This window comes from Glycine max, chromosome 13 (assembly GCF_000004515.6).
Source record: "Glycine max cultivar Williams 82 chromosome 13, Glycine_max_v4.0, whole genome shotgun sequence".
In the NCBI taxonomy this organism is placed as follows: Eukaryota; Viridiplantae; Streptophyta; class Magnoliopsida; order Fabales; family Fabaceae; genus Glycine; species Glycine max.
The window spans coordinates 40453487-40573396 of NC_038249.2; the positions used below are offsets into that span (position 1 = coordinate 40453487).

General features: G+C 30.7%; 12 protein-coding genes across 33 annotated transcripts in view; 6 read left to right on the plus strand and 6 right to left on the minus strand.

Annotated features, from left to right (window-relative positions):
- The first annotated feature begins 6188 nt into the window (after nucleotides 1-6188).
- On the plus strand, nucleotides 6189-8550 carry LOC100305637 (uncharacterized). 2 transcript variants are annotated; one of them, XM_014765137.3, is made up of 6 exons: nucleotides 6189-6702; nucleotides 6806-6852; nucleotides 7198-7373; nucleotides 7585-7608; nucleotides 7709-7727; nucleotides 8368-8507. In XM_014765137.3, the coding sequence occupies exons 1-4, from the start codon at nucleotides 6399-6401 to the stop codon at nucleotides 7586-7588; spliced, it is 531 nt and encodes a 176-aa protein (XP_014620623.1). In that variant the 5' UTR covers nucleotides 6189-6398; the 3' UTR covers nucleotides 7589-7608; nucleotides 7709-7727; nucleotides 8368-8507.
- Nucleotides 8551-11463: 2913 nt separating this feature from the next.
- Nucleotides 11464-16385, minus strand: LOC100786020 (glucan endo-1,3-beta-glucosidase 14-like). 5 transcript variants are annotated; one of them, NM_001255353.3, is made up of 4 exons: nucleotides 16222-16355; nucleotides 14661-15688; nucleotides 14425-14545; nucleotides 11464-11823 (listed from the first exon to the last, which is right to left on the minus strand). In NM_001255353.3, exons 1-3 carry the CDS (start codon nucleotides 16298-16300, stop codon nucleotides 14474-14476), a joined length of 1179 nt encoding a protein of 392 aa, NP_001242282.2. In that variant the 5' UTR covers nucleotides 16301-16355; the 3' UTR covers nucleotides 11464-11823; nucleotides 14425-14473. The 5 variants fall into 5 exon arrangements, 3 of the variants coding, with proteins under 3 accessions (NP_001242282.2, XP_040863723.1, XP_040863724.1); XM_041007789.1 differs by lacking the exon at nucleotides 11464-11823 and adding an exon at nucleotides 11855-13006 and having other exon boundaries at nucleotides 16222-16379; XM_041007790.1 differs by lacking the exon at nucleotides 11464-11823 and adding an exon at nucleotides 13469-14217 and having other exon boundaries at nucleotides 16222-16379.
- Nucleotides 16386-28667: 12282 nt separating this feature from the next.
- LOC100527698 (60S ribosomal protein L10a) lies at nucleotides 28668-30883 on the minus strand. The gene is made up of 6 exons (XM_003543381.5): nucleotides 30742-30883; nucleotides 30575-30632; nucleotides 30130-30349; nucleotides 29593-29758; nucleotides 29062-29267; nucleotides 28668-28908 (listed from the first exon to the last, which is right to left on the minus strand). The coding sequence occupies exons 2-6, from the start codon at nucleotides 30577-30579 to the stop codon at nucleotides 28855-28857; spliced, it is 651 nt and encodes a 216-aa protein (XP_003543429.1). The 5' UTR covers nucleotides 30580-30632; nucleotides 30742-30883; the 3' UTR covers nucleotides 28668-28854.
- Nucleotides 30884-32820: 1937 nt separating this feature from the next.
- Nucleotides 32821-33529, minus strand: LOC100500466 (uncharacterized). The gene has a single exon (NM_001251606.2). The coding sequence runs from the start codon at nucleotides 33466-33468 to the stop codon at nucleotides 33043-33045; it is 426 nt and encodes a 141-aa protein (NP_001238535.1). The 5' UTR covers nucleotides 33469-33529; the 3' UTR covers nucleotides 32821-33042.
- Nucleotides 33530-37508: 3979 nt separating this feature from the next.
- PHR23 (MYB-CC domain-containing transcription factor PHR23) lies at nucleotides 37509-41035 on the minus strand. Its single transcript, XM_014766012.3, has 7 exons — nucleotides 40681-41035; nucleotides 40382-40598; nucleotides 40214-40290; nucleotides 39469-39526; nucleotides 39302-39386; nucleotides 39125-39194; nucleotides 37509-38772 (listed from the first exon to the last, which is right to left on the minus strand). Exons 2-7 carry the CDS (start codon nucleotides 40590-40592, stop codon nucleotides 38071-38073), a joined length of 1203 nt encoding a protein of 400 aa, XP_014621498.1. The 5' UTR covers nucleotides 40593-40598; nucleotides 40681-41035; the 3' UTR covers nucleotides 37509-38070.
- Nucleotides 41036-47928: 6893 nt separating this feature from the next.
- LOC100787081 (uncharacterized) lies at nucleotides 47929-51832 on the plus strand. The gene is made up of 6 exons (XM_003543382.5): nucleotides 47929-48588; nucleotides 48687-48737; nucleotides 48831-48882; nucleotides 49533-49591; nucleotides 50815-50860; nucleotides 51445-51832. Exons 1-6 carry the CDS (start codon nucleotides 48496-48498, stop codon nucleotides 51558-51560), a joined length of 417 nt encoding a protein of 138 aa, XP_003543430.1. The 5' UTR covers nucleotides 47929-48495; the 3' UTR covers nucleotides 51561-51832.
- Nucleotides 51833-57594: 5762 nt separating this feature from the next.
- Nucleotides 57595-65490, plus strand: BZIP90 (bZIP transcription factor). Of its 16 annotated transcripts, none has more exons than XM_014766013.3 (13): nucleotides 57595-58105; nucleotides 58231-58384; nucleotides 58529-58617; nucleotides 59044-59123; nucleotides 59359-59595; nucleotides 60651-60695; nucleotides 60807-60866; nucleotides 60995-61072; nucleotides 61158-61203; nucleotides 61982-62256; nucleotides 62898-63146; nucleotides 64601-64743; nucleotides 65072-65490. In XM_014766013.3, the coding sequence occupies exons 2-13, from the start codon at nucleotides 58275-58277 to the stop codon at nucleotides 65157-65159; spliced, it is 1500 nt and encodes a 499-aa protein (XP_014621499.1). In that variant the 5' UTR covers nucleotides 57595-58105; nucleotides 58231-58274; the 3' UTR covers nucleotides 65160-65490. The 16 variants fall into 16 exon arrangements, with proteins under 16 accessions (XP_014621499.1, XP_014621503.1, XP_040864401.1 ...); XM_014766017.3 differs by having other exon boundaries at nucleotides 57764-58105; nucleotides 59044-59120; XM_041008467.1 differs by having other exon boundaries at nucleotides 57764-58105; nucleotides 59044-59120; nucleotides 62925-63146.
- Nucleotides 65491-67103: 1613 nt separating this feature from the next.
- LOC100799576 (BASIC LEUCINE ZIPPER67) lies at nucleotides 67104-69342 on the minus strand. The gene is made up of 5 exons (XM_003541922.5): nucleotides 69186-69342; nucleotides 67845-68700; nucleotides 67559-67630; nucleotides 67428-67457; nucleotides 67104-67346 (listed from the first exon to the last, which is right to left on the minus strand). The coding sequence occupies exons 2-5, from the start codon at nucleotides 68664-68666 to the stop codon at nucleotides 67260-67262; spliced, it is 1011 nt and encodes a 336-aa protein (XP_003541970.2). The 5' UTR covers nucleotides 68667-68700; nucleotides 69186-69342; the 3' UTR covers nucleotides 67104-67259.
- Nucleotides 69343-78668: 9326 nt separating this feature from the next.
- On the plus strand, nucleotides 78669-79685 carry CEN4 (protein CENTRORADIALIS-like). The gene is made up of 4 exons (NM_001289283.1): nucleotides 78669-78869; nucleotides 78972-79033; nucleotides 79389-79429; nucleotides 79561-79685. Exons 1-4 carry the CDS (start codon nucleotides 78669-78671, stop codon nucleotides 79683-79685), a joined length of 429 nt encoding a protein of 142 aa, NP_001276212.1.
- A 12001-nt stretch (nucleotides 79686-91686) lies between these two features.
- LOC100800644 (zinc finger protein WIP3) lies at nucleotides 91687-95561 on the plus strand. The gene is made up of 2 exons (XM_003541924.5): nucleotides 91687-92570; nucleotides 94901-95561. The coding sequence occupies exons 1-2, from the start codon at nucleotides 92058-92060 to the stop codon at nucleotides 95345-95347; spliced, it is 960 nt and encodes a 319-aa protein (XP_003541972.1). The 5' UTR covers nucleotides 91687-92057; the 3' UTR covers nucleotides 95348-95561.
- A 12771-nt stretch (nucleotides 95562-108332) lies between these two features.
- On the minus strand, nucleotides 108333-109451 carry LOC106795660 (zinc finger A20 and AN1 domain-containing stress-associated protein 3). Of its 2 annotated transcripts, none has more exons than XM_041008473.1 (2): nucleotides 109272-109451; nucleotides 108333-109048 (listed from the first exon to the last, which is right to left on the minus strand). In XM_041008473.1, the coding sequence occupies exon 2, from the start codon at nucleotides 109030-109032 to the stop codon at nucleotides 108556-108558; it is 477 nt and encodes a 158-aa protein (XP_040864407.1). In that variant the 5' UTR covers nucleotides 109033-109048; nucleotides 109272-109451; the 3' UTR covers nucleotides 108333-108555. The 2 variants fall into 2 exon arrangements, with proteins under 2 accessions (XP_040864407.1, XP_040864406.1); XM_041008472.1 differs by having other exon boundaries at nucleotides 109155-109448.
- A 9578-nt stretch (nucleotides 109452-119029) lies between these two features.
- LOC100788150 (protein SUPPRESSOR OF K(+) TRANSPORT GROWTH DEFECT 1) overlaps nucleotides 119030-119910 on the plus strand; it is a 4774-nt gene continuing 3893 nt past the window's right edge. Inside the window, exons 1-2 of the mRNA XM_014766023.3 lie at nucleotides 119030-119766; nucleotides 119869-119906. Coding sequence (XP_014621509.1) covers nucleotides 119292-119766; nucleotides 119869-119906 — 513 coding nt within the window. The 5' untranslated portion in view covers nucleotides 119030-119291. The remainder of the gene's footprint in view (nucleotides 119767-119868; nucleotides 119907-119910) is intronic.

The window sequence follows — 119910 nt, forward strand, 5'->3', positions numbered from 1 at the left end:
TATTAAAAATGATTTTTTTTTCCATAAAATGTTGTTTGAATACTTTGAACACCTTGCAATCATGCACAACCTCTCAATCAGTCAATTGTGTTTTTGGCGGAGAAGAAGACTTAAATGGTAATTGTGAATCAAAGAGATCTAATTTACTTAAGATGAATAAAGTATGCGAATGTTATAAATCCTTTCGATTTCTATCATAAAAAAAATGGTGATTGTAAGTCCAACCCTGATAGAAGTGTCACAACAGAGACCACAGCAGAAGGGCAGTTTGGGGAATCAATCAACAAGGGAGGTGTGCAATTAGTGAAAACAAAGAGGAAGATTACCAGGCCTGCATATCTCAGAGACTATGCTTGATATCGCAGTCCAAACAGAGAGGAGCCAAGCTGGCACAATGAAGGATTTGCTAGATTCGAATGTTCCCTGCAAGGATGCATCCATAACCAATTCTGTTATGCATATATTCCTAGAAGATTCCTAGAAGATTTGGATAAATCCATTTAGCAGTAGACATTATATATATACGTATGTAAATAACTAGCGAATTCAATAATACAATTTTACTCTCCTCTCATCATTACCCTGCCCTTCCTTCCTTATACTCTTGCTTAGGAGGTTCCTGGCCCTCGAAGTCCAGGTTATCAGCAGCTACCTTTATCAATTTGGTGCTCTCGTTGAGCTACCACTATGCCTAACCCAGACGAATCTTCCTCCTCCTATGACAGACTTGAGGATGTCCTCAGTCGATTAACTAAGCAACAACTTTATTTGGGGGAATCAGTCAATGCTAAGACTATCAAAATCGATGAACTTCTTCAACGCGTTTCTTCGACAGTTTCATCCCCTCAGCCAACCCCAACCCCATTACCCCATCCTCAACCTGCAACACCAATTCATCGTTTAAAATTAGAGGTACCCAGATTTGATGGGTCAGAACCTCTTGGCTGGATCTACAAAATTAATCAATTTTTTGATTATCATCATACACCAGAGGGGGATAAGCTTACCGTAGCGTCATTCTATATGGAGGGCCGGGCTCTTGCCTGGTTTCAGTGGATGAACACCACTAATCAGTTTCCGTCGTGGCCTGCGTTTTTAGACGCCTTGCGCACTCGATTTGCTCCGTCCCAGTTCGAGGACCCCTCGGGGGCTTTGTGCAAGCTCACGCAAAGTGGCACCGTGGCCCAGTACTTGGCTGATTTTGAAGACTTGGCTAATCGGACCATCGGCCTACCTACTCCGTTCCTCCTGAGTTGTTTTATCTCCGGTCTCACGCCGGAGATTCGGCGGGAGGTTCAGGCGCACCAACCGGCCACCCTCGTACAGGCTGCTGGACTCGCAAGATTACAGGAGGAGAAGTTCGCGGACATGCGAACTCACTCCCGTCTCCGACCCTCACCAGTTCCTCCGACCCTCGTCCCGCGACCCACAACCACCCCTTAACCCTCCCCACCTCTCCGGCCTCTTTCATCCCCCACGCAACCCCCACCTCTCTCGATATCCCCAACCTCTCTTCCCCCTTTATTACCTCCGCCGTTACCACCCCGAACCCCACCTCCGGCATGGAAGCGCCTTTCCCCGGAAGAGATTGCTTCTCGGAGGGAGAAGGGTCTTTGCTTCAATTGTGAGGAAAAATTTCATAGAGGACACAAATGTGCCTCTAGGTTTTTCCTCTTCATCTCTGAGGAAGACGACCCAGCCCCTTCCCTTATACCCGTTTCGGACCCACCCAACAGCATAAACCATGACCCGCTCCAAATACAACCACCCGACCCACCCGATAGCCCAAATTCATACCCGGCCCAAATTTCTCTCAACTCTTTAGCAGGCCATGTCGCCCCGGAGACTCTCCGACTAATGGGAAACATTTCCGGTCACCCATTATTATTGCTCGTAGATGGGGGTTCAACCCATAATTTCGTGCAGCAGCAATTAGTGACCCACCTGGGCTTGCCTTGCCGTGCCACCACACCTTTACGGGTCATGGTCGGCAACGGTCAATATTTAGAGTGTACCTCCATTTGTGACGCCATTGATATACAAATTCAAGATCACACTTTCACCATTGATCTGCATGTACTTCCCGTATCCGGTGCCAATGTTGTATTAGGTGTGCAGTGGTTAAAAACATTAGGGCCTGTCCTCACTGACTATTCCTCTTTGACTATGCAATTCTTTTATAAAGGAACTTTGGTCACATTACGGGGTGATCCCGACGCCACTCTGAGCCCAATTTCTTCTTCCCAGTTTCGTCGCTTATGTCGCACCCAAACCTCTGGCCTCTGCTTCCATATCACCGTTCTTTCGGAGGACAGTCATGCTTCTTCAGACCCTTTACTTCCACCCATTCAGGCCTTGCTTACTAAATATCAGGTTTTATTCCGACCACCACAGACATTACCCCCCGAACGGCCCACCGACCACCACATTCATCTTCTACCTCAGTCTAACCCAGTGAATGTCCGGCCTTACCGGTATCCGCACTTCCAAAAACGAGAGATTGAGTTACAGGTTGAGTCAATGCTTCAACGAGGCCTGATCCAACCTAGTAACAGTCCTTTTTCTTCTCCGGTTCTTCTCGTCAGGAAGCATGATGGAACCTGGCGCTTCTGCGTCGATTACAGGGCATTGAACTCCCTCACAGTTAAGGATCGCTTCCCCATACCCACAATTGATGAACTGCTTGACGAATTGGGGGGAGCACAGTGTTTTTCAAAGCTTGATCTCCTCCAAGGTTACCATCAAATCCGCATGCATTCGACTGACATACCCAAAACGGCATTTCGAACTCATCATGGACATTATGAGTTCAGAGTTATGCCTTTTGGGCTCTGCAATGCGCCTTCGTCATTTCAGGCGACAATGAATTCGATTTTCCGGCCATTCCTTCGCCGCTTTGTCATCGTGTTCTTTGATGACATTCTGATTTATAGCGGGACTTTCGAGGATCATCTGCGCCACTTGGATATGACTTTCAAGGTATTACTTGATAATCAATTTGTTCTAAAGATGTCTAAGTGTTTCTTTGCAAAAGCGCAGGTCGAGTATCTTGGACACCTAGTTTCCGGCAAGGGCGTTGAACCAATGGCAGACAAAGTAGCCGCCATTGTTAATTGGCCAAGACCTCAATCCACCAGAGTTGTCCGCAGCTTTTTGGGATTAGCAGGCTTCTACCGCCGATTCATCCGAGGATACGCTATGATAGCTGAACCACTAGTTCGTATCACCGCCATGGACACCTTTCAATGGCCCTCTCAAGCTCAGCAAGCTTTTGAGAATCTTAAGGGTGCTTTGGCCTCAGCTCCAGTCCTTGCTCTACCTGATTTTCAGATTCCATTCACAGTGGAGACCGACGCGTCCGGCCGTGGTATGGGAGCAGTCTTGTCGCAGAAAGGACATCCGATTGCTTACTTCAGCAAACCATTCTCTCCGAAGTTGTTAACAGCCTCGACGTATGTCCGTGAATTGTTTGCCATAACTTCCGCCGTGAAGAAGTGGCGGCAATATCTTTTGGGCCACCAATTTACAATCCTCACGGACCACAGAAGCCTGAAGGAGCTATTAACCCAAGTGATTCAGACTCCTGAACAGCATCAATATCTAGCACGACTGATGGGATTTGATTATCAAATACAATATAGATCAGGAGCTCATAATCAAGCGGCAGACGCTTTATCAAGATCACCGGGAAATGATCCGCCGGAATATTCTGCTTCTCAGTTAATGATTCTTTCAATCCCTTGTCTGACGTTTCTGGACGAATTGAAGCAACAAGTGGCCACTAATCAGCAATACTCACAACAGCGACAAGCTATTATTGACTTTCCCGACTCACATTCTGATTTCACCATTCATCACGATCTCATTCTTCAGAAAGGGCGACTATGGCTGCCACGGGACCTTCCAATTATACAGTCCCTTTTGCGTGAATATCACTTGACTCCCATGGGAGGACATGCTGGGGTAACCAAGACGATAGCACGATTATCGGAGAACTTCACTTGGCCAGGGCTCAGGGCGGATGTGGTTACATACATAGCTAATTGTGTGGAATGTCAGGTCACGAAATATGAAACAAAGCGTGTCGCGGGGTTGTTATGTCCCCTTCCAGTTCCCTTCAGGCCTTGGGAAGACCTTTCTCTTGATTTTGTGGTAGGTCTTCCTCCTTTTCAGGGCAAAACGGTGCTCTTGGTCATCGTCGATCGATTTTCGAAAGGGATTCACTTGGGCATTCTTCCTCAGGCCCATACAGCTCACATGGTAGCACAGCTGTTTATAGATATTGTTGTCAAACTGCACGGTATTCCCAGAAGCTTGGTGTCCGATCGTGACCCATTATTCATTAGTGGGTTTTGGCAAGAGCTCTTCAAGCTCAGTGGTACTCATCTCAGGATGAGTTCTGCCTACCATCCACAGAGCGATGGTCAGACAGAAGTCATGAATCGAGTAATTGAAGGATATTTACGAGCTTTTGTTCATCGCCGGCCTACATCGTGGGGGAAGTTCTTACCATGGGTAGAACTGTCTCATAATACTTCATGGAACACTAGCACGGGCTCGACTCCTTATGAGATAACATATGGACGCAAGCCATTTTCTTTTCCCGATTATATCGCGGGTTCCTCCAGAATTGATGCAGTGAATGATCTTCTTCTGTCCCGTGATGAAGTTTTTGACAGTATTCGCCGGAAATTACTTAAAGCACAAGCTTCTATGAAGAAATCCGCAGACACAAAGCGACGCGAGGTTAATTATGAGCCTGGCACTTGGGTCTTATTGAAGCTTCGCCCTTATCGTCAGAAATCGCTGAAGGAAGCTCAGACAGTTCATGGCAAATTAGCCAAACGTTTCTATGGTCCGTTTCAAATCATCGATCGTGTTGGTAAAGTTGCATATCGTTTGAAGCTTCCTGATGGAACTCGCATTCATCCGGTGTTTCACTGCGCCCTCTTGAAACCATTTCATGGAGATCCCACTCTCAGTTCCCCTAACCCACTGCCGACACAATTCTTCAATGGTCAACCTCTGATTACACCACTTGCCATTCTTGACTATCGTAGACATAAGGAGAAGAACACGTATGAAGTGTTGGTCCAATGGCACGGACTGTCCCCTGATGAATCATCATGGGAAGACTGGGAACAGCTCAAGCAGGATCATCACCTTGAGGACAAGGTGATTCTCCAAGGGCCCAAGGAAGTTGATAGAAGTGTCACAACAGAGACCACAGCAGAAGGGCAGTTTGGGGAATCAATCAACAAGGGAGGTGTGCAATTAGTGAAAACAAAGAGGAAGATTACCAGGCCTGCATATCTCAGAGACTATGCTTGATATCGCAGTCCAAACAGAGAGGAGCCAAGCTGGCACAATGAAGGATTTGCTAGATTCGAATGTTCCCTGCAAGGATGCATCCATAACCAATTCTGTTATGCATATATTCCTAGAAGATTCCTAGAAGATTTGGATAAATCCATTTAGCAGTAGACATTATATATATACGTATGTAAATAACTAGCGAATTCAATAATACAATTTTACTCTCCTCTCATCATTACCCTGCCCTTCCTTCCTTATACTCTTGCTTAGGAGGTTCCTGGCCCTCGAAGTCCAGGTTATCAGCAGCTACCTTTATCAAACCCACAACCTAGCAGAAGAAAAAATAGGTGCATGTAGCAACAGCCTTCGTTAGGAAAGATGCCCACTAAACCCGTAAAAGAGATGAAGCCCACCATAGCCCAATTCTCGTGAACAAGAGTACTCATTTTCCTCATTGTAATTTTTTTTTGAGTCCTCATTGTAAAGTTATATAATATATATTAGTTTTACTTTATTTTCTAAAAAAAAAAACAATTTGTAAACTTAGTTTCTAATATAAAATTATTTTCAACATGAAATTGAAAAAAAATGAAACGAAAAAGACCGGAATACTTTTTAAGACACTGTATGGTTCACTGATAACATACATTTTTATTCAATTAAAAAATTAAATTTTATAGATTAACAAAATAATTTTGATTCTTATGTATTTATGATGTATTTTTAACATCATAAAATGCTTATCGTTTTTAATAATTGTTATCATTGTATCCCAAACATTAAAATCTCCGTTTGGAAAGTCATAAAACAGAATTGCACAATGGTATGTGACCCTTTCAAATTCAACTTTTGCGGGTTCGAAAGCTCTTTTAGAGTACCAATATGAATTTATCTTACGTAATCAATCAAATGGACACGGCATGGCGACATTGACCACCGTTGTCGTTGCGTGTGTGGATTCCTGTCATTACGTCAAATCAAATCCTATAATATATGTTACCAATCTCGAAACTAGAAAGTACCGTTATCTCTCTGAACGTGTTCGTGCATTCCAAGCCAAGGTTGCAACTTACTAGCTAGCTATGTCTTCTTCATACGGTGGATACCATTCTCAATCCTATGCTCCATCTGCGCCAGAACAACCTCCATATTCCAATTATAATCACACTTCTTCTTCTACATCAAATTCATCGTCATCCAGTTTTCCAGCAGGGACGCCCCAGGACGTGATTCGGAGCTTTCAGATGGTGGATAGGGACCGAAGCGGCTTCATCGATGAGCGTGAGTTGCACCAAGCTCTCTCTTCTGGATTCCACCACTTCAACTTTAGGACCATTCGTCTTCTCTTGTTCCTCTTCAAGAATCCACACCAACCCCTCACAATTGGTACCTAACTTCTGTTCCAATTTTATTTATTTATTTATTTATTTATTGGGTTGGAGTGTTCCTTTGTGTTGATTTCAATTGCCTGTTGCTTGTGCCTTCACAGGACCAAAGGAATTTGCAGCACTCTGGAGTTGCCTTGGTCATTGGCGAGTGAGTTTCTTTTTCATTTCTTCTTTTATTCTTTCTCAACATAACCATGTTTCATGTTCAATGCATTGGAAAATAAAATGAATGGAGCTTTATTTCATAAGCTAAAATCAACTTATACGCATTAGTTTTCAGACAAGTTATTTGAAAGAGGTTCTATAACAGATAAATGCAGGTTGATTTTTGGTTAGAGAAAGAAAAGTTCAATTTGTTTATTATTTTATTTTCTTCTCTTACATGTGATTACGAACAAGTTTATCCAAATTGTTTAGGTTTGAAATTTGTGTTTTACTAGAATAGAACTTCACCCCATGTAATTGTCTCTGAATTTGTTACTTCAATTTGTAGGGAATATTTGAGAGGTACGATAGAGATAGGAGTGGGAAAATTGATCCATTAGAACTCAGAGATGCTCTGTATGGTATTGGCTATGCTGTACCAGGCTCGGTTCTACAACTACTGCTTTCAAAGTATGGTGATGGAAGTGGTAGGAGGGTTGAACTTGGTTTTGACAGTTTTGTCGAGTAAGTTAACTTTATCTGGGTCTTTGAAGAGAGTAACTTTTTTATTTTGGTCATTGAAAGATTTTTAGATCATTTTGATTTGGTCCTCGAAATGTTATTACATCAACTTGTCCTCAAATGATGTTTTTCTTTTTTCTGCATCAAAATAGTCAAAATACTTAATGTTGTCATACTGTGATAAAATAATGATTTGGGGGCCATTTTGATGTAGCTGATGCTTGGGAGCACCAAATTGGTAGTATTCTGAAATCTTTCAAGGACTAAATTGGCTTTTGCTGTATTTGAAAATGTCAATGTCATTATATATCTAATGTTCTGTTTTTGGATGTATGCAGGTGTGGGATGATTATTAAGGTAAAACTCAATGAGCTTTTGAAGCTATGGACGTGCCTCTCATTTCTCTATTTCTTCTTCAGTGATATAGGCCAATTCACCTGTTCCATTGTTTGCTTTGCTTGATATATGTGGTTCCAGACATAGATGTCTATACTCTATCCTGTTGCATATGCATTATCTTCACTATGTGATATGATATGTGTGGTGAGAAATAAACATTTGGGTGGGTGTCATATGTTCATGTTTGAATAAATTACAGCACACGTGCTTTGGAAAAGAGAAAAAAAAAATGAATTTTTTTATAAGTTAAAATAATTTTATATATAATTTAAAATCAGTTTTTGAAGAAACTAATATAAGAGGACTTTCACAAATTTATTTATGTACAAACTAATTGTAACTTTTAGGATAAGTTTATTTTATTTCATTTTTTTTTCTCCTATAAATGTTAATAAAAAAGTTTATCAAAATAGGACTTATCTCTAACAAACTTTGCCAAGAAAAATCTGAAGGCCTAAACATTTTGAAGCATCATTTGTTCATTTCAATATGTAGAAATTAGCCTTGTCATGAAAAATACATGTTCTTGTAACCAAGTGTTGCTTCTTCTTTATATACTTGTGTTTGTTACGGTGTTGATTACTTGTTACACTTTCAGGGTCTGACTGATAAATTCAAGGAGAAGGATACACGGTATACGGGTTCAGCTACACTTTCATACGACGCCTTTATGACTATGGTCCTTCCTTTCCTTGTATCTTATGATTGATAAGCGATGCTCGTCGTCAAGATTTCCAAGTTCTTTGGTGCCACATTCAATTGATTATTTTTTGACTTTGATTGCGAAGAAATTTTTAAGGTGCAACGATTTGTTATATTCATTTATGTTCCAGTAATGCTAGACTCACTTTCATACAGAGTACTTCACATTCATCTCATTCATTTACATTTTTTTTACCAACAAGTTACCTATATATAGCTAAGGGGTTTGTGGCAAGAAAAGTGATTAAACATAAGTAGGTGAGTGTTGAAAGTGTGTATATAGAAGAATGTATGTATTTAAACATTTTTTTCTTTACATATAGTTGTAAACATTTGTAAAAATATTTATTGATATGAATACACTCAATTATTTTTAACATTTCAATATTTATTGATATGAATAATTTTACATATGCACAATTTCACACACATGTATCTCATTACTTCTCCCAAACTAAATATCCAACTAATTTAATCAACTACATATAGTAGTTAATTAAGGGTTTGTTGCAAGAAAAGTGGTTCAACATAGGAAGTTAATGACCGGTTACTTGTTAGTGGAATATCTTTTACAATAATGTATGAAAAACTAGTATGTTTATTTCACTAATGCCAATCAAAACTAGCGACATTTTTTTTTCATGCTAGTTTGAATTGCGGATTCAGATGTAGATTGCAATTCCTGGAAAGCTTGAAATATAGAAAATTAAAATCTTCCAGAAATATTATTAATACGCATGGAATAAAAAAAATCTTGGCTCAGCGATTTTTATTCTTGTTACTTTTTTATATTCGGTAACGTAGCTCTGGTTACAACTTTCAATTGATTCTTTTCTTTGTTGGATTAAGAAAATGGAATGTCCTTGAAGAAAAGAAATAATCACATTTTATTCTGCCTGCGTACTATGAAAGACAACTAAACAAAATAAAGTCAAAACACTAACTTCTACGTAAATATTTACCTTGCGGACATGATGAAATAACTCCATACTTCATGAGTTTGTAACTTGTAAAATATTGCTCGCATAAGTTGAGAAGAATTTCTTTTATTGGTAGGAATGGAAAGTATTTATAATATTTCTACACTTTTTTCAATTAACTTAATTAAATCCCTTGATGGTTGAGAAAATTCTGTGTCTTACCTATCAATAATTGTCCCTAAAAAAAGGATAAATAGACTAATAAAGTCAGACCATAGATTAAACTAAATTTTAGTCGATCCCATCAATAAGATACGTGGGTTCCATTTCCACCCCCATCAATTTTAGTCGATACCATCCTCCCCATGAAATTACAATTTGCACTTTATCCCGGCTATTATAATTTGAACATACGAGTTTAAAAAGATTCAGCAGCCATTATTATCTCTAGACTAATCATTCACCAACTCTTACATCATGCATCAATAGAATATTTTCCAACTTGCGTAGCAATAAGAATTGCTATTAGTTATTAAAAAAGAAAAAAAAAAGTTTAGTATGACACCTCTTGTATGACAACAAAATTTTATTGAAGTCTAATTGTATAAATCAATGGTAGGATTTGACTATATAGAGTACAGCCATCAATGATCTAGTCATCTAGATTTATATCTTAAATTGAAAAATAGCCAAGTGCTTAGACCGACAGAATTGGAAACCAAATATAAATATGCTTCGCAGAAATATAATTTGACTTGATTATTTTAATTCAACTATTCGATCTGCACACATGTACCTAAATAAGCTACCCCATGAATTGGCACTAATGAGATTGGAATAAATTTGGTTTTAGATTTATAAATCTCTATATTCATGACTACATATTTAAGTAGATTGTCTAATATTTATCTAATTATAGGGAAAAAAGTGGCTGCTTTTTAATATCAAAATTAAAAAAATATAGAGATGAAATAACGTTTAATAAAACACCTTAAATTTGAGTTTTATATATAGTAAGGTCATTGTAAATATTATTGTTGTCTTTTTTGTGGCTCACTTAAAAAAATTGAGAACTATTCGTCTCTGAAATTTATTTAATGCACACAAAAATAGTTTAACATATTTAACGCACACCCTGCAATCAACTTGGTGTCTCTTCCTGTCTACATGGCAAAAATAACACCCTGCAAGTAAATTGTTTTTTTTACACTACCTTCGTAAAAAAAATTATTTATATTTGTACAGTCAATTAGCCGTAACATCTTTCTCCAACACAACTATAATCAAAGTTCTAGTAAACATGTTTTTGATCTGTTAAAAAAGTTTACCTACTGCTTCTTGGTCTGCAATAGTGCAATCTCTAAATTCTAAAGTGAGGTTTAATTCTCACTTGTTCATGAATCTATTATGATAGCTAAAACTTAATTTCTACGGCTCCACAAACCCACCTGTTGATGGAGAGGAGCCAAGTTGCCTATTGATGACAAGCACAATAGATTAGAGCAATCATTCAATTAACTACTAACTACTAACCAGTAAACTTTCATTTTCATAAGTGGGCCTTAAATTTCTTATTAATCACTCGTCCTACTTTGTCGTTTTTTCCTACCTTAAAGCCGAAAACTATTGTAAGTGAGGAGGTCCACCATCTTTTATAATCAATGCTTCAAAGCAAAGAACATCAAAACAACAAGCTAATTAAGCGTGCACAACAAATTTAAAGTGATTTCTTTTGAGCTGTTTATAATAATATCATCTCTATGGAGCAATTATGATACTACTAAAATAATAATATCATCATCATTTTGCAATCTACGCGTGCACAATATAAAAAATAGTTCCACTCAATCTGAACATATGCTATTTGATATATATGTCTGTAACTAGAACAAAACAATCGGGAATATATAATTCAAAAGTTTCAGCGTCTTAATTTATACTACTCTTTTGACCTTTTACTCATGGTTGCTTGCACGACTAATCTTGTGTAATTTTCTCAGCTATATATTGTTCGTAAATAGTACATTTAAAACTTTAAAAGAAGTACCATTACTAATATTTGTAAGTACATATAAAAACAAATTAAATCAGCATCATTAGTTTAACTCAATGAAGTTTTTCACAAAAAAATTGCCAACTGAGACTACGCACAAACGAGAGTCATAACTGAACACTTTCTTCTACATGTACAGCATAATATATAATTCTCCTTTCTTTCTGTCTAAAAAAGAAAACGTTTTTTTTTTCTATATCAACTTTCTGTCAAAAAAAAATCACTGTACTCCATATTACGATTATTTCTAAACTGTGAAATAAAAAATTATATGAATGGATTTAGCTAAAAACTAGATTTAAGAATACGAACTAGTCCTTGAACAACTGCTCCCATGGCTGTGTACAAAAAGTGTAGAATTTGCCTTGCCTTTGTCTCCCTGCAAAGATGATTCAACATTAATTAAGTCAATAATATGCATGCACGGTGCAACTTTCTCCAAAAGATTTTTTTTATGTCAGAAGTGGAAGAAATTCTTATGCGATATTTACAGTATATTTCATTTAATTCTTCGGGAGAAAAAAAGAAGAAGTCTAAAACTGTAATTTGTATCACATTTCTATGGTCCATTATATTACTAGCTACTACTGGATATACACCTATTAAATGACGAACACGTTGTCATCATGTTCTAAGTCCCAAGGTGTCTGAATTTGTATTAAATTAAACTGTTTATTCGATCAATTTTCTTTCCTTTTTTTTTCAGAATTTATGAAACTAATGCCAAATCTGCTCAATAATAATAAAAAAAAAGCATGTGCTTGGTGGGTGGTGGGGTAGTATTACTGACCAAAAATTAAAATAGAAAATTACACCACTAAGTCACAAATTAAACTACCAATTTAAATGTATTTTACAGAAATAGTTGTTTATATTTATCAACTTTTTGATTGAATTTAAAAAAGTTATCTTTTTAGAAGAATAAGAAAAAGTAAAGATATTTTTTTTGTTAGAACTAAAAAAAATAATTTTCTAAGTTTATGCTAAACACGTTCTTGTGATATTTTTTTTTAATGATTGACTTTTAAAATAATTATCTTAAAATTTAATAATTATACCATACAATTGTTATATAAAACTTTTAAAATTTTGGATGTATGACTCATTTTTTTCATTTTTTTTTCTCCTATTGTTTAGAACAGCAAGTAAAGATATTTTGGTTTGTGAGTAAGGCAATTGGCATTATCACGAGAAATTTAATGCCACAAAAATCAGGTCTGGAAGCAACTAGCAATAATAATCACTAATTGTGCTTTGAAAATATTAAGGTGGCTGCTCCTATTTGTCATTCTCATCCCAATTGAACCATGCTGATGTAAGAACTCTATAAATTCAATTGAAATGACATGGGCCACCTCTGATAGCCGCCCTAAGCCCAATTTTTATGACCCTTGTGTTAGAATCTTCCACACGAGATTATTCTCGTCCAACAAAGAGGCACCATTAGAATTGAAAATCATGTTTTTCTCCATTCTGATTCTCACAACTGCACTCAACTCATGAATTTTTCGAAGTTGCAAATGATACGCAACGATACCTTGTAATGCAACATCTTGTTTGACCTTGCAACAGTTCACACTATGGAATTTTAATTCTATGAGCACAAGTTATTCACTAATAGAGATAGTATAATAGAATCTCTAAACTCTTCACTCAACAGTTTAATAAAATCCCACAGTAGGCCCCTGTTGGTAGGTGACATTCCAATGCTACAACTGAAATTGATCTCCTTATATATTTTAATTAGGTTTAATGGTTAAAAATAAAGAAGAAATAATTTATGCAACTGAAATTCTTATCCCGATATATAATCACAAAAATGAATGGAAAGTCTATGATTTTTTATAATAATTATCTTAACCATTACACATGTCATATTTCTAATTGATTGAAAGTTTAAATTTTTTTACAACTTGACTTTTAATAATAACTTACTAGGATTGGTCTAGCAGTGAGAAAGTTTAAATAGTATGTATGAAGACTTAACTTCAATTCATATTATTGTGATTGTGTGCCAAAACAAATTAATTAATTAAAACACTTTTGCATAACTTTAAAACAAAGGGTCCCACAAGCTCATATGGGAATAGAAGGAAGGAAAGTAGTGGAAAGGGGAAGCCTCCTATGAGATAAGGTTCAAAAACAAGGACAAAATTCACAAGGATTGGTTATCTGGCAGGAGGGATCCTGAAGGCTTTTCTTTTCCGTTTGACATAACCGAATTTGGCCTTTTGTATTGCTCAAGACAAGGAGAATTTTATTCACGGGAAGATTCACATGCATGATTGCAAGTAGGAGATAAGGAAGATGGAGACCCATCACCATTTCCTTTAATAAAAATAATGAAGAAAGTAAGGTTTTCTGGGGGTGGTTATAGAAGCACAAGAGTCCACTTGGTGCATGCACAAGCACTAATTGGACAGCATTTGACAGGTTTTGCTTAAAGAGATACCATTTAGGCAGAACTTTTACACGCTATGGTTCTAAAGCTTTCCCATCATATCATTTTTCAGATTACATATTTGGCATAGTACTATCAAAAAAGTCAAAGAATAACTTGAAGGAATCAAAAACTCTTTTGAATTTTTTTTCCAGACTTCCCATCTCTTTATGCATGCCCATGATCATTGCTAATTTGCTAGCTAATGTAGCAAACTTGATTCATTAAAATTTCAGGAGCTGCACTAATTTTCATGTGACGAAAGAATGAAAAAAAATTATAGCACAATAATTTTAGTTTCATTATTTACAATACCTGGTTTTCCAACAGTTACTGAAATTGTAATTGGAAACAAAAGAATATCAACACTTGCGAATAAAAAATTCAGGGAGAAATTATAAGGTTGACTGGAAAAGGAAGAGGGAGATGTGGTTTCAAGTCCTACTCACTAACACAAAAAAAAAAAAAATAACAACCTAACAACTAAACATTTGTCCATAAAAAAAATTAATTAAAGGAATATATTAAAATTTCCCTCACCTTCACCAACTCTTGCAAAAGAATGATTTGTAGAAAGTTATTTGTTTTGTCACGGTCTTGAAAGCTCCCAAATGAACAACAAACATGTAAATATGTAGATGAGAAAATTGGTGGACAAAGCCTGCGAATCAATAGCAATGAGAGCATTAGATATATCTACTTTAGAAAAGTTTCAAAAACAACAACAAAAAAGTAATGAAACTTTTCACTGGTAAAGTGATTGAATGTATACTTACGTTAGATTTGGACTCTATAACCATTTCTGGGAGATAACCTTCTAATCCAATGTTATAAACTGGGGTACCATCAGGATAATAAAGGCCATAGTTTCTCTCAGAAACAGGACCAGGCTTCAAATTCTCATTGAAAAGTGCAAAGACAAAAATATCAATTGGAACAGATGGATTAGCAGGAGTGCCTTGCTTCTGCTCTATCCTCTTCAATAAATTACTATTATATATTTCTGCATTCTGGGGTGTGGCTCCAACCTCATCAGGGTCACCCTTAGAAGGCCAACCAGTTTCTGAAATCCTGACTTCAACATCGGTATGTCCCAGCGCTTTGATGGCGGCGTAGACAGCATCAATCTGAGCATACAACATGTTATCATAATGCAAATTGGTGTTTGGATCAGTGGCCCCTTGATTTGGCTGAAATAGCACATAGTTCAAGGAGATTTGGTTTGGATTGTCCTTGTATGCAAAAAAGGGATATGCATTAATGAGGAAGGGTGATTTGATTTGAGCATGAAAGCTAAGGAGGGGTTGAATGTATTGTATCAGATCTTGCCTGAATGCCCCAGATGAAGGAGGAAAAGAATTGGCTAAAATGTTGAAAGAATGAGCAGTCGTAACAGTAACTTGTTGTGCTAGTCCTAGATTAACAAGGGCATTATACACACTTTGCATTGCTGGGAGAAGATTTGCTGTGAGCTGTGTATCATTGTAGTTGAATACCTCATTTCCTACAGTGATGCAAGTGATTCTGGTTTGTGAAATGTAAGGCTGAACATGCTGTTGAACCCAGCTCTGAGCCTTAGAAGGGTCTCTCATGCTCTGCAGATACTCGTTCCCTAGTCCTATGATGAATTCCACATCTGAATTGGAGAATGCAGATAGAACATTTGGATCAGCATCATAGAGTTTGATTCTGGATACATTCAGAGATTTTATTAGAACAGCCACACGAGATGGAGATGGAAGGTTGTTGGCTATTTGCCCGTAGTTGATTCCAAAATTAAGGCCACGGCTTTGCACAAACAAATCTGAAGAACAACAACAACAACAACAACATAGTTTGATATATCAGAATACACAAGAATAAATAACAACAAATCTAAAATCTCTAATTTTCCAATGTTCAAGAGCCATAATTATCAATCAATCTCTAATAGAAGATAAAAGAGAAAGCTCTGAGAGAGTCAAACTCTGAAGAAAATTGTGAAACACTGGCTAACCCATAATTCAGATTAGATATTGGACAAACAAAAAAGCTTATATTTATATGGAGGTTGGAGAATAGATACTCAAACCCAATTGACAAAACAAGAAAGCTAAACTAATGGACGATTTGATTCCTTTGAGCACACATTGAGGTCTCTCTTTCATTCCAAGAAGCTAATTAAAAAGGAATAGTATTCTGATCGCAATTCAGAATGGTCTATTCCATTTGCCAAGAAAACATGAACAGAATAAGATTACTCCACAACAACTCAAATAACTAAAATTCTAAAAATTTATTCACTTTCCATGGAATCATGCAGAAGTTGACATGTTAGTGGAAGATTAGATGACAAACCTGAAACAGTGAGAAGCAGTAATAGCAAGGTGAAGAAGAAAGAAGAGGTTGCCATTGCTGATCTGATGTTCTTGGGCATAACCGCCAACCAAGACCACCACGCTTCCAGCCTGAAGGTCCAAGGTTTGCCACATAGCAAAGTTATTACATTACATATATATATATAAACAAAGTTACACAACTATTCTGTTTTTATGTGAAAACTAGGCAATGCTATTTGGTTTTCTCTCTTTTTTTTTTTTTATTGTTGTTGTCATTATTACATATCCACTACTAAAGTTACACGTACGAGTCTATGAAACTCTTACCCCAGTATTAACCTATGCAAATTCGCCGACATAGTACGATTTTATTGAAAGTTTCATGAGAATTCGCAGGTACCAAATAAAAAAAAAAAAAATCTATATATGTGTGTCTTTTTAATCACTATCTCATTCCACAAACAGTGATTGGGTGCAACGGAAAGAGCTAATGTTTCATAACATGATGAATCAAGGTTTGAACTCTGCTCGTGTCTCACCCAAAATTGTCGTCAAAGTAGAAAATATATATAAAAAAAAAGAAATCATTACCGCATTCTGTTACTTCTTCCATTCTGCTTTTATTATTTACATTCTTTTTTCAATCACTTTTATTCCTCTCTAAATTTGGAAATTACGAGTTATTTGATAACCGGATCTGAAGGGGATAGCAAAAGAATATTAACTTGTAATCATCCTAATCACTTTTTAATCACATTCATGATTGATACTACAGTGAAATAGTTTTAACTTGTATTCTTTTTTATCGATATGATTTATTTATTTTTTTGACAGAATCCTTTTAGATATGATAGCAACTGATTTTTTTATCAATTAAAATTATTTTATTATCTTTTAAGGGGGTGTGAGTGTGAGTATGAGGCTTGTGGTCGTTAGAATTCGGCCGAATCCCTCTCAAAAAAAAAAAAAAAAAGCATTCGGCCTAATTTATAGACTTTGTGGTGTGGATTAAGTTGTATTATAGATATCTGTTCTGTGAATGAAATAACTTGATCTGATTGAAGTATCCACGATATCGTTTTCTAACAAAGATTCTTTGCATCAAATTAATAAGTTATTTACAATATTTTTTACACCGACATCTTTTTTTTTCATGGAAATTTTACACCGATATCTAATAAACTTTAACCATTTAATATTTTAATTTTTTTTAAAATATTTTAGATTTAAAAAACTTAAAAAGAAAAAGTTAACTAAACTCCTCGTTATTGCCTATCACTCTATTCGGCTTCATTCTTCTATCTCAAAATTTCACTCTCAATATTTTTTGCCATCGTATTCAACCCTACTCCATGTTTCATGCCATCTTCCACCCCATTCTCTCGTCTTAAAACCTTAACCCCTCTTTTAATTAAAATTATATGATCTAATTTGACTAAATAGAGAAATTTAATTGGCAGTACAAAAAAACTATTAAACTCTACTTTTGTTATAATCCGGCCTTCATAATAATTTATTTAAAAGTCGATTTTATAATAAGAACTTTAAACAAAACATAGGCCTATCTTTTAATACCACATCAAAAAAACTGCCTATCTTTTAATAAACTTATAAAATATTTCATATATGTCAATATGCTTCATACTTAAAAAAGAAATGCTTAACACAGGTAGGTATCAGAAATTATCTGTTTCGGAATAGGATTTCACCGTTAGTTTAGATGTCTCCTACTCTTGACTCTTAAGCATAAAAATTATATTTTGTCTTGCTATTGGATCAGGTGTTGGTCATATAAAGTTTCTTAATTATAGTAAATAAGATAGTATATCTTATCTCCATAATTTATATAATTTAGGAAAAATATCATTAAATATAGTTAAAATATACTTATGATATGATTATATACGATTGAGATATAATTATGATATGTTTAAATATTATTGAGATATACTCAATACGATGAGATATAATTGATTCTTATACGTTGGGATTAGCTCGATCGGTCGGTTTGTATCCTATAAGGTCGTGTTTGAGGGTGAATCCATTGAACTCAGTCAAATAAAACAGGAGGATACAATACTTAATTTATTTCCTAAAATGTATAAATTATAATAATTTGTCCTGAATTTGATGTATGATAAAAACATAAATCTCTTTCATAAAATTAGGTTATTTTCAATGTTGTGACATCCGGTTCTAATCGGAATCCAATAAGATAATCGGACCGATTTAATTATTTAACAGTTATGTATTTATAATTATAGATGCACTTTTTTTTTTTTACAGCAGATGCATTTTTGTGTGTAACTTGTTTTTTATTTATTATCTTCTAGATTTCATAAAAATTGTTTTTAATATATATAACTTTAAACTTTTATAATATATATCGTATCAATCACTTACCCACCAATTTAAATCATTAATTCAATTATTTTTATTATTGATATGGAATATTTATTAATTTTATTTATGATTAATTTTTATTAAAAAAATTGTCTGATTATTTTTAATAATTCTTTTAATTATATTTTTTTATTCACAAAATTTAAATATCAACATATATTTAAGAAAATCGTATTTAATATCAATGATACCAATAACTTGTTAATGATTCTAACTAGTATTTAGATTGAGGATAAATTTATATAATTATAGAAATGGGAAGCACGCGTTATACTTGTTTAAAAATGGAAATAATAGTGTTGTAAATTTGTTATTGGAGTATTGGGATTATAAATGTTGCAAGTAATGCGCATAGGCGGATCTCAGTATCGCCCACGTGTTAAGCACCGCCTTTTTGAAAGCACGTTGACACCTCAGCATATTGACACCCCGCACGTGTTTGCGCGTTAATATCATTTTGGTCTTTGGGCACTACGCACAACTTTTCTGAAAAATTTAATTCAAGTCAAATTTGATTTAAGTGAGTAATTTTAAATCTTTTTATTTATTTGTATTATTTTGTAAAATTATTAAATAAAAACTAAACATATTTAGTTTATTAAAATTTTCAATATTTTTTTATTTTTGTATAGAAAATTATTAATAAATTTTTTTAAAAAATTAGAATAATTACTGCATAGAATGTTCACTCTCCCAAACGTTTTTTTTTCTTTATGTTTTGAGAAAAGGACATTGAAACTAAGTTTATTTTGAGCATCAATGAAAATACATAATTGAGTGAAATAACAAAGAGAAAAATACACTGACAGGGAGAATAAAATGAGAAGGGGAACGTTTTATAAAAGTAGTATTTTTCGGTGAGAAATGTCGTTATTATAAGCCTCTTTGATCACAAAAAAAAAAAACGTCATTATTGTATTTTTAAATTGTAACAAGATTAACGACTCTCTGAGACATTCCTTTTTTTACTTTAATATTGAGACATTCCTTTTTTTACTTTAATATTGAGACATTATTTTTTTACAGCATCCTGAGACATTATTAAAACATTAAAATTAATTATTTTTTTTGCATTATTATATATTTATTATTGAGTAAAATGTAATAGTGATGTGATTACTTATTAACAGGAGATAAATTCATGTTATTTAGTGACATAAATTTTATAAAATAATGAAAAGAATAAAAAATTTTATCAAGAGTACAAAACTGATAATATTTTTTTAGAAAAAAAAACGATATATCGACCCCTATCAAACGTTTGGTAGATAATAAACAAAATGATTTCTTCTTTTAGTCATTTAATAAAATAAAACAACATATTTATTTTAGCAAATTACAATTACAGCAACACCCTCTTAACTTTTATCAAATTATTTATAATCTTACTTTTTTTTTAATTTTCCTACACTAACTCTCATTTAAATTTGAAAACATTATACTAATTTTCCTTTAATTTATAAGTTTAAAAGTATTACACTAACACTTCCTTGTATATTTGAAAATATTACACTAACATTACCTCAAATTTTATACTAACACCTAAAAGTAATGGTTAAAAGAAACAAAAAAAACTTATATAATTACATGAAATCTCATGAAGTACTTTTATAATTTATTCTATTTTTTTTGTTATATATGTCTTATTTTATTTACTGTTTAAAATGCAACATATATAAATAAAGAGTTTAGTTTTTATACAAGTTGGTGTGAACAATTAGATACTAACAACTAATTAAAAATTATAGTTAATTTGATTTTTAAGATAATTATTATAAAAATTAACTAATTTATCATTCCTAATAATTTGTGATTAAATAATAATATAAATATTTTTTACACTATTAATACATATATCACATTCTCATAACTAAAATCCATATGTTAGGTTTCATTTTATTTTAATATATTGTAAAACATAATCAGTTTCTTGTTTAAAAATAAATATGATCCTCTGAATCGACTTTGAGGGTAGTTTTTGAGAAGTGATGAATTATGACTATGAACAAGAGAACCTCACAAAATATAGATAACTTTTATGTGAGGGGTGAAACTTCATTTAAATCCTTTGACCATGACATTTTAACTTCAAACGAATTTCATTTTTTAAATTTTAACTCATGCAAATATTAAGACTAACAATTTTTTTTTTTTAAATTAAATGCCTATTCATATTTGGACTGTCTAGCCGGGTAGACAGACTGAGTATAGTAAGGGAGACATCAATAATAGAACATTTGGGCCTCTAATATTGGGCATAAAGATATTCTTTAACATGAGATGATTGAGGTCTGAACATTTGGCTAAATAAGAATTTAATCAAGATCTCTTGAGTTTTTGCTTTTGGAATCTTTAAAATCTAGCCGTGAACATTTATTAAAAAAATACATCAAATACATTTATTTATACTCTCTTTATAAAGTAGGAGGAGGATTTGTAAGAAAGTTCATAGGAAAATATATAATATTACTCTATTTATAAGGTATTGATTAAAGAATTTAAAATATATTTTCATATGAAAAAAAAATCACTTAAGCAATTCTGTGATTTTTAATAAAGTCTTTTATTTATTAAATTTTTAATTAATATAGTTAAAGCTTAAAACACTCGTCAGCTAGATTTTAGTTTTAATATGGCAAAATTTTGCATGTGACCTATTAAAAATTGTAAAATAATCTCCCTTTTGGTGCCAATCATAGGATTCGATGACAAAAGTTACTTTTAAATTCTAAAAGAAAGAAGCACTATATTCGTATGTAGCGGTACATGGGAAATCTGGTGAGTGTTGCAGGCATTATTTAGAGAGTGTTTAATTAATTGAGATTATAAAAATTAAAAAAAGAAATATTTAAATTAAAGTAAAATGTAAAAAACTTATATAATTTACTAGGATTGTGTCGGTGCTCATTTTACATAAGAAAAAGGACTTATTATCGGTTGAAATGGTCTTCACTTCTTTCTCTTAACTTGATTTCTTTGTTGTTAAAATAACCATGCATAATACCTATGTTAATATTTAATAATAATATTTAATTTTAAAAATTATGAAAATTGTATAGTTTTAAAGACAAGCATATGAAAGAATAAGAAAGAAGTTAAATTCCTCTTTCTGCCACCCATACGTGCTGGTCAAATTAAAGCGCTTTGACCACACATTCTCTCCATCCTTTCACACGGCTCCACCGCCATTGTTAAAAAGACTCCCATGAATGTGTTACGTATTTTGCTAACATTATTTGAAAAATTATAGCCAGATGTTATATAGTACTATTTGGTAACATAGATGTGAGTTTTTAACCCATTTTCTTTTTATTTATCTCATAGCAAAACAAGTCGTCAAAATAAAGGAATATGATCAGCTACTAGGATTCGCTTCCATTTATTAATTATAGTGTTCCTGAATATTCAACTAAAAACAACAATATACAAATGATTCAAACCACCCTCCACATAAAAGCAACCCTTCCACTTTACATATAACTGGCGTCATTCCAACCCTACTTAATAACGCACCTACATAAAAGCAATCATCCTATTTTATTAATTATGTGCATTATTGACCAAAGTTTTCTAAAAGCAATTATTAGAAGGGAAACTATTTGAACTTTCTCTACAGTTATAACAAACAGTATAGAAAATTTAAATTTTTACAAATTGAACTCATTCACTTATATATTTATTTCATTAATCACTATCCACAAAACTCAAGATATGATTTTGTCAAGTATCCAACACTTGTACATTTGATGTTTCAAATAGGAGTCCTTAATAATTTTAATTTTATGGTCGATAACTTGAGACGACATATAGTAAGAGGCGGACCCAGCATGAGAAGTCTGGGCCAATTTTAAAAATAAAAATTATTTAATAAATAAGTCTTAAATTTAATTTGAATATTTATAAAAAAAAATTCAAAAAAATCAAGAAAATATAATACAAAAATACATCGACATAGAAAATAAACTAAATATCTTATTTTTAAAAGAATTAAAATTACAAATGTTAATCTTAAATTTTAACAAAAATATCCTATTAACTATGTTATAAAAAATTATTGAACTAGAATGAATTTTGTTGCCAACCTTATTATCTTTTAAAATAATAGTAGTTAACAATCATTAAAGAAGATTTGGATATCAAATAGTTAGAAAATAAGAAGAAGAAAAAAACAATGTTGTGTTGTCGAGAGAACAAATTCTAGTAAACCTCTAGCAGTCAAAACTATAAGCACATTAAAGCCTTAAAAACAGTGATAATAATAACAAAGATGAGAAAAAAAAATGAAAAAGGTTATAAGAAGAAGAAGAATAGAAAGAGATAATATTTGTTGGCGTGTATCAAAGTTTAAGTTGTCAATTAATCTCTTATATAATATGTTGACAAGTTTCTATCATTTGCAAATGTTAATAATAGTATTTAATTCCTAAATAATTATAATATTAGAAGAGAAACTAATAAAGTCAGTTATAATTAAAATAACAACAAAAAATTATAAAAGAAATAGACTTTTAAATATGAAATAAATTATAATTACATATTTTGTCTAAATAAAGAAGATTCAATTATCTCCTATAAAAAATGAAATAAAATATTCATTATAATTTTTTTGAATATATTTACAATAAATATTATAAATAAGACTAAAATATTTTATCAAAAATACAAATAAAGATAAATAAAACTTGAATATATTTACGATATAAAATCATCTTAATTTTTTTAATATTTAAAATAAAATATACATTAAAAAATTAATAACAAAAATTCAGGAGGGCAATGCTACAAGTAGTTCGGACCCTGCGTATAGCATTAACATTTCATTTTAATTTTTTATATATATATAACGCTAATTAATAAATATACATATATGACATGTTAAATATTAAATGCATATATGGCATGGAATTCAACTCCTTCTCTCATTGCGCAGAAACCACAATGTTCCTTCTCAATTAACACAAATTAAAGCAAAACCTGAATCATAAACTTCACAAAAAAACAACATTCACCACTAGTGCACGATGCACTACAACAGATCTAAACAACCTTGATTAAAAAAAATGAACACATGAAACAAATGTTGACAGGATTTTTCAAAATTGAAGCAAAAATAGAAACAACGAGCAAAGGTAATTTGACATTCAAGATTCATGGTGACGTGTGATTGAAATTAAACGTATGAAGGAAGAATAGAAATTTGTTAGTGAGAAAAGCGATCGTGTTTTGAGGTTGTCACTTAAGAAAAAAAGAAAAGAATTTTATAAGGATAGAACAAAATTGACATCAAAATATCACAATTAATAGATATAATTTTTTTAATCCCTAAGAATAGAATATCTTACTAAAAGATTTATAATGCTCAATCAATTATAAACACCTTTGGTTAATGGATATAGATCACACAAAGCTAAATGAGAAAATAAAACATATGCATTAATTAGGTAAGTGTGAAACTGGTAGATAAAAAAAACAGGAAACCGATAATAACAAACATAATAGTAGAATTAATTATAGAAAAATAAAGGATGAATTTGAGTTTTTAGAAGAAAACTAAACCTCCAAAATAGGAAGGAGAAAAGATTTATAGAAAAATAAAGGAGAAAAGTGAGAGTTTTACTTTCTAATTTCTATATTATTGTTATTATCATTTATACTATATGAATGGATAATTTACATAAAAATATAAAATATATGATACAATAAAAAATATTACAAGAATAACATGTGTATATGCCTAACAAAAAATTATTTGTGGTCACCCGTATGTCAATCAAACTAATCAGAGGAAAAACAAGATGAAAAATAAACAAATATCAATAAAGTATTTATAGTAATGTGAAGTTATACAAATAAAATTACTAGATGGAGTGACGGACCTAAGGGTGTGCAAATACATCCTCTCATGAATAAACGAAATCCGTAAAAAAGTTTCTCATTTTTTGTAAGATTATAATTAAATGTTTTAGTTTTCTATAATTTGAACTCATTGTCCTTAATTTTTCATTCATTTTTGTATGTATAATAATAATAATAATATACTCACTGGAAGTCCTGGATCTGCCGCTAATTGTATGCCTAATCTAATTGGGCTGTGCCTATAATACACATAATTATTTTTGTGATTTAGACTGTTTTCAACGTCAGCTTGACGTGCGTGCTTATGAAAAGTTCGATAGTAACGCGTTAGAAATCCACTCAAGTACACACTTTTGATTTGGCAAAAGGCAATTATGATAGGCTAAAAGGTTAGTCATTGTTTGGCAGGATGAATTAAAGACGAAGAAGAGCCAAAGAGTTTATGCATCAATTAGAAATCATGAAACTCTGTTCGCCTGTTTGACCAAACAGATAACTAATTTTACTTAGATGGGGTTTGGTGGCAACGAGCATGACAGCTAGCATTATGAGTTCATGACAATGTATAAATGGTACTTGACTTAACTTGCCAAAGTGTCAATTTCTGTTGGGTAACGTACTAAATAAATATAGAAAATCTCCGCTAACCATGATTTAATGCAAGTTATTAGGTATGGAGATTAATAACCATGATGGATTTTTTTTTTTCTGAATAAAAAAGAAAGGATTGAGATATTAGAAACGATATTTTCTGTCCATCATTTAAATGCACAGTCTTTGAAAGAGAAATGGTGAAAGTGCTAAGGTGTATGGGAAAAAAAGGATGACAGAAATAATCTACATATATATGTCTGTGTGATAGATGAATTAAAAATAAAGTTGAAGATAATTTATAAATATGTTAATAATACCTATGTCAATACTATGCATGCGTGAACTAGTCAGAAGGGTTTCATGATTTCATCTACCTAGAAAACAGCTTATTTTGACCAAGCATTTCACTTTCAGAGTTTTTATAAAACTTCTTTTTTTCTGAGTAAAAAAAAAAAACCATATTATCTTTCTAGAGATAACTTACGAAATTTATTTTATATATCTTTCTATTTATTATTATGTGGGTACACCGTCCACATCATTGTGTTAAAATGACAATTGATCATAGTATATATTGCTATAAAAATCATTTCCGAAAGAAAATTTAAGTAAAGTAGTAAATATAATTTCATATATTCAAGAAAAATATTTTAAATTATAATAAAAGTCTGCATAAATTAATTTATATAAAATCTTAAAAATAGATATTAATAAAAACCTTAAAATTAATGTAATATATATATATATATATATATATATATATATATATATATATATATATAGTTGATAAAATTAAACTGAAAAATGAAAAATTAGATTGGCATGCATTATACTTAAGTAAATTATATTAAGTCATTCGTGCATTATATTCATAGAAGAAAGACAATTCCTTAATTTCAACAACAGGCTGACCAAAGGTTAAAAGTTCACGGTTCACTTTATTTTTAAGAAAAATCGATACACCTGATTCAATTTAAAAGAATAAACTTGTAAGAATGAATTCTAACAATTAGATCGGGTAAAGAGTCATTTTTTATTTATAAATGTGCAATTCGCTGACAAATGTATCTTTAAAAGATGAAAATATAAAATATAATTCCCAAAAGTGTAAAAAGTGCAACAAATATATTCCGGTCGTTAATTTCTATCCGTTACCATGAATAAAATAGTTTATGTGACACAGATGGACGAATTTATCACTGAAATAATTGTCAACGTGATTATGCTGACTAAATTGGATACAAATGTCAATAAGATATCATTTTTGGACCTAAATATTAGTAATTTTTTTGTTGAACAAAAATGTTAATATTTTTTTATAGGAGGAAAATGTCAGTAATTTTTTTTTTGGACCTAAATGTCAGTATGTTCCATTGAACAAAAAATATTAATAAATTACTATTATTAGACGAAGATGTCAGTAATTTTTATTGGACTTAAATATGAGTATGTTTCTATTGAACTAATTTGTTAGATCCAAAATTTCGTTGGGGTAAAATATAATTTTAGGATAAATTTTTATCATTTTGTATCGTTACAAACATAGCATTACAATAATCACTTTAAAAAATATATTGACAAACATAATTTAAAACAAACATAATAATAATGATAATATTGATTATCAACCATAATTTATTTGTCACAATAAAAATTATTCAAAATAAACATTGTACTAGTTTACCAAAATAATACATTGTAATAGTATATCAATCATTACAAATTTTTTCAAATTACCATAAAAGACAAATATATTTCATATTTCTTTTATTTGAATCTTGACTATTTTATTAACAGTGACGGACAAAAGTTAACGTATGAATATATTTGTTACACTTTTTACACTTTCAATGATTAAATTTTATATTTACATCTTTCAGAGACACATTTGTGAGCGAATTACACATTCAGAGACAAAAATGATTATTTACTCATTCATATTCCGAGAGAGTTGAAAGATAAAAAGTCAAGAAAATATTATATGACAAATATGTCTCTATGTTGACAATTAGGGATGACCTCGTTGATAATTATTTTAGTGACAAATTCGTCCATCTGTGTCACGTAGACTATTTTATTAACGGTTATGAAAGGAAGTTAACGACCAGATATACTTATTTTACTTTTTATATTTTCAAAGATTAAATTTTATACTTTTATCTTTTAGGAACACATTTATCAACAAATTATACATTTAAATATAAAAGTGACTATTTACCCATTAAAATTTGAACCCTTTAAGTAGCAAGGCGAGGAGCCTCTGTACTAGAGAATTTAAGTAGCAAAGCGAGGAGCCTCTAGCACCAGTGAATGATAGTTTTAGTTTATTTGGCCCTTTAAGGAATTAACAATCTTAACTGTTGATTTTTCAATTAGCAATCATTCCTCCACAGTTTAAATTCTTAAGTGCACCCCTTTCCTTAACAGAAGCCAAATCTTGAATAGGAACAATGTTATTATCTTCAAGATTCCTCGTATTATACTCACTTCCAAAATGTAGCAAGATTTATTTTGTACAAATATGTCGCAGTTTTGAATAGGAATCATACCATCCACATGCACAAAGAATAAATGAACAATTTAGATGCTTTTGTGTGCTTAGTTCCTCTCATCGAAACATGTCTTGCTGCAAATCCCCTATGCACATCATCTGCTTGGTCAGGGCAAGGCTAATTAAGAGGATTCTGGGAACCAAATTCTCCAAAGGCAAATATGTTTTTAGATTAAGAAAAGTACATTATAGCATTTCATTTAAAACATTTCCCACTAAATACAAGAATTATCCCACAAATCCACAGCTAAAGGCATGTAAATTCAATGGTAACGCAAATTGTGAATCGTTAGTGATGATCGTTCACAAATTTATGTCATCAAAGTCCACAATGAAATCGAAAGATATCCATTTCTGTTGTATGAGGCAATCGATTTATGGAGCCCCATGAGAAGAAGCATGCTAGTGGCTCTCTGCTCTTCACTCGAAGCTCCAAAATTATAATCAAAACCAACACTCATCAATGCCAGCGTCAACAACGATATTTGAAATATAATTTTCTGATAGTTAAAAACTTTCATAATCAAACCAATAAAAAATTACTCATCACTGTTAATTTGATTCTAACAGTTTTTAACCATAAAAAAATATGCTTTATGTAAAATAAAAAAACAAAATAAATTCCTGGTAGTAAATAATCAAATGTTTTGTTTATAAAGTCGATAATAAAAATCCAAAACGATTAACATACTTGTTCACCTGTCATGCACATCGCAAAATCGTATCAAAAACATCAGTAATACAACTTCACAACTAATACATGTTACAATTTCGCACGTTATGGTATCAAAACGTTCATCTACTACACATCTGAATTTGTTTTACGATTACAGAGTTTTTTGAAGGAATGATTTACATTAAGTTAAATCCATAATTAAGATTTTTTTAAGCGTTAAGATTTATCTAAATTCATATTCATATCCTAATTACGCTAAGACTTATCTAAATTCATATCCTAATTACTTTAACACGATTGGGTCTAAGGGCTGATTCAATCCCTAATCAACAGTTGTTACTAAGGGGCATAGCGGAAGGGGTTGTGCAAGTTAAAACACGAGTACTTAAACTTAGCACCACTAAAATTATCCGATGTTGCAAAGCACTTGAAACATAAATGTCAATAACAAGAAATACTAGCCAAAAAATACTCATCCAACAAAACTGTAGAACGATGAAAAATTCTGTCCAACCTATCATGACAATATATTAAGTGCAATCAGAAATTCACTGAATTTTAAGAACCACTACTCAAAAGACACGGTACGATTTCCCCATGGTACTCTTCAGATATAGGCAGCGAACCTGAAATTAAGAATAGAGTTTGTTCAGTCTTTGATTGGAAGGTTCAATTAGATCAAATATTGCAAGTATTAAAAGAGAAAATTCACATGCAGCACGATAAAAGACCATAAAAATAGAGCAAAACATTTGAAATCATAAGAGTGGACTACCCACGTTCTGCCAATTCTTTTTCAGCAAAGAGACAAGGAAGTTAACACTCAGTTGTACATTTTGGAAGATTTGCTTTTCCTCCATGCTAACATTCCCCACAGCTACTCCCATGCAGAGAACCTTCTTAAGCTGGAACTTGACCATGGCCTTGGTCTCATTAACCTTTGACTCGAGAGATTCTTGGTGAGTCACAAGTGTAGGGAACTTCCCTGCAAAGTCAACCAAATCAATCATAAATCAGCTAAAGCAACATTGAAATTTAAAACCCAGAAAATAACAAAACTTTAAAACAGAGCATCTTACTAGATGGAAAAGAAAGGAACAATATACCATATTCGATATGATACAGAAAGCCACTTGAAAGATTTTATAATGTTCGTACTTAAAAACAGAGCATGTAATAGCAGAATGTGACCAACGATTAACAAAAAAAAAACACAGCAATGACCGATGTAAGTTATTAAAACAAGCAAATCACCAAGTTCTCTCTAAAATGTCCAAAAGAGATTCAAAATCCAAAACAATAAAACATGCCTGCCTTGTTGAGACCAGGTCCCAAGAGACGAGGAATCTGCTTGATGACTGCTTCAGAGGCTAAAAAGGCATGATATTTTTTGGCTAGTTTTTTCACCAACTTTTTGTTTTTGTTAAGCTTCTTCAAGGCCTCAACATCCATGTAGTCCAATCCTATCTTCTCAGCCTGCAGATCCGAATAATAGACATTAACACAACAAAATAGGCTATTGAGAATTGAGTGATAACTATCAAACAATACACTAAATCACACAATATAAAATAACCCCTAACAAACCTAAAAGAATGGCATCACACATCTTGTATTGTGGTTACAAAATCAACAAATCTGTGTCTTATTTCAAAGTAATTCAATAAAAACAGTCATTACAAGCAAACACAGTCTGTAAAGCAATAAATTATAAATTATAAATCGTGTTATACAATTGAAGTTTCCATAAGCATACATCCCAGGTGTTATCTAATGTAAAATATCTAGGAAAACAATGAAGCACACGATTGAATCTCGTGGTTCTCTACAGCATAAATTATTGTTACCTCCTCAACGTGCTGGGCATCTCCAAGCATACAAATCTTCATCTTGGGGCGAGGAATATGAGGCAACTTAACAGAGCCACTGAAACGCTTGTCCTTCTGGGGATCATAATTTTTCAACCCAATTTGGAGTTCAATGGTCTCCACAAATTTCCTGTTCTTTTCCTTGGAATCAGCCATGATTCCTGAGATAGCTTCTCTTAGAGCATCACTCTGAAGCTTACTGCAACAAACAACACCCAATACAGATCAGAAACCACGAAACCTAGGTTTTCCAAATGCACAATTTTCACCGAACAATTTTCATTAACATCATACACAGTAACCCCGCGCAAAGTACACATCAGTTAACAACGAAAACCGATTAACGGCATTGCATTCACAATAAAACGCGCGAACATGCTAAGAAATTTGAACAAAGACAAGTAGAAGACGAGAAAATGAATACCTCATCCTTGAAGTTGGACTTTTCCAAATCAATGGCTAGGCGGGTACAGATCTAACAGCTGCGAACAAAATTGCAGAGAAGAAGAAAGTGAGAATTGGAATCAGTGAAGAAAGCAGAAGAAAATGTAGGAAAATCAAATAGCAAAATCTTCGGATTAGAGAAAGTACCAGACAGCTGAAACCCTAGCTAGGGCTTGGTGCGGCTGGAGGAAGAAGTATATAGGGTGAACTGATAGAATGGGCTGGGCCCGATTTCAAATAATTGAAACGGGCTTTGCTCTATTTATTAGTTAAGGACTCTGCTATTCCCAACCTGGTACTGCTTTTCCACCCCAAGCTTTGTTTATTTCAAAAGATTCTTTCTCAAAGGAAATACACTTCAGCCGTACAACTTATCCTTATTAACATTAATCAGATTAAATATGACGCAAATCACCTTTTTTAATTGAGATTGAATTGATTGAAATAAAAATTGTAAACAAATTGAATTAATTATTATACAAATTTACTTTTTTTAATTGTAAACAATTACTATTAAAAAAGGGTAACTTGTGTATGAATCTCCAAGTTTCTCTTCCAGGGGTTGAATCATCAAGGTGAAATGTCAGAAAAAACTTAAAACTAGGATGAGTGATGCGAGAATTTGCCTTCCAACTCATTTTCCTCTCTTGTTAGGTCATTTCAAAGTTATTTATAACAGCTAGAATAAGCCCATGTAACATATTTTGTTACAACACTCAAACACAATGGCAACAGTGTCTAACGTAGGCTAGGTGTTTGGGATGTTGGCCAAAAAATATTCAAAAAATTATTTGAAGATATAAGTTATCTAATTGTCTGGGACGCTAGCCTAACTGCATGCATATGTGACTCAACTTCTCAAGTTGCATCTCCTTTGATCTCTAACGTGGGCTAGGTGTTTGGGACGTTGGCCAAAAAATTGTTTATGGTGTCTCGAACCGCATGCTAAATGCGACTCAACTTCTCGAACCTTGGGCTACGTACAAAACATATTTGACATTATTGCATTCGAGCTTGTGTCTGAGCTTTTAGATGTATTTAATGTTGTGCTTCTAAAGGATTGGTTTCTTCATTTTCATGGTGACGTTGGATAGCCTCTAGTGCCATTATTTTTTTCTGCTAATATATATGCATCTTTGTCCGGAGAACAAAAAATGTAATTCCTTCTCGGCCAATTGACATATTCATTCAATAGCACAATTCTGGAATACTCTTTCCCCTCGACATATAAGGAATTACAATTAAAAATAGCTTGAAGGACTAAGGATGAAGTCAAAGATTTTAGAAGACTCCTGTTTGTTGCTTATATGCCAAGGGCGGCAAAGAACAACAAATATGATTTTTCTAAAATATTTGTCATTCATTCAAGAAGTGTGAAATAGTTCAAGAGACGGTGAAGGTAAAAAAAAAGTATATTAAAAAGAACATTTTTAATTGTTGATAAAAAAAAATTCAATTTCATCCTTGACTACGTGACAATCACGTGGAGGATAAGCTTAACATTTGAGTTGACACTTAATGTGTCACATAAGAAACCCTAGCTAGCAGGGTCAACTAATAGACATTCATCGAGGAACTAACCTAAAAGATGGAAAATTAATTTAGAATTTTTTTTAATTTCTGTTTTCAGGGATCAAATTGATGATTTTCTCTTTTAGAATAAATGTAAGCATAGTTTTAGGGCAAAAGTCTATTAATCAACTAAAACGGTGATAGAAATAAGTGTGCAAGAAATATATAAAGAATGGAAGATTTACATATCATTATTCTCAAACACTGGATGTTTGACGGAATATATAAGTGTGCAAAAAGAGAGAATTTGAATACACCACTCTAAATCAGATTCTTAAGTGGGGAATGAATTTGAATATATTCCAGGAGGAATAATTCACAACTCACAGCAATCTCCAAAATCATGAACTAGTTTTTTTTTTTTTCTACATAGATAGTAGGGACCTTTGGAGTTGGACAAGAGAAGGGGGACCTGCTTATAGTTTTGCATAAGATAGCTCATGGGCAGCTCCCAGGCATGGACTAAATAAAGATGTATGTCAAAGAAACTAAGAATAGTAAGAATAATAAGAAACAATAGTTAACTCTTGATTAATTCATATTACATAAATATGTTAGGAAAAGTTGTACCTAATTATATAGTTTGATTAGCTAGATATCTTTTTTTCACCTCAATAAAAGGTTTACATTAATTTGTTGGTAAAGATTATAATCGGTGCATAAAAAAATCATATTATAAAATTATAATTAGCAAGTGTACATATAGATTGTTTTACTAACCAAATCAAGAAAGAAGATCCGAATCAGATCCAAGCATGGGAAATATTAAGAACATTATTCCTGCCACAACCTGGGAATATTAAGACAGCAACACTACTACTAACTATATATATAGAGTCAAAAAGAAATATATATTCGCAACTACACTCTAGATCCTTAATATAACCTTGGTGACTTTGCTTCACGAGCATTAGCAATAAGAGCATCACGAGCAGTCACAATCAAAGTATGAGGAAAGAATGCATCAAACATAGTATAGTCCATCCAGTCCTTCAACTTTGGCTCCTGACCCCAATTTTCTGGAATGTTAACCTTGTCCATGGTCACCTCTTCCCGGAGCCTCTTCAGCCTCTCACGCCCCGTAATTTCCTCTACACCATCAACCTTACCAATATTCTCACTATGCCCTTCTTCTGGGTCCTTGGCCTTATCATTAGTATTTGGCGACTTGCATTCTTGAGTGTTATTCTTGAGCTTCTGCTTCTCATTTGGTTCAAGGGAAAATGAAGCAGGGCTTTGGGAAGTGACGAGTTTTCTTGAACTCCATGTTGGCATGTTGTGGGGCAAATTGTTTCCTTCCATTGACAAGGAGCTTGTTGTTGTTGTAGCTATGGAGAATTGAGCTAAGCAGACTTAATGCAATAACCAAAACAAAGGGAAAGGAGATCATGATATAGTGAGCAATAGCATTGAGTGGGTGATTTAGGGTACACGTCACATACGTGTTTTTGTATGGCATGTGATGCTTCTACGTTAGTCTCTCGCAAGTTCTCAAGAAATAGATTGTGTGGTTTTGTCCTAATGTACGTAGCTAAGAAATAAAAGAAAGAAGAAAAAAAAAAAGATTTGGAGGACGGTTACTAACAAACTTTTTAACGCGTGCACTCTTTTTAATATATTTTTTATTGGTTAAAATTTATCAAACATTATAAATATAAATTATGAATAAAATTTATTAAATAAGAAGGAGGACGATCATAATTTTGTTATTTCTAACAAGTTTAAGCAAATAATCGAAAGTATGTTAGATTTAGTGTGTTAATTTATTGAGTGCGTAACTATATTATATGTGCGAGTCTCCAACGTATCTGTTAATTTGTAGATGATAATTAATTTTCGTAAATAAATCTGATAAGTTACTTGGGTTGGATTTCCCTCGTTTGATAACTTGTTGATAGATTAAAAGAATTGGATTAGGATTTTAAAGTTTTTATTAAAAAAAAATCATGGTATTCAATCAAGATTTTTAAATGGTATAAATAAGTTTTATATTTTATGCTATTTAATTAAAACTTTTAAGATTTTTTAACTAGAACTATAAAATTTGGTGGTATTAAATTAGGATTTTTATAACTTATAAAAAAAATTTCTATATTAAAAATTACAAATATTGATAAATTGTTTTTTAAGAAGGATTATGATAGATTTTATTAAATTTTTATGCAAAACATCTATCAAATAATCTCATTCAAACTCTTGAGATTTTACTATACTTTTTTTTCTTTTTCTATTGATTATTAGACTTTTTTTTCATTATACATGTCCTCTTCTCTATTTAATATTTTTTAAGATATGTGTGTCATATATATTTTTCTTATTCTTTTAGAATAAAAAAATGTCAAATATATATTTTTTTCATTTGTTTTCCAAATTAATGTATGTCTTATATGTTAAGAATAACCATGATTTTCTTATATTAATTATGTTTATCACTGTTTGACACAATCTTTTTATGATTGTCATCCTTAATTTTCTCATCTACATAACTCATTAACTCTTGTACAAATTTTTCACCCGGATCATTGTCATTGGATTTATCATGAAATAATTATAGTAATTAAAAAAAATAAAAAACTAAAATATAATTTTAAATTTATTATTGAAATTCAAAAATAAAAATGAGAAAATTCTATTGCAAAAAGCGTTAGTACAAGAGAACATAAAGCTATAATAAGTTTAGCTATTAAAAGATTAAAAAAATTATATTGATTTTACTTTTTTTATCCAAACCTCATCATTTCTTATTATTTTTTTCACCAATTCTTGTAATTTTGTATGTATTTTAAAAAATGTCCAGAATTCTTTCAAGTCTTATAAATCTATAAAAGTCTTTTCAAATTCTTTAAATTCTTATAATGTAAATACATTAAAGTTAAAACTATCATAAAAATCTTATAAAAAATCTGATAAATCATAATATTTCTTTTTAAAATTTATAAGATTTTTTTTATATTAAAATAATATTTTAAAATCTTAATCCAATCACGGCATTCTTTCAAAGATTTTAGTTTGGGTTGAGAGTGGTTTATTGCCTAGAGTTTTTGTGAGGTGGACATACATTGTGCAATGTATGAAGATTTTTGGCGCTTTAATTTCCGTTATCATTGTTTTTATTGGAATTGATTTGATGAAGAGAGATGTGGACATAAATGAGAGGATGCCAACTACTCACATATTTTTGGTCTTTTCAAAGGGTTGGCAAAAAGTCATCTTCAAAATATTAGACCATGTACTAGGTACGTTGTGTAGATTTGAAACTTGTTTAATTTGTATTGTTGTTTTAATTCTGCTCTGGAAAATGCACCGCGTTTTTTTATGTCCATTTCCACATTTTTCACATATGATGTTGGTAAAAAAAAATCTTACTTTTGGAATCAAATAAACTATTTTTTCTTTTAATTAATAATTTGCACTTCATCAATAGAATCGATGACTGGAAAATGCATTATTATTATTTAAAGAGATTTTTTTTATCAATGATATGGTATTTAATAATATATAGAAACGAAAAAGAGACATGAATGGGGAACTCATCTCAATCCCCTATTTTTACCATTTTTCCATCATTATAATACCATTTTTATTACTTTTTCTTGATGCCATTATGTCCTCTAGATTTTTTTTCATTTTCCCTATATATTTCTTACTTAAAGTAATTTAGTTTTCTTATTTCCTTTAATGCAACACACGTATGTGTTCTTCATATGAAAAATTATAATTATTTTAGCACCCCAAAGGCCCAAATGTTTTTTTTTTTTTGAGATTGATAATAAAACGAAATTCTATTCCAGGAAAAAAAACGAAATAACTTTTTACTTTATTTATCTATAACTACTTTAGAAAATTGTAATATTATTAGTTTTTTTTAAGCATTATATATTAGTTAAGGTATGCGTGTTTGAGTTTTAAATTGTGCGCAACATTCATATATACCTATATAAGCACGCGAATGCAAACAAGATTGAGAAACCTTCACTATATCATGAGTTTGACTCGATCAATATAAAAAACACTTGTGAGAAGAGACATTCATAATACATTAGCGAGACTTCATTGCAATTTTAACACTTCTTTAGTATGAGCTTAATCCTACCTTAGTCCCTTGAGATAATCAAGTTATAGACACGCACAACTTTTTTCTTTTTTCTTTTTTTAAAAAAAATCATCTTTTATTATATTAGGTTTAAATTAAGCCCATTCCCCCTCCTCGATCTTTAATTAGAATCACAAGACCTTTATTAATATAAAAAAAACAATAGATTTATTTACATTTTTTAGTCCCGTATTTTAGCTTGTCTGTGATTTTGTTTCTTCTAATTTTAATTATTCAATCTACTTTTATATTTTTCCTATTGTTCAAATTAAGTCATTCATTCCAAAATTCCATCGAACAGTCGACAGAAGAAATGAAATAGAAATATGGTATATCATTGATTTGTATAAAATTAGAAAATTTAGCTTTCCTTAATGTTTGTTTATTTTTATTGTTGATCATTTGATGGAATTTTGAAACAGGGAATTCAACTTAAATAGTTAAAATTAAACTACGAGAATTAATTAATAAAGTAAATACACAAATAATGAAAAATAGTAATAAACTTTTGGACAGAATGTATACTTTAATATAAATTTTTAGGTAAATATATATATCATTGAATTTTTTATTGAGTAGAAATGGTAATTATTATATAATTAAAAAGACAAATGCCATTAAATTGGTCTTTCATAAAAAAAATGAGTTTAATTGTTTTTGTTTTAAACCTCTAGAGAAAGAGATCGTATCCAGACTAATTTAAAGTTTAGTTTAACTAATGATTATTTCTGACAAAAATTAAACTCAAATCGTATTCAAATAATTTATCCTTAACTTCAACATATTTTTATAGTTTGATTTCTCATTCACAAAAGATAATATAAAAAATACTTTTATTTGTATACGTCATAATACTGAGAGATTAAATTGATGTCATTATTTTATACTATTAACACACTAAATTGATGTCAATATAGTTAAGACCTAAGTAGTTTAAGTTTGGAGAACAAAATATGTTTATTCACTTTTGTATTTTTACATTTATTCATTTCTTTAAATTAAGAAAATACTTATGCAATTTTGGAATGCCCAAATTAGATGTGATAGACCAATAATTTCTTAACAGATTGTCAAGTAATAAGGTGTCAATAATTTATTGTATAGGTATGCTTAGTTAAGTGTCAGCATGTAACATGAGTATGCAATAATTTTTCAATAGCCTTCAGCCCTTCACTGAAAGCAATTATTCATGCACCGTATGGTGTCGGCAACACGATGAATTGACCCAAACATTTGAAACTCATAATCATTTCACATCCTTCTTTCCAATCATTTAATATGTTTCCAATGGGGCGTTCGGTGTTTACATTAGATCATGAATGTTTCACGTATACATGTGAATAACATGAACACTTTCTGAATTTTAAATAACCTATGATTGCAATATACATGCAGAGTTGTGATGTTTAGAGTAAAACTAACGCCATTTTATATATTAGTGTCATTTCAATTTCTAATTCGAATAGAAGTTGGTCTCAAGAATAATTAATGCATGTTACATGATGTCATGAATTTTGAATAAACTAGAATAAAACCTTATGTTGCTGGACTATCTCCTTTGTAATGATTGCTTACAAATATTTATCACTGATCTTGTTGTTGCAGCTTATTTCATTTGGCTAAAAATGACCTATATCTGGTCATTTGTTGGGTTGAAAGAAAGAGCAGCTGAAATTGTATTGCAGTAACTAGTAACTAACAACACACTGTTCCTATTATCCTCCTCTTATGCTGAATCAAATTTTGAAGAAGCATAACTGTTTTCTTTAATGTTTTCTCAGCTCCAACTGAATCTATTCAAGTCCAATTGTTTACAAAACTTCATTGTCTCCATGAGTGTTTAGGTCCAATCTTGCTGCTGCAAAGTAAGAAGTTGGCAACCTATAATCTTGAGAAACTTTTTCATCCACTGGTTTCATTGTTTGTGGCTTGATTCTACCATCTGATGGGCTTTCTGTGATTAGTCTCTCGGGATACATGCTGCTTCCATTTTCTGTTTCTCTTTCAAGTCCAATGGACATGGATAAGTTGCTAGGACTGCATTCAGCAGCATAGTTTCTTCTCTCTTCATTCTTGCTCAATGGGGCAAGGAAGGTGTTCTTTTTCCCATCATCATACCACTTGATTTCAGGGTTCCTAAGGTTGTTGGGAGCTTCTTTGGCTTCCTTTTGCTCCATGAACATATGGCTGCTGAAGTGTCTTAAGCCATTTTGAATCTCTTGCTCCTTTTGTGATCTGTCACAGGAGGTGATGCAACTGTCCATTGAGCAGTCGTTTGGCGGGTTGGTTTGTGGTTGCTGAGGGCAAAATCCTTGCAAATCCTTCAGCTCTGTGAATGCTGAGTTGAAGCACTGTGATGAGACTTTGGATACCAGCTCTGAAAGTTGAACTTTTGCAGCTTCAAGTCCTACTATTCCCAAATTTTGTCTGCCAAGAGTTTCCTGAGCTTTCTCCAACACAGACTGAAGGTATTTTCCTTGGGCCTCTATCCTAAGCTGCAAGTGTCTTTGTACCTGAAACGGTTCAGGATGTTTTGTAAGAAAGAAATTTAGACAGAAAGAAATTTGGATGCCAAAAAGCCAAAAGCTGTGTGCCTGTCATTTAGACAGATCATTAGTTTAATATAAAAGTTTAATTTCTATACACTGAGGTCCATGTAAAATCTTTTACATTGTCAATTAATAAAAAAATCATCTTTGATAAGATTTTAAGATTTTTTAGGTAGTTATTACAAAAAGTCAATAAAGTTATTACGTAATTTGATGACAATATAAAAACCCTTTATAGTATTAGTGCATAGACTATTTACACTTTGTAATTATAGGATGGAAAATGCATACATAGTAAGTTGTTTCTAAGATTCACCTCAAGTTGTTCATTGAGCCTTCTCTGCACCTCAATCTGCATCTGCAGTGCCTCACTTATATGCAAATCTCTGGCAAAAAGGAATTGAACATTAGTATAACTAAAATATTTAAGCAATAGAATGTTCATGTCAAAAAAGTTTACATGAAGCATGTGAAAAATGTTTGTTTTTCTTACTTGTTAGCCTGTGGTCCAAGGCTTAATTTGTTCATGTGAGTACCATTGGTTTCAGAAAGTCTCTCCCCAGTTGTTGCACTTGTTGCTGGTAAGGTAAGTTTAACCATCAAATACAGCTCTCTGGTTTATTAGTAGATAAGAAAAATGAAAAGAGGTTGGTCTCTTACTGATTTTGTGTGTCACGTTGTTGCTTTGTCCATGCAGATTCTTGCTCAATCTATACTTCTGGTGACAAAACGAAAAAGATCAGTAATTGCTCAATCCATATTTCTGGCTTTGTGCATCTCATATATGACAAATTTTCTTCAAATAACAAACTCAGATCTCTATGATCCATCAGACAGGATAATTTTGCTAATATATGATATATAATTTAGCAAAAAGCATATAACTTCCAAACTATTACGACTTATAAGGCCTGAAACCTGAGACTAATAATTTCAAGATCACAATGAAGTGAATTTACGAATATGATCAGCTATGGTGAAGGAGGGATGAATCATGATTTGTGCATGACTTCTATACACAATATATCATTTTTTTAATGATAACTTTTTTATATATATAATAATATAGTGTTGGAAAACATTTATGCCAATTCCAAAACAACAATTAGGACAACTGGGCAAGAGGAAAGGAAACAAATTTGATATGCATGTTTCTTTATGTGCAATATCCTTTTAACCCGTATGGTGTGAAACTCTTAAATGAAGAAGAATTTTCCATTTAATGAAATGAAACTTCAGGTGTCGTATAGGTACAGATTTTGGTTTGCAAAAATTAGGTTTAATTCTCAACTTGGGAGGCAGAATGATACTGAAATTCAAATGGCTTGCAAGTACTGTAGATGTAAGGCATAAAATGAATGAAATCTTATAACCAAAGTTAATACAGATCACAAATGATTTTTACCTGAAGATGGCTCTTTAGATGATACAAGGTAAGCCCAGGAATTCCCATTAGTTTCATTACTGTTTTTGGAGTTGCCTCTGCAATAGAAAGATTGTTAAGTTGCATTAGTGAACTCAAATTCTATGTTCTTCCAAATTTGATGATCCAAAAGCTAATGTGAGTACTCACTGTCAGCTCCCCCTAACTGGTTGACTGCTTCTATAAACCTTGCATGAAGATCTGGTGTCCATTTCAATCTAGGCTTAGCATCAGTTGAAAGCACAAGTCCAGAATCACCAGAACCATTTCCTGCTTGAAGGAACATGTGCCTCTCAGAGGGGATTGGCATTCTGGAAGAAGAATGAATGTTTTTTCCTTGGTGTTGGTGATGATGGTACATTTCCACCTACAAAAACCACTTATAAGCACCCCAACATATAAAAACTAGCAACTTAATTCCCAGTTCTGAAGACCAGTTGTGTAATTACCTGATGACGTGTATTCTCTTGATCACTTTTCAACCTACGGAAGATGAAACTAGGTGAAGCTTTATTTTCAAGGTTAATTTGTTACTAGTCCTGATACTAACAAATAGAGAATTTCAGAATGCTTGTTGTGCTTGTCTTGTTTCTCTTATACACACTTCTCTTCAGTGGAAAGCATGCTGAAACTGGTATTTATATCTGAGAGCTGGAGGGGAGGCTATTAATCCCATGGAATCTTGGATAGAGCCAATAGAAAACCCAACTTAATCTTAATGTGCGGTGACCTGAGAAATAGATATTATTCCTTCCTACTTTTGTTCACTAGTGGACCCCTTTTTCTAGTTCCATTTTTCCATTCTAAGATAGTGCTTTCCATTTGAGTTCTTCTGCAATAAAACTTGGGAAATAATTTTATCTTTCCCATGCACAACCTTTATACACACACATTATGGGTTTCCTATACAGGAATTGCATATAAATCAAAACATTTTAATATTTAGATATGTATAAAAAAAGTTAAATGTGCAAATATCAATTTCCAAACTGCATTAGGTTCCAGAATTGATCCTTCAAGTTTTAACCCAATATGCATTCTTATTCGTTTGCCAGGTAAAAGTGGGAATCATATGCTCACATTTGAAGTAGTATTTCCTTTTTTTTTTCTTTCTGACTTAGTTCTAGGGAATCTGATATCCCTCTCGACTTGGAACAGCCATTATTTTTGTTCTAGAGGAAGATTCTTAGAACTTAGAAGCCTAAATTTGTTGTTCCACACCTTGATCTTGGAGTCATTTTACATGTCCTTTGTTAATGTTCATAGTTCTTTAGTAGGATGATTTATGGGGTTGGCTGAATGTTATCTTTGGTAAAGTTTGCAGACAAAGACATGAAGGAAGGCCTTAATTGGTTATATATGAAGAACTATAGATGAAGGATTCCATTGACTAGAGAGAACCATGCCATATTGCCATGCAAAGGAAGGTTAAAAAATAATTGTGTGAGGTGTTAGATACCTATCAGAATAGGCAAAATCAAGATGGATTATAGGCTCTAATGCTATGTTAGATTCTATCATAAAACCAATTAACATTAAGTAAAGTTGTCTAATAAATATATAAACTGCATAACGAGGATTGAGGCAAGCCATGTGGGACTTTCTAACATGATGAAGATGCTTCTCATGGAACTGTTTGGAGGTAAGGAACAGAATAAGAACACATTCTGTTTTGTCTCCTTCAATAAGTTTGGTACTTATTCAGCCTGCACCGTTTAAAATATAGGGAAGATGGACCCTGAACTTTTCATTCTTTCTTTCTTTGGCACAAAAACTCAGGCCCCATCCTCTGGAATCCTAAGCATGCAGGACCTAATAAAAAGGGAAAGATAGAAGAATTGTACTTGCTTTTATACTTGCATTTGGTTAAATACAGTACTACAGCATAGGACCACTTCCCTTGCCCTTGACTTGTACCATGGTTAATGTAGCTGATTCTTGTGTAAGAACTAAGAATAGGTACATTTCTCATTCCTTATGTTACCACATGCACTTTTATTTTTTTTTTGCTGTATAAACTTGTTCTTATCCATGGGGAACTTTCCTTTCACTAAATGGCATATACCATGCTAAACCACTATGAAAATAATTAGAAAATGGGCAAAAACACAAAAAAGGGTCACTTTTACATTTTATTTATCAAATAGGGGCTGTTTTGCAATTATTTACCTAGGGGGTCTGTTTTTTTATTACAAAGCGCTCCCCAGGAAGGCGCTTCCATGGAGCACGCGACACGTGGCACAGCGCGGCGCACGAGGCAACAGCAGGGTAGCGCCCCTGACACGGGCGCGTCTGGTAGCGCCCTGCCGTTGGGCGCGACTGATAGTGTCCTGCCGCTGGGCGCGACTGGTAGTGCCCCTGACGCGGGCACGACCCAGGTGCCTATGTATTTTTTAAATATATTTTAATAAATTAAGCTTATTAACGATTAAATAATTTTAAAAAAATATTTGACATGTATATAATAAATAAATAGTTATCACTTAAGGTTTATAGAATACTTATGTCAACATTTAAAATTGATCACAAAAATTAAAATTGTTGATTTTTTAAAAGTAAAAAATAAAATATCTCCATTAAAAAATAATGGGACTAAAAGTACAAATATAAGAGAATAGAGGAACAAAAATTGTATTTTAACAAAATTAAACATTTAAATTAAAAAAAAAATACACGCCCCCCTTCCCAGTTCCGTTGAGTCTGGGAGAAAATGTATTTTTTTAGTGGGTCTAAATCTAATTTCTTTTTTTTTAATGTTAAGAGACGTTTAAACTAAACCAACGTACTGAATCAATATTTTACTATCAATTCAATGAGTCATCTGTTATATGCTATAAAGTTCCAAAAGATCATAACTTTTTTATTTTTTTTTAAGAAACAAAAGATCATAACCTGGAAATTTCATATTTTATAAAGTTATAAAATTCATATTATACCATAGAAAACTTAATTAAATGACAAATATTTTTTTAAATTATTTAATCGTTAATCAGCTTAATTTATTAAAATATATTTAAAAAATACGCGCCTGGGTCGTGCCCGCGTCAGGGGCACTACCAGTCGCGCCCACGCGCTGGACACTACCAGTCGCGCCCAGCAGCAGGGCGCTACCAGACGCGCCCGCGTCAGGGGCGCTACCCTGCTGCTGTCTCGTGCGCCGCGCTGTGCCACGTGTCGTGTGCTCCATGGAAGCGCCTTCCTGGGGGGCGCTTTGTAATAAAAAAACAGACCCCCCAGGTAAATAATTACAAAACAGCCCCTATTTGGTAAATAAAATGTAAAAGTGACCTTTTTTGGTGTTTTTGCCTGGAAAATGCGTTAGAATCTGATTCAGTTTTAATTAAAGTCACGCTTTCCACAGGCAATGCATGTGTCAAGTGCATGCAAATCTCCATTTTTTCAATTGGAAAGAAGAAAGATTGTACTGTTGTACACTGTGCTGTAAGAGTAAGTGGTTTAATACTAGGTGATTAAAATTCGACGAACAACATTTAAATGATTAACAGCTGATACAGAATAAATTAGATTATAATAAGTCATAAAACAGAAAACAACTTGTCATCACATAAATGTAGGAGTAGAGGGCCATTTGTAAACCGTATCTGATTTGATGATACCAATTCATCAGGTGCTAAAGAGGTCAGTAAGATGAACATTTTAAGGACAGCTTATAGAAACCATGAAAATAAATTGACCTAACCAAAGATTCCTTGAACAGTATCTTGATATCACTTCTCCTTGTTCTTGTTCTTGATTCTGATTTTTGAGAATATATTTAATGCGGCCAGGAGAATCCCAAGAGACTTTGGACAAAGTTAAAGCTGAGTTCCTAAGTAGTTTTCTTGCATGTGGATTGGAATAATTTGGGCAAGAGGATTGATTTGGTACTTTTCCGTCTTGATATCGAATTTTCTACTTAGATGGACTTAGTATAACCACTTGGCAAAGAGCATTTATTTGAAGTTGTTGTTACGAGCAGTAACTTATTAAACTCTCTAGTTAACTTTTGAGTAAACTCTTTTAACTCTGGATAAATTATATAAACTCTAAGTAAAATCCATAGACTTTCGAGTTTACTACAGAGTCAACTAGTTAGCAATTTAAAAAAATTAGACCAAAATATTTAGCGTGTTATTCTCAAATATAAAAGTCTCACATTTAATAATATTAAACCTTCTATAAGAATGATTTATCACTACTATAATCTTTATAAGTTATTGTCTAGTAGTGATGTATTATTATTAGACTTGGTTATTTAAATATTCTGAACTTTATAATTTACTGTTTTATTTTATTATATTGTTAAAATATTTAATTAATATGTTATTTATACATATTTTATTATTATTTTATATGAAATAGACTCTTACTAATTTACGAGTTAAATCTACAAGTCAAATATATGAAACTCTCACAAACTTTCAAGTTTGAAGTTTGATGAGAACTAGTACAAGACTTTAAGATTCATAAAAAAGGTAAATAAAAACACACTCATCATCATAACTCTTCATGTAACTCAAGAGGTCTACTTTTTCATATAGTGTATAAAATTAGAATGTATCCCATCGCAAAAATACGGGAGGTGTTTAATATTATACTCTCAGGTGACAATGAAAAGGAACATAAGCATAAAAAAATCAAAACGAGGATGTTATTGGAACAGAATAAAGGAAACTGACCTTTACATACGTTCACCTTTTGGTATTGCTTGTATCTACCAATTGGTGTAAGTCTTAGTTCTGCATTGCATGTTTAGTTTTATATTATCGCTGACCATGATTGTTTATGATGTAATCAGAAGTAACCATACATAGAAAAATATGTTGCTACAACTTTCATGTCATTTCTTTTTAGCTAAAACCATGCTTTGATTCTGTTTGAGTTTGTATATAGATTATCACAGAAAGCTGTAGAGTCTTCAAAACCAAATCCATTTATGGCATAACTTTATTTTGGCAGCTTTGATATCATGCTCATTTTTGCATGGAACCGTTTTTTTTTTTCTTCCATATTGATAAGTCATCTTTACTTGATGCTGCCAAACTGTCCTGCTACTTTCAAGTCTTTCGCATCTTTAAAGAGTATGTGCTTGTACAAAACCGAGGAGTACTTATCTCTTTCTAGTAGTATCCAATTGGCTTTATCTTACAATATAGTAATGTCCCACCTGTGACATGGGACATAAGTTTTTATATATTCTTGGTTATATTTATTTCATTATTATTTTTACATGTTAGACTAACGTAAGATAGATTCACTTTTGAGTGCTAGAAGCAACTTTGAAATGAAAAGAAGCACAGGACACAACACAATGAGAACCAACTTGTGGACTAAATGATCAATCATGAACAAAACCATTTGTTGAGCACATATATGGCATACTGGCATTGATTGAAATGAAAAGCGAGAAATGACCACGGAATGCTATTCCTCGCGGGGAAAAGGGGGAAAAAATAAAGAAGGGAAAAAGGAAAGTTTCAAAGATTCTTTGGAATGAGAATATCAGAATCTTAACTTAGATTAAAGCCCATATATTATATTCTCAAGTAAAGAATTATGTTATTCTTCTTCTCCGGAAGCCACAAAAAATGGATTCTCACTTCCCCACCTATCTTTTTACTAATTGTAATCAGATGCTCTTTTCAGCATTCATTGTGACTAATATCAATTATGGGATATTGCCATGTTTAGATGTTTTAATAAGATTTTGAGTTACCTTCAACTTTTCTTTCATCTGGGAAGTGACCTTGTTGGTTGACATTTGGACTGTTCCCTTGCTAATTGATTGGTGATTAGTTTGTCCCCACTTGGATAATTCCAGTACCTTTTCCACTTTTTTTCCCTTCCCACTTTATTTTTTTGTATGATGGGATTGTCCTAGTCTTCAATTCAGATCATCAGCTTTATAATCAGATGATATTTAGTTTGATCATATAAATAGCTATCTGTGATTATTATAATATATGGTTATATAAGATTTGATATGACAACGAATTTAATTGAGGAGAAGAAATGTCATGTTAAGGAGATTTATACCCTTGAGAGTGAATATGATTCTATGTGAAAGGATATGTTAAATGAATGATAGCCATTGGCAGCCCTAGACTAATTATATTTAAAATAGCAAAATGATGCTTTAACACTCTTTGAATGTTTACACTCAGATAAAAAGCGATAAATGCAATACGTTTTGTAATGAAAAAAAAGAGAGTATAAAGTAGGTAAAAAAAAATAAATTAAAAAATTATAGTTGAATAGAATATGAAAATAATAAGGTAAATACGTTTTAGTTCGCTCTAAAATTATTAAAGTTGGATTCTTATAAAATTTTCCGTTTTATTTTTATCCTCCTTATTATTTTATTTTATTTTTTTATAACCATGATAATTAAAATTTTTGATTTTTTAATGAAATTTTAAGATATTCGCACAAATTTTGATCATTTAGATCAATTATGAATTAATCTTTATTCTAAAATTTAGTTATACTCAAAAGAATGTATTGTTTTTTTAAAAAAATATTATGCAGGAATCAAACATAAATTTTTTAACATAATTTTTTTTTCATAAAACTTAATGTATATTATTAATTGAGTTATACTCATTAAATGGTTCCTATAATTTTGATTTTTTTTTTTGTTTTAGGTGCTGTGTAAACCATTTTTACCTTTATATAAAAAAATTCTTTAAAATACTTTAATATTTTGACAACGTCATACCTTTAAAAGATTTTTGTTTGAGTTAATATATGTTTATGTGACACGTTATTTAGCAATGTGACAATTGATTGTACACGACACCTGACAATTCAATGATTTTATGTAGCAGCTAATGGTGTATGAGTGATAGACATATGAAAATTACATGTCAGGTATGCAGGCGCAGGGGTAAACTTTGACCAAAGTTTCTTAACGGTAAAACTAAAATGATAGATAATTTGTACTTTTATGAAACCTTTTGCAATCTTAATACTTTTAGGGGTGACATTGAATTATAGTTTTTGAGATGATAGTGGTTATTTCTTTTTTTTTCTTTCACAAAATTCCAATCGTGTTAAAAAAAGATAAAATATGGTTTTTTATAAAAAAAAATGATTTTAATCTTTAGAAAATGTTTTTTTTCTTCTCTCTAATTTGAAAATATTCAACTTTTAGTTTTCAAAAAGTTTATTTTCTAATGATTTATAATCTTCATTAAATATTAATCATAACTATTTTAAAAATCAAAGTATTTTTAAATTAGAAAAACAAAAATAAGACAATTTTTTTAGATGATTAAACCAAATATATATATTTTTTAATTTTAAGAGATAAAAACATATTTTACCCTAAGAAAATAATAGAAGCAGGTTATTAGTTTACAAATATTTTGTTTTCAGAAAAAAAAAGTTTACAAATATTTTGCAGTTTACAAAGGAAAATGTTTAAATGGTTGATATACATGCTTTTTAAATGAAGCTTAGTCATAAATTCATGACATAATTTGCTGATGTATTCATTTTTCAGCATAATTGAAGATTCCCTTCATTTATCCCTTCATGAGCTTGAGCTTGATCAAGACAGGGAAGCTCAAATTAGTTTTAGCCAATAAATATATATCTTCCCATAAATCTCATGGATAAAAAGTACTAATAAACATATATCTAAAACTCTCTATGAAGTATATATAGACTTTGCTTTCAGGCATTTCTACTATGCACCCACGCAATAAAAACTTCAATTAGGAGTAAGTCCATTGTTTTTGTATCTTTCACAATTTATCAAAATAGGATTTTGTTTATTCTGTGAAACAGGATAGATAGATGCTTTTAGTTTTTCTTTCTCCCTAGTATTATACTATGAATAAGAACGGTGATATATACGTTAAATTATCTCATTTTCTAAAATACATTAATTTTTTAAAAATATATTTGAACGCTCTTTAAAAAAAATTAAACAATAATAAAATTTTACATACAGCATTAATACAAAATATCTATCAACGTAGTTGATAATTAATTTTTATTGTCTAACCGCTCTCGAACCAAAACCTTAGTTAAAAGAGAAGATGAATTCACATACAACTTAAAATTTACAAAATAGCGTTTTAAAAAAAAAATCATGTTTATTTTTAAATTATATTTTAGTTTTATTTGTACTTTTCATAACTAAGACCACCATCATGAACGAGGGTTAAGAAAAAAAAAAAAAACACAACGTCACCTGTGCGTTCCTGGAATGGTACATCAGCAGAGGGTTCTCTTCTGTTCTGGTTAGGTTATGCTCTATGCAAAACAGTGCCATGGAAGCCTCCAAACTCAGTAGCAGTGATCAAAACGTTCGATGCCATCACTGCGCAGGACCCCTTTCCAAAGACATGGTATGGTGTATTTCTTCGCAATTACTATTCTTCCTTTCCCTCTTATCAATTTTATCCCTTTTGTTTTTCTTTCTTTTTCACCTTCGAATTTTCCTCAGGAAACCAGTCACTGGACCGTTTCGCCTCTCATTAGGGATAGCTTCTCCATGGTAAATTCTTCACACCCACTTTATTCTATTCTTCGATATTTATATGGGTGGGCGAAATTTCTGATCTTTGTTTGTGGGTTTTTAACATTTCAGATTGGTTCTGCCGTTGGCGGCGTTGCAAGTGCATTTTATGGATTCAATCTTGGTATGCCTTCTTGTTCCTCACTGCTTGATTTATATTATAGCATATATTAGCCTGCTAAGATTCTCTAAAATTTAAGGGGGTGGGTAATTCATCATAGTGATCTGTTGCTGTCTGTATTATTGCTTTTAAGATGTATTGTACTCAAACTTGAGTTGGGACATGTTTTGGGTTGTGAACATGATGAACGAGAACCATTAAGTTTGATTGGTCCGGTAATTTTAATTGTGGAAATTGTTTATCTTCAAAACTGAAGGCTTTAATTTTAATATTTAGAAACTAAACTATTGATTTTAAACACGGAACTCTATAAATGTGTATTTATACTTATTTCTTAGATGATTGCAATATTATACTGAATCTTCAAAGAGTTTCAATAGGCATGTACTGTTGGAGAAAGTTTTTACGTGGTTAACTAATCAGAAATTTTTGTTGGAATGACTTTAAGATAGTGATTATAAAAGTCAGCGAACTTATCATAATGGTTTGTGATTGAATGTCAGTGTAAAAGACTTTTATATTGTCACTTGTCAGTGCATGTATTTTTTCTTCGACCTTCAATCCTTCTCTGGCACTGAATCTCATGTCCATGAAGCCTACATATTTTCACATATGTAATGTATTCAGAAGTAAATTTTTGTTCTCTGATGCAGTTATGCCGATTGTCCAAAGAAGGATCAAAGGACCCATGTGGTTGCATTTTCTCATAGGTGTAAGTTTTTTAGTGCTTTTTATTGGCATTGTTTTTAGTTTTTATTCATTCATCTTTACTAAAATTTGTTTTATTGCTATAGTTCATGGTTTTTCCTCATATTGAATACTCCGGAGATGTAAATCTTTGACTAATGAACTCTTAGATTATAAGATTAAGCATCCTAAACAGTTCATAATATTCCCTTTTATGACTTGAGCACATCATATTCGTTCTTATTTCTTAAAAATGTTATCAGTTATGAACTTGGAAATTTCCTTTCTTTTACTTAGAAATGATGGATAAACTCTTAAATAAGATTCTGTATTATCCTTCAAATGAATGGCAAAGTGATGCAGTTGTTGTTGTTGGCAACTTTATGTAAACTCTTAAATTTACAAAATAAAACCATATGACCCCTAAACTAATTCTTGCAAGGTATCGAAATTATTCTTGCATATCTATGACATCATGACTCATGAGACAGTTAACAGATAGAATACCTGGTAACCTTTCATAGTGTTAAAGGTACAGCCCCTGTGAGGCTGTGACCTAGACACCCTAGCTTCCTCTGGTGATCTAGAGTCATTTTGCCACTTCAAATATAAGTATAATGACTTGTATCCTTCTATAATCTGCAGAATACTCATGAATAGAACTTAAAATTGGAGGATTCACTGTGATTGTTTGCTCATTCCTTCCATGTTTCCTACACACATAATTCTTTGATGACTAAATTTTGGACTTGATAGATAGAGTGAATTTTCACTTTTCAAAAGGGGAAATGATATTTTTGGGAAAAGGGGTTAGGCATTTGTTACATTCTTGAATTTACTTTTATGCATCCACTTCAAACTTTTTCCCTCAGGAAATTTTAGTTATGTTTTCTAAAACGGTGAAAGTTGTCTGCACCATCTTGGATCATCATTGTTATCCATTTTGGATCTGTCTTGTTTTGATGCATACATCATTTGGTCGAGTTCCTAGTCCAATGCTAATGCTTTTTTATTACATGTAAATTCAGCTGGACTCATTTCTTCTTTGCTTAAATGTGTAATTTGTACCATTGAGGTTGCAGTCATTATATATTTTGCTGTATCTTTTGGAATGAAGTTTCATAGATGTTGAAGCATCATAGCCATAGAGCTTTCACTCACATGTTGAACATTTGAATACTATGTGCCTTCTTAATTCAGTCTAAACCTTTTCACTGTTATACTGACATAAACCTTTCTGCAATTCAGGCACCACCTGTGATAGTATTCTCTTCAGCCTGTGCCGGACTGGCGGGTGAGTTTCTGAACATGTTCCTAAGGCTGAACAAATGTGTAACCTTGTAGGGAAAAATTCAGAAAACAAAAACACCCACAAAATTGTGATGTTCAGAAGTGAAAAAACTTGTTTTGTGAGCTGTGATAAAACATCCTTGATTATGTTTTCTATTTCTATGGAGTGCTAGTTATTCTATTAATATATTTGAATAGTCTTGACTCTTGATTGACACGGTAAACTTTTTAAGTTGTTGTGTTAATTGAAGAATAAGCTTCGTGTTTATCATGTTAACATCTGACCATTCTAGTCACAGAAGTCTTCATTTATAGGAAGGAGAAATGCTAGCAACATACTATCGAACATACTCTCTCTTATTGGTTGAAGTTTCTTGAAAAAAACAAAAATTATGGGTCTCACATCTTATTTAATGACTCTCTCTCTCTCATGATTTTGTAATTTCCAATAAATTTAAATCAATCATAGAGTGTGTTAGGAGGAGACTATTAGAGAGTGTGTTGCTAGCATGGGTTGGATGATGTTTGTTTTATCCTTTCGTGGATGTACCATGTTTGGTAACCGTTTCATTGTCATAATAACTGCAGGTGGGGCTGTTCCTGCTGCAGCACAACTTGTTTCCTCATCTTATCATGCAGCTTACTCTTCTCCTACCTCACCTCCGCCATCAAAGGATGAAAATATTCAAAGGTCGAGAAAATGATATAATGGACTTCTGAGTCTGACCATTCATTCATGATGGGTGTGCTGAGAGTTTTGTTTTTCTTGTGTAAATACTACTCTGAGATTGGTATGTTTGGAACTTGGATGAGAGGAAAGATAATAGTAAGGAGAAAAAACACATATGATGCATTTTATTTTGTTTGATTAAAGTGAAAGTGAAAGATAGATAGAGAAAAAAAGTTTATTGTACTTTTGTTTTGCATACACTGCGTTCTTGTTTATTGGATGCAATAAAATAACAAATCGTTGGCAGTTTGGTTATTTTTGAAACATAAATGATCATTTTTATAATTTTTAATTCTAGTTGTCAATCATTTATAGTTTGGTTGAATAAATTTTAATATCAAATAATGGTCCAATAAAATTGATAAAATGTGTAAGGTTACGAAAATATTCTGGAAATATGGGGTTTTTTACTTGATTTTTTTTCCAGAATTTATCTAATTGGAATTTCTTTTATAAATTTTTGAACTTTTTTCAACTATTTGCATTTCCCAATCTCATACTAAACTCATTCATGAATCATGTCCATTTATCTGACTTTGTTATTTTTAAAATAAGTAATTTGATCCCGCCGTTGTTTTTCATTTCCAATTTAACGAATAACTAGAAATAAAATTATACGAAAAATAAAAAAAATAATATCATCTATAATTGCTTGACATAAAAAAAGTGAAAGAGAATAATTTGCTACAAATAACACATTCTAATGGCTACACTTTGTGATAATTAAAATTTTTTGTTTTATATTTAATAAAAATAATTTTACGATTTTTTTTGTAAATTACTATATTTATTTATTTAAAATGATAGAACAATTAATTTAGGTTTTTAATTTTTTAAAATAACATAGTTTCTTTAAAGGCAAAGCTTAGATGCTATTTACCAAATGTCTGTAATATTATCTTTCCGGTAATATTAAACTTTCACTTTTATATCCTGCGTTAATTTTTAATGTTAATATTTATCGAAATAAAGTTTAGATTTTGATTAAAAAATAACATTAGAAACGGTCAAACACCTAAAAATATGTACATAAGAAATTATGCCTAACTTTTATATTTAATTTAATTTGAATTAAAAAAGCGCGGTGTGGGGTGATTTAATGGAAAGGGTATTTTGGGAATAAAAGTAAGAGGATTGGTGGGTGGCAGTAGTATTTAAGCATAGCACAAACCCTAAACAGAACCTCAACACTACTTGATCTTATCTGAGCAGAGGAAGCCACGGCGCGTTTGTTGCCTTTCCTATCCTTTCATTTGCAGCGGCGACGGTGGCGGCGGAGCCTCCGTCATTGGCGGCTCTGCCCCCGGGCCCGCCGCGACTGAAAGACGAAATTCGCCGTCGGAACCCTGCAATGAAGACTGCCCGCGGTCAGAGCCCCTTTCTCTGTTTCACATTGCTTGGGGCAGTGATGGCCACGCGGGCTCAACAAATTTATCATTCCCTACTGTTTATTTTTTCTTTTTGTGAATTGTCGGTGCCGTGTTGTTTAGTCGAGCTTTGATGTTTTGTGCATTTCTTTTGTTTGTTAATTAATGCCAGTTTTCTGTTTTTGGATATAATTATGCTATATTTTTTCTTATGAAGTTTGATTTAACTATTTTTTTAATTGTTTGTTCTTTTTTTAAAATGTATATTGTTCACATCTCTAATTTTTGGAGGCTGATCTCTGTTTAAGATGTTTGCAAATTAGGAGTGTATTTTTATTTATTTTATTTATTCACTTCTTTTGTAGCTGATTAATTGGTTTGGCAGGTTAAGTATGGCATAGGCATCTGAAGCTTCATAAGGCATGAGGAGATTTTCATGCGATGCGTGTCATGCTTAATGGTATTTTGATCTGTATCTTTATATTATTAAACTTATACTCATGAGCCTGCTTGTAATTTAATTTAGTACACCCAATTTATACGTATCCATTATTCCATTTGGTATAATAATCGTCAACCTCAAACTTGAATTACTAGTGTGTGTATATATAGTCACGCGTAAGAACTAGCTTCCAATTGGTACAATACAATTTTGGGTTCATTCAGTGTTTTATGTGTTACGGGATCCATTGTGTTTTATGCCTTACAGTTGACCGCGTATGCTTCTATTTCATGTTTGTATGGTTTATTATTTCCACATTTTTGTTTATTGACAGCTGCTAGTGACCCTCTATATTCTTAAGCATTTCTATTGATTAAAATTTATCGAATTGAATATTGTCTAATAGGTTTAACCTAATACGGTTTTTTTTTAGTAAGGTGTTGAAATGCTTCGTTATTTTTCTCTATTTCTATCAATCTAGAATTGCCATTGTCAATGCAGTACAGTGTATTGCATTTTTCTGCATAACCTGGCTTACAGGTAATCAGATGTCACTTATCCTGGTAACGAAATAATAGGTTTAACAAAATAATTTTTTCAAATTAAGTAGTTTTTTAAATAGGTAGAAAAAATTCAAAATTTCATGCCATGACACTTGTAAAATTGTTTATAACATAGGTCAAAACTAAAGATGCATTACAAATCAAATAATATTAGGATTTGGCTCTCTAAGTCTAGTTGCAAATTTAACGAAATTTAAAATAATATTATTCGGCCCTCTAATATGCAGAAAGCTTAGCAAAGAGATAATACAAATGGGACAACATGAAACAACTTGCTATGAAGTTTGATTGAGTTTTTTTTTAATGAATGGGAAATAAACAAACAAAAGCACCAGAAGGAAAAAAAATCAGCTACCCCTGGGATACAAAGTTCCTAGGGCATCTGCCTAAGACAAGGAGGACACACATTCCACAACTTGAACGAATCACTTGAGGAAGCCCCAAACTTAGCAAGCCAATCTGCAATCTTGTTCCCTTCCCTTAAGATGTGGGTGAAGGAAACATTCATACAGGAGGAAGACAAACTTCTGATGCTATGGATCGGAGGAGCTACAGCATGAGTTTGCACCACACCATTGAATAAAAATATTTGCCAAAATCTTATATCAATGGTTCATATCAATCATATCTAAATAAGCTTGAGCCTTAATGCATATTCATAAACAAAAAAAACCAATGTACCCTTAAAAAAACAATGTAGAGAAAAAAAAGAAATAAATTACCTTTTTTTTCTCCTCTACACATAAACACGAGAAAAAAAGCTAGGATCTGATTTCTGAAAAAGGAGTGAAGGTCGAACAAAATATACTTCTACGCTCAAAATTTTAAGCAACTTACAAAAACAACCCTTCTAATTTTAAACATATTTCTAATTTCAAAAACTTTATTCAATGATGCAACACATTCAATCTTTTCAATTTTGGATAAAGAACTAATAACATTTGATTATCTGTCATATAAAAATTAATTAAAAATATGATGATCTTGAATCGTATAATAATTTCTAGTGTTAGCTAGAGGACTATGTTGCTAACATTCCTAAAGTAAAAATGGTTGACATGTTCAAATAAGAAGATAATTAGTTAAGTAATGAATTTTGTCCAAAACTAATAGAACGATTCTCAACATTTGTTCTGAAAGTGATCTAACGATAAATAAATGGGAATGTTATTCCAATGTTGCCGAGAAGCTTAGACTAGCATGTGGGGGCCATACTGCTTGGAATGGATTACAATACTCAAATCAGGTTTAGTTCTCCTTGTCATGGATAAGGAGACTCATGCTTGGTGCATGACCCAGTAAGGAAGCGTGTACTGCAAGCAATGAGAACTGGCTAGCACTAATGACAATGACAGTTGGATAACTTATTTTCCCACCTCCAGGCGTGGTATAAAAGCGTAAAGTTCTGGTTGGTAATTAACATTATTTCATTCTTCACTCAACTTAAGATCTTTATTGACTTAAGCATTGGAGTGATTGCAGATTTCATACTACCACCGTGGTATTTGCTTGGTGCCACCGTAATCCACCATTGGAAAGCATCTTCACAAACCACTTTGATCTCCTCCTAGGACCAAACCTCTTGTTCGGATTTCCATCTCTTGAACCGAACAACATTGTAGTTATTAGTCTTTATCTTACATAATTATAAAAAGTGGGTTGATGGATTAAAAACATAACAAGCAAGTTTAAAGGGTTTAACCGTTAGTCTTTATTTATTTTTTCAGCCCACTATGTGTTCATTATTTATTGCTTTATTTACACCTTTTTTTTTTATTGCTTTTATGTCTTATCCTTCAATGCACTTACAATTTTGTTGAAGCTTCAAACTGAGTGCTCTAGGAATCCAAAGCGAAAAGATGACGCTCCTTCCTTAATATGGAAAATGAACTGTTACCATTTAGCTCATTAATAGGCTAAATAGCTAATTGGACTATAAAACTAAAATCGCAACAGTAATATTTTCCTTTATGAATCTCTATTCTTATGACCAAAACATGCGTAAGGTTTGAGTGAGTGAATTTTGCAGATCCCATTAATAATCAGCACAGTACTCACTACAAGTTTCTATTCCTGCCCCCCTGGGTCCATTGCCAATCATTGACACCCTTGATTTTTCTTAGCATATAGTAGGATGGTGGATTTATTAGTGCCATGTCAACTCTTACAAAGTTTGATCTGCCAATGGCCATTCACCCATAAAGAATGAAAAAGCAATTAATTATCACATATGCTCAATATATTAGTATCGATGCAAATTTAGACCAAAATGCAAAATGGTCCAGCTATAATCCCCGAGAATAATGTTAAACAAAAAAATAATAACAAAAGGAACTTTCAGTTACTTAGCCGACAAACCATGAGGCTACTCAACATAATAGTTGAACATAATCAACAAAAGAATAATTAATTTTATGATTTGATCCAGACGAATCACCTTTCTGGACAGGGGAAGCTCAAAAAATTACGGCTAAAGGTAATGAAAGATTCGTGGAATGATCTACTATTGTCTAAAATCTTCTCAAAAACACTTCCACATGAAGATGTTGTAAGGTATGTTGGGAACAAAGGTTTGTGTATGCTTAAAATACATATTGACCTAACCAAGAGAGCGTTTATAATTTGGGCCAAACCACCTTTTTTTTTTAAGACCAATCATTGGCAATTTGGCATCATAAAAGAATAATTGGTAGGAGGCATATTACCTGCAAAAGGAGCACAATATAAAATATTGCTCTTACCTCTTTCATGATATATTATAGATCATGGGTCCATTACCTAAAAGTCTCCTTCACTTCTCTCTCTTTCTGTCTGTCCTTTCTTTCTCTCCGTAGATATATAACATTAATTATTTATGTGTTCAATAATGTTGGTCCCAAACTTTATACGATATAGACTTAGAAATTGTGGAAATAAAACCCCTTTTGCCTTGCTATGTACACTTTATTTTACATCAGCAGTCTATGTCGTAACACCTCTCTATCTAGGGTAGTTAGAATTTCGAAAGATTAGCAGTTAAGCTTACTATACAAGATGTGAGAGTTAGGAAGGATGGTCAAATACAAATTACGTTGGAGTGATGGGTTTATTGTACTAATTAACAAATTAAAATGAAATCAAGTTGCCAGTAATTCGAGATTACCCTTTGCACCATGTTGCTCTACAAACAGATTTCTATAACTATAAGTAGAAAGGAATCTTAACGTGGCATGGTTTAGGTGATGACAGGGAATGGATGTTGACCCATCAACAAAGGGGATAACACCAAACAAATCCATCACAGAGCTTGGATTAAATATACAAAGTGGTTAAGCTTGTGGACTAATATTCTAATGTTTTGGTTGAATTGGTATAAGCATAGGTTTTATTTTATTTAATTTGCGTGAGTAAAATCAGTCACTGCAACAGTAAAAAAGGAGAGTGAAATTCACCTTTGGCTTTCAATTTTGAACCCCTTTTATCTGCCAAATTTTAATAGGAAAGAAAACTTGATCCCATGCATTGGTTCAATGAATTTATTGTGTTCAACTTGGTCTCATACACGAGTTCAATGAATTTATTGTGGTCTCACATCTCAGATGAAACTACATGAGTCCTTAGTTGTTTTAAGTACATTCAGCACAGAATTGAACCAATAAGAAAACACAGGCGGTTAGAGGAGAGAGAGAGTGGAGTAGGAGTCAGTGATTCTAGTGGGTTCCTGCAACAGACCCCACCTGTCCATATTTATTATTTATTATTTTGTTTTATTCAAAATTTTCTCTTGAATTTTATTTGAGCCACCTTTGAATGAGAAGCCCCACAAGTCCAAACTCCAAAGAGAGCATGAGACAAGTTTTGGTGGGACAACATCTTGGGTACCACAGAATGAGTTTCTCAATCTGAAATATTTTTTCAACTAGGGACAGCCATAAAGCAAGCCAAACAGACTAATCAATCAGGTTTCTTCATTGAGAAGGAGAAAAGAAAGAGATAGAGACACCCCATGAAAGATAAAAAAAAAAGTTGCAAAGATGATCATATCTGAGAAAAAGACTGGACCCTCTCTTGTGCCAACTTACAACATAGATTAGATATTACTTTGACAAGAAAACCTAGATCTTTCTCCCCTCTATGACCTTCTCAATATAGACTTGTATTTATAGAGGTAAGGTGAACACTAAACACAACACATGACACCATACATATATATACCACTTTTTAAATTCATGCTAGAGCAACACCACTTTTTGTTCATGTAAATTCAATTTGAATTATAACACAAGGTTTCAGCTTCAGGGAAGATGATAATGGTCTAAAAAGAAAAAAAGCTTTGCATGGCGAGCCACAGAATAGGAGAACTTGGTTTGTCTGAGTCAAGACCTTCAACTCACCACATCCCTTATGGAGTGCTTCAAGGAATTAACACTCCTGCGTCAAGCTTAATGTAATTCTTCAATAATAGTATCATCTCCTATTAACTTTTCAGGCTCTTAAGAAGGAACTAGTATATGGTGATTCATTTTACAAATATGATTGTTTTGTGTTTACTTTAAACTGTTTCTTTGTTGTGTTTTGTTTTGTTTCTTAGCAATCAAGGATCTGCTTTTGATTTTGGGGAGCTGGAGGAAGCAATTGTTCTGCATGGAGTTAAGAGTAGAAATGATGAGGGCAAAACATGTATGTTTTCCGTTTCCATCACTTATGCTTCTTTTTTTTTTTTTCTTTTCTTTTTCTTTCTGACGTTAGATAAGCATAACCAACTCTTTCCAAAAGCAGAGAGAAAAAAGGGTGAAGGATAAGAGGTTTGAATATGTCTAAAGAATGCACAGTGTGGGGGGTTACCATTTCCGATACAATAATGATTCTGAGACAATAGACTTGGATGGCGTGGGGTTACAATCTTAGAAACTGACCTCTTTTGCATGATTTTACTGACTCCATAACTGCTGAAAAGTTGAATTTGGGATTAGGTTCCTCTGCCTATTTATTTATTTATTGCTGTTATTATAATTGAAAGTCCTCATGGTCTTTTTATTTTGGTAATCTTCAACTCCTTCAAATTTGGTGATCCTCTTAGAGATTTTGCTTTTGTGATTCTTGCAGCTTTATTCACAGCCAGACCTGCAGCTACACTGGAAATGTTCCCTTCATGGCCAATGAGATTCCAGCAAACCCCAAGAGTAGTACTAGTCTTCCTACTTGTCCATCTTTGACCATTTATTTAAACATGCTCTTAGTATGCTTACAAGTTCAAGAAATCTTAATTTTTTTTTCTTTCCTTGTGAAAATGATATTGTCCAAATCCTAAGCCTTGCAATTTTGATAATATATAGTATGTGAGGTGATTTTTATTTTTTTTAGTTGAATTTTCTGAATCAAATTCTTCTTTTTTTTCTTTTGGTGGCTTTTCATATACAGAGTGGTTCAAAGTCAGGAGGGGAAAGCACTGATTCAGGTCTTTCTAGCAAAACTGAGCCCCCCTTTGAGGCAGAATCTCCCATAAGCAAAAAGGCATCTTCTTCAGATCATCATCATCAGTCTTTTGATCAGCAGCATCTGCAGCATAGACAGCAACTTCAACAGGAGATGGCAAGTGATGCCCCAAGATCAGCCTCTTCACAGAATCAATCAGCAGCCAAATCACCTCAAGAAAAGGTCTCTCTCTCTCTCTCTCTCTCTTTCAGGCTCTTTTTCTTTTATTTATGTCTCACACAAGTAATTTTTTTAAACACAAATTTATTCAAAGATTAAATGTATACACTTCTCTCAATAAGTGGCAGTCTAAACATTAATTCACCATATTGTGCAAGACTAGTGTCTTCTAGGAGACTAAACTCCAGTTGGTTCCTCAATAGAGTCTAGGCCTCAAGAAAGGTTATTAAAACACTGTTTTTCCACTGTTAATCTCTCAGTTCTCTCTTTCCATATCCCCAAAACACGGGGAAAGTTGGCCTTTTAAATGCTATTTTTACTGTTTTGATCTGTCCCTCCTCTCTCTCTCTCTTGTGTATCTTCACAAAGAAGGCACAGATCCCAACAGCTTTCAGAAAATCAAAAGAACACAGAGTTTTCCTGATTCCTGAACGATTTTCTGATGAATGTCTGACATGAAATATGATAGAGATATAGAGAGAGGGATGTGGACAAAGTACGAACATAAAACAAATTGAGAATCTTTTCAGTATTTATCAACGCTTCTCATTAAAGTGACCCCCTCACTTGGCTCAATATAGAGAAAACTTGTGTTCTTCTCTAGAGTCAAATTTGGAGCTCGGATTCTAAAACCACAGCAATAGCATACACCAAAACAATGGCAGATAATGATGCTTTTTGCTACCCTTATCATATTGATGGTTGCATGCCTCTAGAGAAATGGTCCAAGGGGCCTCAGGATTCAGAAATGCTTCCCAGAGTGAGCACTCTAATATATCATCTTTTGTTTCGGATTTAAAGTTTACAACCTCTCTAACTCTAAGCTAGGATGATTGAAGCTGAGTAATGCTTAACAGTTTTCTTCTTTTCCCTCCCTCATTTATTTGTTTACCAATATGGTCAAATTCGCATTTTTCTGGTTTGTTAATTGTAGTCCAAAGTTCAACACTGTGTTGAGCAAATAAACATTAGTGTTCATCTCTCTATTTTCATTTTCTTTCCTTTCTGAAATCATCAATGTCTTTCAAATAATGATTTTTTGGTCATTTTTCTTGCAGAGAAAGGGAGATGGTTCTACTTCAGAGAAACCACTTGATGCAAAGGTTATTTAATAATTTTCCAAACTCTTTTTTTTTCTTTACTGTATCTTTTTTTATTTTTTATTATGTGGATTTACGTAGGATCTAAGGTAAGATATTTTTTGTTGGTCTCAGGCATTGAGACGTTTAGCTCAAAACAGAGAGGCTGCAAGGAAAAGCCGTCTCAGGAAAAAGGTGAGTCCTACATATATTGTTGTACAAATTCAACTACTTGTTGAGAAATAACACTTATATTGTTGCAGAAAGTGGAAACTAAAAAGAGCTTTAAATTTCACTGCATTTTGTTTCTGTGTATGGAATAGGCTTATGTGCAGCAGCTAGAGTCAAGTAGATTAAAGCTTACCCAGATAGAACAAGAACTTCAAAGAGCACGCTCTCAGGTTCTCATGTCATGAATTAGTATTATTATATATTTTAATTTTTTTACTATTAGTGGTTAATATTATTTGAGCTGTTAATTTATAGGGCTTGTTCGTGGATTATGGAGGTGTTGGAAGTACTGTAAGCTCTGGTGAGTTTATTTGATACTTTTTTTTTGTTGATTTTTAAATGCAGTGCCACTTTCTAATTCCTCAAACTCAGAAAGATAAAAGAGGATAATGCCATAATATTTTACAAAGTATACATCTTTTGAATACCAAATAAAATTCAAGATTTAATGAAGCCTCTGCATATATTTGACCAAAATCTGTGGCTAAATAATTCGTGTTTGAATAATAAAAACAATATGCCAATGTCAGAATCAGATAACGCTAACATATTTTATGTCTAGTTGTACGACCTTTTCTTAACATATTATATAAAACTATAAAAGGCTACTTTATATGCTTCGGCTTTTCAGAGAAGATAATTATTCCATTCTGATGCTGCTCTTTTCGACTCCTGGTAAAATAATACGGTCTTTGAGGTAAAAAGTTAACAACAAATAAAGTAATAATAATAATTAATTGTCATTAATAGAAACACACTTTCTAACGAAAAGGAAATGCACTACATACATATTATGATTATCATTATGCAAATGGTGCCGGGTCTGTTTCATTCGTGGTCACATTGCACTAGTCACCAAATCAACCAACATTTTAATAGTAGTTAAAAACATTGTAACATTATTAATATGCAACACATGTATAAAATATACATGACTATAAAAAATACAAGAAAGCAAACAGATTTGAACCGGCACCACTCATATTGTAGTTTAATGTGATCATATACATTATCAATAATGGCAATTATTGATTAAGTAATTGTAAGAATAACAAGAAGGGTTTTGTTATGTTATGTAGCAGGAGCCGCAATGTTTGACATGGAATATGCAAGATGGTTAGAAGAAGATCACAGGCTAATGGGGGAGCTGAGGAACGGGTTGCAAGCACCGTTATCAGATAGTAATATGAGAGTGATGGTGGATGGATATCTTTCTCACTATGATGAAATTTTCAGGCTCAAGGTTGTGGCTGCTAAATCAGATGTGTTCCACCTTATCAATGGCATGTGGACTTCCCAAGCTGAACGTTGCTTCCTCTGGATTGGTGGTTTTAGACCCTCTGATCTCATCACGGTGTGTACACTAGTCTATACATCAATTACATACAAGTTAAAGTGTATTGTATATGTATTTAGAGCATATACAGAATAGTCAATAAAGTAACAATGAGAACAATATATAAATAGTAATAGTGACCAAGAGTGGTAAGGTTGTGGAATCCATATTATTACTTAATGTAGTAAAGATTATTAATTGAATAAAAAAAAATCTATTTAAGAAAAGACAACGAGCATGCTAATGTATTTGGCGAGTCATTTTCTTTTCGTTTTGGAAATTGGGGGTGTCATTTTTTGAACAAAGAGATAAATAACTTTTTCGGTAACAGCATTGTTTTGCTGTTATTAGAAACTTGTCCCATGTCAGTTGTTGTGGGCAGTGAATAACTGTTCCAATGTCGCAGGGAAATCTCGTTGTTTCAGCCAATAATTACTAATTATAATTAGCATCAACGTTAAGGGTTTTAATTTTCTTTTATCTTATTACTCACTTTGTTTTTCTTTTCTCCTTAATTATATTATTTGTTCATCTTTTCTCTTTGTTTCTCTTCCTACATAACTAACTGTGACAAGGATAATAGTCAAACAACTAACATAAATATTTTTTATTAAAAGTATAATAACATTAAATAATATAATTCTTAATGTATTCAACAGCAATATTATTATTTTTTGGATGGTCAGATGTTGATTCAACAGTTGGAGCCACTAGCTGAGCAACAAATAATGGGGATGTATGGCTTGAGGCATTCCTCACAGCAAGCAGAAGAAGCACTCTCTCAGGGCCTTGAGCAGTTGCAACAGTCTCTTGTGGACACCATAGCTGGAGGCCCAGTTGTTGATGGTGTTCAACAAATGGTCCTTGCCATGAGCAAGCTTGCCAATCTTGAAGGATTTGTTCGCCAGGTAAATTAACTTTTAAATTGCACCTGCATTTAGCAACACATTCTTTAATATTTTTTTATATAAATAATATATTTAAAAGAATATATTGTTATTTTTTTTTTAACTTTTTGCTTATTTTGACTTGAGTGATCACATTTTTCTTTTTCTTCTTGGGTGAGTTAAATACTTTTACAAGTACAAAATTTGGTGGTGAGGTTGACGTAAAGCCTCATAGTGACCCGACATCTGTGGGTGTTGCAATTTCTGTTTGACTAATGATTTCGTAAGCTTTTGTCAAAATTAGATTTGAATGTGCGTGTGACTTGTCAATTTTAATTATTTGGGTTTAGATACTAATTATAAACTTCATAGTTGAAAACGGAAGCCACGTTAATTAGACTAGGGCAATTGCTTCTTTTACCTTCTTTTGACTTTTGATTTTTTTTTCATAGGATAGTTATGACACTTTATTATGCTTTAACTGTTTTCATTTTTTGCTTTGTTATATATGAATATACAAATAACTAGCTAGGTCTTAATTAATTATCTTCACTTCTTGGTCGTCACGTCTCTCTAAGTATATATTGTTTCCTGGCACATTAGTTAAATAAGCGGAGATATGTATTGCTTTCGATTGCTTATAAGTTATAACGTTCTCGTTCATCAAAATATTGGATTCTAGTTCTAGGCATTTGATGTACTTTTTCCATTTTAAAATGTCTTAGTCAGAAGTTGGTTTTAGAAAGCGATGGCTAATGTTGAATCATAAACCCTCGGTAGAATTATCATCATTGCTATTTTAAAAGACAATTTCTCAAGTGTTTTCTAATTTTTTTGAGGAATTTATAATTAATTAAATTCTAGGGTTATAGAAGAAAATAAAATGCATTACTTTATTCAATAATTAGCAACTGTCAATTAAGTTTATTGATAAGACTACCTCACCAAATATTGTATAATTGTTAAATTATTTAACAATCCCAGAATCTGAATTGGATAATTAATTTTATAATTGTTAAATTTAATATAATAATATTTTAATTTTAATTTAACGGCTTATATACAATATCACTCGCTATATTACATATTCTTAATAAAGTATTGTAACATTTTTTTTTTAGAATACACAAGAGCTTTCTCTTATAGGAGAGCCATCTTATATGGTAGCAGGTGGGGATTAATTCCTTGTTCGATACAAGATACTGGTTAAGCAAGAATTAATGCTACACTTTTTTGTTGTTGTTGAGACACTGTGCTGTTGAAACTTGCAAGAGATGCAAAAGATAAATATTAACCTTTGAATTATATATAAATAATTAAAATTAAAACCTTAAATCTCACATGATTATTTTAAAATTTAGATGAATCTATATTTTAATTTCAAATTTTTTTTATTAATATATGCAGACATAGAGTCATAGACAAATGCATCAATTCTTAACTTATTAACTTCCATAAACTTTTATGAATTAAAGGCTGATAATTTGAGGCAGCAAACTCTTCATCAGCTATGTCGATTACTCACAGTTCGTCAAGCCGCACGATGCTTCATTGTTATTGGAGAGTACTATGGACGTCTTCGTGCCCTTAGTTCTCTTTGGGCATCAAGACCACGAGAGTAAGTTAGAATTTATTTACTTATTATTATTATTTAATCGGAAAATAGTTTTAAAGATAGAAGAATGAAGTACTTTCTAATTTCATTGAGTCACCGGTTTTTTCTTTATGGAGCAAAGAATTGCCATAATATACCATTTTTCGTTTTTCTTTGATGTTTATACTTCATACCACTTTTAGAGGTAAAAAATAATAATTAGTTGGAGTATTTGATTGCTTCCGCCATATTCTTTCTTCTTATTGACATTTTGATTTTATTTTAAGTTTATATGTATATAACTTCTATTATGGTCCATATACACTAATTTTCTTTTGGGATATTCAAACAGGACCTTGATCAGCGACGATAACTCATGTCAAACAACTACGGAAATGCAAATAGTCCAACATTCTCAGAATTATTTCTCAAGTTTCTGAGAGATATAATTAAAACCCATTAGCCTGAAAGAAGCTTCCTAGCCATAATTAAGTGGATTTCGTTGGGCTGCTTTACAAATGAATGCCAGCGTCTCCTAGAAGAAAAATATTTATTTATTTTTCTTTTCAATCTTCTATGTTCTCTTGTGTCTTTATGTTTTATTGTAAATGTAAATCTAGGTTTTATGTGCATGATGAGGCTTTAGCTGAAGAGAAATAGAAAAAAAAAAGTTTGAGTTTAAGAGAAGGTGCACGTGGCATGGATGTAGATAAAGTCTCCATACAATTGACTCTATCTTCTAGTTAGCTAATGGCTTATTTTTCTTCTAAATTTTAATATATTTATAATTTATATAGACCTCACATCTTGATTAATGACTTTAAAAATATATAAGGTTGGAATGTTTTTGGGAAATAGTGAAAAAAAAGAGAGGAAGAAGCCGTTGCATATATATAAAAGCGGAGTATCTGTCTATATATATTTAAGAAAATTTCACTTTAACCTTTCAGATTGAAATTTTAACTTTATAATAGTTATTTATCTGACTTAATCTGTAATCTTTATTTTAACATTTTTTATATCAAAACTTTAATTATATAGTAGTTATTGATATGATTCAATGTGATTTAACATTAATGAAGAATTATCAATTTTTAAAACTTAAGCTTTTATATTTTTTATAAAAAATAATTATGATTCAATGTGTTTTGATTTGCTATTATTACTTTTTTTAATACATGTTATTATTATTTTTTTTATTTTTATCTTTTAGGCATTTATAAAATAATAAAAAATGTAGTTACTCCAAAATAATATATGTTCTCACTTCTTTATTGATATTGCTTTATTGTTCTGAATAGTAATAATGATATATAATTTTAATTATACTAAATGAAAGTGTTTAATTTATGACGTGATGAAATTAGTCAATTCAAATCTTCAATATTATCATATAATAAAAGTTCATATCTTTAAAATTATTAAAAATATTATTTTAAAATAGTTAACAACTATATTTATTTAATAAAAATCACACTATTTCAATAAATTTAAAATAAAATATAATTTTTATAGTAAATATATATAAAAATTACTACACATTAACATTATATAAACAATAAATAAAATAAATAGTCAAATTCTAATAATACTTTTTCATATAGGAAAATAGACTTGAAAATAAAAAAAAAATATTTAATCATACTTTTTTTTCTTCATATTGATTTATGTGTAAAAAATTATATAATTGTGGAATTACTCACAACATTATTATGTTTTTCTTTTCAAAACCATTATTATGGTTATGTTTTATAAAACTAAACTCAGTTTTAGAGAAGTTGTTTACATGCGCTAAAATTACGCTTAATTGCTCTGATGCGGTGCTTCCACTTCCAAATTCTCACACGGAGATTAAAGGGCTCTTTGTGCACTTACGAATTAAATTGGGTCCGGCCCAATATCTTCCCTATGTTTAGCCGATAGTCAAAAAAACGTCCATAGTCCAGCAGCTAACAATATAAAGCCGACCAACTGAAATTGCTTTCAGCACCTTCATAATTACTTCCTGCACCATTCTGGATTAGGTGCATGAAGCAAAGATTGAGGTGCACGAAGAAATTTTCATCCCCAATTCACTTATAACCGAACAACACAATAAAGCAAGTTTCACCATTCTAACCTTTCAGTTGAACCGAACACAACCTTTATGTTATTCCAACAGTCTCATTAGAACTTAGAAGGGTAGTCAATTGATAAGAATAATAATACATTCATTTATTTTTAATTTGCAAATAATATCTAAATAAGGATAAAATTTAAGCAAAATAAATTATAATTATTTTTAATACAAGCAGGGAAATTAAACTTAACTGGCTGAGATACTTAATATTTATAACCCTTAAAATATTTATAAACTATTTATGCAGCAGAATAATAATATCATGTATCCTCTCTTATTTTCCTATTGTCCATATATTTCCGAATGTACTTACATTTTAAATTTTAATAAACGGTTGAGGTGTATCTTAGATAATACAGATACATTATTTATTTTTTCCACATGTGTATGCTAATTTTTAATCCTTGCTGTTGATGCTTGTTCACCAGGATGCGCTTAGAGGCCTCCTCATTGCCCTCAAATTTTCTGTCCTCTTTTGAGCCATTGTTGTGTGCTTTCTCTGAGAAATCTGCATAGTTGCATGATAATTACACAGTGATTTTAACTTAATATCCATGCAATAACTTATATTTGAAAGATAACCACTAACCTCTTGTTTTCTCTTGCGTTCAGCTTCAGCCTGGCAGATTTAAATGAAGATAAAGTATGTTAAACATCAAAAAACATAATTCATTAAGGAAAAAAATATGAACAAGAATCTTCAATTTCAATATTGTCTACCAGAGTTTGTTTGAGCTTTTCGTTCTCTTCCTTTAGCAGATTCAACTCTGCTTCTAGTTCCACCGTATATGCCTGCCTTACAAGATTTTGACATCAGGGAAAAGACCTTGAATAATGTGCATATATAAGATAGAAGTAACATAGCTCATGTAACTAACATAGCACACAAAATGAACAAAAAATGATTAGATGAAATATGGCGTACCATACTAAGTTACATGACTAATAACTAACAAGCATATCAGATTGATCTATAATAAAGACTAGCTTATGATGAGCACAAAACCTGTCTTCGTGCTCGAGAACGTGCAGCTGATTCTCGATTCTTCAACATTCTGCGCTGCCTTCTCTCTACTACCACTTCAGGAGGACCATCAATGATCCTCTTCCTATTACCCTTCCCATTTGATTCTCCCAAGCTTGGACATTTCTCCACAGCACCATTTGTAGTGAGATCCTTTACAACTAAGTTGTTATTCTGTGCCAACATGTTTTGTGTTTCAAGTCCATTACAAGACACACTAGATCCTGTCCCTATTACAGGCCTCAACCTATAACCTGCACCCAATGGTCCATTACTTGCAATGTTACCAATCTGATTCTGAGGTAATAATGAAGACTTGAATAGTGATGATGATTCTTGTACCACCCCAGCTTTTACTAGGAAATCCTCTAAAGTCATTTCCCCAAGTGTTTGTTGCCTTTTGAGTAGTGGCTCATTCCTTGCAAGGCTATTGTTAGCATCATTGTGGTCTGGTTGGCTTTTGTGGATCTGAGACCAAACTTCATCCACTGTTTTCTTGCAAATTGGAGGAGGGACAGATAATGAGCCTGGCTGGGAAATTGTGGTGGGTTCTGTTGCTATTACACTTTTACCCTTCGCAGCTTCATCAAGGGTTGGTAGTGGTGGGTTAACTTGGTTGTTATCATCTGAGTTCCAAATGCTGGAAAGGAATTCATCCATGTTCATGGAACCTAAGCTCTTCCCATTCTTGCAATAGAACTCATCAAGGGTGAGTGAGAGTATTGAGTTTTGTTTGCTCAGTTGAGAAAATGTGGCTTCTGGTTCTTGCAATGGCACCTCTTGATTTGGTTGTTGGAGAGACATGTGTTTGTATAAAGCTGCAAATTCTTGGAACAACCTGCCATAAGCAACAGCTTTTGTCTCAGAAACTACCATTATTTATTGCAAAAAAGAAAAAAAGACAGAGAAAACTTCATGAACTCTCAGATTTAAAGTTCTTAAGAAATTGAAGTGCATCAAATCAATGACTTGAATTTAATTTTAACAAATCTGCCTGAGTATTCAACCAACCCCCCTACCCCCCCAGAAGAACAATAAAGAAAGAAAAAGAGAAAATTAATAGTAAGACACAAATTTGAAAGATAAACAATTAAATCTAAAAAAAAGGAAAATGTAATAGATAATTCACATTGCGTATCAGATAATTCAGATGCTGTAATTGATGCTCTGATAGGATTATATCACCAAATGACCAGTTGCATGCAACATGCAAACATGCATCTGAATATGATCCACATGAAAGAACAAGGTAAAGGGAAAGAAATATAAGCAAAACCACATAATGAACTTGGAAAAGGAAAATAAAACTAAAAGCAAGGGTACCTGAACACAAACAGAAGGGAGAATCTGAATTCTAAAACAGAGAGATTTGGAATTAGAAAATATCAGAGAGAAAAGAAGGAACACCAACAGAGTGAAAGAAAGGGAGAGTGAGGAGAAGGGAAGGAATGGTAACAGTGCAAAGAGACAGAGACTTTAACTGCCATTGGTAACATTTAAAACAACATTTCTTTCACTCAGTTTAGAGCATTACTTTTTCATTGACAGTTTGACACGTTCTGCGTCATCAACCGTTTTCACCTTGGTATCTCACTGAAAGCGTTTTTAACTTTTTATTTCCATTTTTTTTAAGTCAAAGCATCTACCCTCTTTTAATGTCTCTTGTCTTTTTCTTTATCTGTGAATAAAAAAATAGTATTATTTAATGAAGATTTTTTTTTTACAAAAATAATGTTATTTTAAGAATATTTTAATAGAAAAAAATTAATAGTCCATAAAAAGTATTATTTAAAAAAGAGAAATTTATTTAATGAAGTGTCACTTTTTCAATTAGTTGAATAGATAAAGGTAAATTAGAATCCGGGGGAGGTTATAGAACTTTTCTCTTTGGTTCACATTGGCTAAGTATTTAGTATGAATAATGTTTTGTGAATACTTATTTGTTAATAGATATTAAGAAAGAAATCAACGAATCTACAATTTTTTATGATATTCAATTTCTATGAAAAAAGATAGAAGGAAAAAAAATATAAATATGATGGAATAAGAAAAGAAAAAAAAATTGTGACGAATAAGTATTAATACTATTTAGTTGTTGAATGTTGGTGTATTACTGTTGTTCTAGTATCTAACCAATGCATGCCCGTAAATCGGTGTTAAGCAACCTCGGAGTTACATTTTTTTGTGATGTTAAGACTGATTCGTGAATTTAAAAGAAATTTTAAATTGTAAGAATTTTAAATATTTAAATTGAAATTCTTTTATTTTTAAAATTTTTTGTTTGGATAAAGAAAATTAAAATTATGAGGGTGAAAATAAATAAATGAAAAAAAAGAAAAGATATGGTTAGTGTGCTAGTTATACGTGTTTCTTTATGCCCACACTCGATCGATGGTCTAAGAAGAGAATTTCAATTTCTCATATTTTAGAAGGAAATTGAAATTCCAGATTTTTAAATGCTTAAAATTATGTTTAAAAATTTTAAATTCTTCACAAAAAAACATCCAAATAATGAAGTCTAGATTACAGAAATTCAAATTCTCTGATAAATTATTTTCCCCACTTAACATTCTCTATCTAAGAGTGTGTTTGGATGAGATAATTTTAAATTTTGAGAATTTCAAATGCTTTAATTTAAATTCTTTTATTTGTAAAATTTTGTGTTTGAATACAATCTCTCTCTTCAAAAAACTAAATTTTGTGACATATTTGTTTAATATAATGAATTATTTAAATGCTAACATATTCAATATTTTATTTTAGAAACAATAAAATAATACAGTGGTATGAAAAAATATAAACATAAATAGTTTAATTTAATTATTTAATAAATTATTTTAAAAAATAAAATATTATATATATTTAATAATTTCATTTATATATATATAGTCAATTACCCGGCCCACACATTTAACAGATTTGACACATATTGAATCAAATTTAACTAAAACTCACTAAATTAATATCGAACTAATTGAATTGATTTTCACACCTGTGAACATAGGCAAAAATATCAAATGAAGTTCATTTTCCAAATTATTTACCTAAATGGGTCAATTTTGAAATTATTTATCCCATGGGTCCATTCCATTTTTTTTATTACAAGGCGCCTCCCAAAGGACGCGTTTCCCGTGAAGGTGACACGTGACAGGACATTACAGACGCGACAGGTAGTGCTACTGCAGCATGTTGGGTCGTGTTGGGGAGCCAGGCACGACGGGTCGTGCTGGGACCCAGGCATGACCCAGTTGGATCGCACTTTATTTAATATTTAAATATTAAATAAATCATTAATATTAGAAAAAAATAAAAAAAATATTAAATAAAATATAAAATATAAAAAAGTAAAAAATATTAAATAAAATAATATAAAAATATTATAAAAACAATATGCAAAAATATAAAAAATATTTACTGAAATAATAAAAAATATTATTTTAAATAAAATTATTTATGACTTTAAACTCTAAAATTGAATTTTAAAAAAATATATTTTTTTTACGATTTTAGTATAAAAAATAAAAAATAATTTTTGGTAATAAGATATTTTCATCGGCATTTAAAGTAATAAGACATTTTCATAAAATTATTTTAAATATCTTATTATGAATTTTTTTTATTTTTTTCTAAAATCGTAAAAAAATTATATTTTTTTAAAATTCAACTTTAGAGTTTAAAGTCATAAATAATTTTATTTAAAATAATATTATATTATTATTTTATTAAATATTTTTATATTATTTTATTTAATATTTTTTACTTTTTTATATTTTATATTTTATTTAATATTTTCTTTATTTTTTTTCTAATATTATGGATTTATTTAATATATAAATATTAAATAAAATATAAAAAATATACTAAATAAAAATAATATAAAAAATTATTTATGACTAAAATCATACATAATGCTAAGAATTTATTTAATATAGAAACTATTAAATAAAATATAAAAAATTAAATAAAATAATATAAAAATATATTAAATAAAAACAATATACAAAATATAAAAAATATTAAATAAAATGTGTCCCAACTGGGTCATGCTTGAGCTCCCAACACGACCCACGTGCCTACTACAGCAGCACTATCTGTCGCGCCTGTACGCAGGACGCGTTCCATGTCCTGCCACGTGTGACCTTCACGGGAAACGTAGCCTTCGGGAAAGCGCTTTGTAATAAAAAATAGATCCATGGGATAAATAATTTTAAAATAGACCCATTTAAGTAAATAATCTGTAAAAAGAACTTCATTTGATATTTTTGCCTGTGAACATCCTTATAATCACCTCAAGTCACCATTTGATCTATCCGGTGATTTTTTGTTGTCGACATAATCTAACGGATGATTATTTAAGCCAAAATCTAATTATTTCATATTCAGAATATATTGATACAAACCCGCAATTATACCACCTTTTTCGTTTTCTCAACAGAGAGAGAATCTTTCGGAGTTCGATCGTTTGCGTGTGCTGTGTGATCAGTCACCGATGGCAGCACCACCTGCGAGGGCACGTGCCGATTACCATTACCTCATCAAGCTTCTTATTGGCGATTCATTAGTTTGGAGACTCTTCATTTTAGTTATGTTTATGTTTTTTAAACCTGGATTGAATGCTATTATCTGGTTAATTGTCTAAGATGAGGCAATGGCCACAGGATGATATACACGGTCAACTTATTCAACTGTTTAGGGAGGAAAAGTAATAAAGTATAGCTTCACATAAATTTCTCAGTAAACACTTATAGTGAAGGAAATAACAAGTTACAATGAATTAAGTTTCTCCCAAGTTAAAAGTAACTTATGCATAAGTTAAAATCAGTTTTTGGATAAATCGTTCCGAGAGAGCTTCTATAAAAGTTTAAGTGGATAAGTTGATTTTAACTAATGATACAAGCTTAATTCATTTAGTGGTGTTTGAAGTGTCCAACATCTTTTAGAAAGTATACAGAATTGGGTAATATTTCACCATGGAAATTTCATATTTTCATTTTATTTTGTTGTACTGCACTATATGTGTTATTCTGAAGCTGAAAATTATATTCTTACTTGTGATCAGTGTTACTGGACTTGAAGATCCCGATTGTAGATGATTAGCGCAGCAGGTGGTGTTTGAAGATTTCTGTGTGTTTTCCTTTCTGATAAGTTCACAGTGATGTCTAGTTTAAGCTATATATGACAAACATGGTGCTGTAATCTTCGGATATTAATTTGTATAGTTTGCTCCTTTGTTTATTTGACCTCACGTGTTTTTCTTATCATAAGTTGTTTAAAAAGTGGAAATGTATGATTTACTTCTTTATTTATTTGATATATGGTGCATACAGGAAGCCAAAAACCATTGCCTCGAATGTCTTTCACTACAAATTATTCATAATAATAGACAATGTCCAATAGGAATCAATTATGGTTGTTAGTTTCAACCAGGTGAAGTACATGGCGGCGAAGGAACTATGTTTGTGAACAACCCAAAACCATTTTCTCTTTCAATTACTCCCACCCATTTCCCCTCCTTTATATTTAATCTACTCTTCTCTTTTTATTTGTGATATTTTGAAGGAATTCATGTTTTTGATTCTGGGATCCAAGATTTTAATGCAATGTACCTCTGGTACAACATGTTGCATAATGTCTCCGTGGTCCTAATCAAAAGCATGTACTGTAACTATGAAGGCCAAAATTATTGTAGCCAAAAGTCTCGCTGAAAATCCAAAACAAACCAGGAAGGGAATAACAGTAGCAGATTACTTTTTCAATATTGAAAAAGAAAGTAATAAGAATGAAAAATGAAAAGGTAGTCTTATTCAAAACCCCAACCAATTATGAAATCTCCTATCACCCACTTCCCACACACTGTTCTTTCACAGAGAGAGAGGCGCTTTCACATCTTCACATCTTCTTAGGCTGAGAAGAAAAAATATTTCCATTTTTTAGAATACTTCGGAAACAGATATCCACTGGAGATGAAGGGGTGGGGCCTTTAGCTACATGACAGATTGACTTCAGATGGTAGAACTAAGTCAATTTAATCCAAGGGCTTGCTTTATTTACATAAGGAACAAAATCTATTAGCATTTGGAGGTCTCGTGAGCTCATAGCAGTGTGTATTTAGTTCACATTACTTTTATATAAAAAAGGTAAAATTATACTTTTGGTTCTTCACTTTAGGTTCAATTTCACATTTGTTCTCTGATAATTTAATTCACGAATTGAGTCTTCCTGTTTTATAAAATTCTACATCTTAGTCCCTGAAATCTCAATTGAAGTTTGACTGTTAAGCTCAATATTGACTGTCACGTGTAATAAATTGGGGTTTATCAGGACCCATACTTCGGGCTTCTGGAATATAATGAGATCTCCACAAAGTGAATAATTATGAATGTTATGAAGAAGTTCAATGGCAAAAAGAAGGAGATTCCTTAACTGTTATTTAGTTCGAATTGGTGAAATGATGGAATCCATAAAAATTATTCAACAGGCTTTGAAAGGAATTTTCGGTGGACCATATGAAAATTTAGAAATTTGCTGCTTTGATAGAAAAAAAGAGCCAAGAATGGAATGAGTTTAAGTATCAATTTATTAGTAAAAAACCATGTCCGACTTTTGAATTGTCAAAACAAGAACAACTTTATGTAAGAATTGAAGCCCCCAAAGGAGAATTGAGAACTTTTCTAATAGGGGATCAAAGTCTGAGAGACTCTTGAAAATTTTTATTTATCTATGGTGAAACACTTACCCAATTTCCTCTAACCCTAATCCCTAACTCAGTCCCACAAATTCTAAAACTAAGTCCCCCTAACCCTAATTCTGTCACTCCTTGGTCAAACACAGCGCGTAGAGCGCAGTCGCCGCCTCCTTCTTCCCGTGCAATCCCCCTCCTTCTAGAAGCTTCACCAGATGCGGTCCCCGCCTTCCTTATCACTACCTTCTCTTCCTCCCTGTTGTGCGATAAACGAACCAAGGTGCACGTCGCGTTCTCCTTTGCCGTCATCGTCCCTCTCTCCAGCGCCGCCACCAACGCCTTCACCGCTCCATGAGAAGCGATGAGCTCCTTGTTCTCGTCACAGAGGGAGAGATTCAGAATTGCGATCACCACGTAGTCCTGAAGCTGAAGGTCTGATGATGGTAAGAGTGAAATCAAGGGCTAAATGGTGCCGGCTTTTGTGATTATGGGGCGGTTGTCTTGCTTGTTTTCGGTTTTTTTTTTTTGGAAAACTTTAGAATGAGGGAAACTCACCAGAACAGAAGGAAAGGAAAAGTATATTCCGCGGAGTGTTCCCGACGCAAATTGATGTCTCCAAACGCAGTGTTAGATTTCAATCAGTACAACAACGATTTTCAACAATATTGAAGCTGAAACTAGCAACAGGGTTACTGGGGTTAGTGAAAATGGATCCAGGAAAGTTTAAAACTTTCTGAGAATGCCGCTTGTAGAAACGGAAATGTTAAGGTTGCTGCCAAAACAACAGAAGTACAAATATAATAGAAGGAACTGTTGGTTACTATCTACTCCATATCAAATGGGTAGGTGTATCATAAAAAAAGACAAGCTGTCATTTTTTGGAGAAAAGAATAAGGAAAATAGTGAGATTTGTACTTTGAAGCCATTATTTTATTGCAGTGTTTCTGAGTTTGAAACTTTTCTGAGAATGCCCCTTTTTTCACTATGTAGGAGATCTGATCCAGGAAAAGCAGGAGGAAGATGAAGTTTCAGTGGTCATTGTTGAAGATCCATGGCTTTAGGGTAATTTTTTAAAAACCAAGCTTTAGGGTTGGGGTAAAATACACAAAGGTAAAAATTATACTATTAGAGATTGACACGTGATAATCAACATTGTATTTTTTTTACAAAATGAAGGATCCAATTAGTAAATTAAATTATGAGAGACCAAATTCAAAATTAGACCTAAAGTGAGGAACTAAAAGTGTAATTTTGTCTATAAAAAATTATCAATTTTTAATAAGTTTTTGAAGAAAATAAAATTATTTCCTGAGTTTTTTTGTTTTGATTCAAAATAATGTGCTTACAAAGTCATTGATATTAAGTCATTTTTGCAATAAGAATATAAGATAGTGTTTTTCAAAAAAAATTTAAAATAATGCACACTAAATCGTATTTTGTAAAAAAAAAAAACTTACTTGTTTACTTTCTTTTCTTTTACATTTCCAATTGTAACAGAAAAAAACTGAGGGTATACCTCATGACTATTCTTTACATGGGTATTGGGATTTCAAAACATTTTTTTAATAAAAAATATTATGATATTCAATTAAGATTTTTAAATGATATAAATAAATCTTTTAGTATTTAATTAAGACTTTTAGGATTTTTTTAAGAAGTAAAGTAAAATTTAATAGTATTCAATTAGAATTTTTTATAACTTAAAAGGTCTTTTAATTAATATTAAAAAATATACAAATTGTAACGATTGTGATAAATTTCATTGGATTTTACCTAATTTTTTAGTATAAAACATTTATTAAGTAATCTCATTAATACCCTTGAAATTTTCCTAAACTTTTTCTTTCTTTTTGTAATAGTTATCAAACTTTCTTTTAGCACAGGTATCTTCTACTTTTTTTAATGCACAACACAAAAAAAATCTATTCAAATGAAAAAGATATTGAACAATTGTTAAAAAATAATATTATTCAAGATATATATGTTATATATGTTTGTCTTATTCTTTTGAAACCAAGAAATGTCAAATATATTTATTTCTTTTATATCTTTTATATTTTTTGTTTGTTTTTTAAATTAAATTAATGTCTCTCTATTACCTGTAAAAAAAATATAAACTATGTTGATTTATTTCTTTTGAAAAAAAAATAAGACATCATCTTTTTAATCTACTACAGAAAATTCCATGAATAGATAAAAAATTGTTATTCATAAAATTTTGAAATTCGCTTGAATACTAATAATAATAATAATAAAGTGACTACTTAGTAAGTGATTACATCATATAATTATCAAAATAAAGTGACCCGAAGGGGAATATAGGAATACTGTAATTAAGAAGACAGCAATTTTATATATGGCATGGTTCTGGTCATCCTGATATAGCCATCCACTCTCCCCAAGCTCATCTTCCTTAACCAAAAATTCGTCAGATTTACACCATCATGAACAACTCATAACTTCCTAAAACACCATCCACCCGTGCCCCCGTTACATCGATGCAGGACCGTTGAATTCCACAAAGAACAAAACCCAAGTTTTTTTTTTTTGTTTCAACACTTTTTTTGTACAGATTTTTTTGTTATACACTGATACTGAAATTAGTTAGAATATTTATAACTTATGTATATTTTTCCAAATCTTTTACTACTTGGTGGATCCTAGTCACTCATAATCTTTTTATAAGTTATATATCGATTATTACAGTACTAATAAGTTTAAATATATTGTAATTTTATTGATCCAACAACAAATAAATCATAAGAATAACAAAAAAGGAAATCAAATTATTTATATTATTATATATTTTAAAAGTATATATTTTGTCAATTTTGATATACATAAATAATCTATCAATTAATTTTGTATTAATACAAAATTATGTAAATATGTATGATTTATATAAAAGTAATTTTCAATCTAAGGGCAGTTGAGTAAAAAAGTTATTCAATTAAATTAAAGTTATTAAATAATTAAGTTAGTTGTTAGCTTATATTTTTTTAATGAATTTAATATCTATATACTGATAATGATAATGTAGAATAAATTTATATTGTCATTTAATTTAAATTATTTTAAAAATTAAATTTTTTACACTGTATAAAACTTTTTCTCATATCATATTAACATTAACTACTTTAAATTTTAACTATTCATATATATGTACTATGATTGTTAGTGTTCGTTAAAGAGATCGAAGTTACCCTAAATTGCTTATTTAGAAAACGATTTGGGTTTAAACTTGGAAATTCTATATAACAAAGTTATGTGTGATATTGTTAAAAATATTCTTTAAATTGTATAGCTTACATTGACTTTAGAAGGCATATAGACTATCGCTATCCTAATATTTTATTCAATTTTTTTAATAATATATAGTAAAAAATACTTTTAAAGAGATTATTAAAAAATATTATATAGGTTAATAACTAAACTTTTTAAGTGTGCATATACCGTGAGTGAGAGCGCGGAGGAGGATTGATGAATGATAACATAAAATTATTCAATAAAAAATATAAGACCCATTTTGATTTATATATATAGATATATAAACTGATCTTTCAACGTATATAAACAAATATATGGAAGGATAAGATTCTTTCTACATATATACTTATGTCTAATGAATGTATGAGAGGTAAAAGAATGGTTTTCATTTTATATATGAATGGATATGATTGATTTTTAAATACAACTTTAATCATTCGCCATTTGTTTATGATCAAGATTAGATTTTCTCATACTCTCACACATGATTTATGTGTGTGCAAAGTTTAAGGAAAATATACTAACACTAAAATTAAATATATGCCGTTTTATATCTTTTTTGAAAAGATGTTATTTTATATATTATCAATAATTTTCTGAATGTGATGCAACTCTAGCCTTTTCATAATGTTCCTCTTTTTCAACTTTCCCCCTCTACATTCTTTAATTCTCGCTTCCCTCCATGACTCCTAATTAAGTATTGAAGGGTCAGCAGTATAAATATAGGGTTTCTGCTTCACATTTACACACATAAAGCTAGCCCTCAAAAGCAAGTACATTAACTATATATTTTGTTCCTCATAGCTTCACACTCATTTTCAGAGGCTAATTCTTCAACTAGTTAACCTTTCATGACCATGAATATGATATCATCAGATCCTCTTGTTATTGGGAGGGTGATCGGAGATGTAGTGGATCATTTCACTCCAACTGTGAAAATCACTGTCTCCTACAACAATAAGCAGGTCTATAATGGTCATGAGTTTTTCCTTTCCTCAGTAACCACTAAGCCTCAGGTTCAGATTCATGGAGGCGATATGAGATCGTTCTTCACTCTGGTATGTACCTATACTTCTTCTCACTCTCTATCTCTTCGATCGATCTTTTCATATCTTACTGTTTTCATTTCTGTATATTCCATTTCCATGCATTTTTTTCAGGTCATGACAGATCCAGACGTTCCTGGCCCTAGTGATCCATATCTGAGGGAACACTTACACTGGTATACATATGATACTATATATATACTATGTATATGATTTATATAAAACACCAATATAAACTATTGCATGCAGATTTAGGTCTTCACTCTACCTTAATTTTCTTGACTTGTAATAATGGATTAAGTAATAAAAAAGGTAAAGTACATAACTACATATATAGGAATATGGATATAATAAGTTGATATGGAAAGAAAACAAGAAATTAAACGCATGCATATAGAAATAGAAGAGTTTCAGATGATAATACACAATATATATATATATATATATATATATATATAGGTGATTTCATTTTCTATATATGGTCTGAGCCTGACTGAAACAAAGTGTCCGACCATATTTAATAACTCACAGGATGGTCACAGATATCCCAGGCACAACGGACGCCACATTTGGTAAATTACTTAATCTCTTATTATAGATATATACACAAGCAGTTACACATAGAGAATAGCTTTCATTTTACTTTATTATTATATTTTTCTTAAGAAAAAAAAAACATATACTACCGTGTGTGTTTGAACAGGAAATGAGGTGGTGGAGTACGAAATTCTAAGGCCAAACATAGGGATACATAGGTTTGTGTTTCTGGTTTTCAAGCAGAAGCGAAGGGGGAGTGATGAAAACAGCAACAACAAGGGTTCTCTTTAACTCGAGGAGCTTTGCAGAGGAGAATGAGCTGGGGCCTCTTGTGGCTGCTGTGTTTTTCAATGCTCAAAGGGAAACCGCTGCCAGAAGACATTGAATAATGAACCCCACAAAAACTATAGCCTATGTAGCTGTGGTATTAAAACCTTTTAGATGTGACAGAGACTTGTTAATACATTATGCACTATGCCACCGTACGTATAAGATGCCAACACCTCTTTATCTCTGATTCTGGGACGAAATCAAACGACATCCAAAAATGCATGAATGGAAGTACGAACAATATTGTTGTTGTTGTTACTCTAACTTCAAAGACTTCAAGGAATGACCTGATTATAATTGACTTGTTGTCTTTCTCGAAGGTGGAACTCCATAATTTACAAATCCCACTCTTTTGAGAGCTGAAGATTCTGAAGTTCATGTTCACTGTATAATGCAATATGAACCGATAGATAAAAGAATTTAGGCGTGCGTAGCTAGGCGCCATTCTGAATTTCTGACTCCCTAAAAAGCTCAGGCTAGCTGCTAATCTAAAACAGTGTTTACCTATAACAAGGTTTTTTTTTTTTTTTTTTACTCAGCTACCTATAACAAGTTATAACATTTTATTTTCCATTTTACTTTATGAAATTATTGGAATGGAAAACTGTATTCAACAAATATAGGTATACAAGGTTAAACTAGTGGAAACATAACATATCCCTTTCTTGTTAGAAGTGAGAAATTACTTCTTAACGATCGATCATGTGAATCGGAAAATGCCATATTTCCTTAAAGAGAAAGCCTCTATATCTATTTGAGAAATTCTATTAATAACATTTTTATATATATAAAAATGTGTACAACATGCAAAGGCATAAAGAGAAATATGTGATGAAGAGAGAAAAAAAATTATTGTAAAAAGTGTCATAGAAAGTTGTTGTATAAATAATATAAACTCATTTCCATCTAAAGAAAAAGAATAATGTAATTGAAACTGTTAACATGATTATATATATTCTTAAATTAAGATTATCGATCATATTGACACTGATATCAGCGTCCTTACGTAAACACTCCCATGCAAATCCTCCTTAAAAGAAAAAAAAAAGAAAAAACAATGCCAGATTTTGTTTTCGTCATTCATATGATCTCAAATGTACTGAACTTCCAAGGCGTTGTCAAAGTTCGTATTTTTGGTTTTTCAGTTAGAATAGGACTTCGATCTGCAGGAAGCAGTACCGGTTGCATCAGAATCAAGCAATAAGAACATGTTCGAGTGTGCAACTATATATGCACATGCCACAGTGCTAGAGATCTTTATACGGTTGAAATATTAGGCTTAGTTATATATTTTGTCCTCTTGCTTTTACTTTATGATTTTGCAAATTTTGTCACAATAATTTTTTTCTCAACAGGCAGGGGCATGTTGCCTTGTAGTTTTAAAATTTCATGAATTTTGTTCTTCCATTAGGTTAACATTCATTATCTTTAGTTGACTAATGATATGATAATGTTAGCAGTTAACGTGACACTCTAATATTGACGTTAACAATATACCCATGGACACATGGTACTTAATATGGATATTAAGAGATAAAATGCATGAAATTTTGAAAATTGATGGGCAAAATACACTTAAAATAATAAATGATAAAAATGTTCAAGGTCAGATTAAAATCTTACCCTTTTCCTACTCAATTACCATTAAATTCACTAATTAAGTCCTTTAACTTATTTATCATATAGAATAAAAAATATTTTAAATATATTATTGTCGTATTTGTTAATTGCACATTTGATCTCTCAAAGTATACCATTGTGCGAATTTAATTTTTTATTTAATATTAAATCTATCTTATTTTAATTTAAAAATAATAATATAATTTCTTAAAAATAAATCACTTAAATAAAAAATTAAAATATTAAATCCTCAAAAAATAATGAAAAAACTATTAAACATTTTAAATTACAAATGTGAATATTATTATCTTTTTAATTAAGCTTAATGAACATACATAATGAAAAACTATTAAATTAATTGATTAATTATATATTATTAGAAAAATTATATTATTCTTATTTATAAAAAATTAAACATTTTTAATTTTCTTATTCTTTCTACATAATCAAATAAGAAAACAGAAAACTTTTACTTTCTTTCCTTTTATTTTCTCTTTTATCAAAAATCTTAAAAATCATTTCACTTTTTCTTTTTTTCTTTTTTCTTTTTTTTTTTCCTAAATCAAACCAAGCATTAGGGAAATAATATGTGGAGTACGTAGGATAGATTGGTATATAATTTTTTTGGGATTCAACATGTAGTTTCTCTGTGAAGTAGGATACATTGGTATATAATTTTTTTTATGATTGGGGGGAGGGAGGGATATTAAATAAATAAAACTATAAAAATGGTCTTAATTTAGCTCAAGCTTTTTTGCTCGCCCCTGTACTGTACATTCTTTTATATTGCTCCTGTCATGTGTCATTTCTTTTTGAGCCTCCACTCTGAAAAGTAGATTTGTTGTTCGTTTTCCAAACTATCCACGTTTCCATACCAGACTCCGTGTTATCATATATAGTAGTGCCAGAGAAACAATTAAAATGGACACTATGGATAAATTTGCTATATAGCTCCCTAAATTTCTCTGTTTATGTTCACCTTTTAACTCTCTAAATTTGTTGTTTTGTATGTGTGTAACTTTTCCAAAAATTTAGTTTTTAATGGTGAAAAATGATTTCATATAATAAAAAATCATCTACCTCGATTAATTGAATAAATACATGAGTTGTTATATAAAAAAAAACTTAAGATCATCTAGCCCAATTAATTGAATAAATACATAAATTGTTATAAAAAAAACTATCCTTATATTTGATTTTTATGGATAAAAAGAATAATATTATATGATTTATGTAGCTAATCTCATTTAATAAAATAAGAAATTATTGTTGTTATATATGCATGTGTGTAGTTTAATGACACTGACACTAACACAAATATGTTCATTTTAATTATCATTGTCGTTATTAAAATTTAAATTTGGGTGTAAATAGTCTATCCCAAAAGTTAATTAGCTCATGGAGTGAATATTATTCCTCACCTACATACGTTATTTAGTCGTTTCACTAGGCAACATATCTATAGACAAATATATACGTCCATGTACTAATTTCTCATATTGTATCAATTATCCGCGCTGAGTAGGAGCTGAAATGGGAGGTTTTGGATGTCTTGGTATTGGCTAAACCATATCCTTGATCGATGAAATGAAAGAAATGGTTCTCACCTCGCATTTAATCGAGTGGGTATGTGTCTTCCTAGTTAAGAACTGGAATACATAATGCAGATCAATTACTAAGGTACTGTTTGGTGGAGAGAGAGAAAAAAAAAACTGAGATAAAAAAATTTAAATTAAAATAGCCTAAAAGTGCGAGAAACGTATCAAATTTTAAAACTTTTCTCTCATTTCTCTCCTCATCTTCCCACAATCTTCCTAAGTTCTGCGGTTTGAATTACCTGAATGTTTGAAATGTCTTTCCTCAATGCTAAGACCATGACGATGCTCGTGGAGGTGTGAAGAAATGCAAAGGAAAGAAGTAGAATGAAAAAAAGTGGGAAGAGAAAAATGAGTACAAAGTAGGTGAAGTTTAATTTTTGGACTAAAAAAGAAATAAATAATAGAAAAAGAAAAATTAAATCATCTCTACATTTATTTTTTTTACATAAAAATTTAAAGTAAGAGAATATCATTTGTCTTAGATTTAAGTTCAAGCAATCCCTTGAATTTAATGTTTATTTATTTATAAGACCGGGGGAGACCATTAGAAAATACGTATATTAAGTATATTTATCATAAAGGACTTTAAACTACTATTAAAGCCCATTTTCAGCATAGTGTCAGTCCAGCCCAATTTGGTAGCACTTTATTATCAAATAGGCCTCCAGACCAAACTGCGAATTTTGTTCGAACAAGAAGAACAGAACTTTATAAGATTCATAATACACATTAATTAAATCAATACTTCACTTGAAAATGTATACGCTCCTTTGAATCTAAGTTTGTTTGGATAAATGATTTTATAGAGGAAATGCATGCTTTAAGGATTTAAAATTATTTAATATAAAATGTTTTGTTTGGATATTTAACACAACATTTTGCAAATTCTAAAGAAATTTAAATTAAGAATTTTACGGTAAGAACAGAGACCCTAGAATTCTAATTAACAGGATAGATCCTTCACTCTCATCTACGATAACTCTAATCTCCCCATAGATTTCATTCATAATTACGTTGATCATGGATTATTCACCTAGATAACTTCACTATTTTCTCTTTTCTCATTCAATGAAACAATGGTATTGATTTATGTTGTTTAGTTCAATGGAAAATTTTGAATGTTGCTAATACATTTGAGTTTCATTGCATCATCATCACTTATCAACATAGTTCTAGCTTCTTTTTCTGGTCTCTATTCTGGCAAAAAAAATGCATGAAACTTAACTTTCATAATGACTAATGACCTAGATAGAATTCCATGGCAGGGACTACCTTGTTCATGGAAATTTTCTAAGGTCATATTTAATGAAATTTCTCATAGGAATTTCCTTTTATCTATTACTGACCATGACTTTGCTTTACTTTTACAATTGGATAAGAAATTGATAGCTTGGAATATAATACAATGGTAGAGATGAAAATGCTAATAATGTCTTTACGAATATAATTTCTAAAATAAATGTCCAAACAAGTAATGATGTAAATGAAAGGAATTGAACTGATACAATTTAATTTTCCAATATTTTAAATTCTCTAAATTTTAAGTTTCTCAATCTAAATATAATTTAAAGGACTAGATCACTAAATACTGGAGAATTGAAAGCACTTCTGTTTTTTTTATTCCCAATTTCGCTTTTATTTGACGGATTCACACTAATGATGATGAATTTGCAAGTCTTGGGCCTCGTTGGAAAAGTGACTAGAATGTGGAAACCATATTTAGTGGAGTTCCTATAAAATAGCCTAGACGACTCAATTGAACCCTTAAAGCTCCAATGGTCAGGGTCTTCTCCATTGAAAATTATTCATCTCAAACTACAAGTTACGATGAAAAGAAGAGGTCAAGGTCAAATGAGTATCCACTATCCACTAATTGTGTGGAGAAACTTCTAGCTTTGATTAAGATGGTCGATAATTTTTTATGGATTCACACAGATATTCTCATTTTAAAATAATCATGTTTGAGACACGATCAAATCTTAAATATAAATATTTCTTTTATTTTTCCTAACGAAAATTCAAACTTTAGTTCATGTGAGATACTAGTTCATTTCACTAAATTCAATATTCATTGATATGAGATGATCGACAGTTGAATATAATTAAGTTAGATCCTCTATTTTGTAATTTTAAAATGTGTTATAGCCTATATGTCAATGCGAATAGTTAATTTTTAAAAATTTAAGCAAGTAGATGTTTAGTTTAATTTATATTAAAATAATTCTTTACTTTTACTTTTTTATTTTTTTTAAAAAAAAAGTATTTCTTTTTTTCAAATTTAAGTTGAACTAAGCATGTACTTAATATTGTCAATGCACTCCACCATAATTTTTAATAAAAAAACATTTGATATATTTATTTATTGGCATTCTAGAATCCTCGTGTTAGAAGGAACATTAATTAATTTTAGCCCTGACCTACCCACCTTGACGTGAAATTATGGCGTTAACTTCCACTAACTTCCAAAACTTCAACTTTCACCCATAATTTTAAAAATATTAAATGATCCTAGGATAAACGAGAAAATGTACACAGTTTGCGATTGGATTAACATAATATAAGAAAAGTTATTCTACTCGGGTAATTATATAATATTTGAGGATTAGGAATCAAATAACACATCTTTAGGTACAAATTATGATATTTTTTCAGTGTACTTAAAAATAAACTGCAGATTAAAGTAATCACGTATGTATAAATAAATACTAGAAATTATATCCATTTATACTTTATTTAGTTGTATTAAGACATATATAGTTAATAGTTGTGCTAGCTAGTACTATTTGTTTACAACTTTCTTTTTGCTCTCCCTAGCTAGAGTGCATTGCTAATGACATATTGGTATATAGTATGAACTTTTTTATAATATCACACATTTAAAAAATCTTATAAAATTATGAATTAAACTCGGGGTAAGACTCTAATGTTCTTCCTCCAGCCCAGGATATAGAAGAAAAGAAAGAAAACGACTACGGAAATTGAACTCGCTTTTTACAGATTCAACGCGGGGAAGCACTTATGGCAGGACTTTGGGGGCAGTTTTAATTAGTCAATCCAAACCAAGCTAATTTTAACTCCATGAATTTGTTTAATCCCATTCTTTCTGGACTTTGATGGAGTATATTGAAAATAGATCATGGACTTAATCATTACAGGAAGAAGTTATAACATACCAATATTGAATTTTTATCATCGTTATTATAATATATATTAGTCCATACTACACAAATTAAACATTAGTTTGTCTATTCCGTCTCCGTCCATCAGCTCCACCAAGACCGAGTCCTTCAATTACGCACAACTTTTTTGAATCAACCAATTGAGATCGGTTGGTCTTTATACCATCAGGTTTTGCTAAACATTCCTTAAACTGAAGGAGCTTAACAAGAAAGAGACAGCTACTCATGCTGCAAAAGTGCTTCTTTTTTGGGAAGCTTCTTCTTGGATCACTAGAATATGCATATAGATTGATAGACACACAATTCAATAATTTCGGCCCCAGAAAGACCATGAATCATGTATATGAATACAATTGAATAAGATTTACTCATTTTAAATTGTAATGTATTAAAAACAAGCTAAATTGATTGAAGAGTTGTTATAAATCTCCTCATACTTATATATTGGATTCCTACCAATTAAAAAAAAAAAACAAGCGTCATAAACCAAATTGTTTTCTTCTTAAAAAATTTGAAAGTGAGATGACAAGACCAAGTAATTAAATAGGTCAGAAAAAAAAAAAAACAGAAAATATTGTGGCACTATTCCAATATTTGGTCACTACTAAACAAAATAAGGTGTAGATCAACACATTACCAAGATTGATAACAACTTATTGGGTCAATGAAGTTCTACATTATCAACAAAAAGAGTTCTTCATTATCATCACACAATTGACCTAGGCACATGACTTCTAAATCGGGAATCAAATTAATTAATGTAGGATTTTTCCTATCGTTTCCTCGCATTAAGGGTTATTACTCACAAAGTCAAGTCAGTAAGGCCATTGTAGCTCAGTTATACCCCTTGAACTGAATCGTCAAATTTGTGTTTTCATAACCACCTTGATGCATAACTTCTAAACCGGGAATCCTTTTGACATGAGATTTTCTCCTACAGTTTCCTAACACGAAGAACTGCTCTTGGTCACCAAAAATCATCATTTTCATAGGTTACTAATCCGTATGGGGAAGCCTTTAAACTAATTGTCCAGAGTCTCTTAGAATCATCTAGATGGGTAAGGAATAGTGAGTTAGTTATGTGGAGAAAAAGCATGACAGTGAGTCTATTATATAGAAGGAAATTAATAAGAATAAAATATATTTTTAGTTTTTTTACTTCTGAATTTTAGAAAAATAATGATTTTTTTCTTTCATAGCAAACGATTAATTTTTATGGTGAAGAGGGAAAAAATCACTATTATTTATAAAGTTGAGAAATCCAAATTAATCAAAACTGAAGTTTTTGGATTAAAATCAAGTTTAATCGAAAATAAAAGAATTCAAATCATTTTACTGCATAAATATTATAGATGGGGAAGGTTTATCAAAATTAGTTGTTAAAAACCGATTAAAAGAAGAGTTTTAAGATTTTTTAACAACTAATTCGTTTAAAAAACAATGACATAAAACATTATTAATAAGTTTATTCAAACAAATTTTTCGTAATAATGATATAGTTATTAATGTGTTTTGTTGAACGTATCAATAAATTGTCATTCTTTTAAAAAAAAGTTGATAATTTTTTTTAAAAAAATTATGTGATAAACAGTAAAAATAAAAAGGCCTATAACCTTTTTATTTTTTTCATTATATATTTTACAGGTTTGCCTGTTAAAAAATTTTATGCTTTAGTGGAAGAGTTAGGTAAATGAAATCGAAATAACACTGCTGTGCGGTTCATGCATACCTGCGTTAGCTGTCTTTCATCAATCAAATCTCCTCCTATTATCATTCTTTGCTACGGGAAAAGCTATTTTTTTTAACATAAACTAAGTTATAGTAAAATCACTTATTAATTATATTATATATTGTGCAAGAATATATTTTTTTAAACAATAAGGGGCAAATTCTAAAAGAGATGCGATAAGGTAGTCTTTGGAGATGAAGCAAAAATGGATGAGAATTGAGATATATTTAATTAACTTTATCTTCCATACACCCAATGATAATAGAAACGGACGCCGAATATATCCTTAATTAATTTATGATTAATTAGTAATTTTGTGAATATTTATGATTAGTATCTAAAAGAATTTTAGAAATGCTAATTAATTTCTAAAAGATTGACGATATCAATTTAGTTATCAAGTAATAATTTTTAATTATTACAAGATATCATGCAAGAGCTACAATAGTCTTTATTTAGAAAACGAAATAAGACAAAGATTTAATATATCATCATGTGCAGGAGTTTGTCCTCCACTACCGTTGTACAGTTTTATGTTTTAACCCTAAATAAACTAATTAAGTTAATAGTTGATCCGTTTATTTTTAAATTTTTTTCTTCTTCTTAAAAAAAGAATCAAAATAAAATAAAATTTTAAAAAATCTAGTTTTATGAATTATAGTAATTCTGCTTCTTTTTTATTTTATTTACAAATTCCACAAATATCTTTAACAATAGATATTCATAGTTGAACCGGATAATAGTAATATATATATATATATATATATATATATATATATATATATATATATATATATATATATATATATATATGATAACAAAACTATTTAAGTCTATTTAATGCAATTGGATATGTCTGAGACATAAACGTAATATTACCAACTAATTAAGTTGAAATATATGTTGGTTGTGGGATATTTATTTTGTTGGTGGAGCTTGATGGAGCTGCTTATGTAATATTTTGGAGTTGTATCTCACAAAATAGCATATATAACTGGAATACTAACTAACTGTATGTACACTTTCTGTTTTTGAGCTGTAGGGTATTTCTTATACCTCTACCAGCGTTTAATACATGTCCATTTGGTTTATTAAAAAAATTAAGCTAAAACAATCACATGAAATAGCCCGATCACATTATTTTAGACGGGATAAGATATAAATATAGTCATAATTATAGTTGACTAGATAATAAACTTAAGAAACATTCAAGCACATAACTACATGTACTCTTTGAGAAATGAAATCCAATGGATTTTTTAACACTTAATCAACCACATGTTTGGGTGGACACTAAGTATACATATTCATTTGGACGTTTATTTTTTCAACTTATCATAAAAATAAGAGCCATGCACATGCACTACATAAAATTTAAGTAATATATAAAACATTTTTCAAAAAAAAATTATCAAACGTAAAAAGCTCAAAAAATTATGAATTTTTTTTAACCTTACCTTAATTATTAAGTAACTTTTAACTTCACCAAAGACTGACTAAATTTTTTAAGGTGGCATGGGAATGAGAAAGTATGGTCACGGGAGAGTATCACTGGGACATGTAGCCAAAAAGAAAAAGGGGTCTCAAGGTAACCTACTACCGTGGCTAGTAGTAGTATGTGTACAAATCGAACACTACGTACCTTTCAATTGTCAAAATCCTCACATTAATTAACTTAGCAACTGTAGATTTCTTTCAACATTTGAGTGTATAGGACAATTAGATATGACCACCAATTGATTTATGGCCGCTAATCAGTGGCTAGCAGTTGCACTGTCAATTAATAAAAACAGCTTTAAACGATTGATCTTGAGCAAAGGACACATTATGTACATCGAAATCATCTCTCGTGGGACAATAATACAAACATACATATATAGAAGACAAACCAGCGAGATTTTGATTGATGCAAATTAATACTTGTGATTGATTATACCTAATTTGAAGGATTATTCAGTGAATGATTCATTGAATTTTCCACCTAGAGCTACAATACATATATACTTATTAAATTGTTGTAACCTATACTTTGGTACGTGAATGTACTACTTCAAGATAGATTTGGACCTGTTCACTATCAAACATGCAGATATGTTATGAACAAGAATTGACCAAAGGGTGTCAAATTTTCAGTTGAAAATAGTCAATCACGACAGAAGCGAGCGGTGGTGATAGACCACTTGAAAAATATTGATACAATATAATAAATTATGACCTAGAATGTTCACATACATCTCAGTGGTGTTATTACCGCTTTATATATGTGTTGTTGAATTTGTTATATACTGTTATTCGCAAAATCGTTGAGCTGACAATCTTTTAAAGAATGAACTGTATTTTAGGGTTAAATCTTCGAGTAATTATCTGATCTCAACTGGGGAAAACCTAAGTCCATCAATCTCACACTTTCTAATTAAAAAGAAAAAGAAAAAAGAGGACAATGCATGCGCGCGTAGTCATAGATTATATATATATATATATCGTAAATAAGTAAAAGTCAAAGAATGATGGTAACTGCTACGAAAGCCTGTGAAAACATTGGTCGTCTAAGAAAGAACTGATGACAGTATATATCTTGTCGGTGAGGGCTATACTGATCCGTTCTGCTTAGGTCAATTCCCATGTACTGCTTATTAATTTGGCAGTATACTTTATACGATTAATTCTTAAATAGCTAATGTGAGAATTTGTCTAAGAAAGATCTGCTTGTAATATCTACTTTTTCGGATAAGATTTGTTTAACACAAGCTTAAGTATTAAATATAAGGGTATATTTATCGAGAGTTTTTATGGTACTTATAAAAATTCAAGGGTTTTGATATTGAACCAACAGTTGAATGATGCAAAATGCAACTTAAGCTAATTCTTAAAACACACTGAATCTGATTTTTTTTTATAAAAAAATAATTGAACTTACGAAAATTAACATCAAGCCTAAATGAGTTAGTGAATCTCGGGATCAATGGGTAGTCTTAATTATATTTTAGACAAACAGCTCACAATAATCATGTGTGATCAATTAAACCATGTAAGTGTTTGTTGACTGAGGTGTTAAAGCATGTTATAAAGCAATTGTAGTGTCCTAGTTTCTTGTATACACATTTTTTTCCATTAAAAAAATAATACTGGGATTTAAAGATTTTATTTATTTATCGATCATTATAATATTTACGAGATTAATTTTTGAATTGAAAGTGGAGATCAGATGAAGTTTATGATTGGAACTTCCGATAATGAAGATAAAACTTGTCAAGATTATTCTCTATTTCAAATTTATAATCAACAACAGTTGAGTTTTTAAGAGGAATTTATTTCTCTTGAATAGTTGAAGCATTGAAAATAAGCTTCCTGACCGGGCATTCTTATTCTCCATGTTCTTGAATAAATTAAGAATGATGAGATAAATATGATTAATAAGAAATTGTTTGGATGGAATATCTTCCTCAGTTTTTTTTTAATAAACTTCTTCATAGTTATTTAGTATATACACGTAATTGCAGCAGCCATCACCAATACCACCAACAATTAAGCCTGAACTATTCCCTTTTAATTATTGATGTATGAATCTTAACCAACATGGCACATATATTGTTGTTGTTTGTTGGTTTACATGGCACATATATTATAAAACACTAGATAACATACTGTCTAGGTCCTCGTTACATGTAATTGGTTCGTCATTTCTTATACTTTTTCTCCGTTTAGGTATATTGATCTAACGCGTCTATATATGTTTTTATCCTCTTATTTGAAATCATTTGTTTAAGGTCAATGTGTAAGAAAATGTGGGCATGTGGGTCTAATTCCATTATATGTTAGAAAGAGAATATAAAAGGATCAACTCATTGATTCGCTTCACACATATTATACCAATTACCAAGTAGTAGTTTTAGCTCAGAGAGTTCATAGTACTGTTCTAGGATTCTTTTCTACAAAATTGGCGATTCCTGTTTTTCATGTCATTTTCCATCCCCACCATTCCAATTAGTCTCCCTTTTTCTCTCACCAAAAAGAAACAAACAAAGGCCAACAGAGGAGAAAGAGAAAAAGTTAAGGGTAAAAAAGGAGGAAAAAAAGAACTCCTCAAAGGCAAAAGAAAAGAAAGCTTGATTTCATTCATTAATCAATAAGTGCAGGCTTTTCTCTCATAAAGTCTGGATAATAGGCCAGAGAATTTCACAAATCCAGGGACTCTCTCTAAAAGAACATGAGTTTTAGGGAGTGCAATAATGTAGAAAACAAGAATCTATGTCTTCAAACCCCAACTTTTATTGAGTGGCTCAAACCATCATCATCTTCCTCTCAAACTAGTTCAATTTCATCATCACCTCCTTCTTATTCCTTGATTCAGCATGAACAACTTGTACAAGATCAAACGATCCAGTTTTTGCCCTTTAAGGAAGATCAACATATTGGAGTGCAAAAGGAAGGTTTAGAAGTAAAAGAAGAGAAGAAGGTGGAACAGGTGACGGTGGCTTTGCACATTGGATTGCCTAACACGAGAGGCCATGAACCTGATGATGATCATGATGCTGATGAAAAAAAGCTTTTCCATGTTAAGGAAGAAGAAGAACCCTTGAAGAAAAGCTTCCAGGGCAATTGCTCTTTCAACCAGGAGAGAAGATTTTGGATTCCAACTCCTGCACAGATCCTTGTTGGACCGATGCAGTTTGCTTGCTCCATATGCAGCAAGAGCTTCAATAGATATAACAATATGCAGGTTAGCAATTGGTAATTCTCAACTTCTAGTGCAAAAAACAAACCAAAAGATTTTCTATTAATTAACTGTTTGCTCATAAATTAATTAGTTAACTTATTTTCACCTACCAACTATGCCAGTGGGAACTGAGAATTAAGCATCTCATTATTGTTTGAAAAGACAATTGTGCATGTTTTTCAAATATAAGCATAACCTATCTGCAGATAGCTTACACTTCAATTTCATCGTTAAATAAGTACTATTAACAAAATAGAATCTAACACCAGTTCAACAGTAAGTCTGGAAATTAATGGAATAATCTTAGTTTTTTTTATTATTTGTAAGTATAGCTCCTTTGAACGTTTTACAGTTTCAGATTTACAATATAATAATAACAAAAATTAAAAGTTGTGTAGATATCAGTTTAATTTTCTTCACAATCACTATTCTGAGGAAGGTTTTCAAAACAAATTAATTTCATTGTTATCAATTAGTAGTTATATCACATAATTCACGCAACTATATTCTATGATATCTAGTTCAGAATTGGTATGTATAAATGAGTACATAAGTGTACGTGTTTCTTTCATATATTGTCACTTCATTTCAATTCTTTTTTTTACGTAATTCCAAATCATGAAATCTGAACTCTTGTTATGAATTTGATAGTATAATCCTCTATAATCTATATATATATTTTGTAACTGAGATGACTAATATATATATATATATATATATATATATATATATATATATATATATATATATATATATCTGAGTCCAAATTAAATTAAGGGAATTTGCACTGATTCCTAGTGCGCATCGATCGATCTACTGAGAATTTGAATTCCCTCTTTATCCAAGCCAACCTGAACTAGCTGTTTACATGATGATGTTGAAGAAGATAATCATCAAGAAGAAAACAATCATTTAAATGAACTTTAAAGGGTATATAAACATGACTCTTAATGACTGTCTTTTTCTTTTTCTTTTTCTTTTTCTTTTTTCACTTTTAAGAAATTTGAGCAATGGCCTGCAGCCCCGCTATCACCACCCCCTTCAACTTTTAGCAAAAAAGGCTCCTTTTATACCATAATAGGCTTTCAAAGGGAAATTGCACTTCCATATCTTCATGCTTTTATTTTCTTTTTTCTTTTTTTCTTTCCATGTGTGTTTGTCCTTTTGGGTTGAAAACTCATCAGAATACAATTACCATAGGAACTAATCGTCGGTGTTTGAGGCATGCATGCAGTATAGCACAAGCTTTACCTTAGCAAATTCTTCTGTATATAAATCACGCCTTTGTTAAAAAGAAAACAAAAGAAAAAAAATCAATATCATCATTTACGAGAGAGAAGGCACACAAATCTCCCACTCGATCTTAAGAAGCATTATATATAGTTATCAATTAGATTACTAAAAATCACTTTATCTCGTTTCCTTTTTATTCCTTTAATTATAAAAATGAGTTAGATTAACAATTAATTAAAGACAGTGGCCAGTGCTGGTCTGAATAAAGGCCAACATTGGTTGGTTATAAGTGGATGTAAATCATTTGCTCTCCGTTTTTTGTCTTTTCAAATTAAAAAGCAACATATGTGATTAGAAAGTATTAATATTTTCTTTTTTGATTTTTAGTTTTTTTATTTAAGTAAATGTTTAGTTTTTAATCAAAAAGGCAGGAAAGAATACAAGCAGGCTTGATTAAGGATTAATTTGAAGCAAGTTTGGGATCATTTACAAATGATCGCGTTAAAACAAATTTGTGTATATGGGCCGGTTAGAGTAGTCTTGTACTCTTTGAATGAAATTTGTTTGGATTTTTTTATATTAGCAAAATAAATTTTTATTAATGATGTAAAAACTTAAAATGCTTACAAGATATGCCAATTTCAGTCTCCAGTACACTTGATATATATTACAATGAAGAAGTCTAAGAAAAAAGAAACGTACTCCAATCTTTGTGAAATATTTATATATATTCACTTTCTCTTTTTTCATTAATCATATTCACTTTCTCTTTCATTATTCTACTTTAATCCCATTTTTTATATTTTCTATCACATCATTTATTGTTTTTTTTTTCGGATGTATCTATTATTTTTTCTTTTATTTCTTTTCACTCATACACCTCTAATATTAAAAAAATATTTTCTTAAGTTACCATAGGTATAAAATATTTATTAATTTTATAAATAACTAAATTTTATTAGAAAAAATTATGAAATTACCATAAAATTCAGGTTTATCATAGTCTCAACTAGTTTCCATAACATGTAATTGAGCATTATTCTATCTTGTAAGTTGAAAAATCTAATAGCATGCCATAAAGATATTATAACAATTTGCAGATGCATATGTGGGGGCACGGATCCGAATTTAGGAAAGGACCAGAGTCACTTAAAGGAACACAACCAGCTGCAATGCTAAGGCTACCATGTTACTGTTGTGCCCAGGGTTGCAAGAACAACATCAATCACCCAAGAGCAAAGCCCTTGAAGGATTTCAGAACCCTCCAAACCCACTACAAAAGAAAGCACGGTGCAAAACCATTTATGTGCCGAAAGTGTTCGAAATCCTTTGCAGTTAAAGGGGATTGGAGGACTCACGAGAAGAACTGTGGAAAGTTGTGGTACTGCACTTGTGGTTCAGATTTTAAGCACAAAAGGTCCCTTAAAGATCATATTAGATCCTTTGGAAAAGGTCACTCTCCACATCCTTCTCTTGAAGGCTTCGTCGAGGATGAGAAGGAATGTGTTACAGGTTCTGATGATGAAGATGATGTTGCTCATGCATGATCATCATCATATGTAACATATATATAGCTTTCTTAAAGACTAGTAGTAAAAGTGTAGCAGATTTCAGTGCATGCATGCGCTTGTGCTCAGTAACAAAAAATTCTCGACAATTACTGTGGGATGAAAATAGGGAGCGGTTTGCTACCGAGCACTTGCAGGAAGAATTTGCTTTGTGGTTTATTAATATATTAATATAACACATTATGGTTACCTAGAGTGATGAAGCATCTGAATTTTTTTCTCGTAGCAGCAGAACAGATGTCGCTATATATCATGTTGAAGCTTTTGCATACCTTTTCAGTGGAGAAAATTTAATCCGCTTCATTACCAAAAGGTTATCCTATATCAAGGACACTGGTAATCACAAATGACAATGTAGATGAAATAAAAACTAAAAATGTTTAAAAGTAAATTAATTACCATACAAAAAATTATTAAATATTTATTTTAAAATAATTAAAAATATTAAATTATGTATCAAATTAATGCAAAGGATTGAAAAAAGGAAGTTTAATAGCTATGTACTCGCAATAGTAAAATTCAACGTACCTAGGAAACACTAATAGAAAATATTAAAGTTGAATAATAACAAAAATTAAATTAAATGATATATATATAGTGACCAATTTATATTAATTGATAGTATAATATTATTATAATAAATAATTCTTCAATGTACAGAAATCCAATTCATATTATTACATCAAATATTAGTATTGGATAGAGGTTATAAATCTTAGCACTAACATTTTTCTATTAGTAAATGATTTTTTGGTTATATTATTAATATAAAAAAAATCACTGTTTATTATTCAACCAATATTTTTAGACAATAGTTAAAAAAAACTGTTACAAATACGTTGGAAACATATTAAGGAGTTCAAGTTTTAAATTTGAATTGTTAGTAATTTTTAGATTTGGATCTACAAATCTGTTATTTTAATTTAGAATTATTGATAAACTTGTTAGTTTTTAAATTTTATAGATCTATTAGTTTTTAAGATTATTGTAGTTTTTGAATTTTACAGATTTTTTAGTTTTTAAGATTATTATTACTTTTTAATTTTTGTAATGGATAGATTAGCATATAATCTTAGATATGCTAGTTTTCAGCTTTTTGAATCTTGTAAATCAGTCTATATGTACATAGCAAATCAATGAATAGACAATGAAGTTCACACATCAATTCTTCTCTCCTTTATTCTTACATGGTATGAGAGAATCTTAGGGTGTGTTTGGTTTGCATTTTTATTTTTTATTTTTATTTTCTATTTTTATCTATTGAAAACTATTTTCATTTTCAAAAAATTAGAATTCTGAAAACATATTTGATTTGACTTCTTGTTGTCTACTTTCAGAGAAACATGTGAAGGAAATGTATTTTTAGATTTGCTTAAAATTATATTCCTTGACACCGCGTTTTCATTTTACCCAAAATGAGGTTCCTGTTTTCAACTGAAAACGAGATTTTATTATTTTCATTTTTTGGTTCATTTGGAAAAATATTTTTACTGAAAATATTTTCAAAAATCTAACAAAACACATTTTCATCACCATTTTCTATTTCAATAAAAAAATGAAAACAGGAAACAACTAAATCAAACACCCCCTTAAGTTTTCCACCATGGCATCCACACCCCTTTCTCCCAGTTCAATCACAACCATGGATAAAAATTCCTATAATTCATCACTCAAATAGTCCTTCAACTATTCTTGTTACACCCTTGTTGACAGGGGACAACTATAGTTCATGGAATCGTGCTATCATAATGACACTTTGTGCAAAAAACAAACTTAGGTTTGTTGATGGGTCTCTCCCAACTCCAAAGCAAAAAAAGAAGAATTTCTCAATTGGCACACAGTAATAACTTGGTTGCAAATTGGATTCTTAATTTTGTCTTTCCTAAGATTTGTCCAAGTATTTTGTATGTTGAATTGCACAACACAAATCTGAACAAATTTAAAGGATTGCTTTTCTCAATCAAATGCTCTAAAAATCCATCAATTGAAACAATCCAATCAATGATGATGAACCTTTTAACAATATTAATCCTATCAATAATCAGATTTCACCTGATTTGAATGATAATTTGAGTGGCACAAGTGTGATCATTCCCACATGCAATCCGCAACATGACACTTAAGAAATGTTTCCATCTACTACTTGATGTGCCTCCAAATCATAATTCACCTCTAGAGATGACTTCTACATCTACTCGTCTTTAGGGAGTTCATCGTTAATCAAGTCATCTCAAAGATTTCATTTGTAACCATGTTTAATCCTCAACAAATTTTCCATGGGCAAACCACTTTTGCCTATCAAATCTAAGGGGTGTATTAGATTAGGATTTTAAAAGATTATTTTAATATAAAAAAGTCTTATAAATTTTAAAAATTATATAAAAATATTATGACTTTTCAGATTTCTTTATAAGACTTTTATTTATAGATTTATAAGATTTAAAAAGATTTTATGAATTTTTAAAAACACATTCAAAATACAAGAGTTAGTAAAAAAATTGACATTTTTTATTTCAAAATAATAGAAAAAATATATATGTCACACACATCTTGAAGAATATTAAAGATACAAGAAGTTATGTGTAATGAGAAAAAAAAAAGTTAGGTAACCAATAGAAAAAAAAGAAAAAAGTCTAGTAAAATCTCAAAGGTTTAAGTGAGATTACTTAATAGATGTTTTATATTAAAAAGTTAATATAATGAAATTCATCAAAATTTGTATATTTTTTAATACTAAAAGATTTTTTATAAGTTATAAAAAATCATAATTGAATATCACTCGATTTTATTACCTTTCTTTAAAAATCTTGAAAGTCTTAATTGAATATCACAAAATTTATTTATATTATTTAAAAATTCTGATTAAATATTACAAGATTTTTTTATAAAAAAAGTTTTTAAAAATCATTTGAAATTATAATTCAATATACCCCTTAGTGTCTTTCATCCTTTTCTCAAGTCATGAAATCAATTAAATGGCGTGATGTCATGGCTAAAGAAATCCAGGCCTTTGAACCAAACTTGGTCTTTGTGTTTCCTCTGTGAAGGAAAATCTTCAATTAGTTGTAAATTAATCTACAAGATCAAATATTGAGCCAACAATTTTATTAAGAGATATAAGTCTCCTTTGGTCGCAAAAGGCTATACTCAAGTTTCAAGTTGAAGATATTTACAATTAGCATACTGACGCGAGCCAATAGAGGACTGAGTACGCGCGGTGTTTACAGAAGTTCAAAAGGCTTTATAATTATTCATGTTATTGTATTTTGGCACTCTTAATAAAATGTTTGAGTAAATTGTATTTCACAATTTACATTAACCAAGTCAACAGTATTCACGAAACGGATCGGAAAAGATGATACAGAGAATCATTAATTATAATTATTGTCAAGCAAAAGGTAGTACCGTCCTCGTCTGTAAAGGATTTTCACAATCCTTGCATCTTTTACTAATATGATTATTAATTGACCCCTCGTGCAAGGAACAATAAAAACTGCATCTATCATTCCTATAACCTATAAACAATTCTAGAGGGGGGAAAAGAAAGAAAAACAAAAGATAGAAAAAAAAAAAAAAAAGCTTCTAAATTTAAGAGTGGGTAACATAGAGTTATTAGGTTTTGTGCAGGATGTTGGTTTTTTGTATTGGAAAAGGTGTATCATGGTTATAGGTTATTTTTATTCACATGGACTAAAAATAATTAATAACCGTGGAAACCTTGTCTTGAGTGACTTTTTTAGTTGCTCCTGCTTTTGTAATTGCAAGGTACTTCTTGTACCCGTTGTTAATAAAAATCTTATTGGCTGATAAAAAAACTAGAGAATTATTAGGATGAGAATTTTTTATGTCAAAAAGATGAGTAATTGATGAAGAGATGGTTCAGCCGCAAACTTGCTCCCATAAATTCTGGTCTTTGGGAGAGTCTATTTTGGACTCACCAAACTCATACGCCAATTTGAAGTAGCTACGAGCTCGACATCAATTTCCCAATATAAAATTAGAACTACTAATTTATAAGCTTGATTCTTTTGGTCGAATACTTAGATGATCTGCTAAGAAAAGCATCGAAAATGGTGCTTAATTACGCAAGTGTGTTTGAAAAAGAGATATGATCTTGTGTTATAAGAGATCGACTCTTTTTTCTTACACAAGACATGGTGATCCTTAATACACGTGAGGAAGAGAGAGAAAGGGAGAGTACAAACAATAAAAGGGTTTGAGATTTGGATTCTTTTGAGGTAGCTAGGATTGACCAAAGCAAAAAAGTAGTAGAGAAAATGGGAGGTTGTATTTGGTTTTAGAAGATAAGGGACCTCCACCATTCTTTGTCTGGTAAAACGTTAGAGCTAGCTAGGTAGAAAGATCGCAACAACCATCTTTTAACTGCAACAATTTAGCTAAACTAGCAGTTCGCTTTCATACTCAAAAGTGCCAGTCCCTCTGTGTCTCACTCAAAAGCTAATGTGAGCTAATTTTAGAATTGAATTAAGTTTAAATTTAAATTATGAAATGACATTAAAGTAAATTCTAGTGTTGTTTTTAGACTAATTGAGTCATTTAGACTTTTTTGACTGTAATTACATCATCCATAAATGTCGCGTCATGCAAATTTCACATGATGTTCAGTCCTTGACATAAAAATTAAGAATGTCTATCTATAATAGATTTTGGTACTTGTGGTACCACTTATATATATATATATATATATATATATATATATATATATATATATATATATAAAACTGAGAAAAAATTTAATTTTAATTTTTAATATATCATGTTTATTTTTTTAATTGATTTAAATAGTTACTTTTTAGATTAATTACTTAAAAAATCGATCTAAAAGTTAATTTTTAAGATGAGCTAACAATTGACTTAAAAAGTTTGACTTTCTATATCACTTATATAAACATCGATAATACAATCGATGTAAAAAAAATTTATGAAAAATTAAAATTTTAATCTCAATCATCAATTTATATATATATATATATATATATATATATATATATATATATATATATATATATATATATATATATATATATATATATATAAATGTGTATATCTTATTAGATGTATCAAGTCATACTTGGATCACTTGCACAGTTTAGTCCCACAAACTTCACACATTGTCTAATCCTTGGTGTTAGCATGAGTCAATTTTTAAATTTGTATTAGATTTAAATTCAAATTCTGAAATGATATAGATGTCGACAGTTGTTGTTAGACTCATCGATCAGGTCATAATTGAATCTCTTGTATATCTTCAATCCTATAAATTTCACATTGTCCAATCCTAATCAAATTCTATCCTAATGATTTTTGTGACTTATCAAGTTGTAATTGAATCTCTATAAATGTTCAATCCTATAAATTTCACATTGTTCATTTCTTAGCCTAAGAAGATTGTCTATATCTTATAATAATAACTTTTGAAATTGTGTTAGACTCAAATCTAAAATGATATCAAGATATATTGTGTAGTAATTGTTGCTTGTTATTTAGTGTAGTATTTAATATAATTAACATAACATTTAAACCAATTATATTGAAACAATTGTTGCATCAAAAAATTCGTACCACAATCCTTCGTTCTATTTAGCACTTATGTATTAAAAATATTTCAATAAAATAGAAACAATGCTATATCAATGTAAAAGTGAGTTTATAAATGTTAGCCAGTAGAAGCAACTAACACTGGTCCCTTATCTGCGTATATAATGAAAAGTACTCCTACCCCAAATGAAAGGCCTGTGCGAACTGCGATGATAGCAGAGAGCACGAGTAGATAAAGAAATAGAACATTGAAGATGGAAATATTTCTTAAGGCAACGCGAGAAAGAAAAAAAGGAGGCTGAAAATGAACCAGCTGATGGAGAATATATAAATAAACCAGTTATGAGCTGGTAGACATGCAGATTAACCAAAAATCCACGAAGCATATAGTGGGTTTAAATATCGATGGCGCTGGTTTGAATCAAAGTTCAATTGTAAATGTAATTGTAAATCTCGAAGCTCAGAGGAACCATATACATTATTTTGTATAAATTGTTTCTTACATGAGCTCAATGTTAAATTTATAAGTATTTTTTTATTCATAAGTATTGAATATAAGATCAGTATCAAAAATTTATAATACTTTATATATTTTGTTTAACCAAATGAGTAGATTCTTTAATTGGAATTTATATGCACTACAAGAAAAGAGTTGATTAGCGACGGATTTAGATATGTGGAAATGTCAATACTTGGAAGGCTGTTTCTGATGGATTTTCAAGAAATTTTAAACTATTTTTTTGTGATGGAAATTTACCGACTAATATACATCCATCAGAAAAATTAGAATTACTGTATTTTCTGTCGCTAACATTTTTTTGTTAGAAAAATACAACAGACCCATTAAATATTGTTAAACAAATAAGCTAGTAAAAAATTACCCATTAAATTGTTAAACAAATAAGCTAGTAAAAAATTACCCATTAAATTGTTAAACACATACGCAGATTTGATGATTAATGTTGTTACATATAATTATATATATATATATATATATATATATATATATATATATATATATATATATTAAAAATTTATTATTTTATTCTTATTATTGATTAAAAATATTTTTAAGATATATTTAAAAAAATTAAATATATATTAATATAATAAATAAAAACTTGGATATAAATTGATAAATATATATAAGAAATTTTTTAATTTCTATTATTAACTATAATTTTAAATAAATTCTATAAATTATTGTATATATATATATGAATTTAAACCTTCCTTGATTCACATTTTTGGTTTTTTGAATATATTAAGTAGTTTTACTTAGAATATTAAAGTTTTTTTCGCCCATAAGTTAATTTTTTTTTAAAATGATGATTGCAAAAAGTTGTAAATATAGAAGAGAAAATAAATTGACAAATATATGTACTAATTTATTTTTACTTTCTCCATCCTTTTAATTTTAATTTATTGTTTCCAAAGCTAATACCATGCATCTTAATAAAGCTTACATTAATTTTCGTCTAAGAAATATTAGAATATTATTCTGCTCCCACTTAAAAAAAATTAAAAATATGGATCTACGTGCCACTAAATTCATCATGAAATATATATCACTCTAGTCCTAGAATTCATTAAAACCCAATTGTAAATTGATGATTGATTATGACCTAATAAAATTTAAAGTTAGCACTAAAAATTAATTAAGGCCTAATAAGACTCAAATATAATTGACCAAGGCCCACCTCAGCTAAATATAACACTTATGATTGTTCAATGCTTAATAAGGCTCAAATGTAATATTAATAATTGATCAAAACTCAATAAAACCTAGGTGTAAGTATTAATGATTGATCAAGGTCTAATAAGACGTAGATGCAGTACAAATAATTGATGAAGACGCAATAAGATTCAAGTGTAACATTAATGATTTATTATAACTCAATTAGATTCTATTGTAATACTCATGATTGAACAATGGATTAAGAATAACACTAATGATTGATCAAAGTCTAATAAAACATAAGAAAATAACATTGATGATTGATCAAGATCTAATAAAATCTAGTGTAATATTGATGATTGAACAAGGTTGAGTAAAACCTAGATGTATTGCCAAAAAACATTCTTTGTAGGCCACTATTTCATTATGAGTCTATTAGTTATGTTAAGGAGCCTCGCAAGTTAGCTTACCTTGCAACAATGTATTGTCAAAATAAAAATTGGTTGTATTTCCTTATAGCTATGAGAAAAGGCTCTTTGGGTTCATAAACTGTATAAATTTGTAGTGGTTATGTGGAGCCTTAATTTTTGGCAAGGTGAACTTCGACCATGAACTGAATTAACATGTTTTAATTCCAATCTTTGTTTGATGTAGATGGTATTTATGTCAGTTGATCTTGAAGATTACTTGCCTTCAAAGAATATCTTGTCAAAAATCAGTTTAGGAACTATAATCTCATGTGATGACTTTATTCTGCGGTCTTTATTTATTTGTTCATTTAATTTTATGACTACTTTTAAAGATATTTTTAGTTTCCAACCAGTGTTTTGACCTGATTTCTATTGTCCCTATTTGATCTGAGTAAATTGTTTCATATTCGTTGAACAAAAAGCAAGAAAGCTGCAACTGAGTACAAATTTATGACACCTCATCAAGTATCTGAGGCAACAACAGACCAGATAGGGATGTTGACACACACAATAGATCAGCCGGCACTGCGGTATGAAGAAACAAGCAAAACACTGCTTCTGAAAAGATCAACTACAGATAAACTTCATAAAAATCATGCAGACAATAACAACACAAGCATGGGAATTGTAGGGGCAAGTGACATTAAGGTAATTGCGACATAATCTTCAGTTTTTTTTTCCTTTAGAGATGGAGATTTTGAAAGGATGTACGATGAATCTTTGATCGATTTCAATACCATTAAGGAAAGGCATTAAACATTTTGGAAGTCATTGGTTTGCCCCCTATTTGTTGTCTAATGAATTTTTTGTATTTTATTATTTAAACTCTGTTAAGGTTACATGTTTATATAATGTTTTCAGGTTTTCTACAAGATATGTTTCATCGTCCTCAACGTCCTTTGAAGAATTCCACATGCATATTGTGAGTTTAAGTCAAAAGGTAGCAAATACAAGACAATGACATTTCTTTCCAAAAAAGACAATGATAACAAGTAATATTCTTTGTCATATCTATTAATTACCTTTGAGTTAGATTATAATTAGTATCAATAAGTATTATTAAAAGATATTATTTAAAAGGTTAATATATACTCATTGATAACATATATTTTTTCAATAAAAAAAATTGAAAACATATATTATTATATTTATCAATTAGTATATATACTATATTGTTTTTAATATATTATTAATTATTATATATTTATTAAAGTGTATTTATTAAAAGTTTTGAGGGGAGGGGGCTAAAGCCCTGCTAGCCCCCTAAAATCCGTCCCTTCCAACAGCAAAAGCAAAGGTGAATTGCAAGATTTTTCTTGAATGGCAAGAATTACAAGTTAATTAGTAATTTGTGTTTGACAAAATGTCATAAATGTGAATTGAAAATAGTAATTACTCGGTTTTTGGTTCTTTTAGCATCTTAATTGAATGATTTTGTGTTGTAATTGAGTGAAGTCATCGAATCTTATAATCTTGTTATCAGGTTTTTGAAAGTTGAGAAATGAGAAGTGATATGATTTGCAGGAATTGCGTGTAAATTAAGAGTCTGCATTTGAAACAATATTAATTGGTGATTCCATTCTACTTTTTGTGCTTATTAACATTTTTTATTGAATATGATAATTTTGTTATGTGTTTTTCTACCGATTGGACTTTTTTTTTTCGTTTCCAACAAGATAGAGTAATAAGCATTAGGAAACACAGTACGAAATTCTGATTGGTAGTTTTTTTTTGTCTATACTAATTCTCTGAACACATGACTGAGGGAGATAACTTAAAAAACAATAATTCTATCGATTTAGTGTAAAAAAAAAAACTATCAATCATAATTTTGTATGTCTTTCCTAATGCTTTATCTTGTTGGAATCGGAAAGAAAAAAAGTTTAATCGGTAGAAAAACCTATGACAAGAAAATCAGTGTAAAAAAAAACTATTATTTCAGAATTTTGTACGTCTTTCCTAATACTTATTAACATTCTTGTCTATTTGGTTTGGACAGCTATTTGACTCGTTTCTATTTAGAAGCATATCTGATCTTATTTACAAAGAAAAAAGTTAGAATATAAAATACACTATGTTACTTATAAGTAGGACCAAAGATAATATATTATTTTAAATATATTTCTGTGTTTGTATTTCCATTAAACATAAATTATCTGTAAGAAAAATATTAGCTTTGAAGGGAAGTAAGAAAGTGGAAAAATAAGCATACTCTTAATAAAAATCTAATTAAGGTTAGCCATGTGCTTGACTTTATTTTATCGAGAATTAAACTAATCAGATATCAATTAAACTATTTTTGAGAGGAGAGGACATAAAAATTCCACAGAAATATATAGATCGAGATCGAACTAATTAATTAAACCAATACTGTAGGAATTTATCTAGACCTCCAACGTTAAGATGTAAAAATAGAAAATTGAAATCTGTATACTTATTCCATGATTAGATTAGATATAACACCGTTCATGACTCCAACCAATGGTATGCAATCAAAGATAGGGAAAAGATGAACAAAAGAATAATTAACTAGTACAAGTTCAAGCAAAACAACAATGGTATCTTAAGGCATGAAAATACCCAGTTGGACACATGGTGAGAATTGCTCACTGCACCCCGTAGCAAACGCTGTGTGTATCAGTATTACTATTACCAGTGAAGAATAATTAAATCGGTTGTATCATTCATGAGTACACTCCTTAAATGTGTTACTTTCAGACTTCAGATTAGGCAAAAATTTATCATTGTGGTTGTGGGGACAAGAGAACTAGCTCCATGAATGTGGCAGTTGAGAATGTTGTGACTTGTGAGCTTCAAGCTTGATCATTGATATGACGACTATATAAGCTACTGTTTATGTTAGTGATTCAGTGCCTTTTCTTTCTAAGCAGCCAAGAGTTGCTGTTCTGAGACTGGAAATGTCTCTATAAACACTTCAAAAATATATGCTTTTAAACAATTACTATAACATTATTGCACTTTGCTTTCCATGATAGACAGGACACCAAATAGATGAATGCATGGTATTGGTTGGAATCATTATGAGTGTGGGGTGGGGACCAACATGGGGAATTAGAAAACAGATGAATCTGAACATATTGTTTGGTAAAACTTCCTTAGGAGGAATAGTTGCCTGAAATTAATTAAAGAATTAAATTAGTAATACTTATAATAGTTGAAGGATTTTAGATTTAAGTACGCATATAGGATGACGGACAAAATTAATTCATAATTAGTTTGAAGTTAATTCAAAGTTAGAAAGAGCTTACTTTTTAACTAAAAGCATCTAATCTAAAGTTGAAAGTTTTTAACTTATTGGCATCCTCGCTCCATATAATAATTGTCTTACAATTAGTCTATAATAGATTGGATTCGGTCCCGATACAAGAACATTTAATAAATACATTTTTTAAGTTAATTCAATAAACTATAAGTTTTTTATATTATTAAACTAATTAACGAATTTTAAAATGATAAAAAGGATATGCCTATATTTTTATTTTTATTTTATTTTATTTAAAAGATAATTTTTTTTAAAATAATTATAGTTTTAAGTTTTTTTATTAATTTTGAAATCTTATTATTTTATATTTAAATATCAAATATTTTTAAAATGACAAAAAAAAATAGTGCAATAATTAAAAAAAAGTGTAATATAAAAAAAGTAACCCAAAAGATAGTAAAAAAGGTATAATGGCTAGTATGAAAAGTTAAGAAAATAATGTATAAACAAATGCTATAAGTTTACTAAATATACTTTGTTATCAAACACTTTTATTTTAGTTAAATAATATTTTTAAGTTAATTAAATTAATTTTATAAATTAGTTGAAAATCACCAGTCAAATATAGTAATAATATTTTTTAGAAAAAACTATATAAAAAAATTATTAATTTTAGTATTTATATACTCTGTTCCATGATAATTTAGGCATAAATGAATTAGTTATTTTGAGAGCAATATAAGCCCATTTACAAAGGATCCAATGATAGTGTTCACGAGTTTGGATAATTCATGAATTTAGATCTTGACATTGTTTTGAATTGAATCTAATTTAACCCATTCAAATTCAATGATTTTTCTGTTTTGGATAATGAGTTTTTATGTTAAAAAAATTACAAACCTTGATGACCCAACTCTTTAATATGATATTTTATTTTATTTTATTTTAATTATTATTTATATTTTTTGTTTTTATTTATTATTTTTTACAATTTTAAAAAAAAATTGTAAACACTTTTTAAGTTTTTCTTTACCAAATAGACCCAATCCAATCTGTCATTAATCAAATTAGTCTAATTTGGGTTTGACATGAAAAATACACAAATTCGATAGAATTCAAGGACAATACACAATTTTACCTGTTTGATGGTTATTTTCCTCTATAAGAAGAAACACAAAATAATGTCTCGTATCAAACAAATGGCGAAACATTATAAAATGTTCAAGGGCTACTGTCCTTTTGAGGACTTGTATTATCCAAAATTAGCATGATCATAGATTAGGCTTGGTCCAAATGACAGCCCCTCAAGTCCTCAACCATCCGCCCTTTACATATGGTCCCAAAACTAATCAATGATCAACTTTCAATTCCTTAACTCAGAAGGCATAAATAACTAGAATGAGCCCACAAATTCATTAATTAAGAGATAAATAATTATCTAGTAGGATAGCTGTCACATTTGAGTGAATGAGAGAGAAAGTCTTTAAAAATTACATTTACTAAGTGAGTATATCACTTTATTATAAAAATTATTCTAGATTGCAATTGCGGCCACATTTTCTTGTAATGTCAAGAGACCAAATAAAACTACAACCACAATTTATAAGCGTACTTTCTGCTTGTTCACAATTTACATTACTCTAGGACTTTATAACAATATTACACATAATTTTTTGCTTTGACGAGGTAAACATTATGATAGTTTATAACTAATGAAATTACTTAACAATGAAACATGAATTATTCTTTGTAAACCATAGGAATCAAAGAGATAAATTTTATAACACACACATTTTGTATTTTGTTTATCAACTGAACTAAAAAAAATATTGTGAAAAATAAGAATTATGCTCTTACGTGAATGTATTTACCAATAATTTTTGGTGAACCCCACCTAATTTTGGATTGCTTTTCACTTTCCTAACGTGAAGGCAAAGCCACCGGTCACCGAACCACGAATTCGATATTGCAATTACTCGACCTATCATTATCAATATTGTGCAAAGAATTAACTTAATTGAGTTAGAGAGAAAATAATAAATTAAAGAATTAGAAATAGCTTTCAACCCAGAAAGAAGGTGAATGACAATTGAAACGTTTCTAAATTTTTTAATTTACGATGACAACGCAACAACATAACAATGACCCACCCACCCACCCCCACCGCCTTTTACGGCGCCCCATTTGCAACACCCACGCCACACGGATCAACGACCCGACCCGGATTCCCGTTCGTTCGTTCGTTCTTTCATTCCTCTCAGATCTTCTCGAGCTTCTCGCCCTTCACCACCGGATTCGCCTTCGCGATCTGCTCCCTCCCCATTCCCTTAAAGTCGAACTCGCACGCGTGCTGCTCCGGGTAACGGTGGGTCCCGCAAAGCATCATCCCGCACCGGCACTTAAACCCCGTGAGCCCCACGCGCCGTCTGCAAGTCATGCACCGGTTCTGCTGCGGCGCCTTAAGCTCCTCCGCCGCGCGTGGCGCGTCAACAACCACCGCCGAAGCCGGATCTGCTGCCGGAGCGGAAGAAGACGACGGCTGAGAAATCACCGACGGAGGCGGTGGCGGAACGAGAGACTGATTCAGAACCATCTTCGCGTTGGAAGATTGCTGCTCTTTGAGCTGGAAATCGCGGTAGCACTTTGAACACATATTATGCGTGGCAGGGCTGCCAAAGAAACCGCAATTGTTGGCGCAGAAGCGCGGCGCCTGACATCTGTGTTCTTCCGCCATTTTTTTTTCTCGATACCTGAAAAACGAGATCGGAACCGATCCACCGGTGAGAACACAAATTTGAATTTTCGAAACACTAAAATAAACGCAGAGAAAAAAGAAAGGAAGATTATTATTATTACCGTTAGGGAGAAGGATGATGGAAAATCGAGGGGGAAAGGGAGAGGTTGGTGGTTATAAGGGAAAGAAAAGAAAGGGAAGGAATCTAGAATTTGAAGGAAAGTTGCAAAGAAAAGAACCTCCACACGCAGACGCACACGATACACCAGCGAAACGAAAATTCCAGAAACGCTTTCTTCTTCTCTCTATCTAACTGGGTTTTCTAACCAAACGGAGCGCAACGCAACGCGTCTATTGAAACGGTCTTTTTAAGGACGTTCTTTCTCTCTCTTGGTTAGCCGTATGGGGTCATGATTCTGTATCTTCTTCAAGCCGTCTACGCTATACTTCTTTTTCTCTTATTATTAATAATTAATCATCACTCTATTATCCTCCTTAATTATTTAAGAAAAGTAAAAATCATGCATATTAGTAAAATCTTTATTGAGAAAGTCACTCTACTATTTTTAATTGAGTGATTATATTTTGATAATTAAAGATTTTACACATTCAATATTTTTTTCCTTTTTTAGCTGTATTATCAATTAAATTATTTTTTTCCTCCTCTTAAGGGGTAAAGAACTCAAGTTATTTAAGAAACATTTTTTATTTTTTATTTTTGGAAAAAAAGGAAATCAACCCCAAAAAGCACTAAAACCCGCAAGTTATTCAAAAAATAGTTTTCAATTTAATTTCACGGTTCATTAGTATTTTGAAATGTGCATTTTACAAAATAAATAAATATTTATTTTATATAATTAAAATTTATAATATGACATTTTATTTTAAATTTTCATTTAGTTTAAATTTATCACCGAAGATTAAAAGCACATATTTATTATTTTTTTAAAAGAAGCACATTTATTTTAAGAATTAAAATAAGTAATTGTTGGTAGAAATTGAAAAAAGAAAACGTCGTTTTGTATTTCTAGGATTAAGAGTAAGTTTATAATAAGGTATTAACACTAATCAATTATCTGTCTTAAAATCATTTACTATATATTATCTTTGTTTTAAAATTGAAATAATTAAGCAGCAGGCCAATTTGGACCGTCTCGACGGTGAAACACACGGCGCCGCGCGGATAAGGGCAGAAAGAGTCCACGGGATACGAAGCATAAGTATTCTGGCCGTACATTCGTTCATTTCTTTATTATTTTCTTTTAAAAAAAAGTCACTTTTTTTATATGTGTATAAAAAATGAAAATATAAAATTTAGTTTTTAAAAGAATAATAAATGTGGTAAATATATTTGTTCATTAATTTCTGTTTGTCACGTGGCACAAATGAATAAATTTATCATTAAAATGATTTTCAACATAATCATTTCTAATTATCAGTAAAGGCATGTTTTATCATATAATATTTTTTTTACTTTTTGTGTTTTTACTCCACTGATATAAATGTGTCCGTGAAAGATGTAAATACAAAATTTAGTTTCAGAGAGTATAAAAAGTGTGATAAATATATTCGGATCTTAACAATAAATTATAACTAATTATTATAATTTAAAAAAATTTATAATGATTGCGATAAAATTTTGGGAGAGTTATATCACATTGGTAAGTGTTTATATTCTATTATATAATTTCTAAGCTATCAACATACAAAAAATTATTGTAAAATGATAAAAAAAAATTATTATTTCTATTTAATCAAATATTATTTATTTAATTATTTTTTTATAATTTTTTCATAATAAAATATGAATGTCTATTTGTATATGCAATGACATCAAATTACAAATTATAATAAAAGTTTGTTAATTTTTAAATTAATTTTTTTAAAATTATATACAATTATTTTTTATTGACTAATCATTTAAGAAATCATAATCTTAAAAAAATCATTCCCAAAGAGGTGGGCATTTTTTACATTACAATTATAATTTTTCCTAAAAATTATTCATGAATCTAATTTAACTATAATACTTTCCAATAAATATTTTTTACTTGATTTTTTCATCAAACATGGGAGTCAAAAAAAATATTTACGAGTTTATAAAATAAGTATTCTTTTTTCTTTTAAACTCAATTTAGTTTATGAGTTTTTATTATTAATTTAAAGTTAATAAAACAAATACAAAAAATAATTATTTATTATATTTTTTCTTATTTAATTGTTTTTCTTTCACCTTAATTTCATGATCTGAATTTTAGTTAATAACCAAATCAAAATTTTAAACTTTTTTTCTTTCACCTTAATTCCATCAAAATTTTAGTTAACATTTTGTTATTAACGTCTAGATATATTTGTCACTCGTTTTATATTTTTGGAGATTAAATTTTATATTTTCATCTGATAGATGGGAAGACAAAAAATCAAAAAAGTATTATAAGACAAATATATTCTTATGCTGATAATTAAAGATGATCACGTTGATAATTATTTTAATGACAAATTTATCTGTCTGTAACATATAGATTATTTCATTAATAGTGACGGATGAAAGTTAATCACAAAATATATTTATCACACATTAAAAAAAATGATTTGACATTGAGGATGCATTGTTTAGTGTATACAAGTCCTCTGAAATTGACAAGTCGAATGTTGTTTGCCTCGGAAAATGGTTCTTAAACATGTATTATTGTCAACTGGGTGATGTGACCCCATTAAACCCATTTTTTATTTTATTACACACTCAAATAGGTGACAAAATACAAAGGACTGAAAGGTGTAGCTGCCAACAACACTAGAGACTAGAGAGAAATTTAACCGATGTAGTACATGAGGTGAATTTTAAGTTTTTAACCATGTCTTTTTTATAAAAAAAGGATAAAAATTTTATAATTTTATTCAACCATGTTTTTCTTTAACTATTAGAAAGTTATATATTTAGTGTGTGTTTGATTTATAGTAACTTTCAAAACACCTAAATAGAGAAGCTTGGGTCATATTTTGAATCAATCCTCAGTTTTAATAACTTTTGAGTTTCAATGACTGGTTTTTTTAGACAACCTTCATGCTATGTTATTAGATCAATTCCTAAAGTTGGTCAAATCTAATAAAGATTTTTTCCCCCTAAAACATAAACAATTGCCAACCTGTTGTTGTGCACAATGATTTCAATTGTTACCGTCTAATGGGGTGGGAAAAGCACACAATAAATAGCAAGCTAAGAGAAAAATAACAGCATACAAACAGAAGAACACTCACAAGCAAGAAATCTCACTCTCTCAACTCAAAATAGACAAAAAATACACAACATAAGGTGAAGGCAGCTCAACGACAATCTGTTTCGCAGAATAAAAAGAAATAAAAATAATTTAAAATGAAAGTTTTGAATTATAAAAATGTGAATCCCAAGTTATTTTGCTTTTTTTTTTCTTTTCAAAGGGGGCATGAGGCTGAAATTTAGGTTTTAGAATGCAAAACAGGTTTCTCACCACATTTGGGCCATAGGCCAAGGCACAGAAATGCAACAACTCTTAGAAAAATTTATTTTTTATTTTCTTAGAACATTTAATTACAAAAACATCCATTTTAAAACGTTTTCTCCTTTTTCAAAACATTTATTTATTAAGTAGTAATATAAAAAAAATTCTAGCACAATATATAATATAGTAAAGGAAAATTATAATTAAGGTATTACATAATACACAAGTAAATACATAAATAAAAAGTCTTGTTACATAACAAAAATTGGTTTTTGCTCAATCGACAAACATGAGAAAAACGAAACGAAAGTGGAAGAAGAAGCAGATTCACTAGAAGAAAAAATGATGTATCAGGAAACAAATTGGCAAGAGCTAGGGGATTTGATCACATTATGGTTGAAACAAATTGACATGTCTCGGTACAATTGCTAAGAAATGGTTGTCTTTCAATTCATCCATATTTTAGTCTAGTTCAAGATGGTTGTCTTTAAACAAATTGACTCACTAGAGTAATGTAAATTGTCTCGGTACAATTGCTAGGGGATTTGATCACATTATGGTTGTCTTTCAACATTTTTTGATAGATGATGTTTCCATCATTTTTCACATACTTAGAGAGGAGAACAAGACGCCGATTGTTTAGCTAAGCATGACTTGGGATTGGAGGGGGATTGGGGACAAAGTTTTTGAGTTCCCTCTATATTTTTTGTCTTTATGTTTGTTGGTTGATGTCTTGCATATAAATTTTTACAGAGACTTATGAAGTTTTTTTTCCCCTTCCTTTCAAAAAAAAAAAAAAAGACTAGAAGAAGGAAAAAAGAAGAGTGAGGCAGGAGAGAAGAGGAAATGTTAAGAAGGGGATGGATAGAATAGGAAATTAAAAACCAAAAATTTAGGGGTCGGGAAAGAGAAAAAAGGGCTTTCAATATATCATGGGCCTTGTTTGATTAACGTGTTAAGCCATAACCCAATTCACATTTTGGTCCCATCTCTAAATTCCAGTGGCATCCAAAAAAATTCAAACATGCGCATACAAAATTTCTGAACGGGGTCTAGCTCACCGCTGGTACCGTATTATGGATAAAAAAATTCCAACATGTGAAAATTATGGTTATATATAAACTAAAAAGGATAATCAAAATTGCCCATACACATTTACTATTTACTACAACTAGATGATATTCATGTTTTATAATCATTGTAAAATATCATAATTTATACTACTAATAAATCAATAAATATTTTGTAAAAAAAACAATAAATATAAATTAGTGTGTATTATCCTCAATGACTATAAATTCAATCAATGTAAACAATATATACATGGGTCACACCAACCATTCATATCAAATAAGGTTGGAAGTTTTAACAATATTATTTACCAAATCAAATGAATCCTAAAATTTGTGCTCCAACTACACGTTTTTTTTTTTCACTTATACTCAAATCATACTTTGATTAGTATGATTAATTTGATTACTTTTAAAGAATTCATTTTGATCATATTTAAAACTTTGGTTAAATTACAATTTTGATCTCTTGTAATTTTAAATCTTTAATTTTGCTTCTTCTATTTTTAAATCAAGACATTTAATTCATCATATTTTTCAAAATAAAAAATTTTGACCTTTTTCTCAGTCAACGTATAACTTAGATAAGCCCTTGACATGATACTACTTATGTGAATAAATATTAAATAAAGTGGAAAATAATTTTTTTAATAGGAATTTAACATTGATCTTTTATTCATAAATAAAATAATAAAATTTTAACACACTTATTTTGTTTAGTTAACTATGTTAAAATTATTTTCTATGTATCATTAGTCAATAATTATTATTATTATTTCAAATCATCAAAATTTATAAAATAAAAAATATTTAATGTATAAATATTTTTAAACTTATTTTATATCATTTTATTTTGAACAGATTGCATATTTTTATTTTATCAATTTATAATTAAATTTCATAAATTAATATGTAAATTATTTGCATTTTAAAAAAAATTGATTTTAATATGCATATTATTTTTTTCTCTAATTATTTACATAAAATTATTCATAAGTAAAACAATAAAACACTTATTTTTTTAGTTAACTACATTAACATTATTTTCTATGTATCATCAATTAATTAAGAGTTATTAATTTTTTTCATACTATCAAAATTTATAAATTAAAAATATTTAATATATAATTTTTTTAATTCTACGTAAATAAATAGAGTAAAAATAATTTGTATGCTAAAATCAATTTAAGAAAAATTATGCAAATAATTTACAAATTAATTTATAAAATTTAATTATAAATTGGTAAAATAAAATAAAATTATGTCAACTATTCAAAATAAAAACATAAAATAATATAAAATAAAATTAAAAAGATTATATATTAAATATTTTGTAATTTATAATTTTTTGTAATTTTTTTAGAAAATTAATAACTCTTGGCTAATAATATATAGAAAATAATGCTATTATATCTAACTAAACAAAATAAGTGTGTTAGTGGTTGAATGAACCAAAATTACTTATTTTAAAAAATAAGAAAACTAAATGTCTTGATTTAATAACAAGGAAATCAAAATCATAGATTTAAAATTATATGGACAGCAACATTACAATTTAGCCTTAAAACTTTGATGGACGACCACGTGAATCTAATTAAGTTAATTAAAAAGGATGTGCATCCAAATTTTATTGTCGTAAATCTAAGTTATGACATAATATTTATTATTATTATTATTATTAATCCTATAATATATATTCTCTTCGGTCTTAATTATAAATAACAAAAATCTTTTATTTTTTTTCTCAAATATAATCAAATCTTACTTACCTATTTTTATTTAACCGACTCTTTCCAAGATTATCTATTTAATAAAATTAAGAACTTTTTTATGTTTGATATCAAGTTTCAATAATTAATAATTTTAAAAAAATGTTTGTATTTTTTAAAATAACACAATTTAATAAATTTAACTAATCTTTTTAATAAATATGAAATATTTCTCTTCTTTTTTTCCTTATAATCAACAACAGAATTCAGTATGATTTAGTTCTATCTTTTTGTTAGATTATAAGCTTGCCTTCAATTAAATTATTGCGGTGTGGAAAGGAGTAAATAAACTTGTCTTCTCTTTTATTTGAAATCTCCTCTCATCTTTAACAAACCTTTTGTTTTTTACAAGGCAAATAATATTATTAATGTGGTAAAAGAGAAAAACTTACTGGGTACCAGAAGTACCAACAAGCTTCTCAAAGTGATTACAGAAGTTACCCAATGAGAATAGTGACTCATGATACATTATTCCACATAATTAACGCCCACCAAATTATCCAAGCAATTTAAAATTACCCCCTATACAATTACGTCGGAGGGTCCTTTCTATAAACTATTTATGTAACAGGGTTTCTTTCGAAAGTTATTACGCAAGGGGTCTGTTTTGTATGAAAGTCACCAGTGTCATTAGCAATAAGTGGGAACTACCATTGTCATTGGCGAGAAAGGAGATGACATGAACGGTCCCGCCCCGCCATTGCTGTTGGCGAGACAGGCTGATGTGGTCGTCCCACCATTGGCAAGTCTGGTGACGTGGAGAGAGTTGCCAATGCTTCTGGCGATATAGGTTGCAGGCTAGGGCTCAAACGTCACATGCACGCAGAGGTCACATGTAGCCTAGGACAGTGGTCTCGTCCCTGGAAATGGCGAGACTAGTGTCGGGAATTCTAGTTTCCTTTAAATAGGCAGCTTTTGCCTTGAAAATTTGTAGTAATTTTGAAGAGAGAAACAAAGAAAGCACACAGCACCGTGTTCAATCAAGAATTTACAAATCTTACGTTCATTAAATAGCCCAGCTTTTGCCTTGAAGTTTCTCATTCCCTCCTTATTTATTTAAAGTAACAATTTTTATTGTTGTTTAGTCAATAATTTACGAGCCTTGCGCTCATTCTCTTTCAAGTTAAGTTTTTAAATAATTTTTATCATTTACAAATTATTTATTTTGAAGTAATAATTTTTGTGGTTAGAATCAAATTTGAAGCTGAAGTTTAAGTATAATAATTTTTGGAATTAAATTTTTTATTTTGAAATTATTACGAGTAATTATTTATAAGCCTTTGTTGATGGTTTTTATGCCTTAGAAATTTTTACATGTGACCCTTCCAGTTTTTGAAGTTAAAGAATTATTCACAAATTATTTAATCGGAGTAATAATTTTTTTGTTAGAATTAAGTTTTAATTTGTAGTTTAAGTTTAATAGAGTAAGCAAATAGATTTTTTTTTTTATTTTTATGATTCACAAATTATTTATTTGAACTAATAATTTTTTTTGTTAGAATAAAATTTGAAGCTGAAGTTTAAGTGTATTGATTTTTGTAATTAGAATTTTTATTTCGAAGTTATTTTTATTACGATTAATTATTTATAAGCCTTTGTTGATGTTTTTTTTTCTTAAAAATATTTACGTGATTTCCTTCCAAATTTTGAAGTTAAGGAATTATCCAAAAATTATTTAACTGGAGTAATAATTAACATAATATATTCTACAATTAACAAAAATAAAATAAAATAAAATATATTATAACAAATAAATTAAAATACAAAGAAAATTTAAACGCAAAGAAAAAATTAAAACACAAAGAAAAATTAAAACGCAGGAGAAGAAGATAAAATATTATAGAGGAACTTGGGGGAGAGGTTACAAGGGTATACGCGTTCTAACGGAAGTTTTTTTTTTAAAGAATGAACATGCAACAGTCACATTATTCTCGCCATTAGTAATGACGATATATGCTCAAAAAAGCTGACATCCTGCTCTGCAACCTACGCTGCAACCCTAGCTGTGCATGTCTCGCCAATAGAAAGGGCGATACTCTCTCCACGTCATTAGACTTGCTAGAAGCAATGACGGGATGGTCACATCAGTCTGACTCGCCAACAGCAATGGTGACATGTTCATGTAAGCCGCTCTCTTGTCAATAACAATGACGGTTCAGGTCATATCGCCAATAACAACTGCGACAAACTTGTAAAAATGACCCCCCTTTATAAATAGTTTAAAAGCATACCCTCTTTATTAAATATTTTGTAGATGAAACCCTCTTATGTAAATTTGCCCCATAATGTTTCATTCATCCCTTCACTCTCAAAACAGATTTTCTTTCAAACACCACTGAGGATTATTGCGTCATTGACAAAATTATTCCGGTCTAAGCTTTTTAGGTTACGTTTAATGTTACTGTTTATCATCACAAACTTATGCAACCAAAAAAAGTATATCAAATCAATATTTGAAAATAGTATCAAATGATAACAATTATAGATATTTAAAATTACAAAAATTAAAATTATTAACGTTCATCACTTTTAAGAATTATACCAATATTCGTACATTTAGAATCTAAATTAAAAGTGGAATTGACGTGGACTGTCAATATTTATTTTTTATATAATCAATCAATAAAAAAGCAATCTTTAATATAATTTTCAGATCAATTATTATAAAAATCAATTACATGCAGTGATGGATCCAGAAAACTTTTTTAAAGGGCCAAAAAAATTAATCTATAATATTTTTATAGACAAAAAATATTATAAACTTTTACAAATACAAATCTCATGATAAAAATATTAAAATAATCAAGTTTTTAGAAACTTAAAATATAAGATGGATAAAATTAGTATTATTTTATTTTCTATTTTATCTTTAATAATTTTTTACATTTTTTCCTAAAAAATATATTTTATGAGGGCAACTCAATTTTTTTATGGAAGCAAAAATAATAATTAAGTATATTCTAATAACAAAATTTACTTAATGGAGACAATTGCCCCCATATCCACGATGTAAACTTGTCCCTGATTACATAATTATTTGTGATTAAATAATAATATAATTTATTAAGACCCTAATACATATATTATTTATTTAAAAATTAATTGAATATTAGAAATTTAAATTATTATTTCAATAAAAATAAAATTTAAATATATTAAATTAAATGAATTACGTCAAAGCATATAATTACCTTTTTTTTTAAAGAATACAATTACCTGGTTAAGCCTGAGTATAGTTCTAAAACTTAGATTACACAAAAAAGGTTTTATTTTAGCATTTAATTAAAATGTATTAAAAATATAAAAAATTTGTATTATTATTTATAATATATTATAATGAATTTTATAATAATTATTTTAAATATTATAGTATTCTGCATACACTTAATTAATTAGTAATATAATTATATTATATTCAAAATACTGAAGATTTTTAAAATTTTATATTAAATAAAACATGTTATTGTTATTTTTACAATAATGAAATTAGAACTTAAAATATTTTATGCAAAGTATCTAAATTTCTTACCACTAATCACTAATCAGTCCAAGTAAGTTTGACATTTCCTTTTTAAATTGATTGATTGATAAAGTAGAAAATGCATTTTAAAAAAATAAAATCAAAACGCAACGCATTGGGTGATAGCCTTAGCCACCACCCTTTGGATGGAAATTTCACACACACAAAAAAAACAGAAGCTAAACGCGTATTTTTGGGACACCAAAACCAGAACATTGGGTTTTCTCTTTTTTCTCTTTTCCCCTTCTGTCCTCGAATTTCCGATCAATTCCGATTTCAACAACAGCTAGGGTTTCGAAATCGACCACACCTTCTCCTCCCTCTTTCCCCAACACACACGATCGCGATGCACCTCTAGGGTTTCTCCCTCTCCCTGGTTCGAAATTTCGATTCCCGTACATGCCATCGGTGGAGGAAGAAGATGTATAGCAATTTCAAGGAGCAAGCGATAGAATACGTGAAGCAGGCCGTGCAGGAAGACAATGCCGGAAACTACGCGAAAGCGTTCCCTCTCTACATGAACGCCTTGGAGTACTTCAAGACGCATCTCAAGTACGAAAAGAACCCTAAGATCAAGGAAGCCATCACGCAGAAGTTCACCGAGTACCTGCGCCGGGCCGAGGAGATTCGGGCCGTGCTCGACGACGGCGGCCCCGGTCCGGCCTCCAACGGGGACGCGGCTGTGGCTGCAAGGCCCAAAACCAAGCCAAAGGACGGTGAAGGCGGTGGCGACGGCGAGGACCCCGAGCAGGCCAAGCTCCGGGCCGGGCTCAACTCGGCCATCATAAGGGAGAAGCCCAACGTGAAGTGGAACGACGTCGCAGGGTTGGAGAGCGCCAAACAGGCCTTGCAGGAGGCTGTGATTTTGCCTGTAAAGTTCCCTCAGTTCTTTACTGGTGAGTGAGTTTCCATTTTGTTCTTGTGCTTGACAAGTGTGTAAGAGATTTTCTTCTGTGAAATTTGGTTGAATGTTTGTTTCCTTCTGATCTTATTTACAGGGAAAAGACGACCCTGGAGAGCTTTCTTGTTGTATGGACCTC

Bases quoted from the DNA above. Each gene is read 5' to 3' on its own strand.
- LOC100305637 (XM_014765137.3), top strand. From the start codon at position 6,399: ATGTCTTCTTCATACGGTGGATACCATTCTCAATCCTATGCTCCATCT. The intron at 6,703-6,805 runs GTACCTAACTTC...GTGCCTTCACAG, and splicing joins ACACCAACCCCTCACAATTG to GACCAAAGGAATTTGCAGCA. The intron at 6,853-7,197 runs GTGAGTTTCTTT...TTCAATTTGTAG, and splicing joins GTTGCCTTGGTCATTGGCGA to GGAATATTTGAGAGGTACGA.
- LOC100786020 (NM_001255353.3), bottom strand. From the start codon at position 16,300: ATGCCCAAGAACATCAGATCAGCAATGGCAACCTCTTCTTTCTTCTTC. The intron at 15,689-16,221 runs GTTTGTCATCTA...GTTGTTCTTCAG, and splicing joins ACTGCTTCTCACTGTTTCAG to ATTTGTTTGTGCAAAGCCGT. The intron at 14,546-14,660 runs GTAAGTATACAT...ATTGATTCGCAG, and splicing joins TTATAGAGTCCAAATCTAAC to GCTTTGTCCACCAATTTTCT.
- LOC100527698 (XM_003543381.5), bottom strand. The intron at 29,759-30,129 runs GTAACAATAATT...TCGGATCTGCAG, and splicing joins ATGCCCAGCACGTTGAGGAG to GCTGAGAAGATAGGATTGGA. The intron at 29,268-29,592 runs GCATGTTTTATT...TTGACTTTGCAG, and splicing joins ACCTGGTCTCAACAAGGCAG to GGAAGTTCCCTACACTTGTG.
- LOC100500466 (NM_001251606.2), bottom strand. From the start codon at position 33,468: ATGGAAGGAAACAATTTGCCCCACAACATGCCAACATGGAGTTCAAGA.
- PHR23 (XM_014766012.3), bottom strand. From the start codon at position 40,592: ATGTACCATCATCACCAACACCAAGGAAAAAACATTCATTCTTCTTCC. The intron at 40,291-40,381 runs GTGAGTACTCAC...TTTCTATTGCAG, and splicing joins CCAGTTAGGGGGAGCTGACA to AGGCAACTCCAAAAACAGTA. The intron at 38,773-39,124 runs GTGAATCTTAGA...GAACCGTTTCAG, and splicing joins GGCTCAATGAACAACTTGAG to GTACAAAGACACTTGCAGCT.
- LOC100787081 (XM_003543382.5), top strand. From the start codon at position 48,496: ATGCAAAACAGTGCCATGGAAGCCTCCAAACTCAGTAGCAGTGATCAA. The intron at 48,883-49,532 runs GTATGCCTTCTT...TCTCTGATGCAG, and splicing joins ATTTTATGGATTCAATCTTG to TTATGCCGATTGTCCAAAGA. The intron at 50,861-51,444 runs GTGAGTTTCTGA...TAATAACTGCAG, and splicing joins AGCCTGTGCCGGACTGGCGG to GTGGGGCTGTTCCTGCTGCA.
- BZIP90 (XM_014766013.3), top strand. From the start codon at position 58,275: ATGGCGAGCCACAGAATAGGAGAACTTGGTTTGTCTGAGTCAAGACCT. The intron at 60,696-60,806 runs GTTATTTAATAA...TGTTGGTCTCAG, and splicing joins AGAAACCACTTGATGCAAAG to GCATTGAGACGTTTAGCTCA. The intron at 61,204-61,981 runs GTGAGTTTATTT...TATGTTATGTAG, and splicing joins TGGAAGTACTGTAAGCTCTG to CAGGAGCCGCAATGTTTGAC.
- LOC100799576 (XM_003541922.5), bottom strand. From the start codon at position 68,666: ATGTCTCTCCAACAACCAAATCAAGAGGTGCCATTGCAAGAACCAGAA. The intron at 67,458-67,558 runs GTAGACAATATT...TAAATCTGCCAG, and splicing joins AAAAGCTCAAACAAACTCTG to GCTGAAGCTGAACGCAAGAG. The intron at 67,347-67,427 runs GTTAGTGGTTAT...GCAACTATGCAG, and splicing joins AACGCAAGAGAAAACAAGAG to ATTTCTCAGAGAAAGCACAC.
- CEN4 (NM_001289283.1), top strand. From the start codon at position 78,669: ATGAATATGATATCATCAGATCCTCTTGTTATTGGGAGGGTGATCGGA. The intron at 78,870-78,971 runs GTATGTACCTAT...CATTTTTTTCAG, and splicing joins TGAGATCGTTCTTCACTCTG to GTCATGACAGATCCAGACGT. The intron at 79,034-79,388 runs GTATACATATGA...AATAACTCACAG, and splicing joins CTGAGGGAACACTTACACTG to GATGGTCACAGATATCCCAG.
- LOC100800644 (XM_003541924.5), top strand. From the start codon at position 92,058: ATGAGTTTTAGGGAGTGCAATAATGTAGAAAACAAGAATCTATGTCTT. The intron at 92,571-94,900 runs GTTAGCAATTGG...AACAATTTGCAG, and splicing joins ATAGATATAACAATATGCAG to ATGCATATGTGGGGGCACGG.
- LOC106795660 (XM_041008473.1), bottom strand. From the start codon at position 109,032: ATGGCGGAAGAACACAGATGTCAGGCGCCGCGCTTCTGCGCCAACAAT.